This window comes from Prionailurus viverrinus, chromosome E3 (genome assembly GCF_022837055.1).
Source record: "Prionailurus viverrinus isolate Anna chromosome E3, UM_Priviv_1.0, whole genome shotgun sequence".
In the NCBI taxonomy this organism is placed as follows: Eukaryota; Metazoa; Chordata; class Mammalia; order Carnivora; family Felidae; genus Prionailurus; species Prionailurus viverrinus.
Genome location: NC_062576.1, coordinates 9,433,643 through 9,571,479, shown reverse-complemented (window position 1 = coordinate 9,571,479; position 137,837 = coordinate 9,433,643). Strand labels below are relative to the sequence as shown.

The window sequence follows — 137,837 nt, the reverse complement described above, 5'->3', positions numbered from 1 at the left end:
TTGGGGCCAGCTTCACAGATGGACTTGCTAAGAGGAGTCCAGGTTTGCCAGGGAGAGGGGGAGAGGGGAAGGCATTTTTGGCAGAGGGAACAGCATGTGCAGAGATATGGAGGGAACACCAGGCACTTGGGGAACGGCATGGCTGGAGAGCCGGGGTCTGGACCCAGGCTGGGGAGGGAGGCCTCACGAAGGGCCACAGTGCCGGTCCGGGGAGCCTAGCCTTTCTCCTGTGGGCAGCAGAGAAACCATGGGATGTTTCCAGCAGGTAAGCGAAAGGCCAGAGCTGTTTCGGGAAGGTCACCACTGAAGGGCAAGCATGATTTGAACAGATGGAGAGAACTGGGGGCCTGTGGTGTGTTTTCAGGACACGGGTCACGTGGCCAGGGGCCTCTCCTACTGTAGCTCAGCTCCTCCCAACCTGGGACACTCAGAACCACTGCAGCCATGGTCTCTAGACGTAGAGTACCTGCCTCCGGGTTTCTAGAACAGTCCGTGAAAAGCAGATTCCTGGGACCCACCCAAAATGATGGCTTCAGAATCTGTGTGTGGGGCCTGGGGGTCTGCAGTTTTTTAAAGCTCCCAGGTGACTGTCCATGCTCGAGTTGAAAACCGGCGCCTTATCACTTCACATATGCTGTTGCCTTTGCCTGGATGCCCTTCCTCCCTCTTCTTCTACCTCTTCGAATTTCAGCCTCTGCTCACAAGTCTTCCGGACAATACCTTGTTCCAAACTCTCCTCCCTCCATGTGCTCCCGAGTGTCCCATGCTGCTTCCTTCTCGGCCCCTTTTACACTCTGTCCTGGCGGGTCATTTAGTCACCGTGAACACTCATTTGGCATTTCCCGCTCAGTCCTCAAAGCATCCTATGAGGTAGCCAGGTCACAGCAGGGGATACTGAGGCACAGAGAGGCTAACAAGGTCACCAACATCACCCAGCTAAGACAGGGCAGGAACAAAGAGGCTGCACCATTTGATGGTACCCCAGGAGCTCTCTGAGGGCTCTCTGCATTACTCACCGTTGTAGGTCCCGGGTGTGAACACAGGGTCTGGCATACGGGAGGTGTTCGGCTTCCACGTCTGAAGGATGGGCTTAAGGATGACGACTCCCTTCCAGGGCTACTCTGCAGCTCGGGGAAGTCCATGGCCCCGACAGGGGTCGAAGCAGCGAGGTGCCCGGTCTGGAGCGGGTGTGGTGGCAGCAGAGGCAAGGACTCCTCTCTGGGATTTTAGAGTGGAACAGTCTTCCAGACAATAGGCCTCTCTCCCTCCTCTGCTGTGCTGAGGTGTGGCCTCTCCCACATAAGTCAATCCTGGCCAGGGAGCAGGGGAGGGCATGTTACTGGGGTGGGATCAGACGAGGCCCTGATGAACATTCTGGGGCTGATGGCAGAGCAAGGTGAGACTTGGAGAGGCTACAGCTGCACGAGCCGCCCCCGCCCAACCTGACCTTAAGGGACTCACCCCTTCCTGGAGCAAGGAGAGCCCCCCACCATTCCTGCCTCCCACCCACAATCCCTCAGGAGCCGTAGGTTATTGTCAATGATGTTGTTAATTAACTGCTTAATTAACTATTTAGGCTAATCAGATTAATTGACATTAATTGGCTACCATTTGTCAAGGACCCTGGAAAGCTGTGCCTCTCAGAGTTGACGTGTGTGACTGGGGCTGAGCAGGGGAGGCAGCAAGGAGCTGTCACAGTGCCGCAGAGCTGGGGGAGCAGGTGGCAGGCCGTGGCAGGACCAATGGCACCAGGACTGTGGCTCTCAGGGCTGAGCCCGTGAACTCCTAAGTCTGGCTCTTTATACTTCAGGAAGTGCATCCCTCTTCCTGCCCCTCAGTTGCTTTAAAAAAAAAAAAGGTCTGATGAGGGACCAGAGGGAAAAGGGAGATGCTTTCCATCCCTAAGGGCTCTAAAGACCTCGGAAGGGGGAGAGACCTTAAAATCCTAAATAAGCCATGATAGAAGTAGGTCACCACAGAACAACTGCGGGATGGCATGCATGTATTCAGTTAAAGGAAAAAAAGGACAGATGAGCAGGATAGGGTAGATGAAATGTGCACAATATTAAATGTGATAAAATGATCAGATTTGTATTATTTAGTCAATTACAGCCCCCAAAACCCACAGTACATTTTTGTGCCTGTTTTAAAACACAACTTACAGTTTTAAATTATAGCACTTGAAACAAAAAAGAAAAAACTACTATGAAATGCATCCTACGTTTTGGAAAAAGAAAAAAAATGCCAACCCACTCAAAACTGGGAGTGTGAATTTGTCTTCAGAGTCGTTCTCTTAAGATTAAATGGCTCCCACATCTAGTGCAGCGCTGGGCTGGAAGTTGGTAGCCTTGACTTTTTCGCTGACCCCTTGAGTGTCCCTTCTCCTCTCGAGGATCCCTGGCCTGTCTTCCTGAGAGAGTGTGTATGTGGAGCACAGGAGGTGTGAATTTCGAGTATTCTGGAGATGAATACAAATGTGGGGGGAGAAAGGGGTCCATTTTTGCAGGAGGGTCAACCTGCCAGGATGAGGGAGGTGGCTTCCTGGGTAAGAGAAGGGCTTTTTGACAGAGATCTCTAGCTTGGTAAGGGAAGACCTGGAGAACAAATGTGGGGTCTCTCTTCTCCCCTTACTGCCCGATCCTGCAGCCCCTGGGGGAGGAAGGACCAGGAGAGACTGGAGGCTGTTGCCTAGCAACGGGAGGCGCATCTGGATCGATGGGAATGGCAGGCGAGGCTCCAGCCCCCAGCCCGGCTCTCTCTTTGATCTCACCCGGCCCAGCAGAAACCTGGGGGGGATGCCCAGGGCAGCCTGCTTGATTAGAGCTGAGTCAATAGAGGGAATTTTCCATAATGAGATTGTGTGGGCAATGGAGGCAGCTGCCCTGACTTCTCCTGTCACCCTCCCCAGTGGGTGGAAGGGGCTTGTCTGTCTGTCCTGCACACACCCCTCCGGCTGATTACTCCTGGAGCTGCACATCACCAGCAACTTTGATTCTTCTAAGTCTTGCACTGCCAGAGACTCAGAGCCCAGCCCTTCCCTGGCCCCCGTAGTATCCAGGCTCCTGACACTTCGTCCAGATGGGGAAACTGAGGCTCAAAAAGGAAAAGAGATCTGGTCACACAGCTTCTAGCTCATCTTGCCCTTCCTCGGCCCAGCTCCTGGGTGTGAGCCTGAAGGATCGGGTCCTTGAGGGGAGAAGGGGGCAAAGGGGATAATGGAAGCTGATGTCAGCCCACGGGCTCCTCTGACTTCACTCCACGTTCAGCCCCAGAGGCCACCTAGGAAGAGTCCTCAGAGAGCAGGGAGTCCTGGCACACAGATGCCTCTCCCTAGGATGCCTCACCAAGGCCACCTGGCTTGGACCCTCCCCAGGACACAGAGATCACCTCTCTGGCAGCCCATGCCACCAGTGACAGGTCAGCCATACAAAGCTTCTTTCTCAGGCTCCCTATGCCCGAACCTCAGATACCCATTCTAGCTCAGGCAGCCACAGGGACACTGTCTGCTCCCTGGCTGAAGACTGCAGCTCCCGAAGGCTAGCGAGGGCCCGGAAGAGAAGTAGAGTGGGCTGAGTGGGATGCGTTCCTTTGTTCTACTAGGGTGAGGGGAAGGGAGACTAATGAACTCCTTGTTTGTGTGGTCTCAGCACTGGTCTACACACGCCTGCCTTCCGGGTTGAACTGGTCGGCGTTATTGTCAATGACCAGTATTACACGTCCTGCTCTGGTCCACTGGTCTATAATACTGATCTGCGTGGGTCTGTGGGTTCCCACACTGTCCACTGTTGATGTACCCAGTCTGAACTCCAGCTTCAGGCTCTCCCTGGCCTGTCCTGGGCTACACTGGTCTGTACCGGATCTCACCTGGGCTGAATTGCCTATACTGTGTGCTCCTCTGTAGGGAGCAGAAGGCCGAGGCCTCCTTGTCTCTAGGGACCAGTCACCGAACTCCTCTGCCCTGGGAACCCAAACCAGAGCCAACAGGAGCAAGGACAGAGGTTCTGGGCTGATAGGCAGGGGCCTGGGTCCCAGGGCAAGTCCTTTGTATCCATTCAAGACAAGCTAAACTCCAAGGTTTACAAAGTATATGACAATGTGACCTGTGTGAAAACGTGAGCACACGCAAAGTCTGGACACACTAAGAGCAGTAACCAGGGACCTTTCCTGCTGAGGTCTCTGGCAGTGGTAAAAACAAAAAAAAAACCCAAAAAACAAAAGGAGTGAGCTCCCCATCAGTGCAAACACAGGCTGACTTTCAGCGAAGTGTCACAGATGGTTTAATAAAGGTTCACAGCTCGGTTGCTTTGTGCCAAGCCCTGTGCTGGGCACAAGGGACACAAAGATGGATGTTACCCTTGGAGAGCCCTTGGAGTCACTGCCCTCACTAGCCCAGGGAGCAAACAGTCACAGCAGGACGAAGAGAACTGGAGAGTAGTAGCCAGTGGGTAAGGCTCTGAGGGCACAGCAGAGGAGCGTCCCCCAGTGGAGGTTGCAGAAGGCTTCCTAGAGGAGGTGATGCTTGCGCAGAGTCTTACAGGAAAAAAAACGGAAAGGGAAGGGCATTCGGGGCAGAGGGAGCAGCGTGGGCCAGGGTGTTCTTAGGTGGACCAGAGTGTCGTGCGTCTGAGACACAGGGTACCTGGACAGATTGTTCAGGACCCAAGGGCCAGCTAAGCTGCCTGGGCTTTGTCCTGTGGACAGTAGGCTTGCCCGCCCTCCCTTGCCTGCCCTGGACAACCCATCCTGGCTCTTAGGGACTCAGATAGCCCGGCCGCATCCATTGCATGGCAGACCCAGACTGCAGGGAGGGGACAGCGCAGAGCCCTGCCCGGGGCCCAGTGCAGGGCTTGGATGGGGGGGACCGGAGTGGGACCACGAGTGAGCGCTGCAGCCCAGACTGTGGTGCCAGCACCCCTACGGGCCAGGCTGCCGGCCCCTCCTAGAACCAGCCGTCCAGGCCCAACCCAGACAGACCCAGCCCAGGGGCTCCGGCCAGAGCCTGCCTCTGGCTCCAACAGGGGCAGCAGGAAGCTCTGACTGCTGAATAATTGAAAGGAAGGCTTTCAGCGATTCTCCCTCCCCCCTGCCGCGTCTTCTCGAGGGTTGGGTAACAAATAGCAGTGCCAGCACCTCCCAAGAGAGGCTCCAAGGCAGGGAGGAAGCTCACGCTGCTAACCCTCTCGTTGCCAGGCTGGCTGAGTACTTCCTCCCAGGCCTCCTGCTGCAGCAGGTACTGGTCTCAGTGGGTGGCTGGCTGTGAAAAGCCGCCTTGTTGGCCCGTCTTTACAAGTTGGTGCTGATTTGGAGAGGTACTCATCTACCTGGTCCCGTTCTGATTTAGACTGATCTATATGCCTTACTGGTTAACTCACGCCTGTCGTGGTTTAGACCGGTTGGCATCATTTATGGGGAAAACTAGCGGTTAACACTTACTCATAGAACTTACTGTGTACCCTTAATTTAAAGGTGAATTACGTCACCCCTAAGCAGGGGAGGGGTGTAGGTATTTATATGAATCCCATTTTACGAATGAGGAAACTGAGCACAGAGGTTAAGTCGTTTTAAGGCACACAGTAGGTGACTTGAACACGTGCTGGCTCTTCGGCCACGTGCTGGTCTGCGCCTGGCTAATGTGCATCAGGCTGTCCCTTAGGGCCAGACCGCTCCATCCAAAGGGCAGGGATCACCAAGAGTGAGGGCACTGAGCGGCGAAAGAGCTTTCCAAAATGCAAATCTGACCATGACCTCCGCAGCTCAACAGCCTTCATGGACTTCCTATTGCCTGCAGGGTATGATCCTAGCTCCTTGGTTCCCACCCCCCAGCCCCCTGGCCCACTGTGCTCAGCCCTGCACAGGCCTAGGCTCTTCCCTCTTTCCTCTCCAAGCCTTCTTCCCACACACCCCCACACTGTGCCCACAACTTCCTTCCTTCCCTTCTTTGTCCCACCAGCTCCTACTTCCACTTGAAGATCTCGCCTCCAGGAAGACCTCCCAGCTATGCCCCTCCCCACACACCTCAGCTCAGTTGATGTCTCTGCCACATCTCCCATCTCAGTACTTATCTTGCTATATTATAGGCATCGGTACATTTTCACCTGCATCTCTTATCCTCTGAGGGGCCCTGGAGAGGCCACTTGCTGAATAGCTATGACACGAATGAGTGACCCGAACCTAGAGCTGAGGGTGCTGTTACCTGGCCCCGTGGCCCGTGGCCCCCAGCCCCACCCTCTTGCCTGGGCAGCATAGGTCTTCCAGTTTGTTGCACCCACTACTTGATTATCTTTACCCCCCTCCCCATGCTCATGCTTGCGGGCTGGAGGTTTGGAGAAGGGTCCCCACAGGGAAGGGAGGGGTTAATAGCGTCAGTGCCAAGGGTGGGAGGAGGCTAGAGGCACACCTGGATTCCTCTGCACAGTGGAGATGGTCTTTCTTTTCCAGCTTCATAAAATATCTTGACACACAATTATTGTTGCACACTTCCTTCTACAAAGACCTGGACCCAGTTTCACAACCTAAGTACCTGGGTTTCCTATGGGTAAGGTCCGTCACGTTTCTGAGAGCCACCAAGAAATTTTTTTCCTCCAGGAAACTCAGGAGGTGTGTCCCTCCCCACCGCCCTCTCCACACACCGGGCTCACCCTGTGTTCACAGACCCCGCCTGCACCCCATCATGCAGGCCATGCCATCCTGCCCCTCCTAGTCCCAGGTCCCTGGACCCTGCCATGTCTCTGCCCTCAGCCCGTGCTTTGCCCTGCCTGTGCTTCCCCTTCCTTACATGGACAAGACTCACCCTTCAAAGGGCCAGTTCAAACATCCTTGCCTTTGTGAAGCCTTCTCTGAGCATCACCAGCAAAGACAGGCCCTCTCTGGTCTCTCTTTTTGCTCCCCCAGCATGGAAATCAGGATCTGTCTTCATAACAAGCATGTCACTGAAAGAATGAATGATCCTACCACGTCATCAAGTAGGGAGTATTGTCTTCAGTTTACAGATGAGAAAACTTGAGGCTTGGGGAGGTTTAATGACTTCCCTTGGTCACCCAGACAGAAGCGATAGAACTGGAATTCAGGCTCAAGTCTTCTGACTCTGAATTCAGAGTCTTCTTGTCTACCCCCCATCCCTGTCCTGGGCCAACAGGAGACAGCGGAAGGACCTTACTGGCAAGATGGCGGTAAAATTGTGCGTGGCCATGGATCTAGAGCTTGCTTGAAGCTGTGGCCTGTACCTTGAGGGGGTGGTGGCCCTGAGTCCTGGCACTATCGCTGGGAAGGTGGGTCTCTGGCGCGCAGGGGCAGGGAAACGACCCCCAGGAGAAGGGTGCTATGCTCTGGGCCAGATAGGTTTCTGAACCCCAGGAGCAAAGGCAGACCCTGGGGGCCTGCCTTGGGGTGCCCCGGTGCTGGGGGCTGAGAAGATGGGGAGGGGGGAAAGTGGCCTGTAGGGAGGGAAGGGAAAGCGGCCGGGGTCAGTCCGGCAAGCCCCCTGGAATGGTGCCCATCCCCTGCCCTGGCCGGCCTCTGCCCTCTCCTCCGTCTACAATTAACTCCCTGGTTCACTCTGGGGTTTCAGTCTTCCCGATGTAATGACAACCCCCAAATCAGGCCCAGGTTATGGGCTCCCAAGTGCCAGACCCCCTGACCTGAGGCTTCCTAGACATCTTCACCCAGATTTCCGGGGATTCCTCACACCCACCGTGTCCAAAAAGAGGACAGTCAACAACCACCAGTATTCACTGCACGCTAGGCACCCACTGTGATAGCGTTTCCCAGGGGTTAGTCCTTTACAGCAAATCTCTGGGGAGGATGCTATCATTAGTTCCATCTTACAGGCAAGGAAAGTGAGGCACAGAGTTTCAGTCACATGACACTCAGCTCATGAGTTCCCAAAGAGCCACCCTGTCTCCCCATCAAACCAGAGTTCCCCAGGACACGGCCCACGCTCCCCCTCAGACGCATATGTGTCCTGCGGCCGCCTCTCCCAGGCCTGGCCAGGTCGCTACGGACCTGAGCGTCCTACCCCTCTGAGCCCCGGGGTGAGTGATGATCTCATTAGCTGAGAGGCCTCCGGCCCTGTCAGCAGACTGGACCCCACAGCACAGAAGGGCTGCTTCACTTTCACTTAATCTCTACCAGCAGCCAGAAAGTGTTCCATCCTGTTCTCGGCCAGGCCTCAGCAGAGTCCGGCTTGGGTTGAGGAAAGGAGGCAAGCCCAGGGACTCAGTCAGGGCTCTGGCCCTGGAGTCACTTCCTGGCCAGCAAGAGAGGAGATGCTCCCCTGCCCGCCGGCATTAAATTAGAGTTCCATGACTTCATGTGCACATGGGTGTGGCTGGCCCGTGGGACCTGACCCAGTGCTGAGGACAGCCTCGGGGCTGAGCTCTCGAGGTGGCTGGTGTGGCTCTGACCACTGACTACATCAGCAGGAAGAGGATGGGCTGAAGGCTTGGCAGTATATATACGAGTTAGCATTACCTAGATTTCTAGAGTAAGAAAGGACCCACGGGACCTTTGAGTCCAGTGTCCTCATCGTCCAGAGAGGGAGAGTGACTTCCTCGGGGTCTCACAGCCAATCAGCAGCAGAGAAAACATTTCCCATTTGCTGCTCCACTTCTAAAGGACTCAGTGTGAACGTCCCCAAGGACCTCTACATGTTATGGCTCAGGCCCCACATCTGCCTGCTTGACCCCCACAAGCTCCTCACTCCCGACGCACCCCTCATTTGCCCTCCACGCTCCCCATCACAGTAAATGGCCTGCACCATCCATCCGGTCTCCCAAGCTAGAGACCCACTGTCATTCAAGACACTTCCCCCTGTCCTACATCCAGCCAGTCATGGTCCCGCCAAATCTACCCATTTCTTTCTTCCTTCCTTCCTTCTTTCTTTTCTTTTTTCTTTTCTTCCTTTCATTTCTTCCTTCCTTTCCTTCCCTTTCTTTCTTTCTTTCTTTCTTTCTCTCTTTCTTTCTTTCTTTCTTTCCTTTCTTTTTAAGTTTATTTATTTATTTTCAGGAGGGGTACAGAGAGAGAGGGAGAAAGAATCCCAAGCAGGCACTGCACTCTCAGTGCAGAGTCCTACATGGGGCTTGAACTCACGAACCATAAGATCATGACCTGAGCCTAAATCAAGAGTCAGACACTTAACTGACTGAGCCACCCAGTCGCCTGCATCCATTTATTTCTTGAATTGAGGTCCAGGCCTCATGTGCTTTAGTGTCCCTGTCTCCAGCCCTGCCTCACCCCTTCTGGGAAGCCATCCCTGACCAGCCAGGTTGAGCTGCAGAAACTCCTCGAATCCTTTGATCACACTACACCACTGGTCTCCCCACCCAGCCCATGAGCTCCCAGACGTTCATAGGGTAAGGCCCAGAGTAGATGCTGGGTGGGTATTTGCTGAGCGAGTATAATGTCTATCTCGTGTTGGAACATTCCTGTGATGGGGAATTCACTTATCCTGGGACGAAATGAACTGCTTAGTTGTTGTTTTTTTTTCAAGGTTTGATTGCTAGGAAAAAAAAACAAAAAAATCCTGTCTCGGACTTAGCTGAAGTCTGCTCTAGACGACTTCCCTGCAGGAGTCCTGGCTTTCTTCTGGAGCAGCCCAGATTGTCTAGGTCTTTCCTCTTCTCAGTGTGATCGAGGACTCACTCACAGCATCAAGGGCACTCGAGAACTTGTTAGAAATGCAAATTCTCAGACACCACCCCAGACCTACTGAATCAGAAACTCTGAAGCTGTGTTTTAACAAACCCTCTGGGTGACTTTGACGCCTAATAAAATTTAGCACTGCTGTTCTAGACGCCAGCCCCCACTGCCAGTCCAGAGATAGTCTGTTGTCAGAATCACTGGGCAAACATTAACAATGCCCCAGAGACTTGGATTCAGTAGGTCTGGGGTGGGTCCCAGGTAGGATAGACATATAAGATACAAGACACCCAGTTAAATTTGAATTTCAGGGGTGCCTGGGTGGCTCAGTCGTTTAAGCGTCTGACTCTTGACTTCAGCTCAGGTCATGATGTCATGGTTTGTGAGTTCCAGCCCCACATCGGGCTCTCTGCTATCAGCACGGAGCCTGCCTCAGATCCCCTCTCCCTCTCTCCCTCTCTCTCTCTCTCTCTCTCTCTGCCCCACCCTCGCTCTCCCTCTCTCAAAAATAAATAAGCATTAAAAAAAAAGATTCCCTCTTGGGGCGCCTGGGTGGCTCAGTCGGTTGAGCGTCCGACTTTGGCTCGGGTCATGATCTCACGGCTCATGAGTTCGAGCCCCGCATCGGGCTCTGTGCTGACAACTCAGAGCCTGGAGCCTGCTTCTGCTTCTGTGTCTCCCTCTCTCTCTGCCCCGAACCCACTCGCCTTCTGTCTCTGTCTCTCTCGTAAATAAGTAAACATTTTTTAAAAATTAAAAAAAAAAAAAAAAAAGATTCCCTCTTAAAAAATTTCTGAATTTCAGATAAACAAGGAATTTTTTTGGTAGAAGTATGCCCCAAATGTGAAATTCATGAATTTCTAGTTTAATTTTACTGTGCATCCTGTATTTTCATTTGCCAAATCTGGAAGCCCTACCTCATTTTAACAAGCTTCCCCACAGATTCAGCCAGGTTTGGCCTGAATCCTCCACCATCCTTCAAGTATTTCGAGATGGGGATTCTGACCACCTGTATATTCTTATCACCTCCCCCTTCTAGACATTGTGTCTTTGTTGATGTAGCCTAAGAGAACACGCACTTCTGGCACCACGCTATGATACTGACTCACATTGGGTCCGTGACCATTGAAAAACCCCTAAATCCTTTCTAAATACGCTGCTTTAAATTATGTCTATCCCATTTTTAGAAAGTGAATTCGGGATCCAGTTTCCAAGTGAGGGATTTCTCACTGTCCTGCTCAACCTTCTTCAATTCCTCCCATCTTTCCAGCCTGTTGAGTCCTTCTAGAAACTGATTGTATTTAGAAGCTTTCCCACATGCTGTCGTCTATGAATCTGATCATCAGATTATCAATGTTCCATCCAGTCAGTGGTGAACATACGGGATCAGACATGGGTGAGGACAGAGCCCTGTCCTGTGGTCCTTCACTAAATACCTCCATCTAATGTGACATCAACCCATTAATCAGCTCCCTTTGAGCACAGGTCAATCTATCCGCCAATTACAACGGTGCAGAACAGGATATTAGTTCCAATAAATCGCAATCTTTCCCTCTCTTTATGCAATTTCACAGGGATTCCATAAAAAATAATGTCAAATGCCTCTCAGAGAGACCGTGTGTCTGCAGTAACTCCCTGGTCCGCAGGCCCAGCAACTGCAACTTGGAAAGAAGCGGGTTTCACGTGCAATGACTCTTAGGGGCCTGCCCCCTCGTCTTGGGGTTCAGGGGCCGTCCTCCAATCACCTGCCTCTGATTCCTGTCTAGTGGCCTCCAACTCACCAGGTGAAGCTGGGAGAAGCCACCGTCTGTCCTAGTGAAAATCCAGACTGTCCCTGCCCCCATGCCTATGCACCTCTCTCTTTTACTTCTTAGAGACACGTCTGAAAGATTACCTGGACAGTCCAGCAATCTTACTTAGCCGGGAGTTCTCCTGATTCTAGGGATAGAACAGCTCGGGGTCTGGAGATGTGTGCTCAGCACTGCTCCCACCAGCTTCCCCTCCCCTCCCTTCAAGGAGCTCAAACAAACTTCTAGGCAAGGGCACCACGCCCATGTCAGAAGGAAAGAGTGCAAAGCAGCATCGCTCAGAACCTGGCTCCCCCGAGGCCTAAGCACTTTATCCCCATACCCTCAGCACGCCTCTTCCATTGCCAGTGCTGGGTAGGCTCTGAGGAACCAGAAAGAAGGGATCCATCCCCCCAAAGCGCTCACAGTTCAGAAGGGGGGTCAGATGCAAAGAACAAGTCGAACTTCCGTTATCTATAGAGGTGAGGACAGAGCTAGAGCACAAGGAGATAATGACTCACCCTTCCTCAGAAGCAGGGACAGCTTCCCGGAGGCGGTGACATCTGGGCTGGGCCCTGAAGGATGAACACAAGTCCCCCAGGTGGAAAAGTGAGGAAATGGAATCCCAGCATAGGGGAACCATAGGACACAAAGGAGTGAGCACATGGCACATGCCTTGGGACAGATGACCAAGGCCGAAGGGCTGGATGTTGTTTGCAGGAGGAGGTGTAGCAAGGGATAAAGTTGCAGGACAGCGTAAGGCAAAATGCGAAGGGATCTTGCAACCCATATTAAGGACCATGCCAGGTAGTCCTCTGTGCCGCCTCGTGTTGTGATATCTTCTGTTTGTTCCATCCACGTGCACTGGGCGCCGCCCGCTCGCTCAGGCACTTTGCTGGCACTAGGAGTTGAAAGCCAAACTGTCCCCAGCACAGAGGGAGCCAGACCCGTGAGTCCACAGTGACAACAGTGAGCGGCAAGGGCTCTGGCAGGACGGCACCAGCCACGGGGTTTAAGGGAAGCCTTCGAGAAGGTGGTGATGCCTACGGGCGGTGACTCTGGGGACACAAAGGAGTCAGGAGAAGAGTGTCCCAGGGAAAGGGAGCACTGAATGGAAGCCTGGACACAAGAGAGATGTGGAATCTGTGTGGCAGGGTGTCCGTGGGGTGGTTACAGCTAGACCAGAAGGCAGGCCGTGGCACGACTTTAAGCGACCGGAAGCCACCAGAAGCTGTTACTCAGGGCATGACACAGTCCGATTTGCTCCTGTACTGATCTCTCAGGTTGCTGATGAGGGGGCGGGGGGGCGGGCAGGATGCCGGAGCAGCAGATCAGAGTGAGGGGCTTGGATTTTGGTGGCAACAGGAGGGGAGCAAGTGGATAAATGGAAGTGATACCAAGAAGGGATGGGGGACCAAACTTGCTGACAGGTGAGCTGTGATGGGCCGGGGCAGCAGGGGTCTCCAAGCTCCACATGTGTTCCTGGCACAGGTGACCAACAGCCAGAAGGGTCACCCATGGGCCAAGCACTATGGCCAAGGCAGGTGGAGAACAGGGCTCCCAGAGCTCTGTGTGGGGCTTGATGAGTGTGGGATGCTTGTGGGTGACCCCAGGAGAGGCCCTGGTGGAGCTGGGGTGCAGGGCTGGGCTAGGACAGAGGCAGGAAGCTGGCAGGGCTTAGGGACGGAGAGAGAAGTTAGAAGAACAGGTTTGGTCTGTAAAGTCCCAAAAGCCTTCCTCTCCTGAAAAATCTGGATGATGCTCCCAGGCACAGGTAGGGACCAGAGGCTCAGAAAGGGTCAGCGACATCCTCAGGGTCACACAGCAAGGAGTGAGGAGCCTGGCCTAGAACCCAGGGACTTGGGATTTAGGGGGATGGACACATGAGCTTATGTTCTCATCGCCACCTCATCATCCCTGTCTGTCACTCTGTCCCCTTCTCTACCTTCCAGGTTTTGTGGCTCTGAACACCTCCCACCCCATCACTCTGAGGCCCATGAGGGGAATGTGTGTTAGGAGGTTGTGTTGCAAGAAAGGCCCCGTCCAGGATGTCCAGACATGCCCAATCCCTTCTTCCCACCTCCCTCCACCCCTTCCCTCTCTCCCATCCCACTCGCTGGGAAGAAGGCCTCCCTGTTGCTTAGCAACTAGCTGGAGCCTAGGAGAAAGGAAATGGAAATAGCTCAGGAGGTGCCTCCCCTCTGTCAAGATAGGTCCTTGGTGTGTGTGTGCGTGCGTGTGCTTGCACGTGTGTGTATGCCTACTCTACTTTGAGCCTAGTGTGGAGTCTTACCTTTCAAGACATGCTGACGCCCACCTCGCCCTGAGCCTGCAGGAGGATGTGGCTGTCTGGAAAGCTAATGTCAGTGCCAATTTGGTTGTATCTTCAGAAGCAGTGTTTCCAGAACAAAGGAGGGGACAGACCTGTGGGGCTTCAGTCTGGATCTGGCCCACCGCTGGAAGGCTGGCTTTGGAAAAGTTGGCCAGATCAACTGCAACCTGCGTCTGTGGTGGGAATGCAGTTGACTTCATCTTCCTATCTCCGCAGGGCTGCCCCGGGGAGCTGGGGACACACGTGACCGCATGGGCCAGCAGGACAATGGGTGTTTGGGGGGAGGAGGTGGGGGGTTCAACTGAGGCTGAAGGGAAAAACAAAAATAAAACAAACAAATTTTACCTGGGGCACCTGGCTGGCTCTGTGTGAAGAGCATGTGAGTCTTGATCTCAGGGCTGTGAGTTCGAGCCCCACGATGGGTGTAGAGATTACTTAAATAAATAAATAAACAAATAAATAAGCAAGCAAGCAAGTAACCAAACTTAAAAAACAACAACAACCTAACACGTTTTCCCAGAGACCAATGTGGTTGCCTACAACCACAAGGGAGTTGCAAGCAGAGGCTAGAATTCAGGCCCAGGAACTGGTACAGGGGAGAGAGGGTTGCCCTAAGCGGTTGCTAGGTCCCTCCCTGGAGAGGACTATTCCAAGCACAGGGCCCTTAGAGGCCATCTAGTCCAACCTGCATGAACCCACTTTACAGATGGGAAAGCCTGGGGTCCAATCTCCCCTCATGCCCTGAGGCGTGACCCAAAGGTGCTAACCTGACGTCCGCCCCCCTCTGCAGCTTGAGGGGGAGCGGATTAGAGCCATGAGTGGGCCTTTAAATCTCCAGGATTAACCCGCGCGGAGAGGAGCTTAGCAGGTGGCCGAGAAGTGACCATCCCGCCTGGTGTCTGTGTCTGTCTCGCAGGGCCGAGGCCAGCGGCTCCGGGGCCAGCCGCCATGTCCTCCACAGTGAACAACGGGGCGGCCGGCATGCCGTCCCCACCGGACGCGGCGAACGGCTTCCCTCAGCCGGGGGCCTCCTCGGGGACCTGGCCGCGGGCCGAGGAGGAGCTGCGCGCCGCGGAGCCGGGCCTGGTAAAGCGCGCGCATCGCGAGATCCTGGACCACGAGCGCAAGCGGCGCGTGGAGCTCAAGTGCATGGAGCTGCAGGAGATGATGGAGGAGCAAGGGTGAGCGGGCCAAGGGGCGGGGCGGGGCGGGGCCGGGCGAGGCTCGGACTGCAGTCAGGCTGGGAGGGGCCGCACTCGGAGCCAGTCCAGGTGGAGCCACTGCAAGGCCAGAACTTGCCTTCTTGTATTCATTTATCAACCGTCTTGGCCGCCTGCTCTACGTCAAGCTCTGAACTAGGCTCAGATTCACAGAAGCCAAGGAGACACACAGTCCATGTCTTCCAGAAACATCCAGTCCGGGGGGGGGGGGGGGGGGAGAAGCATGCAAACACCTATGCCAACCAACTCAAGGTCTCAGTTTCCCCTTCTCTGAAACAACTCTATTGAGCTTCCTGGACTGTGCCAAGGTGGGTGCTGCAGCCAGGCAAGAGGGGACGATGGGCTTTTTTTAGTACAAGGCTACCTGTGGTTTCAGCAGAGGAACCCCAGCCAGCAGCCACACCCAGAAGGTTCAGTGTTACCTGTCCCGTTCAGACCCAGTCACAGGGACACACAAGTGCGCCAGCCACCGTGCTGCACAATGTTGGAGCTGGATCAGGGCCACTTCCTCAAAGACTGCCCCTCACTCCCTCCCCGACTGAGAAGAGAGACAACCATGTTCAGAGCCAACTCCAGCATACAACGGATTGGAATCGTGGTTAAAGGACAGGACAGGAGAGGACCAAGCACTTCAGGAGCTCAGAGGAGAGATTCTGAGAGGAGACATTCGAATGGGCCTTGAAGGATGAGTAGGAGTTCGCCAGGGCTTGTGCATCGATCAGTCAGTAAGGCTCTTTTTAGGGACTTTCCTCAAAAGTCCAGTGGAGACAGGACAGGCCTGACACATGGGGCTGGAGGCACAGAAACAGAACAAAGCCATTCCCACTTGTGCAGCTCTAAGGAAAGCTGGTGGTCTTGAGTTTCCATTTTGTATCTACCCTGAGGATTTTGAAACTATTGGGCTGGCTGTTGAGGGAGTCAAAGTGAGGAGCAGGGCCCGCCCATCAGACTGGCACTGTTGGGGAGCTGACAAGTTGGAAATGCCCAGTGCACTGGGGCCCGGAGCCACCCTGGGACAGACAGCCTGTGTACAGAAGTGCTCCTAAGCCTCGCCTTTGTCCGTCCAGGCCTCTGGGCTCCCCAAGAGGCAGCCAAGACATGGTTCACCATCACTATAGAGCCCAGGAAGACACTGAGGCTCAGACAGAGACAGTCCCTGGCTGCAGGCAGAGCCAAGGCTGGGCCCAGATCCAGGGTCCTCAGGGAGGCTGCCAGGCAGGGCCCCTGAGACACAGAGACTCAGTGTTCATCTCCAGCTGGGGACCAGGTGGGGGTGGGGGGGGTCCCTGCCGAGAGGGATAAATGGATGGAAAGCAGCTGAAGGCAGACGGAAAGGAGGCTTCCAGCTGGCAATGAAACCAGGTTTGATGAGCCGTGGATGTGGACAGAGGAAATGAGGTCCCCAGGGGCAGGGTCAAGTAGGGGTGGGAAGAGGAGAGCCCATGGACCTCATTTCAACCTGCAAATCCCAATAAGTTGGGGCGACTTGGGCAGTGAAGGGTTGACAGGCAGGTGGGCGAGTTGAGGGAACAGGAGGGGCGCCTGGGCCAGAAGAGGGCCAGCCTTCTGCGCTGCATTCTTGGAAACTGTCCCCTCCCCCTCCCACAGCCCCACCTCCTTCCTGAGCCCCCTCTCTCCCCCTTGAAGAGCCCCATCCTCCCAGGGAATCCCTAAGGCACCCCTCTCATGGTGCTCCTCCCCTCCCCAAGCCTCCTCCCCTGGCTGAATCTCCCTCTCTTCCAGGAGCCCCCAGACCCTCACGGCACACAAGAAGGTCATCGCAGGATGAGGGCAGCCTCACACAGAAGGGATGGTCAGGCAGAGGTCATTTGACCATGACCTCAGTGTTGGTCCCCTGGCATCAAGGACCGTGCCTCTCTGGGACGCACCCACTAGGTCTCCAGTCAGGACCCCTTACCCTACCCAAGCCCTCACTCCAGATGGTCCTTAGCCTGGAGTCTCCTGTAAAGCTAGCTCTCAAGTCACCAGTGCCCCCCCGCCCCCAAACCCCTAGCGGCAGCCTGGTCAGTGGAGGGCATAGCCACTCCGGAACCCAACAATCCAGAACTGAGCAAGCTATGGCTACTGGGAGTTGTTCCACGTCCTGTGGGCTAAAGATGTACAGGGCTCTCCCACCTCCAGCCAGTCCCCAGAAGGTGCTCCACAAACACTGGGGACCCTTGCTCTGTTACAAAATCCGGTCATTAATATCCATTTCTACAAACATTCGTTCATTCGAGTCTATTTACCAGGTTCTCAGGCATTTGACAGATATTCCCACTAGTCACAGGAACACACATTCTTTGGCCCCATTAAAAAGCAATCCCTTCCTTAATATTGATGGATAGATGGCTAATTCACTGGTGATTGATGCTGCATTGGAATCACCTTCACGCAGCCTGCAATCACCATGGGGCCAGGGACAGAGTCCCTCGCCTGTGTGATGTGCTGTTCCCACCCCAGCCCCAACCTGTGCCCCTTCCTCTGCCCCGGAGGCGGGCAGAGCCATGCTCTGGGGCTTGGAGCTTGGAAGCCTCCCTTCTCCCTGTTCTGTTTCCATCAAATGGGAAGAGGAAGACCGCCCACCCTCTCCGAGCTGGAGTCAAGAACAAATTAGTGACCCAGGGACCCAGGAAGTGATTACGTAGGAGCATCCCAGTCTGGGTGGAGACAGGCAGAATGAAACATTTTCAACTCTGAGGACCTCTTTTAGAATGCAGTATTCTGGGACACCTGCATGACACAGTCAGTTGGTTAAGCATCTAGCTCTTGATTTCACCTCAGGTCAGGATCTCACAGTTTGGGAGTTCAGGCCCCGCATCGGGCTTTACGCTGATGGTGCAGAGCCTGCTTGGGATTGTCTCTTTCTCTCTGGCCCTCCGTCGCTTGTGTGCTCTCTCTCTCTCAAAATAAATACATTTAAAAAAATTTAATGCAGTGTCCCCTCACCCTGCCCCAGCCTCAGAGGGCGGTCCAGGAAGCAACGACGAATTTGGCACATCATTCCCTCATGGCCCATAGAGTGGAGGCGAGACAAGGGAGCCAGATTGCCTGAGCCAGGCGGCTGGGGCACTGAGACAGGTGTCATTGCTGTCCCTGTCCCCAGTCCCCTGGCCAAGCCTTCGACTTCCAGTCTGGCTTTGGCACGGCCGCCAGGCCTCTGCATGGCAGGCACTGCCACCTTCACAAGGACGGGGTAGCAGCCTCCCTACCTCGGCCTTTGCCTCTGGGAGAACAGGGAGATGGACCGGAGGTGATTCCCGACCTGGGACACTGCTGACCTGGCAGGGGTGTAGGGTGGAAGAAGGCAGGGAGCCTGGGACAGCTAGACCCTCGGTCCCTCCTGCTCTGGGACAAAGGGTCCTTGGTCACTACTATTTATTGGGCAGCTATTATGTGCCACGCACTGCGCAGAGTGCTTTGTAAGCATCATTTCCCTTAATCCTTGTGACAGCCTTAAAAGACAAGTCACTGTCCCTTTTCACAGATGTAGAGGTCAAGGTCACAGAGCTAGAAAATGGGGGGTGCCAGGACTCAAACGCAGGACCGCCTGGTTCTCGGACCTCTTCCCTTAATCACTGTCCAACGTGGCCTCAGCTGAGGGCTGACCTCAAGAGATACGAGGGAACAGGAGACTTGAAGGCAGAGGTTGTACCTGACACCTCTTTGCCCAGTAACCAGACGGTCATCCCTGGGTCCCCACCTTCTCCTAGCAAGATGCTCTGGGGCATAGAGGGGTCCTCCCTAAGCCTCCAAGTCGATTCAATCCAGCACTCCCGGCCTCCCAATGGCCTGCACTGAAGTTCGTCAACTTGCCTCAGACCTGCCTGCTCTGGGATGGGCCCTAAATTCCTGCACGTGTCCTGCTCCAGGTCTTAGCAAACCCTGAGTCCTGCTCCTACCTCCCGGCCCCCTATGCTCCATAGACTCCAGGAGTCTGGGGAACTTGGGCCCTGGCCTGAAGCCCATCCCACTCAACTGGGGATGTGGCCCAGCCTCGCTCTTGGACCATCTCCCCAGCCCCACCAGGTCCAGGGCCCCATGGCCTGAGACAGCCGGCCTGTCTCTCCCACCCAGAGATCCACGAGTCAGGGTCTGGGCAGCGTGGAAGGGCCTCTGCTGTCTGTCTCAATGTTGGTGCCAATGACAAGCTGGTCCCCTGAGGAGAAGGCGAGAAGGGAGCAGTTCCCATGTACCTGCACTGCTCAGAAAAGGGGCCACCACCCCTTCTTCCCGGGCACCAGGACAGCCCAGCCGACCAAGGGCTCTGCACTGCCCAGCAAACAAGGCCAAGGCACCTGCAGCCAAATGCCCGAGTCTGAGCCTAACAGGGACTGAGGTGGACATTGATGAGCATGAGCCAGTCGGCAGGCGGTCCCCAGGTCCCAGCCACCCTGCATCCTGGATGCCTTGCTGTCCACTTCTTCCCCTGGGTCCTCCCGCCCACTCCCCACGCCCACTGCCCAGCTCTGACTTCACGGTCTCCCACACAAAGCCCTGCAGTAGCCAGTGCCGGCCTCCCTGCCTCCAGATCCCCCGCCTCTAGCCACGCAGCCACCAGAGTCAGGTGTCCAAAACGAACATCCAACCTTCAAACTGTTTGATGCCTCTCCGTCACCAGTCACTCATTTGTCAAAGCAATTTGGAGGCCACATGTGGCAGGCAAGGTGCCAGATGCTGGGACACAATGGCAATCCAGACAGACAAGGTCTCTGCCCTCAGGAACCCCCAAGCCAGTGCAGGATACAGAGGAGTCGGTCAACAGGTAACAACACAGGAGCTACCTGCTGGGACCTGGAGGCACAGGTTGCTATGGAAACACAACCTAACCTGGTCGGGGGTATCTGTCCTGCGGTAAACAGCCCATGAGTCACGTCTTTGTGCTTAGCCATGATTATTTCCACTGGCTAAACCAGGAAGTTAATTTTGTGAGGCAAAAGATGTGCTCATTTCTTCCGGCTTTTGAAAGGAATTGCCAGATTGCTCTCCAAAAAGGCTGGGCCAATCCCAAATGCTTGTTGGAGAAGGGGAGGGGAGGAGGGTAGGAGAAGAGAGGGGAGGACAGAGATGGGGTCCCTGAGAGGCAACAACGTGCCATTTTCATGGACAAACTGAGTGCGGAGGCCTGGGTCTGCTGTGAGGACAGAGTGGATGGTGAGTGAAGGACAGAGACAAGACGGGACCCCGGTCCTGTTTTGCCACCATGTTTTCCATCCAGGACAATGACCTGCAGCCAGAGATGGGAGGGTGAGGGGATTAGGAGGCCAAGATTCATCCGGCAACAGACGCGATATCTGCTGTGTGCCAGGCACAGGGCACGGGGCTGAGCGCTGAGTGAGCGAAGGCCCCCACACCCTGCCCCGGGGCAGCATGGACACAGGCTGGAGGGGGAAATGCCAGAGGAGCCAAGAGGCTGTCACAGGGATGCAGTGACAGGGGATGATGACTGACCCCAGGGTGGGAGCAAGGGTGATAATTCAGGACTTTGGTCCATAGCCTGAACCCAGGCTTAGGGAGGGAGGGGGAAGAGAATAGAGAAGTTGGGGGACTCCATTCAAGACCAGACTTGGGGCTCGCAGGTGGTTCAGTCGGTTAAGTGTCCGACTTCGGCTCAGGTCATGATCTCATAGTTTGTGGGTTCAAGCCCGGCATCGGACTCTGTGCTGACCGCTCAGAGCCTGGAGCCTGCGTCAGATTCTGTGTCTTCCCTTCTCTCTGCCCCTCCCCTGCTCTCTCTCTCTCTCTCTCCCTCTGCAAAAATAAACATTAAAAAAAAAAAAAGACCAGACTTCCCCCACCTCCCCCCCCCAAACAGGGAAGCAATGGATCTGGTACTGGGATCTGGGACAAACCGCTTGCAGCCTCGCTCTTGCAGAGGTTGGGATGAGTTGAGGACTTCCCAAGGCTATTGTAAGGATCAGGAAAGCGGAAAAGTCCTGGACCTTCACTTCTCCCTTAAAACGTCTCCAGAGAGTGACTGCGGCCTGGACGTGGGAGGGTGACCTGCCCTGGGAGTGGGGGGGACCAGGAGGAAGGGCACAGCTTCCTCCCCACAGTCTCCCCCCCCTTCCCCCACCTCCCGGGACAACTCTTCCCTTTTTTTGGTCCATTTGTTTGGCTGGTCGTTGCTTGTTTGTTTAGTTGGTTGATTGTCTGGTTGGGCGCAAAAAGCCTTGAGCTTCCCCAGGGCTGAGAGCCTTGCTTGGTCGTGTGACCTCAGACAGGTCTTTGCAAGCTGGAAGGTGCACTTGTGATGGGGGGGGGGGGGGGAGGGAAAGAAAGCCAAGAGGGCAGCCCTCACCCTCCCTGTGCCCCTGCAGGTACTCGGAGGAGGAGACCCGACAGAAGGTCAGGACTTTCCGGCAGATGCTGATGGAGAAGGAGGGAATGCTGACCAGGGAGGACCGGCCTGGAGGCCACATGTGAGTGCTCACTGCTTGGGGGTAGGGGTGGGAGAGGGAGGGTGATCCGGAAACTTCAAAAACGTTCTGACCCCAGCGTGGCCGCTGGCTGACAGTGTGGCCCCAGGCTAGCCCCACTTCCCCAGTTATTACCACCTGTAAAATGGGCCCCGGAGTAAGCACGTGTTCCGGAAGGTGGGAACCGACACACCGAATGCCATTGCTAGCGTGGCCAAAGAACCATCAGGTAAAGAGACCAAGGGCTCCGCAGGGGTCACATCTTGCGCCCGTCACAGGACAGGAGGAACACCAGTGTGCCATGGGCCGTGGGCTTGGCATCCAACAGGGGAGCTATGGGGAGGCAGATTTATCTGGGGTTAGAGAAACTGGGGACAAGAATGCCACACAAGAGTGCGGCAGGCTGCTGTAGGAGTGTGAGGGCAGCCTGTCCCTGCGCCAGTCCCGGCCCCACTGCATGGCTGACCGCGCCCCATGCCTAGCAGGCAGTGCGCACTGAGGGGGCTTCATGGAATCCACTCAATGGGCCTTCCCCTCCCCTCACTGAGCCTCAGAGCCCCACCCGGTTCTGGCTCTGGGCGGGACAGAGGCTTCTAGAGCAGCCAAGATAAATACTCCTGGCATTTCTTCGGGGGGGGGGGGACTAATTTGAGGAGCAGGCATTTTGCCAAGGCCCCTAAACCCCTGTCACTTTTGCTTACACCCCAAACAAGAAGAGAGCAGCATGTTCTGAGAGATTCTCCTGTTGAGGACAGAGAGAGAGAGACAGAGCACAAGTGGGGGAGGGGCAGAGAGAGCGGGAGACACAGAATCCGAAGCAGCCTCCAGGCTCCCAGCGGGTCAGCACAGAGCCCAAGGCGGGGCTTGAACTCACAAGCCTTGAGATCATGACCTGAGCCAAAGTCGGAAGCTTAACCGACTGAACCACTCAGGCGCCCCTCCTGTCGCCATTGTCTTAAAGACAAACAGCATCGCAGGAGTAGCCAACCTGGGTGGGCAGCGGGGAAGCCCTTTCTTTGTCCTTCTGGATGGCTGGGGGCTCCGGGGGTGGGGGAGTCCCGCCGTACCCCACCTAAACCTCACCTCTCTGGTTCAGGTATGGAGAGGAGCAAACACAGGGCAGTGGAGGCTTGCGAGGGGCTCACGGGTAATCTGGGGGAGCCAGGCGATAAGGTGGCGCTAATCACCACCTCCCTCTCTGCAGCCGCCCTCAACTCACAGCACCCTCAGCCACTCCCGTGCCCTCCCTTCAGTGATGCCCATCCAGCCCCCTGCCCCCCACCCCCACCAAGAGCAGGACAGCACCTCTCTTCCCTTCCTAAAGCTCCTGAGACCCGGATCCTCCTGCTGCTGCCCGCACCACCTCCAGACTCGGAGGTCCTGGCTTTCCCACTTGTGCCCCCCTCAGATCACCCCAGCGCTTTTCTGGAAAATCACCCTCCTCTACACAGTGCAAGGGACAGAGGCCTGTGTGGACTCTCCTGCCACTTTCCCTGGCCCTTCCAGCAAGAAGCGTGCCCTTCTCCCCTCTTCCAGGCTCCTTCCTTCCTTCCTTCCTTTCTTTTTTATTTTAATGTTTATTTATTTTTGAGAGAGAGAGAGAGAGAGAGAGAGCGTGCACACGCACCCGCCCGCTCGTGAGCAGGGGAGGGGCAGAGAGAAGGGGAGAGAGGATCTGAAGCGGGCTCCATACTGATAGCAGAGAGCCTGATGTGGGCCTCGAACGCACAAACCACGAGATCATGACCTGAGCCAAACAAAGTTGGACACTTAACTGACTGAGCCACCCAGGTGCCTCCCAGGCTCCTTCCTTTTAATTGAATTCCCCGTCCTTCCTCAGCTCTGCTTCCTCCTCTGGCCACTGTCCCACGTTTTTCTCTCCTTTTTCAATCGAATTTCTGTAGACCATGAGGCACGTGTTGCCCCTACTTCCTTAGGCCACGCAGCCACAGCCGTGGTCGGCTTCCGCCCCAATCCCTGGGACCTGCTGACACCAAGGCCTCCAGAGTCCTACTTCCGGTGGCCCGTGCTTCTCGGCAGGCCTGGCCTCTCTCTAGTCGGGGCTACCACTGTGCTTCCCCTTCTGGAAGCCTACTTTTCCCCTAGCTTCTGTGTTTCCTCCTGCCTCCCCTGGTGGCTCTCTCTGTCTCCCTTCGCCCCTGCCCTCCTCCCGGATGTTGGGCCCTTCCCTCTGCCTTCCCTCTTCTCCCCAGGAGGGGGGGATCCCACCTGTTCCCCTGCTGAGATGCCTCCAGTCAGGGGGTGCTCTCAAGTCTTTGCCAGGGGTCTTGATCATATCTTCCCCTGTAAGAACCAGGATGCACTGGGAAATTCACCAGCGTGTCCATCATCAGAAGAAATGTCCTTGAGGGTCTGTGCTGGGTGTCCCCCCCCCCCACCCTTCCCCGTGCTAGGAGCAGGGAGGAGAGGAGGGGAAGGGGGCCCCCTGGGGAAGAGTGTAGACTAGGCTGGGTCCTGGGATTCCGCTAGCTAGCGTGTTAGAAGATGCTATCAGAAGACTGATCTTTATCGGTTTTGTTTACTGCTCTATCTCTGGTACCTAGAGCACTGCAGCTCGCCCCGATTTTCCCCAAAGCCTGGGTTTCCTCCTCTACGTGGGAAAAGGGGTGGGGCCGGAAGGTTTCTTCTAGCTCAGGGAGCCAAAACGATGTGAAAATAGCACTCCAAACGGTGACGGAGGCAAGCTAAGGAGGCTGACAGTGGCCTGGATAATAACTCGCAGGCTGGGAGGAGCCCGAGGCCCAAGGCAGAGAGGTGACAGGGAGCTGGTGACCGATGGGTCGTGTGCCTTCCTGTGGACCTGGCAACAGACCGTGGATCTTCGCTTCCTAGCTCGGAGTCTGGGGTAGTGGAGGGAGAGTGTGGGCTCTGGTGTCAGACACGTCACCTGTCCCAACCTCCAAGCTCCATGTTAACCCCCCGGGCCCTGGATCCCAGCTCGACCGCACCCTGGCTGTGTGACTTGGGCACGTCCTTGACTTCTCTGGGCCTTTACTTCTTTACTTATAAAAGGGACCACTCAGCAATCTCTGTGCTCATGCCTCTGGCTTCCTGACCCCGATACCCCAACCCCCTCATGGACTGGATTTTGAGACATGGAGAAATCCAGTGCCCTCTTAGAGGGAGGTGACAATGCCAGAGCCAGTAGAATGTCACCTCTCAGGAGGAAGAGAGGAGGGATATCTGATTTTAACCCTCCATGGACTGTAAGAGCCTATGGTACCTCCCCTTCAGGAAAAGGGTCTTAAAGGGGCAGGATCACTCCCAGTGATCTTAAGTAATCTACCAGTTTGAGTGACCGTCTCTTGAGACAGACCGCCAGGACACCATATTGCTGCAGTACTTGGACTGGATTCCATAGCCGGTGGCAGCCGGTGGAAGGTTTGGGGGAGGTGTGATGTGGTCAGACAGTTGTTTGGGGACTTTCTTCTTGGAAAGAGGAATCAGAAGGGTGACAGGCGGGGAGAACCGTGGGGCAGCTGGCATGGTAATCTGGAAGCCAGATGACAGACAGGAGTCAGGTCCCAGAGACATTGAGAGAGGACACGCCTTTGTCCTTGCAAACTGATTGATGTTGGGAGCCTGTCTTACCCCCGAAACCCTCTGTGGTTCCCCACCATCCACGCAGCCCTGGACGCCCTGGCCTCCTACTGAAGGCTCTCCACACTCTCAACCCAGCCTGGTTCCCGCTCCCAGCCTCAGGCAGCAGCCAGCCCGACCTGCAGTTCCCAGCTCCCTCCTGCTGTTCCCAGGTCCATGCCTTTGCTCACCCTGGGCCCTCGGTCTGGAACACCCTGGGCCCCTCTGCACTGGCTCTAATTCACCCCATCATTCAGGGCTGCCTCTAAAAACCACTCCACCAACATTCCCGGGATAAAAGTAAACCGTTTTCCTCTTTGGGATCCACACAACGCTTTCTTACTTCTCGTGGTTGCTCTCAGTTCTATTTTGTTTTTTCCCTCGCTCTAATAGACAAGATTTAAGAATAATTGTTTTCCTAGTTATGTAACATGAAAAAAAAATGCTCGGGAGAGAGGGTTTCTGGAAAACAATATTCATAAGCTACTCCCTAACACAGTGAGCAAATTCCAGTCTTTTGTTTTTTCCTGTGCATCCGGTTTGCTGCATAGTGCGACATCTCTGTGCCTCATGGTTTTATCTATAAGATGGGAATTTTCATGATGGTACCTATGTCACAGAGCGGTTTGAGCATTAAATGATTAAATGAGATAAATACAGACACAGTGCTTAGAATCGTGCCTGACAATACGCCCCCATGCACTGTGTGGAGCAAGGGGAGGGGCCTCAGGCCTGACTCATCCCTGTTCCCGCCACCTGTCCTGCCATCCTGTCCATCCCTGTTCCTGCCACTGCTGTCCCTGTCCCAGGCCCCAGGCAGACCTGGCATGCCGGCTGAGTGAATGAGCTGGGAAAGCAGACCCTTTGCCTGGAATCCTCCCCTCCTCTGTCTGGATTCATTCATCTGTTGATTGGCCATTATGCTCTTGGCTAATGGGAAACAGAACCAGTTAATGAGAGAAGCTGCTGGCATGAGGAAGAGGGTGTGACAGGCAGTCTTTACTCAGGTCAGAGCCTTGGCCGTGGTGGCCGGTCCAACACATGTCCTGTGCGGTGAGGACCCTTGGTCTGTTCGTTCTTGGTCTCTCGTCACTAGATCCAGACTGTTTGGCTGCCTTTGCTCAGCTCTGTGGGGGCTGGTTCATTGTATCACAGGGGAGTAACGCCTCCCGCACCTATTCCACAGATGTGGTGAGGAGTCAACTAGATGACAGACTCGAATTTAAAGGCAGGAAGTACTAGGGGCACCTGGGTGGCTCAGCTGATTAAGCATCAGACTCTTGATTTCGGCTCAGGTCATGATCTCACATTTCGTGAGTTTGAGCCCCACATGGGGCTCTGTGTTGACAGTGCAGAGCCTGCTTGGGATTCTCTCTCCCTCTCTCTGTCCCTCTCCTGCTCACGTACAGGTGCGTGCATGCTCTCTCTCTCTCTCTCAAAATAAATAAATAAACCTAAAAAAAAAAAGAGCAAGGGGGTACCTGGGTGGTTCAGTTGGTTCAGCGTCTGACTTCAGCTCAGGTCATGATCTCGAGGGTTGTGAGTTTGAGCCCCACGTCAGGCTCTGTGCTGACAGCTCAGAGCCTGGAGCCTGCTTCAGATTCTGTGTCTCCCTCTCTCTCTGCCCCTCCCCTGCTCACACTCTGTCTCTCTCTCTCAAAAATGAATAAACTTTTAAAAAAATGTTTTAAAAAGAGGAGGAAGTGGTACACAAATCTAGAACTCCATGCATATCCAGAACTCCGTGCATACACCCACAACTGTGTCTATAAAGTAGAGGCCAGGGCTGAGCTAACATCGGCAGCAGGGGCTGGCCAATGAAGTCAAGGCCTGTCCTGTTTGCACATGAATTCTCAAAGCCAATTGCATAAGTGAACTTGTATCCTTTAGTCAAAAGTTCCAAAACCAAAGGGGATGTTCCTTTCCTTCTCTGGGCCTCAGTTTTCTCCTCTGTAAAATGGGGAGGTACAGATTCTCTAAATCAGGTAGTGACTCTGGGATTTGTGGACGTTCGAGGGCAATTGAAACATTAGAGAACATTATTGCTGGTGATATTATCATCCAGGAAAGGCAGGCTAGGAGAACACAGGGTTCTAGCCTTGGGAGATCCTGAAAACCGGATGTGCTGATATCAGCTGCACAAAGTCAGCAAGAGAAGCGTCAGCCTAGGCCCTTTTATACCCCTGGAACCTGCAGGACACAGAGGTTCTGGAACCAGAAGGTTCTGAGACCTGTGCCCCGCCCTGAGCCCACTACTCAATGCCCTGTGCTTGTACCTTCAATGCTCCCAGCAGCCGAGAGCCCAAGTAAATCTCTCGGAAGGGACCACAGAGTGAGAAAAGCCAGCTGAAAAGTCCCCAGGGAGGGAGAATACAGAAGCTCTGTCCCCAGGACAGAGGAAGAAAGATGTCTATGGGGGTGCAGCCGGCAGAGCAGGAGGGCACAGTGTGGGGAAGGAGGAGTTCGGATGTTACAGGCAAAAAAGGATCCCTGCCCAGGGCAGTGCCCAGACGGAGCTGTTTTGTTTTGTAAATAACCTTTATCACATTTTCGTCAGGATAGACTCCGGAGCTCCCTCCTGCCATCGGCTCACCCACAGTGTTTGAGGTGCCCTTAAGTTTTGCCAAAGACCGTGTTTATGTGTCAGGCATTTGTGCGGCTGAGGGCTGTGTGGGGGTGACACCGTCAGGGTAGGGGACAGTTTGGGGGGGGTGGCGCACGGGACAGGCCGAAGAGCTGGAGATTTCAGGAACAGGAAGGAGGCCACTGGCTTCAGGAAGAGGAATGTGGGGAAGAGCAGAGAGGTTTGAATGGAGGGACATGGGGATGTTTGGCTCTGTGGGGTGCAGGGGGAATGACGTGAAGCCCCCCCCCCTCCGTTGCCCCAGAGAAACCTCCCACACTACCCATGTGACTTCAGGGTTGCCCCGGGCCAGGTCGGGGTTTAGGAACCAAACAGCATTCTTAATACTGGCCTCCAGGCTAGCTCACACTGTCAGAGTTGGGGTACATTCTTTTTTTGGTTTTGTTTTTTTAAGTTTATTTTAAGATAGGGAGAGAGAGAATGAGCAGAGGAGGGGCAGAGAGAGAGAGAGAGAGAGAGAGAGAGAGAGAGAATCCCAAGCAGGCCCCTCGCTGTCAGTGCAAAGCCCAATGCAGGGCTCGAACTCACAAACTGTGAGATCATGACCTGAGCCAAAACTAAGTCAAAACACTTAACCTACTGAACCACCCAGGCTCCCCAATTCTTTTTTTTTTTTTTTTTATACAAGATCAGTTCTTTATTATTTATTTATTTTTTTTTTTAGTTTTTTGTTTTATTTTTGAGAGAGAGAGAAACAGAGTGTGAGCAGGGGAGGGGCAGAGAGAGAGGGAGACACAGGATCCTAAGCAGGCTCCAGGCTCTGAGCTGTCAGCACAGAGCCTGACGTGGGGCTCAAACTCACAACCCTCGAGATCATGACCTGAGCTGAAGTCAGACGCTTAACCAACTGAGCCACCCAGGTGCCCTACAAAATCAGTTCTTCAAAGAACAGATTAGTGGGTGCTCTACTAGAGATTTGCTCCTGGAAATTCTTTCACCTTGTAGCTGTGGGGAGGTGAGGGTGCGTTAGTGTCTGACAGGGGTCCCTCTGTCTAACAGTGGCAACCATGTGTGGGACGACTGTCTGGGGCCAGGCCTGTCGCTCATGTCAGGAGCTTCATAGAGCGAATCTCACTTAATCCTCTCCTCAGCTGGGATATTCTTTTCGGGCTTGTGGAGATAAAGGCCTGGGGACTCAGTGAGCATGGTCATGCCTGGATTGAGACCTGTCTGTGTGAATCCAAAGCTCGTGTCATGTCCTTAATGCTCTGCCACCCCCAGTGCTGGCCTGCCTTGCTCCGGGCAGGGAAAGAGTGAGCCTGGCGAACAGCACCCAGGAGTGAGAGTAGTGGTACCCGAAGCAGGGCTGAGCCTCCATCTGGGAAGGGCACTGTCTGAGCCAGAAACAAAGAATGGAAAGTGGGGAAGCCACCACCTTGAAGCTATTACCCTGGAGCTGGGCTTTGGAGGGTTGCTTCTGGGCTTGAAAAAGAAGTTGCACAGTACTGTTTCCCCCAGAGAATCCCCCAGCGGCCCTGTGACAGTTATCACGCTCCTCTCGGAGAAGGGGCTCAGAGAGGGGGGATGACAGGTACAAGTCACGCAGGGACTCAGGGCCAGTGCACGATGAGGCCACGCCTGCGGCTCCAAAGCTCATGCTCTAGCCGCAAGCCCTGCTGCCTTTAGGAAGAGAGCATCCCTCGGCGAAGCGCCCGCAGGGAGCGAACATCTGTGGCGGAAGACGGCTGTGAGCTCGGGAGCCGGGAGCAGGGACGGGACGCTGCGGTCCCTGCTGAGCGCAGGGGAGGGCTCTGCAAGATAGATGGGGAGCCGCGGAGGCGGCGGAGTGGCGGGGCCCGCGCCGCTGCCACCGGGCGGTGATTGATGACAGCCCGGCAGCGGCAGCGGGAGAAGAGCAGCCGGGCCTCGGGAGGCTGCGGAGAGGAGGGCGAGGAGAGGCCATGAATATTTCAGAACCGCGGCCGGGGCGGGGGGACCGGATGGGGGCGGGGAGGGAGGCGCTCGGCGGGGAGGGGGGTGGGGGCCAGGCCGGCGAGCGGGGTTAGGGAGCTAGGAGGGTGGGGAGAGCGGGGCTCACGAGAGGAAGGGGGGCTGCGGACGGGGAGTGGGCTGAGCGAGGGGCAGGGGGGTAGGGGTAGGACAGTGGGGCTCAGGGGCACAGGGATCGGTGAAAGGGGCTCTGTGCGGGAAAGGGGGGCTGGGGAGGGCAGAGGAGCACTATGAATGGGAGTAAGGGGCTCGGCGAGGGGAGGGGGCTCACTGAGAGGTGAGACCAAAGAAGGGGCCGAAGGGGCGGGAGGGCCCGGCTGAGGCCGGGTGTCTGCAAGGAAGGCGGCTCTTTGGGTCGCCCAGATCCCCGACTGACCTTCTAGGGGTCGGGGCCGCATCCCGCAGACCTTGCGGGAGGACCAGGCCCCGGGGCGCCGCGCTGAGAAAGGGGCAGGCGGAAGGCCCGGCCCTGGGGCGCGGGTGGTGAGCGTCCCTGTCGCCGGCAGCGTGGCGGAGACCCCGCGGCTGCTCGAGGGCGCGGAGCCGGGCCTGGAGTACGCGCCCTTGGACGAGGACGACGGCCCGGTGGACTGCGACTGCCCGGCCGCCTGCTACCGCGGGCACCGGGGGTACAGGTCAGCGCCCGCCGCGGCGGGGAGGGGCGGGGGGAAGGGGGCCGGAGCCTCCCCTCCTCCCTCACCGCCCACCCCCAACCCCCACCCCCTCTCACCCAGGACCAAGCACTGGTCCAGCAGCTCGGCGTCGCCCCCTCCCAAGAAGAAGAAGAAAAAGAAAGGCGGCCACCGGCGAAGCCGGTGAGAGCGCCGCCCGGCCGGAGGGGACGGGAGGGGCACGGTGGGGTCCCCCAGGTGCGCACCCTTCTGCGGGCAGGAGACCCAAAGTTGCATTTGTGAGCCCCGCGCCTCGCCGCGACCCTTTGCCCTTACAGAATCCCGCCCCCTCACTGTGCGGGCCCCCAACGAAGGGCCCGCCCCCTCACCAGGCTCCTCCCCCTCGCGGAGCCCCTCCCTTTCGCCCAGCCCCCTCCCCTTTTTGGCACTCACCTGCCCCAGAACTAGACACACTGATCCGGCTCCTGGGTCGACCCGCTAGACCCGCTCGCTCGCAGTCCCCCCTTCTCGATCCCCTGGCGGTCCTGCACTCACCACCACAAGTGTGAGTGGCCTGGGAAGGAGGGGTTTCGCTGGGTCATCTCTGTGGCTCCCCATCTGTGTGTCCCCCTCTCCTATCCCTTGCAGACTTCTGGAGCCCCAACTAACTCTGTCCAACTGTCTGTCCTTTTCTCTCCCTGGCCCTCAGCAAAAAGAGGAGACTGGACTCTGAGTGCAGGTCAGTATCATTGGTTACCAGGGGCGGAGGGGGGGGGGGGGGACAGGAGTGGGGATATCTGTGGGTGGGCAAGACTCCAAGACCATCCCCCAGAGGCAGGAGGCCTGCCACATCAGGCCCTGGACACTGCCAATGTGCCAGCTGTGCCCACGGAGGCCAGAAATCCCACCATTGGAGCCTCTAACATTTGGGTTTGAAACAGCCCTCACTCAAAATGCCAAGGAGGCTGAAGGGTGGCTAGGGGACAACACAGGCAGGTCCATCACCTACCTTAGGGACCTTGCTGGCCCTCAGGGCCTCGGTTCGCTTTGTACAATGGGCAGCCAGCTTCAGCTAGATGCCCGAGACACCCAGGTTTCCCCAGCATTTCCAGCTGCCCCTCCCCGTCCCGGGCACCAGTTCACTAGAACCTACCCCACCCTGTGTCCGCAGCTGTGGGAGCTCCTCACCCCTGCGCAAGAAGAAGAAGAGTGTGAAGAAGCACCGAAGAGACAGGTACCTTCCCTCCCCTGGGGCCTCCTCTCACTCCTGTTGGCCCAGGACCATGGCTGTGCAGATCTGTGTCCCCAGGCCACCCCAGACAAGCTCAAGAGAACCCTTTTGTGGCCCTACAGGTCTGATTCTGGGTCCCGGAAGAAGAGACGACACAGGTGAGTGATGCCCTGCTAAGGATGTGGACAGAGGCTAGTGCCACCCAGCGGGGACCAAGGCCCAAGGGAAGCAGTGATGGGAGGGGATTGGTGAGGGTCTTCCCTTGCTCCATCCTCCCTCCGGGAAGGGACTCCTTCTGGGAGGCAGGCAGGGAAAGTTGGGGGTGGGGGGCGAGAAGGAAGGCCAATTGTTTGCAAAGCTTTCTGGTCCCATGAGTCAGCCTTGATGTCAGGAAGGGAGAAGCTCAAGACCCCACATTTGCAGGGAAAGGGCATCCATACAGAAGGAAAGCTCAGTGGGTGGGAGACAGGTGGGCGAGCTGTGGCTGTGGCTGGCAGTTGTGTCTGGAGGACAGGTGCCAGCCCCCGAAAAGACCTGACTGACAGGCCAAGGAGCTGGCCTCCAACCAGGCGGGGCTGGAAGCCAGCATGGGGCTCTGAGCAGGACAGAGATTGTTCAGGATGGATTAGGGGAGGGGAGGGAGGAGGTGAAAGTCAAGAGCCCTGGCAGAGGCTGGAGTGGGGAAAGTAGAGAACTCAGCATGGAGGGAAGGAAGATGTAAGGTCGTCCCAGCCCCAGGGTGGGCATGAGGGCCAGAGGACCTCCCAGCAGCCCTGAAGAGGGACAGAATCCCCAGTCTCATTCCTGCAGTGGGAATTCGCCGAGGGTCATTTGCCAGGTGGGGTAGGAGCCTAAATAAATAATCCTGAATCTCTAATTTCCCCAATTTCCCATCTTCCCTTCCTCTCTTCCCCACTTCTCAGGGGCCAGTATGGGCCCCTACTGCCCCCTAGTGGTCACCATCCATCTGCACAGATCCTCTGGCCAGCTCCCAGGAGTCCTGGGAAGGACCTAGAGACGACCTAGGGCTAGAGCAGCTCCAGGTGGGGAGACTGAAGCCCAAAGCAAGCAACATGGATTCTAGAACTAAAATCTTTGGCCTCCTGGGCCTGCCCCCACCCACTCTGCTCCTGTGAGAAACACATCCCAGTTTTTTCTTAGCATCACTTCATATTTGGTCAGAAAGAGGCATCTGTTCAGGAGTAGAAGCATCCAGCTGGAAATCTGGTGGCATCAGGGAGGGTGGGGCTAAGAGATCTACAGGGACCAGGGGTGCAGTGAGACCTTAGACACCTACTAGGAAACTTTTCAATCCTTTTGTCAAAGGTAGAAGGAGAACACTGTGGGGCCTGGCCCAAGGAGTTGGATGCGATGGGACTGTAGGGGGCAGGACTGGGTGGGATGGAAAGCTTTGGGAACAGCCCTTGATGAGAATCCAGAGGACTCAAATGCAGGGAGATCATGCCCAAGGGAAAGCATTTCTTTCCTAACCCCCTGGGGAGCTGGCCCAGAGTTGGGCCACTCTCTGAGGGGGCAGAGAGGCAGGAAGCCTGGGCTCTGCCCTAGAGAGCCCCATCTGAGGGGACCTGGGAACAGGGGACACAAATTAGGTGTGGAAGGGCCACCCCCACCACCATGACTCATAGAGGGGCCTGTCCTGAGACCGATTCCAGAAGAAAAGGACACGTCAGCCTTCTGGGGTGGTGGACACATCGCTTATGGCACCCCCAGGAGGAGCAGGACTCCGGCCCAGATAGGCAGTGATCCTGGGAGAAGGAAGGAAGGAGGCCTGGCTGTGTGAAAAGGAACCAAAGCAGTGAGGTGGGATGAGCGAGTCCACACCAGCTGGGGTAGGGGTGGGGGGGGGGCTCAGATCCCAGACAGGAACAAATCTCAGCTCCCTCAGCTCCCTACCTAGGCACACCCCCTGCTGGGCTCAGGCCGAGCTGTCCCCTCAGCCTCTGCTTTCTGCAGATCTCGAAGCCCCAAGAGCAAAAGGAAAGAGAAGAACAAAGAGAGGAAGAGGTGAGAACCTGTCACCATTCTCTAGCTCCTCCGCCTCCCTCCACTCTTCCCCACTCCGGCAAACCTGGCCTTCTAGAAGCATGGAATTGGGCCCTTGGAGATAGTTCGTTTGGTCCCCATTGCCCAGATGGAAAAATTCCGACCCAGAGAGGAAGCCAAGAGCCCCTGTGTGTCAGTGGCAGAGCCAGAACTGGAACGGGGGCCTCTTGCCTCCCAGTCCTGGGTTCTTTCCAACTCTGTCTTTGTTACTCCCCGCGTCCCTCACCCCCTAGTCACAAGAGCACCAGCTGAGGAGCCAGTGAGGTCTTGGGGGTCCGGGCTGTCTAGAGAAGAGGGTGCTTTCTCCTAATTCCCACAAATGACCCACATGGACTAGAGAGGCTATTTCTGTAGGGTACTATAGGGGGCGGGGTCCCCCGTGGGGCAGTCAGGCGGAACTTAGGTACTGGCTGGTTTCTCTCCCAGGCCACACGCGGAGTCCCCAGGTCGGAGGCCCCGTCGCCACAGCAGCGGCAGCTCCCAGAGCCCCTCCCTCTCCTCCCACTACAGCGATTCCAGATCACCCAGCAGGTAGGTCCTGGGCCCCTTCGAAACGCTCCAGAGGACGTTCAGCTCGGTTCAGCTCTGCTGGGGGGGTGGGGAGTTGCAGATCGAACCCTCCCAAGGGCTGGGGAAGAGGCTGGTGGGCAGAAGAGCAGTTGGTGGGTGGAAGTCTACCAGGAGGGTGCAGGTGCCCACCCCCCTGCAAATGGGCGAGGAAGAGCTTCCGGCCGCGGCTCTTGGAAGTCGAGGCAATAGGTGGGCCAGGGCCTTGCTCTCTAAATGCAAGTGAGAGGCAGGGGAAGGGGCAGCGGTTCCGCTCGCAGAGGGGGCGGTCCCACGCCGGCTGCCCGCCACGTCCCCTCCCCACGCCCCACCCCCCAGGCTGAGCCCCAAGCACCGAGATGACGGGCGGAAGACGGGCAGCCAGCGGTCCAGCGGGAGCCGGTCGCCTTCCCCGTCCGGCGGCAGCGGGTGGGGGTCGCCCCAGCAGAACGGCGGCAACAGACAGCGGAGCGGAGCGCACGGGGGCCGCCCCGGCTCGGCGCACAGCCCGCCAGATGTACGTACGCTTCGCTTTGCGGAGGGTTCCCGCGCCGTGCGGGCTGCGCCGCGCTGGGTGGGGGGTCACCGCCGGGCGGGGCGCGGTGAGTGTGTAAATGGGGGAGGGAGGCGCCGCTTCCCCCTCCCGGCTCGGGAGCGGCCTGGAATGCTTGGTTGTTGCGCCCACCTGGCCCTAGTGTCGGGGCGAGGGGGGCCTGCAGGCTTGGGCCACCCTTGAGCTTGGCAAACTGATGGCCAGAGGGGGTTGACCACTGGGACTACCAGCCAGTTGGGTAGAGAGCTGAGGAGAATCCGGGGTCTCCTGCCTCCCTCTCTCCAGGCATATTGGGGTGGGAGGGGCATGGACAATGCTAGGGGTCGCGGTCAGGAACCGGATTCAGAGACGGGGTCTCCCCTGGGCACCACTTAGGCCCTGAGCCTCCCTCTCCCTCTCCAAGCGCCCTCCCTCCCTCAACCCTCTCACTGGCCCCTCCCTCTCCCTCGAAGCCCTCCCCTTTCTCTGTCCCCAAGCGGCCACCGAGCTGCATTTCTAAAGTCCCTTTTCCAAGGAGAGTGTGTCCTTTCCCCCAGGGACTGGCTGCCCACGTGTGGACAGATGTCTCAAACCTGCAGGCGCCCTTGTTCCCCGTGTTCCAACCTTCCTAAAGCACCTGCCAGTGTCCCCATTGCTCCCTCAGAGAGTCCACACCAACACCTCCCAAAAACTGTTCCCACCCATCCTCCAAGAGGGGCCAGGACTCCTTGAGACCCACAAGCAGCTGTGGCGATGGCAGGGGCTGGCAGAACAGACAGGCTTCTCGGCCTTTCCCAGGTGGAGGGGCTAGGCTGGGCTGGGAAGGGGGCGTTCTCCCAAGCCCCAGGGGAGCCCCACATCCCCTTGTATCCGTTGATCTCAGGGAGACGGGGCTGCAGTACTGGCAGGGGCACTGGGTGGGCAGGGGGACTTGGGGTGGACAGGCCTGCAGGTGCCCCCACCCCAGACCCTAAGGCTGCCTCCCAGCAGGGAGGGTGGGGGCTGCCCCTCCCCAGACCTCCGGTCTCAGCAGCAAATATGTCCGTGTTGGTCAGTTTCATTTTGATTTTTGGCTGTTTCCTTCACTCCCTTTATTTTCTCAAACACCCTTACCGCCAAGGCCTTAGTGAGGAAAGCCAAAGGCAGCAGACAAAAGGCTCTTGGCGTCAAGGTTAATTTTTGTTTAAGGACGTTACCTGTTTCGGGACTGCCCCCACTTGGACAGGGTGCCAGGCTCCTGAGCTCCCAAGGGCCTGGCTGGGCCACATAGGGAGGATCACACCAGTGTCCCTGGATCTGTCCTGGGGGTGGAAGAGGACACACAAAGGTAGCTGAAGGCAGCCAGGACAGAGACAGTGGACAAACTCAGAAGACCGTGTGCCCATCCCCCCACCACCATGGGCACAGAGCCCCCAAACACCTTCTCAGGGGAGCTTCTCATCCTCCTGGAAAGGCACAGAATGAAGCCAGGGCCAAAAGGAAGCTCCATCCCACTTCTGGTCCCCTCCCCTCCCTGAGCAGTAGGCCACCAAGAGCCCTGGACACGTACAGACAAAATAGCCACAGCAACGAAGTAGACCCCAGGACAGAGCAACCAGGGAAGAGGGTGTAGCCTCCAGCCTTGGGGAGGGTGCCCTGTCGGCCGCACCCAAATCTTGACTGCCTCCCAGAATGGGATTCCATTTTGACATTGCTCCAGGAGCCTCCTGGGAGACGGCACTCTGTTACCCCTTTCACAAAGCATGTTCCCCAGATCCTCTCCCTTCCCTCGGGCCCTGCGAGATCTGGGACCTCAGGACATCCAGGCCTCTCACCTGCACCCTTCCAGGGAGGTGAGATGGGGGCGGGTGTGTGTGTGTGTGTGTGTGTGGAGACTTTGCCAGTCACCAAAAATGTCTTTGGGGACAAGTACTGGGGGGCGGGGGTATTCTCGGACGCTACCTTAAAAAAAAAAAAAAAAAAAAAAAGAGAGAGAACAAACGGAAAAAAAGAAAAGCTCACCATTTTTAACCCCGTCTATGTTTTTGCTTGTTTTTTTAGCCTCCCATTTGAACCGTGGTAATATTGTGATTCCATTTTCCTGTTCAGTTGGCAAGGGAAGAGGGTGGGGAAGTTTATGTAACTTTTTCCTGTTTTGTTTTTGTTTGTATTTTCTTTCTTTTTTTTCTTTTTTTTTTTTCCTTTGGTAATGTACAGAAATGCAAACTATCTCTCTGGTTGTTTTTTTCTTTTTTTCTATCTTCTATGTTGCTCTAGAATTTTGCTTTTGTGCGTGTTACTGTGGGAGCCTCTCCTCCTAATGCAGAGATGGGTCCTGAATCTCAAGTGAACATTGACCATATACATATGTCTTTATACTTATTCTTTTTCCCTTTGTAACCAGAATTTAAAAGGGAAGATAACTCTTAAAAAATGACTCCCACGCCAGCAGCCCCTGCGAAATCTGCAGCGGCAGCCAATCAACTCCTCAACCCCAGGGCATGTGCTGGAAATGCCTCAGCTTTTAAATGAACAGAAGTGGCCCCCGGGCAGGCCATTCTTCCGTGTCCCTGTCTCTAAGGAACGTTGGAGGGAAGCTGGGAGACAGGAGGAAGAGAGATATTTCCCAGGTCACCGGAGGAACATCCAGGGGCAGTGAGCACCCTATGGCTCCCCAGTTTCTTCTAGTATAAGATGGCTGGGGGAGACAGGGACAGGCTGCACAAGGCCTTCAGTGCCAGGCCCCAGATCCTAGAGGAGGGAGCTGTCCACACCTGTAGCCCAGGTGAGGGCTTCAGAGCCGGACATTCCCAGGCAAGACAAAAATCCTCATCTTGAGACAAAGGCCAGCTGGGTGCTGGCTCCCGCCACGGCTCTCTTGTTGTCCCGTCCCAGGTCAGGATTAAACCCCCAAAGGGATTTCTGGGTTCACCTATTTACTGCCAGGAGCTCAGAGAGGTCAAGTGACCGGCTCAAGGTCACACAGCTTTTTAGAGGTAGATCCAAAAGGAGACTCCAGCCCCCTCACCTCGAGACCACCAGCCAGTGGAGAGAGTGGCCAGTGGAAAAGCACACTCTGGGAGCCCTGAGTAAGGGGAGGAGGGCTTGGAGGTGGGTGCTGGTTGTCTCAGCTCCTGCCTTCCCCCTGGGGACCCCTTCAGATGTCCATGGCACACTCCCAGCTCTCAATTCCCTGGCACTGGAGCCCACCCACACAGAGACCAGGGAATAGGTGGGCCCAGCATTAAGCAAACCCAACTCTATAAAACTGTCACCTCAGTGACTCAGAAACCCTAAGCCCTCACAGTTCATACACGTATGGGGACAGAAATAGTGAGGCAGAGAGGGAAGGGGGCTGCTCATGGTCACGTGATTTGGCGATGGCGAAGTAAGATGCTGAGCCCAAGTGCCAGAAAAGGTGTGAGGTGTTTAAGGACTTAGAAGGAGGGCCCCCTGCCTTGGCTCCACCTGTCCCTGGCATTGGAAGTGTCAAGGGAAGCCTCTCCATTTGGTGAGGGTGACAGAGAAGGTTCCTGAGCCAGGCCCCCAGGCTCTCTCTGGCCTCCGCCTCTGGCTCAAATTTCATCACGAAATGGGCAGCCTAGGGTGACCCAAGAAGAGGTGTCCGTGGGACCGCCTCACCTGCTCCACCCCGCCCCCTCCCCCTCCTGCCCCCAGGAAAGAGCAGTAACCACAGCTGGGGGGGGGGGGGGCAGTCAGAATAGGAAGCGGCATCTTGGCATTTCTCCCAGGCCGAAGCCAGAAGGCAGGAGGGATGGGTTTTGCTAAAATGACGCCTAAGCAGAGGGGGAAAGCAGTTGACCTGAGGCAGGATCAGGCCTCCAAACTGAATCTGTGGTTGCCTTCCCTTTTAAATGCACTGATCCCTTCACCCCATCTGTCCACTCTGCCTCATTGTAATAGCTTCTCTCTCTTTGTTCTGTCTGGGCCCGCCTCTCTCTATTTCCCTGCCTGTCTGTTTCCTTCTGCCTTTGTTTCTCTCTCTCTCTGCATCTCTCTGTCTCTGTCTCTCTCTCCATCTCTCCCCCCACATGGGCCTCTCTTCCCCCTGCTGCCAGCCCCTCCTGAGCCCACCCTCTGGTTCTGCTTCCATCCGCCGCTGCTTCCTGCATGCCCTCTGGAGGTTTTCTGTTGTTTAAAGAGTTAAGGAAAGCTTGGCTATTGGAGCCTGCGGGTTTAAACACAAAAAGAAAAAAACAAACAAAAAAAGCAGACCAAAATGGCTGGGCAGGAGCCCCCTCCCACCCCTGGGACTAGACCGAAAGCCACCCTGGCTGCACATGCAGGTGCCAGTTCCCAAGGGGGAGCACAGCTTAGAGTCACCGTCTTCCCCCCCCACCTTCTGCATTCCCAATGCGGAGATCTTCTTTTCTTTTTTATTATTGCATTCCTGTCCCTGACCACTGAGAAGGTAGGTATCCCGGCCCCGCTGTGCGCCCCGCTCGCTCCCATCTCCAGATAAGCCCCCTGCCACTCTGCTTGGTTTGAATGTGGTTTTCTTTCTCTCTCTCTCGATCTCGCTCTGGTTGGTTTTCTCTCCTTCCCTTTTCTTTCTTTATTTTAGTGACTCCTCATTTGTAACTTGCATTTTTTCTCCAAATGAGCTACGTATGAAAGCTGTGTTTCCTGGTTTGTCGTTTGGTTTTCTTGACTTTCCCCGACAACTTTTCTGGTTCGTCTCCCCCCTCCTTTCCACCTTCCCTGCTCCTTCTTCTTCCTCTCCGACCCCACCTCCACCCCCACCCCTCCAAGCCCCGTCCCCCCACTCCCTCTCTTTCTCATTTTGTTGTCCGAATGCATTTCTGTGTGGTTAGCATTTCCAAGTTTGTGTTCTCCTCCTGAACTGTATGCTGCGGTTGAGCCAATTTGATTTCTGTTGTCTGGAGTAGCTGCTAAGCCCCCCACCCCTCACCCCTGCCAGCCCCCGGGGCCCGTTTTGGCACTAAGCAGTGGTGGAGGAGCGTGTGCTGGCCTCTTGGCCTCCAGATCCTGGAAGAAGTTCTGGCTGAGGCCAAACCTGAGGAAAGAGCCCTGCCCCACCCTCCAGGGCCTGCTGGGCTCCCAAGGGTCCTGCCCTGGTGGCAGCTGGAGCTTTCAGGCAGGACCTACAGACTCTGGGGCAGCAGCTGGCACCAGGGCTGAACCTCACAGCTCCACCTTTTGGGTGTAATGGTCGTTGAACTTCAGGGGCCCAGTGAGCTGGCACTGGACTCAGAGGGCCTACTTAGTAAAGTTTCAGTGGGGCAATTTGGGGGACGAAGGGGACTCTCAGCTCACCCTCCCCCCTGCCTGGACCACTACTCAGCTCAGACAGGGTCTCCCTCTGCCCCCAGCATCGTTCCATCTTCTGAATTTGAGTTTAATGTGCAGAATGATTCAGAAAGGACAGTCAGTGAGAGCCGGGGTTCCCCGAGGTGTTGGAGCGGAACCGAGCTTAGGTCCCGAGACTCGCGACTCCCAGGCCAGTGCCCAATCCAGCCACGTTGGGGGTAGGTCCTCGGACCCCAACGCCCACCCCAGCTCTTTAAACTGTTTCCTGTCCCACCTGGGAGTAGCTGCAGAAGTTTGACATCCCAGCCCTTGTGAGGCATCAGTGGACCTCCGTCCTCAGCTCTGGAAAGAGAAAGTCCGGCTCTTCACCCTCCTCGCCCCCCCCCCCCCCCGCTCCCCTATGTTGACCCCAGGGGCAGGTTGTGAGGAGCTCACCCACTCAGAATATTGCTCGGCTGTCAGTGGTGTTGGGAGGGCAGACAGGAAGTTGTTCAGGGAGAGAGAAATCACTCTGGGTCCCACGGGGAGACTGTCCCAGCCCCATGGGAGGAGTAGAGGACCTGATGTGACCAGGGACCCAGAAACGGATCGCCAAATGCTGAGCTAGAGGGGGTAGTTAGCTGAGCCCTGGGGGAGAGGGGGTGGAGCATCTCAGATGCTCACTGTTCTCGTCCTTAAGAATCCCGGGATGGGGCTGGCACATCATCTTTTGCCTTACTCTTTTGCATTGCCTTTTCCCTCCAAACATTTCTTATGTAAACTAAAGAGAAGGTATCAGAGAGCAGGTGGTACGAAGGAGCAGAGGGGCTCCTGGAAGCCTGGAAGCCGGGCTCAGAGACAGGCGAGGCCCTCTGTGTTCACTGACTCATTCACTCACACACACACTCAGCCAGCATCCGCTGGGCCCTCCTCGGTGCCAGGTCCCGTGCTAGGTGTCCGTGCCTGGGTTTGAGGGAACTGGTTTGCAGCCCCCACCTATCAGGCTGGGGCACTGACAAAGGTCACTCAGAACAATTAGAGGGGAAAAGCCGAGCCAACAGGTGGGGAACTCTGCTCACCACAGTAGGCCTCACAGCCCTGCACAGTCCATACTGAGAGAAGGCCCAAGGGTCTGTGGGATCACAGAGGAATGCACCTGTTTCAGGGTGAGGGTCAGGGGAGGCTTCCTGGAGGAGGTGGTCTTGATTGAGCACAGGGTCCATAGGCATTAGCCAGGCTGTGAGGGTGGTGAGGGCAGGGAAGGGGAAGAGGGAACAGGAGTCACAAAGAGCAGGCTTCTGGAGGAGATGTTTGGAGGTCCCTGGCCACAACAGTCCCGTCTAGCTATGAAATCCCATGGTGTCTGGACTGATTTCTCCCTCAGTTCCTGGGAAAAATGAGACCCGGCCAAGCTGAGGAGGGGGCTCTCACTCTGGCGGGACCATGGCGACCCTTTCTCCAGGGAGGTATGGGTGGATAAGAATGTGAGATTGGCCCAAGGAGTCTTCCCCCAGGGAAGGTGCCGTCTGCCACCCTGCCCAGCAGCGCCTTCGTCCCATCCTCTGCCATCCTGGGACGTGGCCATGCCCAGACCTTCCTGCACTGCTCTGACCCCGTTCATCCGTGAGGGGACTGTGAGTCACTTGTGCTCTGAAAAGAACCTTTCGACTCCTATACAGGCGCCTCCCCCAGCAAAGACCCCAGTTATCCCCACTTTATCGATGGGGAAACTGAGGCCCCCAGAGTTCGATCACAGCAAACTCCTATCAGGGCTGATTCCAGGTGTGCCACTTTCCCACTTACCATCATCTTAAGCTATGGCATTTGGCTTGGAGGAGGGGAGAGGGAGGAGGACTTGACTTCAAGGCACGCCAGGCAGGAAGCTTCCAGATAAGCACAGAGGTTTGGGCCTCAGTGGTTGCGGGCAGCAATGTGATGCAGGTGGGCGTCCACCCAACCCAGACCCTTTTTGCTCCTAACAGTCCCACCACACGCCCAGCCCAACAGTGGGAAGTAGAGAGGATCCCCCACCCCCCCAGTTTCTGTGGGAAGGAACATTGGGGCCTTCAGTCTCCTTCCCCCACTGCTGGCCTGTCTCCTGGAGTCAGAGAAGCTGGCTCAGATCCAGAGTCTAAGCTGGAGCCAGGGTTCACAGCCAGGTCTTGACCCCCATGTTTACTATTCTGCCCGCTTGCCTGGCTGCACGCCCCCGCCCCATCAGAATAGCAAGCAAAGGCTTCTTTAGGGTGGGGTCCAGCGTTTCCTGGGTTTGGGTACTATGCCTTGGCCACCAGGGCCCCCACTCCCCTGCCTGGGATCTGTTCACTTTCCACTCTCAGACAACCCAGGAGATAGGAAAGAACTTGGAAATGTGAAGATTCTGGAGATTTTTCTCATTTGCCTCCTCTGGGGGCTTGGGAGCTATAGGCACTGGCCACCCGCTGGGGTGCAGAGGATATGTGTTAGGAGAGCCAAGTGTCTCCTGGTAATGTCTCTTGACTTTGGAGCTGCCATCTCAGAGGGGCCATGGCTCCTAGCCCAGGATGAGAGGTGAGCTGGTCATCAGGAGAGCTGGGGTGCTCAGATATCCACCCTGCCCACCTATGCCTGCCTGAGCCCCAAAGGGAGACACCAGGCTCTCCCAGGAGGCCTTTACGGCCCATTTGACTCTGGACAGCTGCTCTCACCTGCTATGGCTAGTGTTCATTGGCTGCTTCAGCCACCAATCAGAGCTGGCTGTGCCTTTCCTCCCATGGGACCGACTTCTTGGCTCTGCCTCCAAGCCCTGGCTGGATCCAGGCTTGCACGGAAGGGTCTGGGCACCACCCCGCCTCCTGCAGGAAGCATAGGCCATGCCAAGGAAACCAAGCTCCTTTCCGTCTCTGGCAGCAAGGTGCCCTGAGGGGTGGTAGGTAGCTGGTTTTGTTCTCCCATCCCAGGAGCCTGCCAAAAAAGCTTGGCCCAGACCCTGCCCCTCTTTTAGTACTACCTGGTTTGGCCCCGGCCCTTGTAATGATTCCTTCTTCAGCAACGGCATTGAAGCCCTACTACATGCCAAGTTCTGCGATAAAAACTGAGGTTACGGAGCTGAATCCAACCAAAAATTTCTGCCCTGGAGGTGCTTCGAAGTCTAGTTGGTGCTGGTGGTTGGGGGTGGGGTAGACAGGTGGAACCAACTGTTACCAGATAGACAGAAAGCTGGAAACCCGAGGACAAGAGGAGGGGTCTGTTCTGTGAGGGGAGGAGGATGGAGAGGGTGGTCAGGGGTACACAGAGAATCCTGGAGTATTTGCTCTGGTAGGGACATCAGGAAGCAGAGCCCAACCCTCTCGTTTTGGGGATGGGGAAACTGAGGCCCAGAGTGGGGAAGTGACTTAGCCAGGGTCACTCAGTGAGGCTGAGGCAGGCTCTCAGACCCCTGGTTGCCAGCTAGGGCCCTTTTGATGGTACCAGGCTCCCTTTCTGGTTTTCTGTACCCCAACCCTTGTGTCCTAACTGCACTTTTGGAAGAACATTGGACATCTCTATCCAGCAGTCACCCAAGAGGTGCCTGCTCAGGCCCGAGGAGCCGGGCGCGGCCAGTCCTTCCTCCAGAGGCGGTGTGGCCTCCTCTCGGCCTAGAATGGGGTGGTTGCGTTTTTTTTTTCTCTCTCTCTCTATCTCTCTTGCATTTTTGTGAATCTAATGATGAACTTACGCTACCACACTTTTCCCTTCTCTTACACACCTTACCTACTAAAGGAGGAAGTGCCACTTTATTGGTAAGTGGACGTTAACCAAGAGGGACTTAAAAAAAAAAAAATCAGAACTAAAAAAAAAAAAAAAGGAAAGGAAAAGAAAAGAGAGAAACAGAAAGACAGTCGGGTGTTACTGACAGTTCCACAGGTCTCTGCAGGGCCGGAAAACAAAGAAAGAAAAATGTTAACAGAAAAAATGTCAGTTCCCCAGGAGTTCAGACATTGTTTTTGATTTTGGTATCTAATGACATTTGTGGATTTTGTTTTTTATTTCTGTTTTTCCTCCCTTTCTTCGGTTCAGTTTTGAGTTCAGTTGTCCCGCCCCGCCCCCACCCCCATCTGTGTGCCGTGTGCCCCTCCATCCCCTCACCCACCCCCCACGCGCTGGGGGGGCCTGGCCTGGGGGGCTGGCCCCGGCCCGGCCTCCCGGTGCCCGCCCTCTCTCTACTCTCTGCCGGGATCGTCCGTCCCATCGGGGGGCAATGCCAGCCCCCGTGCCCGTCCTGGAGCCCCCTCCGTTTCAGCCCCCCTCCCCCCACCGCTCCGTCCCTCTTGTGTTTTGCATGCCGAGAACCTTGCATGAGCTGCACTGTTGAGGCCAGAAGGTGGACACTCAGGAGAGGCAGAGGCAGGGCAGGCGCGGGGAACCGTGTGTGCGATGCTCCGGGACTGGCAGCCCCCGGCCTGGGCCCGGTGAAAGCCCCCTCTCCTTCTCTCCCCCCCCCACCCCATCCGCCCGCTCTCTCACCCTCGACCTCGCTCCTTCTCTTGGCCTGTCCTCTCTCTGTCTCTCCTCTGCTCTCTCTCCCCCCTGTCTCCGCCTTTTCTCTCTGCTTCTCTAACTTCCCCTGCTCCTTCGCCTCCTTCTCCTCCGCCTCCGCCTCTCTCTCTGCTCTGGACTCTCTCGACCTCCTCGGTTTCCTCTGTCTCTGCGGGCATCTCTTCCGCCCCGTCTCTGTCTGCGCCCCCGTCCCCTCCACCCCCCTCCGTGCCCTCTCTGCCTCTCTCCCCGTCAGAAGCCCAGCTCGCCCTCGCCCAGGGCCCGCGACCAGGCGGAGGCCGGCACAGCCACGCCGCCCGCGCGGGGCAAGGAGAGCCCGAGCCCGCGCTCGGCTCCGTCGTCGCAGGGCAGAGGAGGCCGCGCGGCGGGCGGGACGGCCAGGCGGCGGCGGCGGCGACGGCGGCGGCGGCGCTCCCGGTCCTCGGCGTCCGCGCCCCGCCGCAGGGGCCGCCGGCGCGCCCGGCCCGCGCCGCCCCGGGGTTCGTCGCGCTCGCTCAGCAGGGCCCGCTCCAGCAGCGACTCCGGCGGCGGCGGCGGCGGCGCCCCCGGCCCCGGGCCCGAGCCCGGCTCCGAGCGAGGCCACGGCGCGCACGGGAAACGGTGAGCGGTTCCCCTCCCCGCCCCGAGCGCTGCCCCGCCCCCGCGGAACACCTGCCCCCACCGGTCCCGTCCATCCCCGCGGAGCACCCTTCCCCGCGCTCTCGCCCCTCCCTCCCCACAGAACAGCTTCCCCTCTCCACCGACCCCTCTCCCCCACCCCTCGGAACCGCCCCCCCCACCCCCACCGGCCCCTCTGACCACTCTCCCTGCTCCCAAAGACCCCTTACCCCCCACCCACCGACTGTTCTCCCCACACTGACCGCTGTCCCTCCTCATTAAGCTCCCCCTTCTGTGATCACTCCCCCCACCCACGGTGCAAACTCCCTTCCACTCTGCAATTCTCCTTCTCTGCAAACTGCCTCCCATTCTCCTTCCCCACTCACTGAGGTCCCCCCTCACTGATCACTCTCTCCTCACACACGGAGCCCTCCCTTCCCCACACTGATCACTCTCCTACCCAACAGAGTCCCCCACCCCCAACCCCGCCCCGCCCCACACCCAGGATTCTCCTCCCATCAGGGAGCTCTCTCTCCTCCCTCACTTGCCCGCCCCCACCGATCACTCTCCCTCCACACCAGGGAACACACTCTTCCACACTGATTTCACTCCCCACGCCCCTATCCCAGCCCTTTCCCTGCTCAGGCAACCTTCCCCCGCGCCACCAACTCACGCATCACCTCTTCCCGCTCACTAACCCTTCTCTCCTGCATAGAACTCCTCCCCCTACTGAATCCCTTTCCCTCCCCTGAGCCCACTTTGTCCCTAGCTGAGCCCCCTCCCTGTCACCCGCACCCTCTTCAACCCCCACCCCACCCCCCACCCCCCCGCCCCCAGCCCACTTTCTCCCTAGCTAAGCCCCTGTCGCCGTGCCTCTCCTCCAGGACCAAGGAGCGGCCCCCGCGCGCTCGGCCGGCCAGCACCTCCCCGTCCCCGGGCGCGCACGGCAGGCACGGCGGCCCGGAGGGGAAGAGCTCGTCGCGCAGCCCGGACCCCCACCCGCGCTCGTGGAGCTCCAGCCGCTCGCCCTCCAAGTCCCGCTCGCGCTCCGCGGAGAAGAGGACCCGCAGCCCCAGCCGCTCGCCGTCGCCCAAGAAAACCCTGGGCCGGTAAGTGCGGGCCCGGGGGTCCCCGCCGGGCGCTGGGGTGGCGGCGGGGCCGGGCCTGGGCGGGCTGGCCGGGCCGCGTCGCTCACCTCGGCCGGGCCCGCAGGGACAAGGACGGCGAAGGCCGCGCGAGGCACGCCGAGGCCGAGGCCGCCCGCGCCCGGCGCCGCTCCCGCAGCTACTCGCCCATCCGCAAGCGGCGCCGGGACTCGCCCAGCTTCATGGAGCCGCGGCGCATCACCAGGTACGGAGGGGCCCCGGCCGGCCCGCTGGGGACCTCCAGGGGAACGGACTGAACCCGGTGCGGGAGGAGATGTGTTGTTCTGGTGGGGGCGGGGGGGGGGGTAGGGAGAGGCCCCTGGAGGAGGAGAGGGGCCAGAACTGGAGGTGCTGGGGAGGTGGGACTCAGAGGCAGGGGTCTGAAGGCCCACGGAGGGGAGGGGGCTGTGCGCTCGGGTCTGGGTAGGCAGCAGCAGGCATGGAGTTCAGCTCCGGAAGATTCCAGCCATCCCTCCTGGAGCCCCTCCCTCTCTCCTTCCTCCCCACATCCATCTCCTGGCAATGATGTCTCCTTTTCTCCTTCATCTCAAGGTCCAGCCTGCCGAGTGGCCTGTGGCCGGCCTGGGGGCCGAGGGGACCCCCTCCCCACAGGCTGCAGGGGAGATGCCCATGTGAGCTGATCTGGCTCTGTTCAGCTGTCATCTGTCTGCCTCTCCTTTTCTCACTAACCTCACTGCTCACCTCCCAGCCCCCTGGGGAATTTGGAGGAGGGGGCACCAGCGGCCTACCCTCTGGGGCAGCTGTGGGAGGTCCCCTCCCTTCCACTGCCCCTCTCAGTCCTATGGGGCTGTACAGAGGTGTGGCTGATGTGACAGAAGCCCCGTCAGAAAGCTTCTTTGGCCCAGACCGGTGGGCGTGGGCCTGGGCCTCCGGGTGAGATTATGGTCTGTGTTCGTGGAAATCACTCTGCTAGCCCTAGACCCCTGACGTGGGGTAGAGGGCTACAGGCAAAATTCTGAACCCAGCTCTGAGACTTTGCTGGGCAGCCTTGGGAGATCAGTGTGCCTCTCTGGGGCTCGGTTCTCATGTCTGAACAATAAGCAGGGCTCCCCGAGCATCTTTTCAGCTCTAACATGGACTGATTCTCTAACCAGCCCTTCCAAGTCCTTGGTGATCCAGATCGCCATACGCAGAGGGTCCTAAGACAGCTGGAGCCCTGCACCTTCCACCTGGCACCCACCTCAGCCCCTCTCCCGGGCTGCCTCCTCCTCCATCCACTAACGTACACCTGTTTTCTTCCTCAGAATTAACCCCACGCCATGGGGCACTGTTGCCCCCTTAACCACTCTCCTTTCTTTTCTCTGGGTCACAGCTTCCTGGCTTCAAACTAACTCCGGGCCGGCGGGAGGTAGCTGAGTGAGGAGAAGGGGCCGGCGGGACTGGGCTGGGCCATGGGCATGGGCAGCGATGGCCGGGGGGTCTCCTCCTTGTTCCCTTGAAGTGACCTGAAAAACCAAATCCTTCGATTCTGTGAGGAAGAGAGAAGCAGGGCTGGGCTATATCCACAACCGTTCCCATGCACAGAAACCACTACTTAGCTTGGTTGATGCGAGTTGTCTATATTTAAAAGTTTCATTTATTCAACAAATTGTTGAGCGCCTACTCGGGTCAAGCAGAGACTGGGTCCCCTTTCCCTAAAGACAAGTGAGCAAAAAACAAAAGGTCCAACATGAACTGACTGCCTGATCCTTTTGGGGTAGAGGGCACTCCAAGGCCAGAGCTCAGGGGAAACTGAGGCAGGAAAGCCCTGGCCACTGCTGGGGAAGCCCTGGCCTGAGTGAGGGGCCAAGCTAGAGCCTGGGGCAGAGCTCAGGGACCCGAATGGCCTGTAATCAGCTTTTCCCTCCTGGCAGTGCCCGAAAGCGTCCCATCCCCTACTACCGGCCCAGCCCCTCGTCCTCCTCCAGCTGCCTGAGCAGCGACTACTCAAGCCGGAGCCCCAGCCGCAGCCCCAGTCCCGGTCACAGCCACGGAAGCTACAGCAGCCGCAGCCGCGGGACCCGCAGCCGCACGCGCAGCCCCTCCCGGACCCCCAGTCCCAGCTACCACAGCCGGAGCAGCTCAGAGAGTGGGGGCTTCTGAGCCCGGACAGACCCAGCTTGGTGCCCCCTGGCATAGGGAGAGGCGAGGGGTCAGGCCCCAGGACCCGTGAGGGGGCCTGCACCCCACTGCTACAAGGGGGTCCCCGGGCCAGGGAAGACCTTGAGTGTGGGCGCCCTGCAGACAAGGAGGAGCTGGGTTCTGCTGCTTCTAGAGGGTCCCCACCCCCACCTCCTGCCTGCCCACCGTGTCCAGGGAACAAAGAGCCGTTGCGAACACAGGGATCGCCCTGTCCCCCTTCCTGCTTGATGCCAGCTCACCAGGCTGGGGACAGCTCGGTGGACCCAGGGACACCTCAGAAGGTGCCAGACCTGGAAGCCTCCCGCACCCACTCCACAGGGCCCTCGGCTCCTTTCTATCAACGCGCAGACGAGGAGGTGGGATGGCAGGCAGGATCTAAGTTAGACAGAAGGAAGAACCACCTAACCCTTGGTGCATCACCATCCAAGCTGGGGAGCGGCTTCCTTCTGAGCTGGCTGCAGGATCCTGGCTGATGGCTGGAGGCTGGCCCCACAGCCTCCCCCGACCCCTCCCCTGGCCCGGGAGGACCCAGACTAGGTGGGCCCCTAAGCCCCAGCCTGAGGAGCCGGGGAGCTTACTCTTGGTCCCACCTCTCCCTTCCAGGCCAGGCTCTCCCCTTCGGCCCTCACCCCATGCCCGGGGCCAAGGCCGCAGCAGCAGCCAGGCCTTCTGCATGACAAGAGATGGGAAGTATAGACTATGCTGCATCGGAGCCTGACATCAAAAGGGGTTCAGGTCAGAAGGTGAAGAGAGAAGAGGTAGATGGAAGAGAGCCTGTGAGGAGTGGGAGAAGGCAACGCAGTCCGATGACCGAGCAAGCCCTGGTGTCCCAGTGTGCCCTGTGTCTGGGACATGGGCCAGATGGCAGCACAGGGTCGCAGGTATAGGATAACAGGCACTTCGGGGCCTGCCCGAGGGAGCGCTTCCTTCTCGGGATTTGGTGGGGAGGTAGTCAGTGGAGGCTACCCAGAGAGGGGTGCTACAGCAAAGGGTAAGATCTAGATGCAGGGCCTCGGCCTGGGACCTCGAGTGGCACCCCCCCACCCCCAGCCCTCTTCTGCTGCTCCCAGCCCACTCCTCCTGGGGCCCTCAGGGATCTCACACAGTCTTCCTTGGCCCAACAGGGCATCTGCCCTGGGCTCCCACAGGGGGGAGGGGTCTGGGGTCTGGTCCGGGTTCCCCCTCTCTCTATTTTCCCCTCCCTCTTTCTCCGCGGTGCGGATAAAAATTGGACTCTAATAAACACTCGGTGCCCGGATGGCAGGTGGTGAGACTAGGTCTCTGTGGATTTGGGCACCTGGGGAGTGTGGGGAGGGCATAAGGTCCTGGGGTCCTTCCCTCCAAGAAAGGAGAGGGTCGCGGACTCCACCCCAGAGAGGAGATCTGGCGGGAAGGAACCAGAACCCAGGGTGTCCATCTCCCTGCCTGAGTGCTGGAGCGGAGCGTGCAGCTCAGTGGGGAGGAAAACGGGGGGACCCAAGAAGACTTTCCTTTCAGCCTGGAGACCCCGTGGGCTTTGAACACCCCCACCTCCCTCAAGCCCCACACCCCACCTAGCTTCCCCTCCCATCATTGTCCTTGACTCCAATACACCCCATCCAGCTGACCCACCTCCTCGGGCCCTCCATGCATGCCCTCTCCACCTCCAAACGTTCAGGTGAGCTCCTGGTTCAGGACCTAGCTCAGCTGCCTCCTACTCCCGAGGAGCCTTCCCGATCTCCAGCTGCAATGCCCACTCTCACCTCTGGGTCCCTCCAGCTCTTTGGGGTCTGTACCTGCCTTTAGGTCCCTAAGCTCTTGTTCAGCTTATCTGTTGGCATGCCTATCTTTCCCTAAATCTATGAGTTTCTGGAGCCAGGCCATGCCTTCTTGGCCTCTGCATCTCCCAAATAAGCACCTTTGAGATGTCTGTCAACTGAGTAAACAAGTGAATCAGGGAGCCAGGGAGCGAGCGTTTCCAGAAACCCTGGGGGAGGGCATGAACCAAAGGCAAGGTGCGGTGGTGGCAGATAGACACTAGAGGGCGACAGAGAGAAAAGGAAAATTGCCTGTTGGTGGCTGGCCAGTAGTGACACAAAACTGGCCTGAATGGAGAGGGAGCCCTGGGGGATGGTCTAGGTCAGCCTGGAAACCCCAAGCTTCTGTCCTCAGCACCCACCCCGGCTACTTGGGGAAACAGCGTCCAAGCCCCGGGGAAGGAGGGGGAGAGGACAAAGCCCCTGCCCACCCACAGACTGAGGGTTCAGCCTAAACTCTGCTCTACAGCTTGGGAAAAGAGAAAAAAAATACCTCCAGGAAGGCAAGCAGGAAAATAGAAAACTCCAATTCTGCACCTGATAGCAAGGGGTGGAGGGGATGGGGCGGGGGGAACCTCCCCAGGACATGGGCCTTTGGGGTGTCTTAGGTCCTCTCCTGGTCTCTCTGCAGATGGGGGCCTCAGGGACCCCTCTAACATTGTGCTCCCAATACGGTAGCTGGGAGTCAGGCTGGGCAGGGCTTCCTGTGTTGCGTTCTGGTGGTGTTTTCTCTTCTTAATTGGTTTCCCGCAGTCCCAGACCCAGGGTAGCAAGTCACAAGAGTACACGCCCAGTTTGGGTGTCCCAGATAGTGTCTCCCATCCCCTGCCTCTCTGAGATGCTCTTGAAAGCCCCTTGGACTGGCACCGGCCTCTCGGCTGAGGGCGTGTCCAGCAAACAGGCCCGATCACAAGACACCTGCCCTTCCTTCACCAGGCCCCTCTCCTCCACTCAAGGACACCCAAGACATGAAGGCGCTCCGGCTGTAGGGCCTCCCACCTCCACAGACACCACAGGGGATGCCAGGTCCTCCCTCTCTGCCTCCCTCCACTCACCACACACACACCCCTTTCAACAGTATTAGATGGCACAGCGGGCAGTGCGGAGGGTCTGGGGGAGTGAGGGCGAGTGGAGGAGAAACTGTTGATTCACCAAGCTGGAAGGAGCCTTCGAGAACATCCAGTCCAATGGTCTCATTGTACAGATGAAGAAAATGAGTCACGGGAGCCGGCTGCTGGCCAAGGTCACAGAGCCAGAGACACTGCAGGTCCCCAGACTCCCAGACTAGACAGATTCCTTCTGCTAGACAGCAGGGCGGGAGGGGCCAGGGGATGGATCCCCAGCCCTCCCCACATGGCTCCTCCTTGACCCCCTTTCAGTGGTGGTGGGGTGAGGTGACACCCAAGGTTAGCCAGAAGCCTAGGGGGTGGGCAGGTTGGAGAGATACTCCCAGAGGGGCAGTATCTAGATGCTTCCAGAAAGATCCAGTGCCCCCCACCCCCATGTGCTCTAATTACTGTTGCCCATATTTTTAATTCCCAGTAAGCCCAGCGACTGGTACAACCCATCAGCTGTCAGGCCTCTCCAGGGAGCTCGGGCAGCTGCCTGAAGACTCTCGAGCTTTCTCTAAGGCTGAGCCAGGGAGGGAGGGGCTGGCTCAGCCACAGTTGGCAAAGGCCTGTCAAGGGTGTGGCTAGTGTGGCCAAGGCCTTGGGCTCAGTGCCAGGCAAGGAGGCTCCGAGGCTGGCCTTGGGTTGCTGCAGAGTACCGCAGACCTCGGGGCTAAGGATGAGGGGAGGGGCCCCTCTGATCAAGGAATCCCAGACCCTGCAGTGCCAACCTCCCCCCGACTCCCCTTGTGGCTACTGGGAAATCTCTGGGGGTGGAGTTGTCCTCTTAATCCCAGAAAGCCTAGCCCTGGCAGCTCAGTGCCCAGAATGATACAGTAGAAGATTGTCAAAGAATATTTGGGCAGGTAGACAAGTAGGGGCTGACATTCAGCCTTTGCTTCCCTTGCCCTGTGCCCAGGGAATAACGGTGTGACCTCCCGAAAGGGGGCCTGGTCAGGGCGGCAAGGGACTCCAGAGAGGCTGGCCCGACCTTCCCTCCCCCTTGGCTGCACACCTCCCCCTGCACCCACAAGCTCACAGACCACAGCCCTCCCTGGACAGCTCAGAAAGTCTCTCCCCTCAGTCAGGCCTCCTGGCTTGAGTTCCAATCCACTCCCCCACCACCCCCTCCCGCCCCCTTACCAGCTTTGTGACCTTGGGGCAATTCTAACTCCGTTTTCTCATCTCAGAAATGAGACTTTGATAAGATACTTGGACCTGCTCTAGAATGCATACAACTGGGTAATTCACATTAGCCTAAATCTCAGTATCCAAAATGAAAGGACCTCTTTCCTTAATAACAATGAGCACTTACTGAGCGCCAGGCACTTCCCATACGTTACTACATTTGAGATTCACCACCGCCCAGCAACACGGGTGCCTTATTATTGCCGACGTTTTGCAGATGGGGTCAGCGGGCTCAGAGAGGTCACCAGGCCACTGAACAGCAGCACCCAGATTCAAGCCCAGCCTTGTCTGACCCCAAAACCCAGTTTGTCCCCTACCCCACCCCCTTACCACCACCCAGAGCCACCCACGTCCCTTCCCTTGTGATTGGCAGGGTCCCTCAAGAACTGACCCGCTGAAGATTGATATGAACTCTCAGTCCTGCCCCCCCACCCACCCACCATGGGCAGGGTGCTAGGAACTGTTGGGCCCTGGCTTACACAACTTCCCTGGCTGGGGCAACAGGAATGGACCCTCCCCACCCTGGCTTCAGGCAAGATGCAGGGAGCTACGAAGGGAGCTTCTGTCTACAAAGTGTTGGCAGGGAGGCAGCCCAGCAGCCCCCACCCAGAACGTGGCTGGGCCGGGCAGGACCACACTTGAAAGCATCCATGACCACATCTGACAGCTCCCTGTAGGGTGGGGCTCCTGGGCTCCAGTCTGGGCCAAGGTGGGCAAGCAGGGGCGGACAAGGGCCCTCCCTGGCTCCTGACCTCACCTCCACTTTACAGAGCTGGGGATGGGTGGGCCTGGGAGTGCCAGGGAGTGAAGGCCTGGGGCTCGCTAAAGCTGAAACCCTTGTGGGCCCGGGGCGGGGGGGGGGGGGGGGGCAGCCAGTAGCTCCCAAAGGAGACCCACTGGGCCCATGACACGACCCAGCAAGGGAGGTGGAACAGAAACAGGGGTTCCATCTGCTTTGCACCCTTGGCCCACAAAAGTCCCAGGAGCTCAGAGGTGACCAGAACAACCTCAGACTCATGCCCTGGCCCCTGCTCTTCCTAGATGGGGAGGAGATGGATGAGAGAAAGAAAGAAAGAAAGAAAGAAAGAAAGAAAGAAAGAGGAAGGAAGGAAGGAAAAAAGAAAGAAAGAAAGAGGGAAAGAAAGAGGGAAAGAAAGAAAGAAAGAAAGAAAGAAAGAAAGAAAGAAAGAAAGAAAGAAAGAAAGAAAGGCATCCAGGAGCTCTCTCCTGAAGAGGAAACAGACACAGAGAAGGCATGAGATTTGTTGCTACCCTGAGCTCATCAAAGCGAGTGGCTGGAGTCTGGCTTCTAGTTTCTCAGGCATCTACAGGGCTCCCTGTAAAACTGGTCGGGGTTCAGCCTCAGCGCAGCCCTGGGAAAGGGGCATTAAGCAGAGTGGGCCTCCTAAAGAGCAGAAGTGGAGGACTCCAAGGTGGGAGCCTCACAAGGGTAAGAGCTAGGGCACTAGAGAGGCAAGAGGCTCACTGTGCTAGCGTCTCACAGGAGACAGCACGCCAGTCACTATATCTCTTTGAACTCCAGTTTCCTCATCTAAAAAGGAGGGATGGGGCACCTGGGTGGCTGAGTCAGTTAAGCATCTGACTCTTGATCTCAGCTCAGGTCATGGTCTCATGGTTTGGGGGTTTGAGCCCCGAGTCGGGCTCTGCACTGACAGCATGGAGCCTGCTTGGGATTCTCTCTCTGCCCCTCCCCTGCTCTCAAAATAAATAAACATTAAAAAAATAAAAAGGAGGGATAATAGGGTATAAATCAGGAGAAAGAATGGAGGGGGGTCATGCCTATGAAAGCAGGAGATAGGGAATGTCAGGATTATGGCAGGAGCCTAGGTGCAGCACCCTCTCCCAGAGGTGGGAGGTGGGGGCCTGGACCTCACAGGTGGTCAGACAGGAGGTAGGGACCCAAGGGCAGGCCTCAGGCTCCAAGCAAGTTTGAGAGAAATGTACTGCCTAGCGCTCTCCCTCCCTTGGTCCTGTGGGATTCATAAACAAAAGGGACTTTGAGATAATAATCTACAAAAAAGGAAACTGAGGTCTGGAGAAAGGAGGGGACCTTGCCCCAAATCACAGTAAGTCAACAGCAAAGCCCAGGCTAAATTCAAAGTTACTGCCTTTCAAGTTCCCGGTCCAGGACTCCTCGAGGAAAAGTAAGATATATGGGGGGATTTGCAACAACTTTCCTCCTGACCCCCTGTCAGCAGTGGGTTTCCGACCTGGGTCACTGCCTCTGCAACAGAGATACATAACACACTCTCCTTCCTCTTCCCCCCTTTAACTGAAGATAGATAAAATAATAACAATGGCCCTGGCCTAAAATCTCTACTTGCTTTAAGTTGCTGAATTCTCACATCAACCCAATGATGTAAGCATTTTTATCATCATCATCATCATCATCATCACCATCTCCATTTTCCAGATAGAGAAACTGAGGCACAGAGTCTGACTTGGGCACGTCCACCCAGTTAGTGGCAGAACCAGGATGTGAGGTCAGACAGCCTGGCTCCAGAGCCCACACTCTCATCGACGACACCACGCTGCTTTTAAAGACATTATTTCATAGACACCTTGTGGTTCAAATCCCGGCTCTGCCACTTCCAGATACCCGTGGCCTGGGACAAGTAGCCCAGCCTCTCTGGGCTTTGTCCTCCAGGGCAAAGGGATAGGACTGACCACCAGCCGCGCCACCCAGCGCTTTACCGTCCAGGCCTGCGAGTGTCCAGCAGCGGGCACTGCACCAGCACCGGTGCTCCAGTCATTTGTTTTCTCAAACAAGAGAAGGTTCCAGATGTGGGCAGGGCCTTCCTCGGCCCGCCCCTGCCCCGAGTGCAGGGGAGGAATGCAGGGGGAGGGGCTGCCCCCAGCCCGTCATTGCCTTTAATAGAGACCTGAAACACCGCCTGCTAAAAATACCCGGCTGGAGACGCATAAAAGCGCTGCGGGGCCGCCGCTCCGCACTTCTCTCTCCAAGCCTCAGCCAGACGCGCGGAGCAGAGCCAACATGACCGAGCGCCGAGTGCCCTTCTCGCTCCTGCGGAGCCCCAGCTGGGACCCTTTCCGCGACTGGTACCCGGCCCACAGCCGCCTCTTCGACCAGGCCTTCGGGCTGCCCCGGCTGCCCGAGGAGTGGGCGCAGTGGTTCGGCCACAGCGGCTGGCCGGGCTACGTGCGCCCGCTGCCCGCGGTCGAGGGCCCCGCCGCGGTGGCCGCGCCCGCCTACAGCCGCGCGCTCAGCCGGCAGCTCAGCAGCGGCGTCTCGGAGATCCGGCAGACGGCCGACCGCTGGCGCGTGTCCCTGGACGTCAACCACTTCGCCCCCGAGGAGCTGACGGTCAAGACCAAGGACGGCGTGGTGGAGATCACCGGTGAGCCCCCGGCCCTGCAGGGACCAAGCGGGCGAAGTGGGAGGTTGAGCCGTGGGCGCGGGGGAACTGGGCAGGGAAACTCCACCAAGGGACCCGGAAGACTTGGGACTCACCCTGCCCCCAGGCTCTGGCTCCGTCTCTGGAAAGGGGACTGCGTGTGCTTCCTCAGGGCCCTTCTGGCCCGAAAAGTGCTCTATTTGAGGGAAGAAATGGCTCCTTCCGGAGGAGACCTCCAGCCCCGCCCCCAAATGACCAGATCTCCTCGGGGCCATCCGCAGGCCCGGGCAGAGGGGACTGGCGCCGGCCCTGCTGCTTGCCCTAAGCCCGGGTCCGCAGAGGGGGCGTGTGCGCTTCCTTGGCGCGGCGCCCTGCCCCACCTTACTTTGAACCCAACTTTCCAGAAGCTTCTGAGGGGCCTCGGGCTTAGTCTGGCCACTCACTGGGGCATGTGTGGATTTGGGCGGGCCCCTCCCCGCAGCTTCTGACCTCCTTCTCCCCTCCCCACCCCTTTCCCCCTAGGCAAGCACGAAGAGCGTCAGGATGAGCACGGCTACATCTCCCGGTGCTTCACTCGCAAATACACGTGAGTCTTGGCCCCAGATTGAGGGGGGCGGGAAGAGGGGTGCGGGGCGGAGGGGGCAGTGAGGCATGGGGGTGTAACTCTTGTCTTCCTCCTCTGTCTGTCTAGGCTGCCCCCTGGTGTGGACCCCACTCTGGTCTCCTCCTCCCTGTCCCCTGAGGGCACGCTCACCGTGGAGGCCCCCATGCCCAAGCCAGCCACACAGTCGGCAGAAATCACTATTCCTGTCACCTTCGAGGCACGTGCCCAGCTTGGGGGCCCAGAAGCTGGGAAGTCGGAGCAGCCTGCAGCCAAGTAAAGACCTTAGCCCTGCTGTCTACTGCCCCTTGCCTCAGTAGCCATCACTGACCATCCCCACCCACCAACCTGTATGCTCTTTTGATACGTTAACCTTCTGTTTTTCTCAAATAAAGTTTGAAGCAACTGCCAGCCTCTGCCTCTGCCTCTGCCTCAGATCCAAGCTCCTCCAGGCCTTTCCCTGATTTTCAGTTTGCTGACTTCAGTGAGACTTCACTATTCTCCCCGGGAGGGGCAGGACCCTGTAGAAGGTATGGGAGGTATAGCACTCCAGGTGACTTTCTGAGAGGAGGTTGACCTTGTCGAAGTTTCCATCCCCCAGTGTCCACGCATGCAGGAAGCAGGCCTGGGCTCTCGGGTCAAGGGCGCTCCGCAGAGGGTGAGGGCAGTGCGGCCCAGGCTTTGATGGAAAAGAGGCAAAGACCCTGACAGGGAAGACGTGCACTCCAGGAAGGGCCTGCCTTGACAAGCCCAGGTAGGAAGAGTCACACCTGCCTGGGTCCTCTCCCTGGCCCTCGTCCTACCCACCACCCTCTCATCTCACCTGGCCCAAGAAGGGTTCGGAGGGATCTGGGAGAGGAACAGAGCAGATGGGGGTTTGGGAGCCCAGGGTGAAGTCTCTGAGAACTTGAGAGATCCCACACCATCTCCACCTACAAGGTCACGGAGCCTGAAGCTGCGGCAAGACACCGTGACATTCTAAGCCCACAGCCCGACTTGCCCGGGGTCTGTGAGAGCAGCCACGTGCACACATACACACGAGTGCGTTACCCTCAACACTGCTCGGCTCCTTAATTGCCACTGCTTGGTGCGGGGCTCCCCGTTGGGGTACCACAATCTGGAGCAGGCAGGAGGCCAAAGCAGGTCCCTGGCTTCGAAGGTCTCGCTGGACCTGGAGGGCAGCCAACAAGGGAAATAAATAAACACATGGAACGAGGATTGTGCTGGCCCGGCTGGCAGCACAGGTCTGGGCCTGTTGGCCAGGGCACTGCCCCATCTACCCAGCCCTACCACTATTCATTTCTTGAGCTCCTATCTCCTCAATCTGCCGTCCTCCTCCCTGACAACACACATGCCGCATCTCAGGTGTCTCCTGGACGTGTCCACATTCCTGTGGTCCCAACTGAATCAGCCCGTCCAGGGCTCGCCCTCACTCTGCTCGCCAGCTCCCTTCTGGCTGGCAGCAGGATGGCCCTGGCCTCCAGGGGTGTGGCTGCCTCCTCACGTCTTGTCAGAGTGGGAGCAAGGCTGCCAGCGAACTGGAAGTGTGGGAAAGCTGGTGCCAAGCTTTGACAAGGTAATCCTCGCGTCAAGAGGTGTGGCTGGTCCTGCCTTCCACCTGGGCGCCTCGAGCCTCAAAGAAGTGAATGGACTTGCCCGGGTCCACACGGCTAGTCCTGGAGGGGGGGAGGGACATCAGTGTGGCCATAGGCAGGGGAGGGCAGATTAGCTCAGACAGGAAGGCTGGAGAGGAGGAGGGCATATGGAAGTGTCCCACGCTTCAAGCTTGAAGTACAACCGAAAGAGGCTCAGTGGGGCCACAGCAGAAGGGGGGATGCAGTGAGCCTAGGGGCCAGGGCTGCTCGAGGGGGCTGAGGGATCCTAGCGTCCAAGGCCATGGCCTGGGGCAGGTAGAGGTCAGTGCTCAGGGGACTGTCAGTGCCTACCACAGGAGTGAGTCCAAGGGCAGCAGCTTTGAGGTCTTGAGGGTTCAGGCCATCACTTGGGACACAGCTGGGCACAGGGTAGGTGGGCGGGAAGGGATTCAGTTCCTGCAAAGGAAACAGGCCCCAGTTTTCAGAGGAAATGAAGCAGAAGACAAGGAAAACTGTAGCCTGCCTGGGCCACCATGGGGCAGAGACAAGAGGGGAGTCTGAGGCTGGGCTGGCCCTATGCCCAGAGCACCACCACTCAGATATGGGGTCTGGGCCAGCACCCCTGGGTAGACTGGCTGGCTCATGTCTGCGGGTTTCCACCTGGACAGGCTGGCACTGGGCACTGGGACGCCTGCTGTGGTCCAGGAGCATTTCCAAGCTTCTCCAGGCCTTTCCCTGATTTTCAGTTGGACCCTCTCTAAAAGCCTCTGATGTCCTTCAGGTCTGCAGACTCCAGACATTGGCCTTGATTCAATGAATACTAGCAATAGGGCCCCTCTGCTCAGCAGAAGGGTGCCTGAGAGGCAATGCTCTGTGCTCCAGACTGATGAGGACCTCAAGTCCCCGTGGCCACCTCTCACCAGCTCCAGCCTCCCTAGGATCTGTGGAGTGCACAAGCCATCCTCAGTTCCAGGCCAATCCCTGGGTCTCTCCTTTTCTCTCTCCCTCCCAGTTGTGAAATGTGCCATCCCTGTTGGCACTGCCTCTGGGCATAGGACCCAGCCAGTCAGTCTGAGTCTCTGCTCAAGGGACCAAATGGAGGAAACCTCCCAGTGACAAGCAGTATTATACCATTAGAGATGGGGTGGGGGGTGGGGGGGCAGGACATCCTGTGGGGTCTTAGTGGAGTAGGAAAAAGGGATTTCCAGAAGTGACCCTTGGATAGGCAAGGGGGAATCACATAGGCCAGGGGTGGCAAACTGGCAAGGTCAGGCTGGAGGAAGGAGAGCAAGAGGGCAAGTGAGGGAGGTGAGTGGGGCCCATCTCAGAGGGCCCTGAAGGCCACGCTAAGTGTAAGCGACCATAGTGGAGAGGTTTAAGCATCCTGCTTTATTTATTTAAAGTTTATTTTATTTATTTTGACAGAGAGAGAGAGCAGGGTGGGGGCAGAAGAAGAGAGAGAGAGAATCCCAAGCAGGTTCCGTGCTGTCAGCACAGAGGCGGACATGGGGTTCGATCTCACAAACTGAGATCATGATCAGAGCTGAGATCAAGAGTCAGACGCTTAACAGACTGAGCCACCCAGGCGTTCCCTAAGCATTCCTGCTTTAGGAAAAAGGGTCCAGATCTTAGAGGAGAGTGGTTGGCAGGAACCAGTCAAAAGGCAGGGGACAGTGTGCTGCTGAGGTGTAGTGGGCATGGGTCCCGCCAGGGTGAGAGGGAAAGGAGGACAGATGTCAGGATGTGGCAGCAGTAAGCTCCGTGGTGTGGGGTAACAGACTGCAGTGTGGGGATGTGGGGGGCAGGGAAGAAAGGGATCCGCTGAGGCTCTGAGCCATTGACTCTTGTGGCTTCCTGCCCAGGTTGCTGATCCCAGTTTCCGTAAGTCCAGGCAGACCCCCAGACCTCTGCTGCTGGGGAATGAATTGTTTCCAGATAGCATCATCTTCCTTGCTACAAAATCGACTCAGGGTTTGCCAGGCACAGACTTCTCCATGGAGAGGTTGGGGTGGGAAGCAAAAGCCCAAAGAATGGCTGCAGAGGACCCTAGTGCTGGGTCCAAAGGGCATGGTCAGAGCACCTGTGTGATGGGGAAGGGGCAACCAGGCAGAGAAAGAAGGCAGGACCAGAGCCTGGCCCATGGTTGATAGAGACCCCGGACCCCCTGGTCTGTTGGCAGCCACCCAAAGTCTCCTGGCAGAGCCTAAGACAGGGCAGGGCTCAGGCTGGTCAGGGTCCTATCGGCTCACTTTACTTGGACTCCCCTACACCTCCCTACCCTGCCCCACCACCCCATGCAATTGGTGGGACCTGGGGATCTGAGACAGCTCTGGAGCTCAGGGCTTGGCCTCTGGCCCAGACTTGCACAGCAGCAGTGAGCTGCCAGCTCAGGACCAAAGCAGGGAGGAAGCTGCATAGGTGAGGGCAAGCCTAGGCTGCTCTTAGCCAGAATCTGGCACTGGGCCTGGCAGCTCAGACCCAGTGAAATGGGGGCTAAGCCCCACTCCCCCTCCCATGCTGCCCTCCCAGGAAAGTGGCCCCCCACCCCAAAATATGTACTGTCTGTCCACCAGACAATGCCCCTGTGTGCCAGTCCTGAGGGGCATAGGGTTGCACGAAGGGAGACCCACACGTGAGCAGGAAACATCTCCATCCCCAGCACAACCCTCTTAGCTAAGGGCTCTGGGTCCTCCCTTCTTCCACCTGGCCAGGTGACTTTGGATTTCACTGCGTGCATCTCACTCTGTATCCCAAGGATGAGCCATGTTCTCATGGGCTTCTCACGAGACAGTTCTGCCAACCATTCCTTGTGCTGGGAGAGCTGGCAGCGTGAAAAATGCCAGGAATCCCAGGCTTGGTGAAGAAGGGACAGCTTCAGATCAGTAACAGAACCGCTGGATTGTTTCATGTAGGAGCATGGAGGGCAGAAGAGCCCTGGCCAGCCAGCCACCTCCTTCTCTTCCGAGGGGCAGACTGAGGGCAAAGGAAAGTCAAGTGCCCAGCCAGGGCTCCCAACACCCAGAGAGAAAAGGTCACATCTGGGGACCCTGGGGAAACCCACCAGCCCTGGAAGGAGTCTCTGTAGCATATTGGCCCCTGCCACCCTTCCTTCCAGCCTTGCACACCTACCAGCCTGGTATAACCACCCTGTCCGGACTATGGTGGCAGTAATTGGATCAAGATGTGGCACCAGTGGTCCAGGGGGCTGCCTCAGAGGAAGAAAGTCTACCCCCGCCCCTTCCCCTGGGCCAAGCAGGGCAGAACTTACTAGGAAGGCTTGGATTAAAGAATGGATTAGGGGCGCCTGGCTGGCTCAGTCCAGGGAACATGCGACTCTTGATCTCGGGGCTGTGAGTTTGAGCCCTGAGTTGGGTGTAGAGATTAAATAAATAAAACTTAAAAACAAAATGGATCGAGGTGGCATAAGCAGTTGTGTTCAGGAAAAAGCACTGGGCTGAGGCCAGCTCTGTCCCTGTTGGAGATATGGTCTGGGGCCCACCCTACTCTGGGCTCAGTTTCCATTTTGAGAGTCTGGGTGACCTCTGAGGCCCCTCCTGCCTTGGGTTGTCAGTGTTGTCAGCCCTATGCAGAACGGGCATCAAGGGAGAATCGTGAAGATTGGCAGCTGCCCAGGGTCTCCTAACAATGGTAGGAAGGCCAAAGTCCCAGGGGCGCCCAAGGATATAAGGACAGCTCTCTGCAGGACCAACAAGGCCTGGCATGGGGAAGGAAGGCCTTCCTTCAGTCTTGGCCCTGACGCCAGGGCAGGTCTGGCTAACCCTTCCCTTCTCACATCCTTCCCCTCCACAAGATAGGTTGAAAGGTTTTCTGAAAGTCCCTCCAGGATGGCTGAGTCTGAGTGTTCATTCAGGCTGGCAATGGGACAGGGGCATTGAGGACTTACTTAGGTGAATGAATGACCAGAGAGGTCAGTGAGCCCTCTCCCCTAAGCCCCCCCTCTCTCTGAATTCTCCCACCCTCTCCCAGACCCTTCTGACCTTCTGCTGCCCTTCCTTGTCTCTCTCACTGCACCCCCCTTACTCAGACCCACCCCTCACTGCATCCCTCCCCACCCCCAACCCCCTTCTCCAAACCTCCCCCCCCTTTTCTCAGAGTTCTTCCATTTTCACTGCACCCCCACCCTCCATCGCTGTACTTTCTCACTTCATCATGCCCCCTTCCATTCTGAGCCCCTCCCCATCTGAACTCCACCCCCATCTCTCTCTGAGCCCTGGTGGGTAAGCTACCTTTTTTTACAATCCCCTCAGTGGGCCTGCTGAAAACCCCTTCTCTAGGCCTGAGCAGCCTGGAAGCCTTGAACCCTAAGAGTGGCCCCACAGGCCAATCTTTCAGCAGGGGTCCTGGAGCCTCCTGGGTAGAAGAGAGGTTGTGGAGGAGGAGAAACCAATCCCCACCAAGCATGCTGCAGGCCTGCCAGCTGGGGCCTTGGGCTGGTGGTACTGGCCAATTCCAGAAAGGAAGCCCAGCCTAGGCCCCACCTGGGAGGGGGGACGGAGCCAAGTGCCAAGCAAGGCAGGCTCTGACTGCCCCCTGCCGGACCTTCTGGGGCTGGGCGTCCTCACCCTCCCCTCCTCCAGGCCCAAAGAGGACAGTCAAGGACTGCCCCCTGGTGCTCTCCCAGAGAGCCAACATGGCCTACCCCAGAACCCTCAGGAGTCTCTGCCCTCGTTCTAGGTCCTGCCAGGCCCAGAGCAGAAATGGGGCAGGGGACGGGCACCCTCAGCTCCGCGCCTTCCGTACCTTTGGCCCTGTTCTCTGCCCTGGGCCTCAGTCTCTGAGAGCCCTCAAGCCTCCTAGAAGCTCGGGTCTGGAGGACCCAGCTCACCCCCAGCCACCCCTTTCTCTGCCTTTGCAGGGTCTGGCAGCCAAGGCCTGGAGGCCCCTTCTCTGCCCTGCTGCATAGATACTCGCCACCATTTCTCTTATCACAATTGGCAAGCACTGGGCACCTGCTAGCTGTCAATCACCGCTTAGCTTAGGAAATCCTCGGAGCAACCCTATGCCACTGAGAGGCAGCAGAGGATTGTGGTTACGACTTCTGCCTCTTGGGTCAAAACTGCCTGGGTCAAGCCCTCATTGGGCCCACATACTAACTGTGGGAACTCGGGCAAGTTACAAAGTCTTGGTTTCTTCCTCTGCAGAGTGAAGCCGACTACACGGACAAATACAAGTCTTGGACACCCAGCCACACTAGGCATTTTTATGAGGTAGACTGTATTAGTCCCATTTTACAGATCGGGAAACTGTCGGCCTGAAAGGCTAAGGGACTTGAGAGATTACACCACACAGCTAGGACGGGGTAGGGTGGGCATTCAAAGCCCGGACTCCTAAGCTTTCTGCCACTGACACAGCCCTTCCGTTTGGAACACGACAGACATGGCTGAGCGACAACAGAAATTTCACCTTCGAGAACCGTAGCCAGGACCCAGCCGTCTCCCCTCCCGGGCCCTCAGGCTGAATTAGCTCTTTGCCTGGGGAGATGTTTGGGGCGGAGACTGGGGTGCGTGCCCTCCTGAACCTTTCCAACGTCCGATTCTGGGGCTGGCCCTGGGCGGCCACCACGCAGTTCCAAGTCGGGAGTCTCTCTTCAAAGGCGTCGGGGAAGAAAGGGCTTTTTCAGGGGTGGAACAAGCACTGGCCGAAGGAGGACGAGGCTGTGACGTGAGGCGGGCGGCAGGTGAGGCTGGAGAAGCCTTGACCGCCAAAGACAGGCGGGGGGGGGGGGGGGGCTTCGTTGCATCCGGACGCCAGGTTACGGGGCCACGGGGCCAGCATGTGCCAGACCCAAGTCGCCACCAGCCATGAGCCCTCTTCAGCTGTGCGGGTCGAGCAGGCTGTGCCGAGCCCGGCTTCCTCCTCCGCAATCTGCGGGAAACGTGCCCGCTGGGGCCGGCGCCGGATGACGGCTGCGGAGGTAAGAGCACCGCAAACCCGCACAGGGCATCTGCGGTCGTGCCGGCCGTTCACAAACTGAGGGGCAGGCACGGGGTCAGGGGGAAAGCTGACGCCTGAGGCCCTGTCCCCTCCAACGCGCTCCCTCCACCGACCGCGGCAATGGACAGGGCCCGGAGACGTGGCCAATCGCCTACACGGGCTCAGAACGCCCCGCACAGCCCAGGCCCGGCTGCTCTCTGGGTGACGACCGCGCACGAGGAGAGTGGAGGCGGGCTGGGGGAGGGCGGAAGAGGGAGGACCGAGTGGGAGGGGCGCCGGGTCGGGAGCGAATCGGACCTGGGCAGCTGCGGGGGCAGCTCGGGGAGCGGGGCTAGCAACAGGCCGACCATTGGAGGAGCGGGACAGACCGGCCCGTGATTGGCTTTCGCCACTGCCGGAGATTGGAAGGCGGGCCGTGTCCCGCCCAGCTCACATCCGGGTATCTGGCTGGTCCTGGAACCTTCGCGATTCCTGCTGGTCAGACGCCCTCCCCCTCCCCACCCCAGTTCTTGATGGCGCGCGCGGGCTCGTTCTTAGTCCCGCGGCGGGACCGAGCACCTGCGGGGAGCGCGCGGGGCTGTGCGGCTTACTCACGCGGCCTCGCCCGTGTGCCCGCGCAGAACTGAGGCCTGGCGGGCCCAGGTGTCTGGGATGGGAGGCGACCCGAGAAGCCGGAGGATGGAGCTCCTACGTGGGTTGGCGCCGAGGCGGCCCAGAGGTCTGGGTCCAGCCTCGGTGTCGCAGAGGCTTGCAAGAAGCAGAACCCGGGGGGATCCTGGCGGAATCCCGGGGAGGGTGGGGCTCCGTAGACGCGGACCTGCTGCAGAGCCGGGCGGGGCCCAGTTGGGGACAGCGCTTAGGCGGGGCCGGGCCCAGGTGGATGCCGAACCACCCCCCCAACCCGCTGCCGCGCGCGCCCCGAGTCTCGGGCCCAGCAAACCATTCAGCACCCCAAAGTAATGGTGCGAGAGCGGCCTAAACGCTCGTCGCTGGTCAATTCTGGGGGGAAGCCGTGAGGGATGGGCCAAGGTGGTTGTTTTGTTTTGTTTTGTTTTACTTCCGCTATGCGGGCTTATTTTGGCCCTGTCCCCACCAGGCTAAAGAATACTTGGGGGAGCAATTATTATTGCTCCTTTTGCTTTTGCCCAGCAGTGGGATGTAGTAGATGGTTTGATGTTGGAGATCTGGACAGAATTTAGGGAGACCGCATGGGAAGGGACTCGCCCCCAAATGAGTCAGCCATAAAAGCTGCTCGTCCTTTATACCCGGCTACCCAGCCATTATCTCCTACATCTCTCGTCTCTATTTTCAATGCGATCTTCAAATTTAGGGCAAGAGAATATGTTTCACTCTCAGTCTGCCTACAATCCAATGCCCTGCCTCTTGGAACTCATCACTGAGGGACCACAACATTCCCCAAAAGAAATGTTTTCAGGGGCACCTGGGTGGTTCAGTCGGTTTAAGCGTCCAACTCTTGATCTCAGCACAGGTCTTGACCTCAGGATTCTGAGTTCAAGTCCCACACTGGGTGCAAAGCCTAAAAATTAGACTGTTTTTAAGACTAAGCAGTTTGCAAATGGAGAAGGCAAAAACCCTGTAAACCATGATGACCTTATACTTCCATATTTGGGGAGGCAAGGACTTTTGGAAGGCAATATGCTTTGATAACCTTATGGAACCCAGAATCCCACTAGGCTTTAAGGAACCCACCAGCTATCAAAACCCCATCCCTAAAATCTGGACTTAGCGCCTAAGAGGTAGAAGGAAGGGTTTGAGGTCTCTTCCTGGTCCCTAAGAGTCAGTAAGTAGGGGAACTTGTCCATCATTGTGGGAAGAACCAGTTTATACCAAGGTTGGTTTAAAACGAGTCTAGATTTATTCTCCTAATGTACATTCATTCAGTATGAAGACAGCCTCTCAGACATGCCTGCCTGTTCCTGAGAACTCCTGGGAACGTGGTGGGCGACACTGTTTTGCCACCTTCCCCAGGCAGAGGGGGAGAACTGCAGACCGCCAGGACTCACCCTGTGGGGTGCACGTGTGCTGGCTTGCGAAGTCAAAGTGAGACTGGGTGCCTACATAAGACTTTCTCCATCTGGGGGAGACGAGAGGGCTGAAAGGAGGCAAAACATCCTAGCCTAGAAGACTCAGGTTCCCTTGGGCAGCAGGCACTCCCTCTAGCCTGTCCAGTAGGCTCAGGGGACAGGCCCTGGTGCTGGCTACTGCTTAAGATCACCTGATTCTCAGTAGAGCACTATGAGGCTCCCATTTAATTTCACGTAAACCATTGAAGACTGGACAGAGGGGCAAAGCAAAACCCTTGTGCAAGGCAAGTGCCCACACAGGGCTGGGAACAAGTTAAAGGACACAGGAGGAAACTGGACAAACCTGCAATGTGGGACATTCCATAAGACCATCTCTTGAGGGGCACCTGACTGGCTCCGATGTTGGGAGTGGTAAGTTGAAATCCCACATTGGGTGTAGAGATTACTTAAATGAAATCTCTAAAAAAGACCCATCTTGTGAAGATGCCTGGTTTCTTGAAAAAGTCATTATCCTAAAAGAGGTAGAAGGGATAAAGGCTAAAGAAACCTAATAATGAAATCCAGTTAATGAATTAATTAGATCCGAGCTGGTGGTGGGGAAGGCATTGTGGGGATAACTTAAGGAAACCTGAATATGGGGTGACATTAGCAATTATTGATTTCCTTAGGTGTGATGACAATGGGGGTAGTCATGTGAGAGCATGTCCTGATATTTGAGAGAAATATGAATATAGGGAGTAAATGTCATTACTCTCAAAGTTCCACAAGATACAGAGAAATATAAAGCAAAGATGACAAAATGCTAACTACCGTACTAAGCAGTGGGTATTTGGTTATACCATTCTTTTCAGCTTTTTTGTCTGAAATTTCTCAAAATGCTGGAGGTTCAGTGCCCCACCCAACACCACCTCCATTTAAATGGAGTTATATCTTTAGAGTAATCCCCCCCCCCAAACTTATTTGGGGAGAGAATGAGAGAGGGCATGATCAGAGGAGGGGCAGAGAGGGAGAGAATCCCAGGCAGGCCCCACGCTATTAGTGTGGAGCCTGACGTGGGGCTCAAACTCACAAACCCTGTGATCAGGACCCAGCCGAAATCAAGAGTTGGATGCTTAACCGACTGAGCCACTCAGGTGCCCCTAAACACGGTTAAAGTATCCAAGTAAGAAGTACTCAATGAGATCACCAAATTTCAATTAACCGTATTTAAAATCACAAGGCAAAACCTTCTTTGGACCAACAGTCACTGCTCGGAAGCAGAAATCCTTCCATCTCAAAGCCAGAGTCAACTCTACTGTCTCAAACTGAGCCAGGTTAAGAATAGAGAACAGGGGTTTACCTCTAAGAGGAGGAAACGGATGGCTGGGAAAAGGGTGTGGGAGAGTGAGTTATTGATAAACTAGGGGCCACCCAACTGCTGGCCAGATGGTAAACATTTTAAGTTTCGTGGGCAATATACTGTTCCTTTGCACTTTTTTTACAACCCTTTTAAAATGGAAAACCAGTCTTAGCTCAAAGACAATACAAAAGCCTGTTTTAGACTACACCCTGGTGTACTTTCATGTGCCTGCACTACCTACTGATATAAAACCCCCCAAACCAGCTAATGTTCCCCAAATTCCTGACTTTCCTCTCCTGCAGGTGGATAATTGAATGCCACCTCAGAGTACTACTTAAAGTGGGAAATCCTGACCTGTCTGTCTTGCCAGGTGTGGATGAAGTACAAACACAAGATACCAACAAACTTGACCTGGTACTGAAGGCTCTTGTCACCTTGACCCAGCCACTCTTGCCCCCACCCCCTCTCTCACTGACCACAGATATCTGGTTCATTGGAGGCAGGGTTTGTGGCCGTTCCCATTGGACCATTTATCCCAATCCATACCAGAACTGTAAAATTCAAACCAGCAGACTAATGAGCAAGCTGGTATACCACACTGTAGTGTTCTGATTAGGCTGGGTTACCGCTTACTGTCAACTCCGAGAATTAGACAAGTGTTACCCAGCTAGTTTTCGGCAGGCTGTTTTTCCACGCTCAGAGAACTGTACACCCAGGAGGGGACCGCCACTCTCAGCCACTCTGATCAGCCAGCGTTAGTCAACACGCAGTCTCAGCTGACCAGCGCAGAGGCCAACGCGTGTGGTAATTACACATAAATAGAGTGCGGGAAAACTGCACTGGCACCGAACAGCAACTCGCTTGCTACACTCAAGTGCCCTGCCACTAAATCTCGTTTGACAGCCCTTCCGCCCCAGCCTTGGAATGGAGAATTCTGCTTTACAGGGACGACCCAAGTAGAGTGGATCCACTCTTCCTAATTGCTCTCCTACCCCTACCCATCACCATTATTTAATTGCTTCACACAATGTTATTTTTAACACTCTGGAGTGCACTGAGGAAGAGGACTGGATCATTGGTGCCTAACATGGGGCATCCTTCAGTTCCTGACCTCTTCAAGGCCATCCATTTCCAACTACTTCTCCTTTTTTTTTTTTCCCTTTCCAAATACTTCAGCTCAAAAAAACATCACAACATATCGAGTGCAGGAGCAGGTATAGAGAGTCCAGCTGACCTCTACTAAGAGATCAGGAAAACTGTAAAAACAATGCTCTTTTGGGGCGCCTGGGTGGCTCAGTCGGTTAAGCGGCCGACTTCGGCTCGGGTCATGATCTCGTGGTCCGTGAGTTCGAGCCCCGCGTCGGGCTCTGTGCTGACAGCTCAGAGCATGGAGCCTGTTTCAGATTCTGTGTCTCCCTCTCTCTGACCCTCACCCGTTCATGCTTTGTCTCTGTCTCAAAAATAAAAAATGTTAAAAAAATAAAAAAATTTAAAAAACAACAACAATGCTCTTGTTTTTGGTGGGGGGGGGCGGGGGAGGAAGCGGGGCACACAATTACTGTTCTTGAAGTTATTACTTAACATGTCATGGGTTTTTATTGAACAAATGAGTTATTTTTAATATCTGGTTTTTGATATTCTTCGAAACTGGATAGAAATGCAGCAACAGACAGCGTCCTAGCTCAAGAGAAATTTAAGTGTTCGTCCAAGTACTCTGAGCAAATTCCAGGCACTCATAATGGGAAGTTACACGGAAGAAATAGGAGTATAATGGCAGCACCTTCCAGGAGCTAACCCTTCTTTCTGATGAGCCTTGGTGAGCCTGTTACTTTACTTAACCCAGTTTGACTGCTGTGATGATGCCCACACCTCTACTGTCCTATTGGCAAAATGTCGTCTGATGGTCTATACCCTCAGTATCTCCTGCACTGAAAGAGCTCAATCACCATGTGCTGATGCTGGCTGACGCTCAGTTTCTTAGTCTTCCTGGCTGAACAAAAGCAGCCTGGTGTTTGTAGGCCAAGTTCAGGAGGGCCCAGGACTGGGGCTGTGACATCTTGGGAACTTGGGCACGGCAGCCACTTCTATTTCCACAGCTATGCCTGCAGGGGCACTCTCAGGGTGGTTCTGAGTGACAAACGAGCCAACATGGGTGAATTCATCCAGCACGTGGCAAAAACTCGGTCACACAAATTGTTATTCCTAAAATGTGAATTCTGATTACTCAAAAAGTTAAAACAACAACAACAACAAAAAACCCACAACCCTCCACCTCTTTCCTGGAGCAAACCCAACCTGATGAGGAAAGCCTTTGTCCTGGCATTCTTCCTTCCTACAGACAAATATCCCTCCCCACAGTGATCAAGGCAGGACACACCCCACACACCCAGGGATGCAATTCTCATGGTGGCCACACTCTGACAGCTGCCATCAGCCGACAGTGGGCTACTGAGAGCTCAGCCCACACCAACTAAGGCTGCTGGCCACCTCAGAGGGGCTAAAACCACAAGACAGTTTTACTTACCAACACCTTTAAGTGCAAAGAACCACCTCATCTAAGACTTCATGACATCTCCAACAATACTGGGAAACTAATGGAGTTACCAAACCAGGCACGTGACCCAGTTTTCATTCACACCCACACACACCCCCCCCCCCCCCCCACTCCCAAAGCTCAGAAGTTCTGTAATTTGCCCGAGGCCCAGAAGGGAGCCAGATTCAAACTCAGGTCTGTGCTTCTCCCAAATGATACCCCCAGAAGGACCTTTAGAGATCTACTTGAACGTGCTCGTTCTTGTAAGAGAAACAACGGACGCTCCAAAGGTGCTATGGTTTTTCAAGGTCAGCAAACCCGGTCTGACTCCTAGCTAGAGGCGCTTTCCGATAGTCTTGTCCCTTGCCCCCAGTCCAACTTCATTCTTTGAGCCAACAGGGGGACAAAGCGCCCCCCCCCCCCGCCCCCGCCCAAGCAAACCTTCAAAGGCAAATTACACTCATTAAATAAAACTAAGTGGCACTGACATCAGATCTGTAAGTTTATTTGCTCAATGTACGACAGCTACATAATGACTCACATTCATGATATTCCATCACTGAGGAAAACTGCTAAGAATGGTCCGTGTGTGAAAGAATTCCTTAGAGAAACACGGAGTTGGAAAAATAATCACTGATTAGACCTTAAAAATAGTTCACTGCATAACATGACAAAAAAGCACAGAGGCTCATTCAGAGAACATCTTCATTGTTCTCCTACACTGTAATAGTTATAATTTCACCATGACAAACACCAGACATTAAGATTAAGCTAACACTGGTGTTTCTTTTGCTTCCCCCCCCCCTTAAAAACAAAATATATAACTGCATGTCACTATAGCAACATCCAAAACAGATCAATTTGTTACGATCACTATTTGGTAGAGCAAACTGTACCCCCAAAAGGAAAAATTAAATTAAAAAAACTTTAAAAAATTTGAAGACTTAATTTTTTTTGTCATAGGAATACATAACACCTACAGTATAAGTTAATAAATTTCAAGCTACTGTATAGAAATACAACACTAGCATGCACAATATTGTATCAATAGAGTAATGGAGGAGTAATCATTTCACTGGAGAGACAGTATCAGAGGCAAGTGCATTTCTTTAAAAATAAAGAAAAGAAAAGAAACCATTCAAGCTGCTTAAATATCAAGTCTCCCATCCCCTCTTCATTTTTAGCCCTCGGGTATAATTTTATCTTGCATTATTCTAAAAAGCAGCCAGAGCCAAAGCTGAAATTTGAAAGAAAAAATAGGTTTTGTAATTCCAGTAAATCATTTCCAAATGCTACAAGAAAGGACACAACACTGCTCACTGGACATGAAGATAAGTTAAGGAAAAGCCCCACCTACCCCCTCCCCCCACCCCCAATCTTTTCCCATCCATGGCATTGACTTTAGGCCCCAGTGATGGCACAAAAGCTGTACAGCTCTCTTCTAGGAGTTTACTGCTAGGGTTCAGTTAATTGGGACTTCTGCTCTAGCGTATGGAGGGAACCTTCTAAGGAAAGTCACGCTGTATAAACTGTGCGATGCCACAGAGCATCAACTCGTTGTACTTCTGGTCTTCACGGTCACCTGGATCCTGTCACACGTATCCATTTCCTAACGGTAAGTTCAATTTTGGTAACAGCAAAAGCAACGGTCAGTGTTTCCTCAATTATTACTCATACCTCTCCCTGACTAAATAAAACAAAGAAACAGACAAAACAAGTCTGGCGTCATTACCTGTCTCGGGAGTTCACACTGTTACTGATCTTCTAAAAAAGACTGAACACATACTCAACGGTTCGCGTTTTCAGACAGATTTTTTCCAAAACGAGAAATGAAGGACCGAAGGCTAACTGAGAACAAATTTGTGGAAAACAGCAAGGTCGTTTCCCTTCAATTCCAAATCATGCGTCGACCATGCGCGAGAGAAAAGGACTCTCCAGCTTCGATGCTTTCGTTAAAGAGAAAAAAAATATAGATATATAGAAAAAGTTTTGGTCAAATAGGAGTTATTTATTATCCGAGGATGATTTTAGTTCATCTTCCTACAACAATTACTCGGGGAAGGAGTGTTTTCGGGGAGGAAAAGACTGACATGCTTACGGAGGCTCCCGCCATTGGACAGAATGTGTATGACTAGAAGAGCTCTTCCTTCTGGATTTTTCTACCAGTAAGCTTCTAGCACCTGAATTTTCACACACTGCACCGCAGACTTTCTCAGGAGGACGGCCCAGCCTTTGCAGCCCCACAGCGTCTCCACCCCCTGGGCGCCGCCAGCAGAAGGTACAGTGGGGAGCACTCAAGTGAAGAGTGAAATGGCAGCATGATCCCTGAGGAAGGAGCTGTGGCAGCTTAAAAATCAGGAGTTCTCTGAAAATATCAACACAATAAATGACATACAGACCTGAATTTTCTCTATTTTTGTGGTGTGTAACGTTTCTATTAAAGCGAGTAATCCATGTTTGTGGCGGATTGAAGTTAAGAGGAAAGAAAGACAAAAATCCCACAGCCACCTGCCAAGCACCTATTAACCAAAACCTAAAGTAGCTCGGATTCTCCTCAGGCAAGCCTTTTTGGCCTAGGAGACAGGGAACAGCAACACCAACCCGGGTAAAGGCTGACTAAGGATGGAAAGCCAAAAGAACCAGCAAAGAAAAATGCACACTCGATGGCTTGATGTTACATATGGCTGTCATGTAGAAATACTGTAAACTGCAATTTAGTGTTAATACTGTCAACTAATCGGAGACTTCAGAAAACTGGCAAGGCCTAAAACCACAAGGATAAATATACCTTCTGTCCCAAGTCTGTCAGTTTGGGATTTAAACTATTCCCTGGCTGGTCGAGTGCACCCTGAAAAAAAACACAACAGAACAAAACGAAAATGCACGGCTAAAAACAGATGAGCTAGGAAGTACCCAGAACTTAAGATTAAGAGCGTATGTACATACAAATCCTTACTGGAACCACAGAACTTCCTGAATGAGGGCCATTCCATTTTTCAGTTTTCTTTTGGACTCCAAACCCTACTCTGGCAATAAGTTAGACTCAAGACAGACAGCTCCACCTGCATTCATCTACAGAACAGTCCGTATGCCAGTGTGAGGCTGCTATTCCAATACCAGCACAGCTAACCTGACTTTCCACTAGTGGTGTTTTGGCAAAAACGTCAAAGAGGCGATCAAAGACAGGACAGGTCGTGGGCTTCTCCCTGGGAAGGTCGTCCCTCCCTTCCCCTCCCCCACCCGACCCCCCACTCATGGGAAAAAAATAAAGACTGCGGTAGGAGCATCAGCGTGCGCTGCCAGTCCACCTGGGGGCCTTAGTTGTTGCCTTCTCCGCCGTCGTCGTCTTGCTGGTCGCTCGTCCAGAGCGTTAGGTTGTCGCGGAGCAGCTGCATGATGAGAGTGGAGTCCTTGTAGGAGTCCTCGTTCAGAGTGTCGAGCTCGGCGATGGCGTCGTCGAAAGCGGTCTTGGCCAAGTGGCACGCCTGCTCCGGCGCATTCTGGATCTCGTAGTAGAAAACGGAGTAGTTAAGAGCCAGGCCTAATCGGATGGGGTGAGTAGGCTGCATGTGCTCCTTGCTGATCTCGTGGGCCTCGCTGTAGGCCTTCTCGGAGGACTCCACGACAGTCGCCCTCTTCTCTCCAGTGGCCACTTCAGCCAGGTAGCGGTAATAGTCCCCTTTCATCTTCAGGTAGAACACTTTGCTCTCGTACTGGGTCTCACTGCAATTCTTGATCAGGTAGTTATCCAGCAGGCTCAGCACATCCTGACACACCGCTTCCAACTCCTTCTCGATCTTTTCGCGGTAAGCACGGACCATCTCTATCTTCTTCTCATTGCCATCTGCAGAGGTCTTCTGCTCAATGCTACTAATGACCCTCCAGGAAGAGCGGCGGGCCCCGACTACGTTCTTGTAGGCCACGGACAGGAGGTTTCTTTCTTCGTTGGACAGTGGCTCGTTCAGCTCTGTCACCTATTAGGAGGAGAGAACGAGGAGTCGTTATGGTCCAGATGATGGCAGTGGATTAATCCTATCTCTGTGCCACTAAAACACAAACAGACTCGTCGGCTGATTAAAGTGATTAACAGCCGAGAACTGAGGCCGTGTGGGTGTACGGAAGGGGATGGAGGCGGAACGAACAACAAAGAAGGAAAACACTGCTGCTCATCAGTGGTGCCTGAACCCCTGCTTCCTCCCCGGGAAAGGACACAGCCTTAGCACATAGGTGTTCCGAAGAACGATCAAAGTCGAGCTCCTAGAGGACAAACCAAAATTTGATCTACGTTGCAAAAGGTCAACAGATCTCTCCTGTAACATTACATACCTACCTACCAAATCCCAGGGGTCGTTAAGCACAGGTGGCCAACCTACCTCAACAGATTTTTAGGAAATCAGACTGACCCTTTCCTTCTAACCTCATCCTGTCTACTCAGTTCCGTCCCTCTTCAGGGAGAATATTGTGAGTCAACTTCAAGTTGACATTTGAGAAATGAGAAGGCTTTTCTGCTCTTGTGTTAAGACTGTATGAATTACAAATCTCAGAAGGGAAATCAAAACCACCGGGGGCATGGGGCTGAGTCTGGCCACGGAGATACGTCAGCAACTGGGAGAACACGGACCTGTTGCTGTGTTCAGCCTAATGCTACGAGTAACACAAAAGAATGGAGAGATGAGCAAGGTATTTCTAAGCTGAGGTGGCCAATAGGAATTAATGCTTCTTTCCACGTGGGCATTTCGACAAGTTTCGATCTTCATCACCCCAAAGATTAATCACCCTGAGGAAGTTAAAGCAATGTCCCACCAATGATCTGTATTTTTAGGACTACCACACAACTGCTTAGAATAAGAAAGTCAGTAACACTGCACTGACTTAATTTATATTACCTGATGTCTGTCATATCAGAGCCAGACACCGCTTTCTGACAACATGTGAAATAGAAAATTTTACAAGGATAGGGCTTTTTATTCCTATCCAAAGGCACATTTTTTATTTGTCTGGCTATCCTATCTACACTGGTAGTGATACTAAGTCAATGGCTAAGCCACAACATCAGGAACCACGATTCATTCACTATTTCATAAAGTCTTACAGAAGACCAGACACCTCCCTTGTCCTGTCCTCTCCTACCTGTGGCTCCAGTCACGACACCTTAATTGCAACTGAACAAAACAAAAACTTCGCACTTCTGCCCTTTGTTCTTCCCCTCCCTGAAATACTATACAAGCGTCAAGAATCCAAGTTAAGGGATGCCTGGGTGGCTCGTTGGTTAAGCATCCGACTTCGGCTTGGGTCACGATCTCACAGTTTGTGAGTCTGAGTCCCACATTGGGCTCTGTGTGGACAGCTTGGAACCTGGAGCCTGCTTCGGATTCTGTGTCTCCCTCTCTCTCTGCCCTTCCCCGGCTTGAGCTCTCTTTCTCAGAAATAAACATTTAAAAAAGTTAATATCCTCTATTCATATCCTCTCTGAAACCTTCCCCATCTCTCCCTCCAACCCCAGTTAAAACTGGCCACTCTAGGGGCGCCTGGGTGGCTCAGTCAGTTAAGCGTCCGACTTCGGCTCAGGTCATGATCTCGCGGTCCGGTCCGTGAGTTCGAGCTCCACGTCGGGCTCCGTGCTGACTGCTCAGAGCCTGGAGCCTGTTTCAGATTCTGTGTCTCCCTCTCTCTCTGACCCTCCCCCGTTCATGCTCTGTCTCTCTCCGTCTCAAAAATAAATAAACGCTAAAAAAAAAATTAAAAAAAAAAAAAAAACTGGCCACTCTACATAGTGTTATATTACTTATAGATGTGAAGAGTTGGGGGGAGGACATAATCCAAAATGATATACCAAAACTATTTTGAGGAGTTGGGATACCAAGAGACTTTTTCGTACGTGTGAATCATTCACATTCGGTCTGTATGGCACTTTTATAAACTGGGGAGGTGGGGAGGGTTATGCTTAATGCAACTGGTTGTATAAATTAAACAGTATCTCTGAGGAGATAATTAAATCAGAACACAAACCAAATCATGCATATTAATTTACGGCAAGCAATTCATTCTTTGAAAGAATTAATCATGCTTTGCTCGATAATTCCCACAATATCCGGCAAATGACGTATCTGCAAGTATTTCTTAAACTCATCAGCCGCTTTTCTTATGTTACCCTTTTGCTATGCATTATTGGTTCCCCATTATAATGCTGGAGAACAGGACCTTCCCCAGACATGGCCTACATGAGACACAGAGTGAGGAGACAGGGTTTTTGTGCAGAAGGAAATCAGGACACAGGTGCTTTCTGTTCCATGACCTCTGACCCCCGTGCCCCTGTGGAAACTCCACTTCTCCAGAATAAGGCGGCCTGTATCATCTCACGTCAAATTCTTTATATGTTCTAGGCTCTGGAGACACTATTCTCAGCCCACAGACCACACTGTCACTCCTGATGATTTGAGGCATATTCAGATAACCCAGAAGACTGGGGTTTTCCCAGGCCCACCATTTTACTAAGTGACCTTGGGTGCAAGCATTTCATCCTCCTGGCATCTCATTTTCTAATCCGTTAAAGTAAGAGTTCTGCCTCTTTCATAAAATTACTATTAAGAGTGTATCAGATGAGGGGCGACTGGGTGGCTCGGTCAGTTGAGTGTCTGACTTGGTTTCCACTCAGGTCATGCTCTCATGGGTCACTGCATCGAGCCCTGCATCAGGCTCTGTGCTGGCAGCATGGAGACTGCTTGGGATTCACTCTACCCCCACCTCTCTCTCAAAATAAATAAAACATTAAAAAATTTTTTTTAATTTTTTTCAAAATTAAAAAAGCGTATCAGATGAACGGTAAAGTGCTCTTGACTCAATAAAGTGACAAAGAGGTGAGCAATTACTTTTGAGAATGCCTTGAATAGTTTTCCATTTTAATTCTCAGCATAAGCAGCCTCTAAATTTCTTACATAACAATCTGCTAGCTTACATCCCTGTATCAAGTATCGCTTCTCCATTTCATCCTGTTCTCTGTTCAAAGCTGAAATTTCTTTAGCTACCTTACATCACTTCCTTTCCAGAAACTTTAACATCATATAGCCTGAAAAAAAACAAAAACAAAAACCTCCCCAGACTGGCTTTCAAACAGGCAGAGGCCTCTGTAAGCCTCAGCCACGCAAACCATAGGACTCCAGCCTATATTCACTGGACACTCGCCTCTAGTGCAACCTGATAACTGTCTCTGATGCAAAAAGAAGCCAGAGTGCCTAAGGCCATTAAGATCGAGTTCTGGCCTTTCCCCTAAATCATGCTGTCCTTATTTCCAGAGCCGGCAACTATTTAAAGCTCAAATGACCTCACCAGTACCCTATACTGTTAGGTCTCCTGCTGCAAATGCAGTAGGGCTGCAGAGCCCACGGGCAGAAATGTGCTTATGTCAAGACGGCACGGTTGCCCCAGACGGGCACACGGAGATTATGAAACGGCAGTATCGCCTTTAGATATAGTAACTCGACCACATTTGGAACATACCCAGATGTTCTCTGCCACTGAAGAACTAAGTGAGAGGGAAAAACCTTGACTCTTAAAAAGTCCGCTCAAAGGAAAGATGAGGTTCCTCTAGGAGCCTTAAACAAGCACTTCAAAAACTCCTTAAGATCAAAATGACTTGTGTGAGAATTAACCTGTGATTTTTACGTTCAAACAAGAGATCCCAAACAGGCTAGTTTTAAGAGTCAAGAGAACTTTTGAAAAGGGGAGAAAAAAAATTATTCTCATAGTGTCCAAAAAAAGGTTTAACCAAGATAGAAGGAGAGTGTTCGATGTGGGAAGATGAGAGAGATGTATCATCTGGGAAGGGAGAGACTTATTTTTCAAAAACAGTCACTGAATTGTTTCTACGAATGCAACACATTTAAATATGGTCCCCAAAATATACTGTCACGGCTGCTGGAAAATGTAGAAAGTCTGTATTCTCTGGTGTGTCACATGTTCCGCTTAAAAACAAAATGAAACTTTCTGTCTTTTCAACTCCTAGGATACTAGTCCAAGTTCAAATTTCTTTCGGTGAGTTCAAGATAAACAGAGGAGTAAAAAGACCCAGAAAATCTGATATTCTCAGACAGGTTAAGAACTAGAACTCCCCAAATCCCAGCTGCTAAGGAATCAGATATTAATTAGTGTCAACTGTTCTCCCCTAAGAGTTGATGCAGAGACTTTTCAACCAAAGATCAGCAACCCTCAAGATTCTTGGAAAGCTATTTAGAGGACTTTCTGACCCCAAGATTCAGAGCACTGAGTCATTTACAATTTCCTCAACTTCTCTATCAAGGACCTTAAATCGTAATGAACACAACTTCAAATGTTTAATCTTCTTAAATAAGAAAAAACTTGAATCAGGCTTACTTTATTTAAAATCTATTTCTATTGGGGCACCTGGGTGGCTCAGTTGGTTGAGTGTCTGGCTTCCACTCAGGTCATGATCTCATGGTTTGTGGGTTCGAGCCCTAGATCAGGCTCTGTGCTGATACCTCAGAGCCTAGAGCCTGCTTTGGATTCTGTGTCTGTCTCCCCCTCTCTCTGCCTCTCCCCTGCTTGTGCTCTCAAAAAATGGACAAATAAACATTAAAAAATATATAAATAATATCTATTCCTATCTTGCAGAAGCTTACGAAGAAGTTACAAAACAACAGTTATGGTGGTGACCACAAGACATCCTGATTTAAGAAAGCTGAAAATCTCCAGAAAGAACTGAGTTCACATCCCCAAAAAATAAGACAGAAGGGATGAACAGGTGGAAAAAAGGATGTTTAGGGCATGAAACTATTCTGTATGATACCCTAATGGCGAGTACATGTCATTACACACTTGTCAAAATCCATAGAACATGTATCACTGAGGATATGGACGGTAGGTCTAGGCCCACTGACTCTAACAGACCAGTCAAAAGACACTGACAGCACAGGGCATTGTGCAGGCAGGCGGTGGCAGGGCAGGTAGGGGGCACATGGGAACTCTGTGCTTTCCACTCAATTTCGCTGTGAACCTGAAACTGCTCTTAAAAAGAAAAAAAAAAAGAAAAAGTCTATTAAAGAAAAGTAGAAAAAAGAGGGCTAGCAGACACTAGGTATAACATTTGGCCCCGTCTTCCATTTTTTAGGGCCGTCAGGTGTGGAGTACTAACCACCCAGAAGGGCCAAGAAGAAATGAAAAAGATAAACACAGTGACTGCTGTATACGAAAATCCTATGCCAAAAACAGAAAAAACAAGGTGACAACGTGCAGGATGGGCATCAGCGTCCATGTAACGGACACAGTATCTATATGCTGTACAGACAGAAGAATAAACCATTGGAAAGAAACACTTTCAAGTGTTCTGCTTGAATACAGAACGAATCCTGTATTCTAGAGATGACCAGTCTACTAAATAACTACAAAAACTTTACAAAATAACCTGAAGCTATGTCTCGCCTGAGTAAAACGCCTTTAAACTTGAAAAACTTGAATTATAGTCTGCGTGGAAGAGTTAACTGGAGACTGACTGCTATCTTTAGAAAGGTCTGCTGGCAAAGCTGACCCCTGGCTGGCATCTGAGAACTTGAATTTTGGAAGGGTTCCCATCATTCCCAGATAAGAATGGCTCCCTGTCCCTAAACTGTTCTCGCAAACAATGTGGTTCATGGTAAACACCTGTTTTCCTTCTAGGAGTCTTCATTTTTGGTACGTGCTAGGCAGGAAGTACTATGTGAATAGTCCCAGTAAAACCCATGGTCACTAAATCTCTTATGAAACTCCTTGGCAGACACCATTTCACACACACACCCTACGTAGGAGTCCCTAGCAGGAGTCCCCTGGGGGAGAGGATTCTCGCTTGGGCCTGGTTTACTCTTTGCTCGAGGCACCTTTTTTCTTTGCTGATTTCGCTCAGTATGGCTTCACCATAATAAATCAACAGCCCTGAGCACAACTGTATGCACATCCCAGGGGGTGGGGGGTAGTCTTGGAGACCACCAGTACACTCATTCTGGAAAACTTGATAGAATGTGTCCTGTAAGGTCTGATGACAAGGAAAATGTACTGAAAAGCCATGCCATCAGATAATCCACCAGACATTTGTTGAGCATCTATCTAGCACGTGTCCCACGCCACCACTCTGTGAAGACAGAAAACAGACATCCTGGAGGGGGCACACACTTTAGGTCACCAGCCACACAGGTGGATCTTCTGAGAGTAGCATGCTACCTGGGCAGTTTAGAGGAAATTTTAATTAGAAAATAACATCAGCTGGGCTTTAAAAAAAAAAAAAAAAACAAACCCGGCAGCAACCATCCTGGATAAACACTGTGCGGAAGGGAAACATTTCAGGAAGAGGAACATCCTCCCACAGTCATGCAACTTCATATTCATCAGGGCCAACTGCAAGGTCTCACAGGTGACAGGAGAGCTGGCGAAGCACCGGGGCTTTTCTGACAGCCACCAAGTCCTGAGTTTTTTTCACAACCACTCTACAGAGGCGCACATCACACTTACTTCACGGGTGTGAGGCAGAGATACGAAATGATTTTTCCCCCAAAGCACACCACGAACACACAGCAGAGACGGGACATAAACGTGGGCCCTGTGGCTTCAAGCCCTGTGTTCTTTCTCTGACGATATAAACGTTGCTGACACATCACAGAGAAAGGGCTGATTTCTCTAACACAGACCTAAAAAAGAATTTCAGACCAACCAGCAATAGCAAAAGGAGTAAAAGGAACGGACAGTTGAAAGAAAGGGAAACACAAGCAGAGCACCCAAACCTCATTGTTCGTTTTTTCTCTGATCAGACAGGCAATATCTCAAGTCAGACGACTTATGAAGGTGATGGCGTGGGTAAAGCACTCGCTTACAGTGGGAAACTATAAACGGGCAAGACCTTTATCGGAGGGCAATCTGGAAAGGACTATCAAAATTACAACTGCTCAACAACCTTTTGACTCTGCAATCCCCACCCCCCTTTTCAAAGTAAGCTCTATGCCCAACGTGGGGCTTGAACTCACAACCCCAAAATCAAGAGTTGCGTGCTCTACCAAATGAACCAGCCAGGCGACCCTCTGCAATTCCCTTTCTTGAAAGGGATTCACTGTGTTATTGCTAACAGCTGAAGTCTGGAGCCACCTAAATGGTCTTCGGTAAGAGGCTAGTTATTAGATTAGGACACATCCATACAGTGGAATTCTTAAGACAGCCAATCAAAAAGTATTTGTGTAGGGGTGCCTGGGTGGCTCGGTTGGTTAAGCGGCCAACTTCAGCTCAGGTCATGATCTCGAGGTTCAGGAGTTCGTGCCCCACATCGGGCTCTATACTAACAGCTCAGAGCCTGGAGCCCACTTCAGATTCTGTGTCTTCCTCCCTTTCTCTCTCAAAAATTAAAAAAAAAAAAAAAAAGTATCTGCGTATTCTCAGTGTACTTTCTAGAAAGGTCTGAAAACAGAGTGGCTGGGAGGCAAGTCAAGATTGAGAAGGTTGAATTTTGACCTGTTACGGTACAAACAAACCCGCTCCACAATTTACCCTGTTAATCAGATCTACAATTAAAGTTTAAAGCCAATTTTGAAAAACGAGTTTAAAAAAAAAAAAAAAGCTGAAGCCAGGAATTTTATATAAACTAGTTTATTGATATAAATGATCGTACATCTGCTGGTTAGTGCTCACTACCCCACCCCTACCAAGGACAACTTTTTTTCCATTCATTTTAGTTGTATAAAAATCTTTCACTGTATCTTTATACAGATTAGGACCAGTATATAGTATATATACCATAGATTTCAGCCCTGTCATTAAACCAATTGTTATTTCGTATATTTTCCCATTTTATTCCCTACATAATCTTTGTTAAATCCAACACTTTTTCGAATTTTTAAAAAAAATATTTTAATGTTTATTTTATTTTTGAGAGAGAGAAAGAGAGAGGGAGACACAGAATCCGAAGCAGGCTCCAGGCTCCGAGCTGTCAGCACAGAGCCCGATGCGGGGCTTGAACTCACAAACCATGAGATCATGACCTGAGCTGAAGTCAGACGCTTAACTGACTGAGCCACCCAGGCGCCCCTATTCCCTACATAATCTTCTGGTTTCCAAGCATCACTCTCTTTCCCGTAGTTATACTTCCTATACTTGTAATCACATCTTCCTGCATGCACAAGAGCAATGTTACTATCGCTGATCATGGGCATCTTTGTTTGGTTTTGAATTTAATGGAATACTTCCAGTGTTTCATTCTTAAATACTGACTTTCGCTTTAAAAGAGATTTCTCTACCATGTTGAGAAAGTATCCATCTATTCTGTATCTTTCTAAGTAACTTTCATCATATTAGAAATGGGTTCTTTACCAAATTGTAACTTCTATTTTGGTCCTCCAGATAACGCTTTATGATTTAGTACTGTTATTCCCATTTTAAAGTTAGGAACATTAAGGCTCAGAGCCCCAGAATGGAACCCCTACCTAATGGCTCAAAATCCTATATGCCTTCCACTATAGGCCTAGTTCTTAACCAAGGAGGGGGAAGCTTTTTTAAAGTATCTCCCTACGCAGCCCTAACCCTTGAAGACTCAGTAGTGGGTGGAATCCATACTTCTGTTTCTCCAGGTTAAGAACTGCGGCACAACGTTCCTCAAAATGTGGAGTTACCACGCGACTCAGCAATTCCACCCTTTGGTAAGTACAGAGGAGAGTACTGACAACATAACGTCCACACAAAAACTTGTCAACAAATGTTCACAGCAGCACTAGTCAAAACAGCCCCAAAGTGGAAACAATCTAATTGTCAGCTGGTGAGCAGACAAAATTAAATGCAGTATTATCCAAACAACAGAGGAGGGACACAGGCTACAACATGGGGGACACTGGAAATGCTATGCCGAATGAAAAAGCCCCTCACAAGACCACATACTGTAGGTTTCCAGTTTTAGGAAATGTCCCAAATAGGCAAATCTCTAGAAACACAGACTGGTGGTAGCTTAGGGCTCGGAGGTTTTGAGGGCAGGGGAGTAGGGAGTGACTCCCAATGGGTACAGGGTTTCTTTGTGGGGAATGACAGTATTTATTCCAGGACTCAGACACTGGTGCCAGTTACACAACCCTGAACATGCTAAAAACCACTGAGAGGTGTCTGGGTGGCTCAGTCAGTTAAGCGTCCGACTTCGGCTCAGGGTCATGATCTCGTGGTTCCTGAGTTTGAGCCCCACGTCGGGCTCCGTGCTGACAACTCAGAGCCTGGAGCCTGCTTCGGATTCTGTGTCTCCTCTCTCTCTGCTCTCCCCTGCTCGTGCTCTTGGCTCTCTCTCTCTCTCTCAAAATTAAACATTAAAAAAAAAAAAAAATCACTGAATTGTACATTTTCAATGGGTGACTGGTAGGTGGATTTTACCTCAATAAAGCTATAAAAATAAAACTGCTGCACTGTATCATAGTCTACACAGCACTTTCACACATACCAGCAATTAAACATTAACTCACATGTTTGAGGAGTTCAGAATTCCAGATACTTCGTGCTTCATAATACATGGCCTTATACAAAGAAAAGTAACTATAACAGAGCACAAACCTTGTGTTTTTAATTCTCCTCAAAATGAGAACAAGAGTACTGTGTTATGTTTATTGCTCACGCATACTTACATAAACCTGAAAAGGGCTAAGAAATTTACATTCCCTACCACAGGTTATTTTTCCATTATGATAATAAGCATCCAATCCTGCCATTAGGGGAGGGAAATGCCAAGGAGAGAAACATACTAAGATTACTTAACTTCCCGAAATACAGACAATCCACACGAATAGCAAACCAGAGCTCCCTTCCCTCTTACAGACCGAGTGAATGTCTTCTACCCTCTACCTGCATGCTTTCCGGAAGAACTCAGCCTAAACCCACCTTTAGAGATTCACTTCATGTTAAAACCTAGTTCATCTCCCTACAACTGCCACGGGCTAGCCTTAAGAATTTTATCTTTTGGGGCCAGAATCAATTCCTCATACAGGTGAAGAGAGCCCTCCTATCTCTGGATCTCGCCTGCTTACTATTTCTATGATCTGGATACAATTCCCCTGCCCATCCGGACTCTCTTCCCCCAAAGAGGCTCCCTGGTCACTGCCCTTCAGCCTGCTACTTAGAATACAAGACTGCAAGCTTCAGCAAACAAATGAGCTAATATTTATAACTGCTGCTTTTATGACAGATCTGTTTTGGTGGGAAAGGGGGAACTCCCCCAGCTGAAAATGAAACAAACTGGCGTGTATGAAAGTGCTGTATAAACTATGGTACAGCACAGCAGTTTCTTGAAAACCACTCTACTGAGATATTACCTATCGGGCAAAGGCCAGGGATGCTATTGCCACACAATATACAGGACAGCCATCCTACAGGAGCGAAGAATAATACGGTCCAAATATCGATGTAGAAAAACCCTGCACCAAGTTACCGACATTCGGGTCATGATATTCACATTCTTCCTCATACCACACACTTCTGTGCTCTCATGCTTTTCCAACCACCTAAACACACTTCCAGAACCCATAAAGAAAAATTATATATCCATCAGGTCCTAATTCAAATACTACATACACTTCTTGAAAAATTCTCAGGCAGCTCTAATCACTGCTTACTCTGTGTAACTTTTACCTTCCACCTTTTATACTGGTTTTTTTGTTTTGTTTTGTTTTGTTTTTGGTACATTTTTATTTATTTATTTTTGAGGGCAGGGGGTGGGGGAGGGCAGGGGAACACAGAGAGGAAGACAGAGAATTCCAAGCAGGCTCCGTGCTGCCAGTGCAGAGTCCAACACGGGGCTCAAACTCACGAGCTGTGAGATCATGACCCGAGTGGAAATCAAGAGTCAGACACTTAATCGACTGAGCCACCCAGGCACCCCAACATGCTGCCAATTCCTAATGCTTTGTACCGTTAACTATATACCTTTCCTTTCCCCAAGAAGACCGAAGTCCTTAAGGGGCAGGTACCACCTTGCACTCACCAATGAATCACCATGTTACCTAACAGTCACTTCTGAATGTGTAAGTGACATGAATTTACACATGATGTATCAAGCCCAGACTGTTTGCAAAAGTGGCAATAATATTTCTTCCCAACCCTGTACACATCTTCCTTTTTCACTATGATTTTGTAGCTCCTCCTATGAAGAAATGGAATATAGTTCTCCACCCTATAGGCTGCACTCGGTCATGTGACTTACATTAACTAGTGGAATATTATCGAGTATAAGGCAAGCAAAGGCCTGAAAAGTGCTCGAGAGTCAGGAAGGGCTTGCTGGTAGGAAACTTCCACGGCCACTGTAGTTTCATCTAGCCAAACTGAGGCTGGCCTAAACCAAAAATACGTGGCCAACCAACAGAATCATGAGAAGTAAGAAATCTTTGTTTGGGGTAATTTGATATCAACAAAAACTAACTTATATACTTGTTTTAATATTATCTTGCAGTATTAAATTCTGCTTAAATTAACTTCTGAAAATCAATCAGACTGAATTCCTACTGCAATCTCAATCAACACCCTAGGTCTCTTTGCCCCCAACAGGTGCTATTGTTAAGTGCCATCTGCACCACATGGAATAATGAAAAGCTGAATTTGGGGGCCAAAATACAAGACTTTAAGCAAAAAAATAAGGCCATTTCATTACCCTAGATTCCACCCACTGCTCCAGTCTGATCTCACTTTCTAACAACTAGGACATTTGTCAAAACTTTGCTGTGTAACCCCACATAGGAGGAAAAACACCTGACCTGAATGTCTTGAAAAAATTCAGGTATACATATTCCAGTGTTCCCTTGGCTGGTAGTCAAATAACCCTATTCTAAAAAGTAATTCAATCAAAATTAGTTAAAAATTAAACAGCTTCTTCTACAAACCCATACTGACTTTCTTTTACAATAAGTTCCACTTTTAGGCCTTTTCTTTGCTTCTACAACTTCTCCCAGAATCAACGTCACGTTCACTTTCGTTGGGATTGTTCACTTATGTCCATATCCCTTGTTCCACCTCCATTATCCAAGGCTATTCCCCCAAATCCATTATGAACAATAGTTCAGCTATCTCATCAAATTTGACAACTTCTCACCCAAGCTATACCCTTGACCTCTTTGTTCAGAATCACTCACTTTATTTTTTAAGTTTTTACAAGTTTGCTTATTTATTTTGAGAGAGAAAAAGAGCACAAGTGGGAGAGGGAGAGCCAGAATACCAAGCAGGCTCCATGCTGTCAGCATGGGGCCTGATGCAGGGCTCAATCACATGAACCATGAGATCATGACCTGAGCCAAAATCAAGAGTGGGACACTTAACTGACTGAGCCACCCAAGCGCTCCAGAATCACTCGCTTTTTTTTTTTTTAAGTTTATTTTACTTGTTTTGAGAGAGACAGTGCAAGCCAGGGAGGGGCAAAGAGAGAGGGAGAGAGAAAATTCCAAGCAGGTTCCCTAATACCAACGCAGAGCCTGATGTGGGGCTCGAACTCACGAACCATGAGATCATGACCTGAGCTGAAACCAAGAGTCAGATGTTTAACTGACTGAGCCACCCAGGTGACCCCCAGAGAAATCACTCACTTTTAAAATCAAACTCTTACAACCTCCAGTAATACCAGTCCTCACTCCCACCTACTGGCACTCCCACTGTGCTCCTGAATCCCATCCTTTCTCTTCCCCTTCAGACTTTACTCCTTTCTTCTAAGATTCACCAATTCAATTGCTTTTGTTTAAATATAAACTTTCCTGTGCCTTGCTTGTCCTTCTGTTCTCCGAGCTCTAAAGCTTCCAAATGTGCAATCAGTCCAACCACTCAGCCTTTTTTATTCTTCCACCCAAAACTGAAACGAGTAAAGACAGGGAGGGAGACCGAGACAGACACCAAGAGAAGACCAGCCGCTGCGCATTAGGGTTTTTCTGACCCTCTGCACTCACTGCCTAGCGATCCTTGCTTACCACTGCCTCTTTGTAGAGGAAAGCGACCACTAGGTAAGCAGATTCCAAGGCCTTTTCTTGGCAAACAACTTCTATCGTTGCCTCCTCCCTATGCGCCAACTAAGTGTTTCTTCCCTCTATGTGCCCAGTGGTCATTCTCTTCCCTGTATGTTCCCTCCTCCTCTCCTGCTCTTTCCCATTAACATATAACCCAAGTTTAGGGTGAAAATAAGTGATGCCTTTTAATCTCATTTTTTTCCCATCTCTTTATTTCCTACAAAATCAAGCTTCTGAAAGTTCAGTCTAGGGGCGCCTGGGTGGCTCAGTCGGTTAAGCATCCGACTTCGGCTCAGGTCATGATCTCATGGTTTGTGAGTTTGAGCCCCGCGTTGGGGTTGTGCTGAGTGCTCATAGCCTGGAGACTGTTTCAGATTCTGTGTCTCATTCTCTCTGCTCCTCCCTGACTTGTGCTCTACCTCTTAAAAAAATAAATAAATGTAAAAACAAAATTTTTTAATAAAAAAAATAAAGTCTATACTTCCTAGCATTTCCTTTCATTCACTCCCCACCTCACCACCCCTGTACCCATCTAATAAAATGCCATTAACTATCCTTCCCATTTCATATCCCCAACCAATGTTCCCTTAAGTCAACTTAAATTTTTATTCATAAAATAAAACCACTCCCCCTTTCTTGACACTCTCTTCCCTTTGTTAGCATTCTTTCCTGGTTTTCTGCCTTCATCACTACCAACTCAGCTTCCTCATTCTGGTAACTATAGAAGTGCTATTCCCCAGGGTTACATGTTTTGACTCCAACTCTCTGCTTTCCCTAGGTGACCTTACTACGCCTGGTTTTAACCACCATGGATATACAGTGACCCCCACTAGAATGGCAGTTCTAGGAGGGGAATGGGACACGTGTTCTCCAGCTCTTGGACCAGAACGTAGTCTATAGTTGGTCCTAAAAAAAATGTTTACTTGGGGCACCTGGGTGGCTCAGTAGGTTAAGAGTCCAGCTCTTGGTTTCAGCTCAGGTCATGATCTCAGTTTGTGGGATTGAGCCCCATGTCCAGCTCTGCAGAGCCTGCCTGGAATCCTCTCTCCCTCTCTCTGCCCCTCCCCTGCTCATTCTCTCTCAAAATAACTAAAGATATTTAACATCTAAAAATACACACACACACACACACACACACACACACACACACACACACACACGCTTACGCTGTGCCCAGGCACTACTGTAAGTGCTCCTCATGTACTATCTTGTAGCCATTATCTTTTATCTACTTCCACTTAAATGCCTCCCCAAACTCTGCAGGACAGCTGCATTCCTCTTCTCCATCACTTTTCCTTCTTCCTCTTTCTTATTCTATCTCCGACCATCAAGTTGTCTCTGATCTACCCTCGCTATCCTTGTCCAGGTTCTCCTCCTTCAAACTGGACCCCTTGTAATACTCTAATTAGTCTCCCTCCCTTTGTCTCACTGTCCTTGAGTTTCCAAATCTCTCCAGGCCAAAAATCAGATCACGATCCTCCTCTGCCTAGAATCCTCCCATGACTCTCCAGAGCTTAGAGAAAGAACTCAAACTCCACAAGGCCCTTCAATACTGGGTCCTACTTACCTCTTTGGACTCCTTTGCTAATATTCCCTCAAATGCACAGTACTGCAGCAACCAACAGTGAACAAATGAATCCCGCACCACACTCTGCTCTTCTGAACCTACACATGCTACTCCCTCTCCCAGGACAGTCCTTCCTCTACATGTTCCCCCCTCCCTTGCAGTCCCCCAAGACACTATGCCAGCATCACTTCTTTAGGAAAGAGCCACTGAAGTCCAGTGTGACTTCAGTGCCATGTTACTCTATTACGCCGTGACTGTACCTGTTTGAAGTTTACCATATTATTTTCCTTTCCTCAATAAACGGATCCTGTCCCCAAAATCTCAAGTTTTAACTGCAGGACCTTCAGATGGCAAAAAACAAATAGAACGGCAGCATATCCGTCTAAATTACTGCTAACATCATTAGATTGGTCCGCTCCATACTTCTGAGCATGGATTCAAAGCCAGGCTGTCTGGGCTCAGACAGCTATTACGTATGCCGACTATCTACCCGCCCATGCACCCCCACACTCAGCAGGACACTGACCTTAAGGCAAAAAGGATTTTTAAAAAATGCCTGGCAATTAACAAGGCGAAACAAAAGCAAAACGTGTTTACTTGCCTCATCCTCTGCAAGTTCATTGGGTTTTAGCTCTTCTGTCCCCACCCTAAAGAAAAAAGGCAGCAAGAAAGGAATCCCAGTCCTTTAGTGATCACACTCTTACCCCACAGATAACACATTACCTGCATGTCAACTGAAGAGAAGCACCTTAAAATCAAGGGAAAAGTGACAATCAGCCGCCACCTGGATTAAATGGTTTCAGCAAGAAACTACTTTGCAGGGTGCGAAATTTAAATAAATGTAGGGAGACCCTGCTGCTAACTTGACCATTTACAGCAAAAAAGGGGTAATTTTAGGTCGGTAAGAAGCCATCTTCCAAGATGGTAAATCCCAAGGGGACCAACCAGTAGGCAAGTACGTAGATAAAAAGATTGACTGCTATGCTGCCACCTGGTGAAGCAGGTTATGGGGATTTACTCCGCTATTCATCTCAACAAATGTTGTGAAAATTTCCATATCATTTTGTTATTTTTTTAAATGTGTATTTATTTTTGAGAGACAGAGCACAAATGGGGGAGGGGCAGAGAGAGAAGGAGACACAGAATCTGATGCAGGGCTCAAACCCATGAACCACAGGATCATGACCTGAGCCAAGGTCGGACACTTAACCAACTGAGCCACCCAGGTGTCCCTTCTTTTTGTTTTTTTAACGTCCATTTTTTAGAATATCTCTACACCCTACGTGGGGCTTGAACTTGCAACCTAGAGATCAAGAGTCCCATGCTCTTCAGACTGAGCCAGTCAGGTGCCCCCAGGGTTTTCTTTTTAAAGGCAGTCATTCCAACCAGAAAAAAGTAACAAAAGAGAGATCTGTTGAGAGCAGATGTCTTCAGTTTATTTTTCTTCATGTAGTAAAAGGGCAACAGGGCATCCTTGAATTTTGAACCCTGTGTATGTTTACCTATTCAGTTACATCTTTCACTACTTTTAAGAACACGCAGTACTACTGATTTCAAAAGGCTTAAAATTTTATGCTTTCAAAAATCCCACTTTTGGGTCTCGGTCCTAATATATCAACTGTGGTCGAAGCTTTAGCCACAAAGATATTCATGGCACTATTACCACAAATTTGCAAAGAGCATGGATGTTAAATAAAAATATAAGTAAATTATGACACATCCACAGACTTAATTCAGCCATTGAACATAGTAGTAACAGGAAAAAAAAACTCCTTGAAATAATGAATGTCAAGGAAGAAGGCACGGTACAAAAGCAAGCCTAAACCCCAAAGAAAAAAAAGACATGATGGACATATACCCCTGCATGGGGAATTACGGGGATACCTATCTTTTTCCCCAAAATTTTCTAGCATCATAAAGGTCAGACATTTTTGTCATCAGTCATCACTCCCAACGATGACTCCAAAGACTCCCTCAGAAATTAACAACATCCCAGGGCCCGTAGGTGGGTGGCTCAGTTGGTTATGCATCAAACTCTAGATTTTGGCTGACGTCATGACATGATCTCAGTTTCACGAGTTCAAGCCTGGCACTGGACTCTGTGCTAGCCATCGGTGCCCCTCCCCAACTTGCGCGCTCTCTCTCTCTCAAAATAACTAAATTTTCAAAAATTAAAAAAAGAAAAAAAAAAGGACATTAATTAACAGCATCCCCAAATTCAAGATACTCTACCATATTCCTTCCCAAAAGAAAACAAATTAGGGGCGCTTGGGTGGCAGCTAAGCGTCTGAACTTTTGCTCAGGTCATCATTTCAGAGTTTGTGAGTTCAAGCCCGGCATCGGGCTCTCTGCTGTCAGCACAGGGACTGCTTCAGACGCTCTGTCCCCTACTCCCCACCCACCCTCTCTCTCTCTCTCTCTCAAAATAAATAAATATAAACTTAAAAAAAAAAATTAGGGGCACCTGGCAAGCTCAGTTGGTGCAGCATGTGACTCTTGATCTGAGGGTTGTAAGTTTGAGCACCCACGCTGGGTGTAGAGATTACTTAAAAATAAAACCTTTTCTGGGGCACCTGGGTGGCGCAGTCGGTTAAGCGTCCGACTTCAGCCAGGTCACGATCTCGCGGTCCCTGACTTCGAGCCCCGCGTCAGGCTCTGGGCTGATGGCTCAGAGCCTGGAGCCTGTTTCCGATTCTGTGTCTCCCTCTCTCTCTGCCCCTCCCCCGTTCATGCTCTGTCTCTCTCTGTCCCAAAAATAAATAAACGTTGAAAAAAAAAATTAAAAATTTATAAAAAGAAAACCTTTTCTAAAAAATTTAAAAAACTAAAAAAAAAAAAAAAGGAATATTCCTTCTCTACTACCCACTTGTTCCCAACTAGCTTTTCCTTGCTTCAGGATGCTCTTTTCTGAGCCTATCCTATGAATTCTCCTTGCCCTTCTGGACTGGGTCATTTTCGACTTAGTAGAAAAAATTTAGTGTCTAACGTCTATTTCTATTACACAGATGTAGTTACAAAGACTAGATATAGGTCGTATGTGAAGAGTGGGGCATCATTTGGCAATCGCTTCTATCCCACCCAGCCTGTCCAGCTCAAGCAGCAGAACTGCACTGGCAGGGGGCAAGGGAATACCTGCAAGGCTACCATCCATGCTGGGCCACCAGGGCACACACATACTCATTTGCTAGTTCTTGTTCAAAAGGCGCGCTGTATTGAACCGAAGGGTCTGGAACTGGAACAATTCAGGCAAAAGAAAGTTTATTTCCACATCCTTAAAGTACTGGCACCAGAGACCACGGTTTCCTAGATCCAGGTTATGAAAGTATGGGAGCTCAGGTGTTGGACATTTAAATGATTTATCTCAAAACAAACCTGCGTCTTTAAAAAAAAGCCTTCCTCTTGGGGCGCCTGGGTGGCGTCCAAGCTTGGTTTTGGCTCAGGTCATGATCTGAGTTTGTGGGATCGAGCCCTGAGTCCGGCTCTGCACTGACAGCGCGCAGAGCCTGCTTGGGATTCTGTGTCCTTCTCTCTGCCCCTCCCCCGCTCACTCTGTGTCTCTCTCAAAGTAAACAAACATTAAAATAAATAAAAATGAAACCCTTCCTCTGATTACCTCTTACCCTTCTCTCCACCGCCACAGCTGCCCTACACACTTGGCTGTGGGGGAGGGCGGCTAAGGGATTCCTCTTAAGCTCCTGTCATTACATGTGCAGCTGCCCACTGCTGTCACTGTCCTATTCCCAGCTCTGACACCCCCGTTCTAGTAACAGAATTAAGAGGAGAAAGCTGACACTACACCTGGGTCCTACTCAGTTCAGCTTTCATCCATCTCTCCAAAAATACGGTATTACTCCAAAGATTAGGAGGATAAGACCGAGGAGTTTCTTTGGAAATTTATTTTCTAAACCTCATATTTAAAAATTTCTGTATGTGGGGTGCCTGGCTGGCTCAGTCGGAAGAGCATGCGACTCCTGATCTCGGGGTCATGAGATCACTTAAGTAAAAACTTAGAAGGGAAAAAAAAAATCTGTATATGTGAGAACACTCTCATTTCCATTTACCTAGTCACAACCGAATTAACGTTACGCAGCACATTAACAGTATTCAACTTATGCAAGGAAAAGTCTCCCTCTGTAGGACACACCCTTACAGGTGAAATGCTGATGAAAATTTAGCTTAGACTTCGCCAGTTCTTTAAAAAGGAAAGAAACAAAAGACTCATGCCAAGTCCTTAAGACATAATTTTTATTGTCGCTGCAAGATCGTGGGACCAAACCAATTATTTAACCGTTTACCTTTAAACTAAAGCTCTCCTTTGGGAACTTCTACTGATCATTTCTCACAGAATGGTTTTGTGCACCATTCAAATTTATAAATTAGAAAAAACAAAACTCAAGGATCTCTAGGAGTGCCCAATTTAAAAAGTAGGATGATGTAGTGGTAGTGAACCAAACTCAACAGCTCATACCTAAAACAGAATTTGGGGAGAAGAGGAAAGGGATTATGAAAGGCAAGGCCAAAAGGCAGATGCTATTGACAGCCTTCACAACCTACAAAGGCAGCAAACATAGCATCCTCTGATTATAACCTTAAATATCTGGTTAAGCACTAATAGAACTTAGAAAATAAGACAAAAGATGGGCGCCTGACTGGCTCAGTCGGTAGCACATGTGACTCCCGATTGCAGGGTCCTGAGTTCAGGCCCCACCTTGGGCACAGAGCTTACTCAAACGAACAAAAGACAGTGGTTTATGTGTAATTTTTTTCCTCCTTTGACTATTAAGTACGTAAGATGGCCTGTGCTCTCTTTCTCCCACATCCCACGGAATCTGATAGCAATACAGAAACAGTCAGATGCCCTGCCAGATAAAAGGGTGAAGGCTGGTGATTATGGGAGGGAGAAGCTCCTGGCAGCCTCAGAAGCCCCCAAACGATGTGTGTGACATCATATACACGGGACTATCAGTGTAGCATCCGTGCTTGAACAGCTCACCCTCTCAGCACTGCGCGGTGCTCATTAGGGTGCCGTGCGGTGCTCATTAGGGGACTGCTGCCACACAGCAGAGAAATCATTTACAACGAAGTCAGCACTGGAGTGGAAAATGAGTCCTAGTACGAACCCAGCAAAATTTCCATAATCTCCAAATGATTAATAGTTTGTTCCGATTTCAGATACATTGTTACTTATTTGGGGGACCATCATATGGTTTTTAAGCTCTGGAACTTCGATGGAAATCTTAATCTAGCTGAGACAAGTCTCTTTTCTTTTCAATTTATGCCAAAAAGGTCCAGATGTTAGAAAACAAAGAAAAGGATCCCGATTACCAGTGGCTGTAAGCTGCTGTGGTTACTTCATTATTGACACATTCCTGAATCAGTAATGTTTTGAAATCCAGCCAGTTATAGCCAAGCCATCATCCTTTTTAGAAACGGCATTCTCCCAGTTTTGCAGCTAGAGGGGACGGTTGCACAACATTGCGAATGTGCAAAATGTTACTGAACCGTACGCTTGAAAACGGTTTGCTGCATGTTACGTTGACTTTTACCTCAATAAAAACAAAATTATTTTTTCTTCTTAACGATTAGGAGTTAGGCTTAACAAATAAATAAGGCTTCCTGCCAATACTAGAGGATGAAACTCCCCCCACGGTCTGCTGTTAACACAAAGCTCTGTTAACAAGAATACACGTTTAGCAGCACCTTTCATCTGGATAGAATTCAAAAGATCCATGGGAGGTTGCTTTTTCTTTTTTTTTAATAATTAGAAAAGGCACTTAATCATCATTTCAGTTACTGCAAAGACTACTACATAAAAAGCCAACTGTTATCTGTATCCTTCCCACCCCAAAGAAGAGAACAATTGAAACCACATGACTTAGAATAATGGCTGGCAGAACTCCACCTCTGAAGTCTACAGAGGTGTCATTACTCCATTAGTGATAATGGCTATTGATCTGGCCCCTCCTGGAAGGGCTAGTAGGAAAAACACAATATTTAAGATAGGAAGAATTTTCAACTATATTGATTCCAGCAAGACTTTTTTTTTTTTTTAAATAGAATTAAGAAGGCCTTTTGCAAGCAAACCCCCCAATCGGGTCACTTCAACAAGAGGAGCCCAGAAGCTTTTCTCCCTCCGGAGGCGAATACTAGTATCCTACTTAGATTATTAGCTTCTCTTCAGAGGCTATTAGAATCCAAAGGACAGGACAGAACCATCTAACAAGAAACATCTAGGTGTTCCCTCTCCCCTTAAATGGAAGACTACACACTTCTCTTAAATATTAAACCTCGGGGCGCCTGGGTGGCTCAGCTGGTTAAGTGTCCGACTTCAGCTCAGGTCATGCATGATCTCATAGTTTGTGAGTTCGAGCCCTGCGTCGGGCTCTGTGCTGACAGCTCAGAGCCTGGAGCCTGATTCAGATCTCTCTCTCTCTCTCTCTCTCTCTCTCTCTCTGCGCCCCTCCCCCACTTGCATGCTGTCTCTCCCTCTCTCAAAAATAAACAGAAATAAATAAATAAATAAATAAATAAATAAATAAATAAATAAACTGGCTGTCTCATTTGGAAGTGTGTGATTCTTGCTCTTGGGGTCCTGAGTTCGAGCCCCACACTGGGCATAGGGATTACTAACACAAAAAATAATAACTTAAGGAAAAAACCCAACACTAAACTTCCCTCTTTCTTCCTTTTCAAAATATTGCATGCCGATTTTCATTCCTATTGTGTTATGTCACCCACACACAATTTATTCCTCCACACAGGCCCCAGTGACATTATTACTAGGATAATTTCATTAAATGCAAATAATCTTAATCCCTCTACCATTAGGATGATTTCAGCCTTAGAAGAACACTCATTTGAGTGACAGGACAGAGTATTTTTCTCTGTATCTTTCTGTCTTTCCCAAATTCTCCATGAGGAGATGACTCTCATAAACAGGGGAAGAATCAGAGTTTTAGAAATAGTTACTATTTTCAAACACCTACTAATTTCTTAATCCTCACACCTTTTTCAAGGGGATATTGACCTATTTCACAGATGAGGAAAATGAGGGTCGGAGAGGTAAGCACACTTCCTCAGTAAGTAGGTTTGAAGAAAGGTCTGCTTTATTTTACAACTGCCCTTTCCTCCATACTGACAAGGACCAGAGGCACAAGAGAACTTTTGCCTTGTGTTTTGTAGCCAGTTCTCACTCTCTAACATTACTGAAAACGACCCAGTAGGAAGTCAAGAGTTTTTTAAGGTTTTTATTAACACCTGCCAAGTTAATAATCTGCAAAAAACCCAAGTATACAGCCCACCCCAGCACTATGATTAAGACATATTCTTGTTTAAAATTTCTATCTTTATTCCATTATTGTCCAATTTTAACAATGAGACAAATGTTTAAAAATACAAATGTAGCTTATAAACTTTTGTGGGTAAACTAGAAATTGGAAAATGAATTGGCATATCTAGAGGTCACTGCTCTGCATGCCTAAAGGTAAATGATATTATTTTCTGGACCAATTCTTATCTGGTGGATAAGATGAAGTCCTCAATTCCACCTGCTTATCTGCTAATTTCTGCATTACCTTGGACAAATGCCATTTGCATACTCCCTACCAGCCCTTAGGTGCATTGCAGCCTCTGTGTCATTGTGTGTGACATCACTGGGTTGCTATGGATATAGGTGCGAGGTCACTCACTTTCCTGTGAAACTAGAAATATGGAAAAATTAGAAGAGTCTAAATAACATGAACTAAACATATTTCCAACACTGATACCTATTAAGAGCAGAACTTCTCATTTGAGCTTTAAAATGTTTTAAGGTAGCATCTGTGGCAATACATTAACATGGCAATACTCCCCATTTCAGAATCAAGTCTCTTCCTTAATGAGATAAAAATCTTTTGGTAAGGTAGCCGGCTTAAATAAAAAAGCATCAGCATTGTTATCTTTTATGAACCAGCAAAGTTATTCAAGGATTAAGCTGGGATACCTATATTGCTTCATTAAAAAAAAATTAACACGCAAGATACACTCCTGAATCCACTTCACACTGGAGATGCATTTTAAAAACCTTTGTTACATAAGACAGGAAGTTAAATGTTAAGACAGTGGGAGACCTAAATCATTAACCAGATAATTTCCCATGTTTTATTTAATAATGCTCAATATTTGCCCCCTCCTCTAATATCAAACTCTTTGATAGCCCATTAGATAAATGTAGTGTTACTGACAAAATGGTGCAATACAGGCAGGAATCTGCATCCCAGACAAAATGCGACAACTGGCGATCAGTATTCTCTTTTCATCAGCATGAGGATGCGCTAGCTTTTTTTTTTTTAAGCCTCGGATGTATCTAACAGAACAAATTATTAAAAAAAAAAAAAAAAAAAGACTTTTTCCTCCTTTAAAATAACTCCTCCCAGCCTCCACCCAGTCTAGGCTCTCTGCAATATGACAAATGCAGAATCTTCTAGAATGACTTGATACTGCCTCCCACCACTGCTTTGTTTGCAATATCAGATTAGGGAGAATATTTTTTCGACTTATAGGAATTTCAACAGATGTGTGCCTATTTAAAAAAGAAACAGCATTTGTCACAAATTAAACCAGTCAGCTAAATGCATAACCTTTATTTTAAAGACAATACCTACCCTTTTCAATACAAAACACGTTAGGAAAAAACGGAGATGACATGTCGAGAACGATCAATGAAAACGCTAGCGAGAAATACGTTCCCCGCAAGAGGACGTGCTTTGGGGTATAGAGAAAGAGGAGCCTTTTGTTAACAAAAACGTGAGAGCAGCAAGGTTTCGATTTTGCACCATTGAGCCCAGGTTTTCAGGAGAGCCTACGTTTTTTCTGTGGAGGTTCTAAAGGATCTGTCAGGAGAGGCAATGGGGAATATCGGGGGGGGCGGGGGGGGGTATTAGAAAACCAGGAGACCTGATGAGTGAATGGGAAAGGCGCCGCCCAGACACCAGGGAGAGAAAGAGGAACCGCATCCATGCGGTCCCCCCGCCCCCACGCCCAGGCTGGGAGGAGGGGAAGTGGGGCACAAAGGATGTTCACGGCCCCCGCTCAAGTCCCCAGCGGACCCGGAGACGCGGGGGCCAGAGACCCCGCTCCCGAGACCAGCCCTGCAAGATCCCGCCCCAGCCCGAGTCCGGGGAGGGCCGAGAAGGCAGAGCCGCCGGCCCTGGGGGACGCTCGGGGAGAGGCCGCGTCACAACCCGGGTCCCTATCGCTGCCGGGGCCCTCCCCAGCTCCCCGAGTGGGTGGGGAGGGGCAGTCAACGCTGCAGTCGTGAATGGCGACTAATCCCTGGGCCGTCCACGCGAAGGCCCGCGTCTGCGAAGGGACTGGGGCGAGGCGGGGGGAGGGGAGGAGAAACTCACGTTCTTCATGGCCGCGGCCATGTCGTCGTAGCGCTCCGCCTGCTCGGCCAGCCGGGCTTTCTGCACCAGTTGCTCGCGGTCCACCATCTTCGAGGGCTGGATCGGGCCGGGTGAGGAGACCGGGGCGGCCTGAAGGGCTCGGAGGGCAGCTACGGCGCGGCTGGGGCCCGTGTGCCGGAGAGACCGACCCACGAAGCGAGCAGCTAAGGCGACGGCGACGGCGGCGGCGCGGAGGCTGCGGCTTGAGCTGCGACCGCGGGACCAGGCGCGAGGCGGCTGCGGCTGCTGTGCGTGCCGCGGGCGGACAACCCCCTGCGGCCCCGCCCACGCCGCGTGACGCAGACGGTCCCGCCTACCCGCCCGCGCACCCCGCCCCGGCCCCGCCCCGGCCCTTCCGCCTCTCGGGCTTCTCCTCCCCAACTCAGCTTACCTTCGCTTTCTGGGCGTCCCTCCCTTCCCCGCTGCCCGCCCCCCCACCACAGTGCTCCCCGTTCTTCACTTTACCCCGGTTCCTGCTTCTCAGCTTCTCCAGATCACCCCCAACCTCGCCCCTCACACCGCCCCCCGCCCTGCCAGGTCCCCAGCGCGTGGGCCCCTGGGAATTGTAGTTTGCCCGGCAGTGGGGTGATATGTTGGAGAGATCAAGGACAAAGGGGCAGTTAGGACTACATCTCCCAATGGTCATAGCGCACGAGCGGAGGTGAAGGGAGGGGTTCTAATTCCGCGGCCACGGGGGACCCCTGGCGGGGACTGAGGCTGCTTCAGTCTTAGCGAGTGCTGATTCACGGCCCCGCCCCATATTCTCCGGGAAATTACGAGGTGAGGGGGCCAGGACCTCAGCCCTGGACCCCGTCTCAGAGATAAAGTAGCAGCAGGCCAAGGAGGGACAGAGGAGAGGACACGCGTCCACCGTAGGTCCAAACTTGCCAGGGTGGTGCCCGCCGGCAGGATGGGTTGAATTACGGAGCTTAATATTGGGAGCTAAACTGTCACCCTCCCCCACAGGCTTCCATTTCCCCACACGCACTTTGAGGTTCTTGGACCCGATGAGGTGAAAACATGGAAGGACAAATACTGGCCGGGCATACTGGTTAATTTACAGAAAGGATGCAGCTGTCTTCAGGCTGACCCCCGGGGGAGCTCCTTCCTCTCCAGCGTGGAGTGTCAAAGATTAAGTTCTGTTGCCGAGAGCCTACTGTATGCTTCACATGAGGTTGTTATCTGAGGGTTGACCAACCCTTCTCTCCCCACCTAAGACGCACACACTGAGGTCGGGCTGACAAATTCTTGCTCATATGCTTCCATTTTCAACGTTCCGTGGAGCTTACACATCCATAGTTTTGACTGCACATTTTATTGGCTTCATTTTTTTTTCCCCCCGGCAGTTATCTGTTGAGCACCTACTGTGTTCCAAGCACTGTTCTAAGCAATGGGGTACAGCAAGGAACGACACAAAAAAACCCTACCCCCCAAAAAACAGGTAAGATAAAGATAAATATGTCGAGTAAAATGTTAGGAAGTGATAAGGAGTTAAAACAACAGGATATGAAGTGTTGTGTATGAGAATCTAGAATGAAGGAGTCTCTGTGAAGGACTATTCAGGCTCTATGCTAGATGGTAGAGGAAGAGGGCACAGAATCCTGCCCTCAAGGAATTTAGAATGTTTTAAGTGCTGTTAAGTTTTGTTTGTTCGTTTGTTTGTTAATTCTTTCAGGCTGGATAGGAAGAGGTTCTGAAAAGCTTCTCCAGGAAGGTTGGTAACGTTTCCAACCCAGCTCTTAAAAGGATGTGTAGCATTTGAGAGCATGGAAAGGACACAGGCAGCAGGACTCAGAGGCACGTTTTCCCCTGACATATTTATTGTTAGGCAAAGAATCCAAAGTGTTTGTTGCCTTAAGTGACCGGGAGTGGGGTTGGGGATGGAGTCTGGAGCCAGAACAGGAGGAGCCCTGAATGGCAGGCAAGGGAGTGAAGTCCTTATCCTGAAATAAGTAGGAAGCCTGTGAGAGATTTTAATGAGGGCAAAAAATGATGAGATTTGCATCCTGCGTCCATCATCGTGGCCTCCTCAGAGCACTGCACGGTGCCTGGCACACAGTAAATCTGTAGAATGTATGAAATAAAGAAATGAATTAATGAATGCATGCACTTTAGGGAGGCTGCCCCGGCAGAAGTGGAGGAGATGGACTGAGTGAGGAGAGGGTCTAGAAATTGCTCTCCCCACCACTGACATAGCATCTAGTCCCTCCTCTCTTACTACAACACTCAGCAAAATGCAGTCCTGGGGGTGAATAAACTCTACCCAATTCTCCTGTCTCCTACATGAGTGTTCACCAAGTCATTCCTCTTCCTCTCTCTTCCTCTCTGGTCCAGGCCTGGGCATCGCAGGTCCGTGGCAATGAGCCCTCATAGCCAACCCTGCTTGTCCTCCTGTGCATTAAATGTGTCGATGATTCAGGCCCCAGATGCAAAATCTTGGGAACTTCCTGGCTCATTTCAGGCTGCCTCTCTGACCTCTCCACATCAGTTCCTTTCGCCACCAGTTTAATGGGCATTAAAATAATAATAATAATTATTATTATTACTATAAAAATCCAGGCCAAATCTGGTTGGGAGAAGAAAGCAGATGCAAAGAAAAGGATGTTCCAAAGCCAAAGAGGAATGACATCTGCAGTCCCCACATCAAAGCTTCCCTCCAATGGTGCAGGGGAGAGCTGGCCCTGCCCTCCTTTCCTTTTTGATTTTTTTTTTTTTTTTTTTTTTTTTTTTTTTTTTTTTGAGACTCTAAGCTTAAAGCTGCAGCAGCCCAGCCGTGCCTGGCTGTTGAGAGGGCTGCTTCAGAGGTAGAGCGACATTACACAGAACAAATGGCTTAATCTTCTGGCTTCTTTCGCCACTGCCTGGTACTGCTGAAAAACACCTGGAGCAGGGAGGTGGAAAACTAGCATCCTGGCTTCTGCCTGCCCCCCCCCACCTCCCCCCCCCCCCCACCCCCGGCTGTATGTGCAAAGCCTGCCCCTTCTCAGGGTTTTAATTTCCCCAACTTTGAAGTGAGAAGTCAAATGAAGTGAGTGCTAGATGCCCCACCCAGCCGCGACAAGACAAAGTTCTAGATTCGGCTTGTTCCTCCTCTTTAGCCTCTCAGCAACAGGGAATCTGTACCTGCAGACCTGGGAGATGATTCAATCCCAAGGATTGAGAGGCTCAAAATCATCCCTGTTTTGTAGATTGGGAAGCTGAGGCACGGAGAGGCTGTATGATCAGCCAAAGATCACACATCAGTGACTGAGATGATCAGTGACTGAATTCAAACCCAGGGAGATCGTCCAGACTCCCAATGGCAAGGGCACCCTTCCCTGCCCAGGCTGTGAGGATCTACCCTTTGGCATCTGCTCAGGAAGGGAGGGGCCTTGCCCTCTGGTGATGGGCCTGACATGAGCGCCCTGGGCAAGCACCCTGTATGGCTGACCCTCTGCCCCATCTCCAGCCCTGGAGGACGTGACCTTTAGATCCATGCTCTCTGGCTGAGCTGGCAGACAAGTAGGCCGGCCAGAGACATTAGTGTCCTGCTGTTTCTGTGCAGTCATAAATCACTGCAGTCCCATCCCCTGGCTCCTGGCTTCCTCCTGTGGCTAGAAAGCTCCCTGATTGGCGGGGAGGCGGCAGCAGCGGTGGCAGCAGCAGCAGCAACATCTTCTGAAGCAGGCAATACTCCCCGCCCTGTCCTCTGGGAACACTTCCCTGTCACTCTTCTCGAGGGTTGGGCTGTGGTAGGGGCAGAGCACATAACAGATTCAGAAGCAAAGGACGAAAAAGAAATCTCAGTGGGTGGCCCACCCTCCTGAGGAGAGTGGGGCAGTGAAGGAAGCCTGTGCTGGGAGGCAGGACCCACAGGTTGAAGCCTTGACTTTGCTATTGATCTTGCTGGGTGACCTTGAGCAAGTCACTTGACCTCTCTGGGCCTCAGACTGTGCATCTATAAAAGAATAGAATTAGACGGCTGCTTCTTAAGATCTGCCAGCCGGTAGCAACAGCCTTTCAGCTGGCCCACCTCAATGTCTTCCCAGCCTCTCCAGTAAAAGATCTAAAAGATCTTTCCAAATAGACATCCCATCTTCTCCTTCCCTTGCTTTGGCTCCACCCTACATGTCACTCCCCTTGCATATGGGCCAAAGTCACTTTGCTTTAGCCTGGAGTTCAAGGCTTTCCTAAGGGCCCCTGCCTACGTCTCTAGCTTCATTTTTCACAGGGCACTCGATTGGCATTTCCTAGCCATGTAGTACCCTCGTCCAACTCCGGGCCTTCTCAAAAGCTATGCCTTCTGCAGGGAACTCCTTCTACTCCTACCCCCATTCAATCCTTACCTCCTATCTTTCAGACTCAGATACTGTAAGTTAAACTGAACTGCTCCCTTTTGGAGCCCCTATCGGCTCCTATGCTACAATACTTCCGGCAAGGGGGTTAAATCTCCTTATTACCCTTATATGTATGAGTCTGTCTTTCCCTGAGGTCTTACAAACGGGTTCCTCAAAGACAGAGCTCCACCTGAGCCACCTCTGAGCTCCAAGCCTAGCATGGAGTAGGTTTTCAGGGCAGTTTGGTTCAATGAAAGGGACTCTCCACTTCGAGAAAGGATTGGCCCGGTGATGGTCTAGCCTCTTGAGGGGGATTTGAAAAGTTTTACCCCAAAAGCAATGGTCATGGGCAAGTTGCAGCAAAAACTCGGGAAAGCAGAACCGTAAACAATCCCAGGAACAGATAGGGCTATGGCCAGAAAGGATAGTTTTGAAGAGCATCCGTATAGGATTTCAAAGAAGGGCCTGTTGACATGGGGCTCACTACCAGCAGAAATTCTCTGTTCTGACTCCCTGGAGGCTGACCACTCCTCACCAAACCAGCTTCCCAACTCCAGGACCAAACTCTCAAATCCCCTAAAATCTCCTATGAAGAGGAAGAGATTGAAAAGTCTAATAAATCTTTATATTTTTTTTGAAGATTTCATTTTCTTTCTTTTTTTTTTTTTTAAGTAATTCTACATCCAGTGTGAGGCTTGAACTTATAATCCTGAGATCCAGAGTCACATGCTTCATCAACTAAGCCATCCAGGTGCTCCTGACATATCTTTACATTTTAAGTTTTGCATTCCCCTAAAAAGAACCAAATTCAAAATTTACCACACCAATGGAATGTCTGTCACAGTAAAAAAAAAAAAAAAAAAAAAAAAAAAAGGGTCATTGTCTCAAACAAAGAGATAAACTGTGCCATTCCCAAGAGATAGGCGTTCCTGCTGCACCTGGGTGGCTCAGTGGGTTAAGCATCTGACTCTCGGTTTCAGTTCAGGTTGTAATCTTGCAGTTCGTGAGTTCGAGCCCTGTGCTGGGCTCTGTGCTGGCAATGTAGAGCCTGCTTGGCATTTCTCTCTCCCTCTCTCTCTGCCCCTCCCCAACTTGCTGTGGTGCACTTTCTGTCAAAAAATAAATAGGGGTGCCTGGGTGGCTCTGTTCGACTTCCCCTCAGGTCATGATCTCATGGTTCCTGGGTTCGAGCCCTGCGTCGGGCTCTGTGCAGACAGCTCAGAGCCTGGAGCCTGCTTGCTTCAGATTCTGTGTCTATCTCTTTTTCTGCCCTACCTTACTCATGCTCTCTCTCTCTCTCAAAAATAAATAAGCATTAGGTAAATAAACATTAAATAAATAAATAAATAACCTTTAAAATAATAATAATAAAGTGAAAAGAAAGAGATAGGTGTTCCAGAGCAGAGGCGCCTGAGCTAGGATCTTCTCCAAAACTCAGCTATGTAAACTTGGGCCAAATGCTTCACCAATCTGGACCTCAGATTCCCTACTGAATCTTTTTCTGTTTAAGTTTATTTAATTTTTTGAGAGGGAGTTAGAGCACGAGTGGGGGAGGGCCAGAGGGACAGGGAGGGAGAGGATCCCAACCAGGCTCTGCACTGAGCCCAACATGGGGCTCGAACTCATGAAACATGAGATCATGATCTCAGCTGAAGTCAAGAATCAGATGCTCAACCACTCAACCGACTGAGCCACCCAGGTGCCCCTCCCCACCGAATCTTAAAGAGAAATCTCCACCCTGCTCTCTGAATCGTACGATGGCAGGAATATGTTCTTTGACTCGGTAGAGGGGTCTGAAGCAGCATTCTGAGGCTTCGAACTCCAACGGAGGACTCGTGGGAGACTGATAGTGATGAGGCGGTGGCAGCCTGCCAACTGATCACACGGAGTGAGGTGGACCTTTCTATCTTTGGAGGATTGCAAGCTTCAGAGAGCCCACCAATGCCTGCTCATCTCAAGGAAGCAATTTCTCCATCAGCTGGAGCTGTATGGTGATGACACGAGCGGGTCTGGAGGGCTTGGGGCAGGAATCGGGGGTCAAGGGTCAGCAGATAAACAGTGATTCTCAAGCTGGCTGGACATCACTGCTTCCCAATACCTGGGGTTGGGGGAGTGTGTCGAGAATATAGAGTCCCAGGTGCAGCTTAGACATCCTGGGTCAGAATCTCTAAGGGTGGGGTACAGGGAACTGTATGCTTTCAAAGCTCTCTGGGGGATTCTTCCTATCACCCATGGCCTGCCAGGGTAACCTCAAAAGGCCCTGGTGACTTTGAAGGAGGCGAGGCTGGGTTGCCTGAAGAGGAAGTCAAGCGGCCATGAGGCCTTCTGAGAACTGGCTGGGAGAGGTGGGGGAACTGGCATTTTCTCGTGTTGGCCATTCTGCCGAGTCAGCCCAGCACTAATGCTTCCAGAGTGCAAATCCCACTCGGTCATGTAATAGGAACACTGGTGCTGACGCAGCAGGCAGTCGGGAGCCCAGGCTGCACCAGGGGACAGACACTCCGCACCAACTCCTCACTCCGGGCCCCGGGACAGGCAGGGGCCAGAGGCACTCCCTCCATGCCAAGCCTCGAGTGAGCCAAGACGACTCGAGAGCATGGGGCCTGCACCGTGCTCTGAGTTTCGGGCCCAGCCAGGCTTCCTCTCTGTCTTCCTGGAGTTTGGGGTTCATAATTGGAAGGGACAATAGGAGGACTCCTGTTAGTCCAGGAGAGGAATCCCTTCCTTACGCGGCACCCCACCTCCTGGGCGTCGGCCCTTGCTAGCACCCCTCCAGCCACAGATCATTTGCTGTTCTCCTGAGGTCCCCCTTCCTCTTCGGGACAGCACTCCTGTTCCCAGAGCATCTGTCCATTGTTCCTCATTCTGCCTCCCAGCATTGCAAGAAGGAGGAGAACGCTTCTCCCCAAAAACCTTTTATGTGTAAGGCCAGAATGCTGAAACCCTGTGGTCTCCACACTGGACGGTTTCCCCAGCAGCGGAGAGTAGGTTTGAGCACATGCTTTTCTGCCTCCAGAGTGCCTGATATGCGATGCAAACGGAAAGATGGCCAAAAAGAGATTGCCAGGACACGCAGTACCGATTCCCTACGCACAGAGGCTTCTACGAGGCCGAAGGACACTTCGTGACAAAGAGGAGGGGTTTGGTCTCCAACCTCATGGCAGCAGCGCCCCTTCCCCCAACCCAGGCTGGGTGCCCAGCTACATCCAAGTCTTACCTGGGGGTCTATAATCGATGCTCCTCCCCCCAAGTCCTCACCTTAGTCTCTAATCTCAGAGAGCCGGGAAAGACCAATAGGAAAAAACAACAGGAGAGAAAAAACAACAGGAGAGCGGATGTGATTGTTCCCATGCCCCTATAGACACTAGAGAACCCATAGCACAGATGAGGAACCCAAGGCACACAGAAGATAAGTAACCTGTCCAGGTCATACAGCTAGTAAATGGAGGCTTTGGGTCATAAAGGAGGTTCATGTGTCTCTTACTCCTTATCCACCAACTGGAAGCACCCAGCTGGGCCTATTTCTTTTCTTTTTCTTTTTTGATGTTTTTATTTAGTTTTGAGAGAGAGAGAGAAAGAGAGAGACAGGGTGTGAGCAGGGGAGGAGCAGAGAGAGGGAGACGCAGAGTATGAAGCAGGCTCCAGGCTCTGAGCTGTCAGCACAGAGCCTGACGTGGGGCTCAAACTCACAAACCTCGAGATCATGGGAGCTGAAGTCAGGGGCTCATCACCATCCAGGCGATGTCAGAGCCATCCAGGCGCCCCTCTTGGTTTTTGTTTTTGTTTTGTTTTGTTTTTAACTTTTTCAATGTTTATTTTTGGGGGAGAGGGTGCACAAGTGGGGGAGGGACAGAGAGAGGGGGACAGAGGATCTGAAGCCGGCTCTGCACTGACAGATGCAGGGCTCAAACTCACGAACCGTGAGATCATGACCTGAGCCAAAGGTGGACACTCAACCGACTGAGCCCCCCAGGCGCCCCCAGCTGGGTCTGTTTCTAATGGAGGGAGGAAGTAAGTGACTTACTCATTCACAGGAAGGAGTGTGGTCTCTAGGGGAGTGAATCAGAGCAAAAGCCCTCCCAGAGAAGTTGGAGGGACCGCAGTTTCCAGGTGTACAGCCCACGGGGGTGGCCATCCATGCTGGGTTCCGGGCCCTGGGACAGTGAACAGAACTGCTCCACTAATGACTTGCTGAATAACTTCAAACAAATTACTTCTCTTCTCTGGAACTCTGTCCCTCCTTTGCCAAATGAGGAACCAATGACTCATGATGCATCAGGTCAAAACAAGCCACTTGGGCTAATACTAAAACCTTTACATTTTGATACCTTCTCTAAAATGATCTGAACTCAGGTTCTCCCGTGCAGATCAGAAGCGCCCAATGATGTCACGGGGCTTTGCTAGCTATCTGTGATATCACGGGGCTTTCCTGGGTTCTAGGGAGGAGAGAACAAGTAAAAAGGTGCCAAGAGGAACCAAGGTTGGGAATCTCAGAATGGACCAGCCCTTCAGAATCTTCAGCTAGGAGAGGTTTCATGCAAGGCAGAAAAAATTGGCATTTTAGAACACAGGCACTGTGGCAGCTGGGACAGAGGATGGACTGGATGGGAAGAAGGCCAGAGGGAGGGAGACCACTTGGGGGGTTCCTGTGAGAGGTGGGAGGTTGGGTCAGGGCCGGCCGTTGTAGTGGCTGTGGGAGGTGGGACATACCCAGCATGACTCCCAAGATGATCCCATTCTCCGAGATAGAACAGGCTTAAGGGAAAGGTGATGGGCTCAGTTGGGAAGTGACAAGTGTGAAAGCGTATCTAGGGGCGCCTGGGTGGCTCAGTCAGTTAAACGTCTGACTCTTGGTTTCAGCTGAAGTCATGATCTCACAGTTCCTGAGTCTGAGCCCTGCATCCGTCTCCGCCTCACATGGCAGAGCCTGCTTGGGATTCTCTCTCCCTCTCTCTCTCGGCCCTTCCCCCACTCGTGCTCACTCTCTCTCTCAAAAATAAATAAATTAAAAAAAAAGAGTATCTAAGTATAGGGTTGTTGAATCATTGTATTGCACACACGAAACTGATACAGCACTATATGTATGTTAACTATGCTGGGCTGAAAATATAAAAAACAAATTAATAAAATTTAAAATTTAATTTAGTTGAAAGAAAGAAAGAATATCCGAATGAGATGCCCAGGTTGGGGCTGGAAGTAGAAATCTGAAACAGCAGGCCCTCACGCATGGGCTCAAGAGGAGACCTGGAGGGAGCACCAGGAAAACCAGAGTTTCTGTGTCTCAGGGATCATGGAATGATGTGATCACCAGATCCTCCTGGTGCTCTATGGCCATGTTGCCAGATGCCTGCAGAAAACTCATGTGAGGGCAGAAAGGAAGACCTTTTCTTTCTCTCTCTCTCTCTCTCTCTCTCTCTTTCTTTCTTTCTTTTTCTTTCTTTCTTTCTCAATATTTATTTTTGAGAGAGAGAGAGAGAGAGAGAGAGAGCGAGCAGGGGAGGGGCAGAGAGAGAGGGAGACAGAGGATCTGAAGTAGGCTCCACACTGTCAGTGCAAAGCCCGATGCGGGGCTCAAACGCACGAACCACGGGATCATGACCTGAGCCGAAGTCAGACATTCAACCCACTGAGCCACCCAGGAGCCCCAGGAAGGCCTTTTCTTGAGTTAGGGCGTCCTTGTTGACCTAGGCCAGCAATTTGGACAGCAAGGGGTAAAGGGGTGAAGAGTTAAAATGTGGAGCCGACTGCTTTCATCCGCAATTTAATGGTCAGATGAAGGAGAGAGAAGCCTATGTTCTGGCAGCTCAGGCAGAGGGAGGGTTTTATTTGTTCCGGAGGAGGCTGAGGGTTGTTTGAATGCTCAGAGGAGTGGCTGGAAGAGGAGAGGACTGGGAGGGACAGGGGGGTGAGCTGACGTGGGAGAGGGCAGGGTCCCCAGATGAGGGGTCAGCTGGGATGGCAGGTGGGTGGATGGGTCTCTGAGTGAAAAGCGGGGAGGTTCCTGGGAACCTCTTTCTCTGAGAAGGAGAAGCTGAAGTCATTCGCTGCTGAGTCATGAGAGGAGGAGGGAGGTTTGAGGAAGTATCTGGGGAGGATGGGGGAGTGAGCTGGGGAAAGACCGGCCATTCCAGGACTGGCTGGACCCAGAGGCCACCACACAGGGCCCCTGTCCGCACAGACTTGTGCTTTTCACCTGCAGCCCTGGCAATGTGAGTCTTAGCTAAGAAGGCGAAGGTCAGATCACCCGGAGCAGGCAGTGGTCAGCTGTGGCCAAGTTGTTGAGGGGCCGAGGGTCTGGGGGACAGGGAGGGAGCCTGATATAGCAAAGGAGTGAGGGCCCAGATGGGCCAAGGCCTGAGCTAGGTAAGGGAAATAGAGGCCAGGAGGGAGTCAGGCGCGGGAGGCCTCAGGGACAGGGAAGAGCAGGGAGTGGGGAGGAGGGACGTGGATGTGACACAGGAGTGTCGTCATTCTCAGAGGACCCCCAAGGCCTGAAGAAAATTCTGGGGAGTAGTCATGGCTAAGGTTAAAGGTTAAAGAGCTTCCCCTGGAGGCTCTGATGCAAGACGCTTGTCCTGTGGATGCTGGAATCCCAGGAGGCAGGGCCTGGGGAAAAGGCAAACTCCCATCAGGCCACAGGCCTCAGGAATGCCACCGGGACCGGCTGTTTGGGCAAAGGGACAAGTCACAGAGCTGCAAGGCCCGAGCCCCAAGGAAGGGGACTTGCTCGAGGCATTTGGAAGGAGCAGAACTGGCAGGACACCTCACGTCTTGGACCTTCATACCTCTCCCTTCTGCCTGGCACAGAGGCCTGCCACTCACACATCTTGTTCCCCTAACTGATCTCTGGGGCACACTTCCGCCTCCGAGATGGGTACGATTCAGGCCCTCTTGAGCTTCATTACAAAGGGAAGAGGAAGTCAAGGGCTTGAACAAATAGGAGCGTGACCACGGTGTACCCTGCTTGGTCGTTTGTGGGTTTTTTTGTTTTGTTTTGTTTTTTTGTTTTTTTTGGGGGGGGGTTGTTTTGTTTTTAGTAGTTTTTTTATCCACTGGGTTATGCAGAGTAGAGAGCATTCCCAAGGGGCTGGATGTCCTGGGGATCCTCCCAAGGCAGGGGAAAGAGCAGGGAGAAGGTCCTGAGGCTGAGCTCCGTCCCCCACCCCCCGAAAAAAACAGAGATTAGAGAACGGTAATGACAGAGAGATAGACACACTGTGGTAGAGACAACAGACCCAGAGAGAGAGAGAGAAGGAGAGAGACAAGGATTCAACAGAGGGACGGACAGGAAGACAGACCGCCTGAGACAGAGACGGGGAGAGAAGGTGCTGAGCAGGCTGGCCAGGTGCCCATGGCTCATCCGGGAAGCTGCTGGGCTGGACCCAATCAGTGCAAGATGGATGGCTGCTTTGGGAGGGTGAGAGGCCGCCAGGCAGGGCAGCTGGGCCGTCTCTCCCATCTGCACGACGCGCTGCAGAAAGCCCGGCCAGCTGACCCTGTTTCCCAATAGGCCGATGGTGAGGTGCGCCCTCGGAGCTTCCTCAAGGACAGCAGGAGGGTGAGGAAGGGCTCTGCTTTGGAGACACGGACCCCAGCTCTGCCTCTCACTAGCTGTGAGGTCTCGAGGCCATCGAGTTCCCTGGGCTGTCTTCATTCCCAGCTCTAAAATGAGAACCACCACCCTGGTCCTCAGTGGTTCTGACATGTTTTCACCTGCTCCGCAGAAACAGGGACCTGGGTGAGCTGGGACGTCACAGTGTCCTTCAGGTCCAACAGGAACATGAAGGGAACAGATGCCTTCTGTGCCTGGCACCCTTTGGGGCTCGTTCCAAAAATCTGGCCAAGCAGTTTGGGCTGAGGGTGGTGGTGAGTCAGGAGAATAGGTTGTGACCCCAGGTCCCAGAGTTGCACAACTGATAAAGATCCCACCAGTAAAGGGCTCCTATCCAGCTCCCCTTACTTACAAATCCCGGCACTTATGCTCGGTGCCAACCCCCACAGCAACAGGGAAGTAGACAGGGGCAAGTTTCATCGTTCTGTCCTAACCATCCAAGGGCTCTACTCCAGACAGTAGCCCTCAGCAGCAGGACTGGGAGAGACTCTTGCTCCTGGTCACCAAGGCCACCTGCACACTAGCCTCATCCAGTCTCTCTGCCATTCATTTACCCCTTCATTCACTCAAACGTCGAACGTCTACCAGGTGCACTGGTAGGTGTGATGAGCCCAGGATGCGGGAAGAGGACACAGAGGGGATCAATCACCTTCTCCCCGCCTATCCAAACCTCAGTTTAAATGTTCCCTCTTCCAGAAGGCTTCCCATAACGTCTACTAGGATTGAGGCCTTTTTCCACCTCTGAGCCCATAACACTTCTCCAAAGACCCACACCCTGGGGTCTTATACAAGGTCTAGGAACGTATATGCATTATATCCCTATAGATGGTCTCCTTTCTGGAGGCAGAGCCCACTCCCCGTTCATCTTTGCCTCCTACAGAGCCCAGCACAGTAGCAAGGGGTCAGGGTTCGAAGGATACATATTTGCCAGTCTTTGAACCTCAACGATGCATAATAATTACTGTCTTTAAACCTCAGTCTTTTCACTTGTAAAGTGAGGACAATAATCTTCACTTGCCAGTGTGGCCAGATGGATCAAATGAGATATTGCATGCGAAGTCCCCTGGCAAGCTGGAGGCCCTACACTCCTTGCAGCCATGGGCTGTTGCTAATGATATAGCAATCTCAGGGCCGGAGCTGGGCTCAGAGAGGCAGGGAGCAGGCGCCCCTCTGTCTGTAGCTTCCCCTGCCTGACGGTGTGGAGGGGTTCTCTGAGCCTGAAACAACCCAAATGTGGGCAGCCAGACTGCAGGGGCAGGAGAGAAGCTGTGGGAACCCAGATACCCAGTTTCCAAGTCTGCCTTTAGCTCAAGGTGAGTGACCTTGGTCGGGGTAGTCCCTTTTCTGAGCATGAGGTTATCCATCTGCCAAGCGGGAATAGTAATTCCGGGCTGGCAGCAGAGAGGAGGCGAGGCCCCGGTGACGGCTGCAATGCGTAGGAACCCCCACATCAATGTCCAAATACTGTGCACTTGTGGGGTCACAGAAGAGGAGTGCACCAACCCCTCTGCAGACATCACCTCTTGCCTTCTATCCTGACTGGGCCAGACAGCAGCCCCTTTCCCTGGCAGACTGGGCATTCATTTCTGGGCCAGAGTGGTGCTCAAATACTTGCTGAATGGGAGAATGAATGAATGAATGAATGAATGAATAGGAACCCAGGAAGCATTAGAGCTCCCTTTAGACAGGTCAACAGCTCATCCTGTGCTCACTGTCTACCACTCCCACCAGAGTCCAACCACCCTCACCTCCCCTGCATTAATGCGGCAGTCTCTAGTCTCTCTACTTCTATATTATTACCCGACAAGCTCTCTCTTCTCCATAGGATGCCCAGGGTGATCTTTATAAAATTCAGATCTTATGTCTCTCCTCTGCTTATAAACCGCTAGTTAGCCAACTGGTACCCTCACGATAATCTCCATAATCTTTAATGAGCCTACAAGGCTCTCCTCCCTTCTAAACCCACCATCTCGGTTGAACCTCCATTCCAGCCATCTGATTTTCCTCCCACCCCAATAAGGCCAGCCTCCTTTTCCTCTTGTGAAAAGTAACTTTCCTCTCAAAGTTTTCCCTGGCCTCTCCCCCCAGTATAAATTAGGGGCCCCTGTAACCTGACCCTCACTTAACACTGTTCTTTCCCATTGCTATGCTCATCAGGCTTTGATGGAATCTTTGCTTCATCTCCCGCCTGGACTGTAAACTCTTGAAGAGCATAGACCTGGTTTGCCCTGCAATGGAGCTTTTCATCCCTGCCTGGCACAAGGAAGGGGCTCAGAATATCTGATGAGTAGCTGAGTGAGCTGGAAAAACAGACTGCAAGGAGTCTTTGAGAGTAAGCGCAAGCAGGAGCAGAGGCCAGGATGGGTGGCCGGAGAGAGGGGCAGAGCCAGCCTCCGAGACAGAGCATCTGGCCTTGACTATGAGTTTGAGAATCCACTAAGAGCCAGAGATCACCTTCCCAGCCTTGCCTGTATCACGAAAGCCCTGAGAGCCAACTCCAGAGACCACATGGGCCACATCCTCAGAGTATGACCCTGCGCCCCTCCCCGTCCCTTTGCTCGGGTGCCTCTAAGAGCGCGGCTGGTTGTTAGACTCTCAGTCTAGTGTGCATGTCTGGGAGTGTTCAAGGGTGCCCTTCTCTAATTTGTTCACTCAAAAACTGGCTTTACAGTTTTAACAAGCCTCTGTAGGTTAATCCTCCCCTCTGGAAACAAGAGTGGAGACCCCAGCCGGGCCCGAGTGGTGGGCCAGTCTTTTAAGCTGGGAAAGGCCTCACAGACTAGAAAATGTCGCCTGCACTCCAAGCTCCCGGCGGTCATTCCCCATCGTTCCTTCCCACGCCGCCGAGATAGGCTGCACCAGGGCTCCCTGGCCCAGGTTCCGGCCAGCCCCACCCGTCCAGTGGCCGGGGCCGAACACTCCCAAAAGCTCCAACGGGTGCGTCCGGGAGGGGCTATTTCCAGGGGAGGAGAGGGCGTCGCCTTTGCTTTAGGTTCGTCTCGACGGCACTTCGCAGCTTGCTGTGATTGGCTGTGCCGTTCCCAGGCTCTCCAATTGGGAGGCTAGCGCGGAGCCAGGGGTGGGGCTTCAGTTCCCACGCGGGACGGGCTCCTACTCGCTTTTCCTCTGTCCGCCACGCCCCGCCAGCGCCAGGGCGGTGACTCAGCTGGAAGGCGCGACCCGACTGGGCCGGAAAGGCCAAGCCGTGTAGCTCCCTCCGGGCCCGCGGCACTGAGCACTGAGCGGGGGGGGGGGGGGGGGGGGGGGGGGGGGGGGGAACTCGGGCCAGGATTTGTGGGTTGGGGTGGGAGTCCCTACATCTGATTCCCCGATCTTTCTATGTGATCCGGAGAAGCTCCAGAGCCTTCTCTGTAGTTTCCCTTTTCTGCAGTAGAGATAAGAATACTGGGAGATCTTGAGACAAGCTAGGACTAGCTAGTTAGTAGAAAGAGCGTGGGGCTTTTGGGAATTTACTCTGGTTGCAAATCCCTCCCCCTAGTTAACCAGTTGTGGGATCCTGGCCAATCGTCAAAGACTCGTGTGTAAAATCAGAGAAGGATTTTACCTTCATCCTCTGGTTGTGATGGTGAAAATAAGACAAAATGACATAGATACACAGAAGGCAGCAAAATTCCAATTAGGACAGCCAGCTTTGATGAACAAAACAAAAAGGGCAGTTTTGGAAAGCTAGCCCTGAGGCTAGGCTTTGGATAAGATAGCTAGACAGTTCTGCATGAGAAATGAGCAAGAACCCAATTGAAGAGTGGGCAACGGCCTTGCATAGACATTTCTCCAAAGAAGATATATAAATAGGCAATAAGAACAAGGAAAGATACTCAACATAATTAGTCATTAAAAAGGTGTAGGGTGCCTGGCTGGCTCAGTCAGTGGAGCATGCGACACTTTTGTTTTTTAAGTTTTTTTTTTTTTTTTTTTTTTTGAGAGAGACAGAGACAGCATGAGTGGAGGAGGAGCAGAGAGGGGGGAGAGAGAGAATCCCAAGCAGGCTCCACACTGTCAGCCCAGAGACTGATGCCAGGCTTGGCCCCACGAAATCGTGAGATCATGACGTGAGCTGAAACCAAGAGTCAGACACTTAACTGACTGAGCCACCCAGGTGCCCCAAAAATGTTTAAAAAATAAAGACACAAATCAAAACCAGGAGGTACCGCTTCACAACCACTAGGCTGGCTAGAATTTCATTTGTTTTTGTCTTAGAATTTTTTTTTTTTAATAGGGAGGGAATAACAAGTTAGCAAGGATGTGGAGTGTTGGAACCCAGGTCATTGCGGGTGGGAATGTAAGAGGCGCAACCAGTGTGGAAAAGTTTGGTGGTGCCTCAAAATGTCAAACAGGGAATTACCACATGACTCAGGAATTCCCTTCCTAGGTACGTACCCAAGAGAATTGAAAAGAAATTCTCAAATGGATACTTGTACGTCAATATTCACAGAGCATTATTCATAATTGCCAGAAGGTACAAACAGCCCGAGTATCCATCAACAGATGAATGGATAAACACAATTGGCTGAGTCCACACAAAGGAATATTATTCCACCAGAAAATGAATGACGTCCGGGGGACAAAACAGAAGAGACTCATAAATATGGAGAACAAACTGAGGGTTACTGGAGGGGTTGTGGGAGGGGGGATGGGCTAAATGGGTAAGGGGCACTAAGGAATCTACCCCTGAAAACATTGTTGCACTATATGCTAATTTGGATGTAAATTTAAAAAAATTAAAAATTAAATTAAAAGAAAATGAATGACGTCCTGATACATGCTATAACGCAGATGAACCTTGAAAACGTTATTTATTTTAAGTGATAGAAGCCAGACTAGAAAGGCCACCTATTTATTGCATGACTCCGCATCTATGAAATGTCTAGAATCGGCTAATCCACAGAGAAAGTAGATTAGTGGTTGCCAGGAGCTGGGGGAAGGGGAATGAAGAGTGATGGCTCATGGGCATAAGGGTTTTTTGGGAGGAGGGGTGATGAAATGTTCTGGAGTTAGGTGGTGGTGATGGTTGCACAACCCTGTGGATATACTCAAAAAACCACTGCACTGTGTACTTGAAAAGGGTGCGCTTTACGATAAGCAAATTTTATCTCGATGAAACTTATTTAAAAGAGAAAAAAAAAAGTGCAATGACCAAAAGGCAGGAGTCAGAGGGTTTGCAAAACAGAGAGGAGAAAGAAAGAAGCATAGTAGGAGAAAGGGAGGGTTTCAGCACTGGCATAGGCCGTTAGGGCTAGAGTGGAGGAAATGAGTAAAAGTTATCTGGGCATGTGAATGTGTGGGGTGGTGTGTATGAATATAGAAGGGCTTTGTCAAAACAAAGTATCTGCTCCTCAATTTTCAGTTGGTGGTTCGGTCCTTGCTCCAAAGCATCGGCCAAGTGTGGTACAGGCACAGCCTGGAATTGGTGCAACCAGGAATGAAGGGCTTAGTGAACAGGAAAAAGGAGAGTCACGGTGGAGGCAAAAGCAGATGGAAGTTTCAGACATCAGCAAAAGTCAGGAGTGCTTGGCAGAATCTAAGCTCCTGAAGAATTCCTGAGGTTTCTGGTAGGGATGCTGGGTGTCCTACTGTAACAGGAGACACGTGGCTGGGTCCTTTTAAGTAAATTTTGAGAGGCAAGGTGCACTCAGCAAGTTGAAAGACGTGGAAGATATGCAAGCGGCTGACATCTGGGGCACCTGTATCACTCATTTTCCAATGGGTTCCCATTGCCCTTGGAAAAAAAACTTCTCCCCACAGCCTAGAAAGCCCCAAGTGATCTCGCCCCCTACCACTTTTTCCTGACTCCTCTCTTAGCACGTTCCTCTTTGCTCCAATCATAGAGTGCCCTTCTCTCTGGCCCGTCTACAGCTCAGGCTAAATCCCCACTGAGGGATTTGGAATGTGTCTCCCCAAACCTTTTTGTGGCCAAAAGGTTCATGGCCACCTTCCTCTCATTACTGAGGCCCAACTCAAGCCTCACCTCCTTGGAGACCCTCCCTCACCACCCAGTCCCTAGCAGGACAGCCTGCTTTATGTTCTTTAGAGCACTTATCACTAGCTCAAATTCTTTCGACCATTTTTTTAAGTTATTTATTTATTTTGAGAGAGAGAGAGAGAGAGAGAGAGAGAGAGAGCCTGTAGGCAAACCTGTGCATGAAGGGGGAGGGGCAAAGAGAGAAGGAGAGAGAGAGAGAGTGAGAGAGAGAGAGAGAGAGAGAGAGAGAGAGAATCCCAAGTAGACTCTGTGCTCCACGCTGAGCCCAATGTGGGGCTCGATCTCACAACTGTGAGATCATGACCTGAGCCGAAATCAAGGGTCAGACACTTAACCGACTGAGCCACCCAGGCGCCTCTCTCTCAACTATTTATATGTTCAATGGCTTATCACTGGTCTTCTCCTCTTGAAGGTAATCCCTGTGCCACGCAGACAGGAAGCTGCTTTAGATTTCTTCTTGCTCTGGAGCCCCAGAGCACGGCACTGTGCTTGACCTAGCACACAGGTGCTCCAGAAATATTTGCTCATGTCCTCCATTCACCCAACAAATATTATTTGAGCAACTACTATGTGTAGTCCTGTGCATGAAGTTGGGCACGACAGCCCCAGCCGCAGCCCACAAAGGCCCCCTGAGCTAGGAGAGGAGACAGCCAAGTCAGCAGTCTCAGCAGGGGTGAGTGCTGTCCCCGGGGAGGTACAGGGTGCGATGTTGGCTGCTTCTAGTCCAGACCGAGAGGAGGTGGTATCAGAGAAGGCCTTCTGGAGAAAATGAAAGCTGAGACATGAGGCTAAAAAGAGTTGACTCAGGGGAAGGAGGGGAGAGGGTGACGCGTATCCCAGGCAGAGAGAACAGCATGTGCAGAGGCCCGGTGGGAAGAGAGCCCAGACATTAGAGGAATTGAAAGTAGTTCAGCCTGGTGAGATCCTGGCAGCAAGTGGCAAGAGATGATGCCGGAAACGCAGGCAGAGCCAGCCTGGACAGGACCTTGCAAACCGAGCTGAAGAGTTGAGGAAGAGCACTGGGGAGCCATGGGAGGGGTTTGAGCAGGGGAGTGGTACCATCGGGGTTGTAAACAGCTCACTGTTCTTGTGGCATGGGGAACAGGCTAGAGACAGGGAGACAGTGAAGAAGCCGTAGTAAGAAATGGGGGGGACGGAGAGAAGTGAACAGATTCCAGCAAGGTTTGGGAGATAGAATCAGTAACATTCGGTGACTAATTGGTTTTGGGGGGTGGAGATTGTTGGGGATAACACCCAGGTTCATGGCTTAAGCTAGTGGTTGGTAGTGCTACTTACCAAACAGGGAAACCCAGGTTTGTGTCGTTCTTGTTTTTTTGTTTTATTTTAGAGAGAAAGAGCGTGAATGCGTAAGTTGGGGAAAAGGGCACAGGGAGAGGGAGAGAGAATCTTAAGCAGGCTTCACGCTGAGTGTGGAGTATAACGCAGGGCCCAATCCTACGAACCATGAGATCATGGCCCGAGCGGAAACCAAGAGTCAGACGATTAACCAACTGAGCCACCAGGCGCCCCACTTACAAAGATTTGTTTCTCACTCACTCTAAGCCCATCTTGAGTCAACAGAGGCTTTGCTCCAGGTGGCCCTCACTCAGGGACACAGGTTGATGGGGCCTCCACTCTCTGGAACATCACTGGTCACCCTGAAGGAAGGAATGTGGCAAACTGTGCTCAGGTCCTTGAGGGCTCCTCTATGAGGGGTACTTCCATTCACATGTCATTGGCTAAAGCGTGTCACAGGGCCATGCTTCACTTTAAGAGGGCAGGGAAGTACAAGTCCACCGTGTGCCAGGAAGGGGAGTATTGGACATGTTGGTGACCAGTATTGAGGCATCAAAATCTTAGGCTTTAAGGGGACACCTGGTGGGCTTGGTGGGTAAAACATGTGACCCTTGATCTTGGAGTCATGAGTTCAAGCCCCACACTGGGTGTAGAGCTTACTTTAAAAAAATAGAGAAATCTTAGGTTTTGTCATGGGAAACTCTGAGAAACTTGGACAAATCAGTTTCCCTCCCTGAGCCTCAGTTTTCCCTGTCTGTAAAAGGGGGCGATGTTACTTCTCTTGCAGGGCTGCTATGAGGGTTAATGGGCAGAGCATTGGTACTGATGAAAGCACTTTGTTTAGATGCGAAAGAGGAATCCAGGGATGGGAAGCCGTAACACTTCTCAGGATGAAGGAGACACACACTTGGATGTGGGCGTGGCCGCAGTGGCTAAGTGGATCTGAGCGTGCTGCACTCAGATCTGGGGGCTACAGGCTGGCTGGTCCCTCTGCCCCGACTCCCTGAGTCCTTAAGTATTTTCATTCCTTTCGTTGCTCAGATCCTCATCCTTCCAATGACGCTGTGGGTCTTGGAGCTCCCTAACAAATGGAGACAAAGCCATTACTGCCAAGCGCTGATGGACTTTGGAGCTCAAGTGTCTGCCTCACTCCTTGGCTGGGAGCCAGGACCCGGGTCTGGAGCCTATGGGAGGCAGAATAATGCCCTCCCCCCAACCAAGATGTCTATGTCCTAATCCCTGGAGCTCCTGAACAGTGTTATTTTAAATGGCTAAAGGGATTTTGTAGATGTGGTTAAGTTAAGGACCTTGAGATGGGGGGAGTACCCTGGATTATCCAGGGTCTAATATAATCACAAGGGGTTTCAGAGGATGGAAGAGGGAGGCAGGAATGTCAGGAAAGGAGATGAGGCGGTGGAAGCAGAGGTCCAAGTGATACAATTGTTGGCTACAAGGAGGTCACGAGCAGGCATGGGAGGCAGGCAGCCTCTAGAAGCTGGAAAGGTAAGGAAACATTCTTCTTTAGACTCTCCTGAAAGAACAGCATCCTGCCAAGACCTTGAACTTCGCTCAGGGAGACCCATTTCAGACTAGCGACCCCCCAAAACTGTAGGATAATAAATTTGTGTTGTTTTAAGCCACTCAGTTTGTGATAATTTGGTACAGCAGCCATAGGAAACGAGAGAGCCTGTGTACTGGACGTGGAGGGCAGAGGCTTGACCAGGACAGTTGCTAAACAGGCAGGTCACCTACCCTGGGGCTGAGAGCGGCTCTGGCAAGATCGCCCACTTCTTTCTGCCCCTGGAGCTCCAGGTGAGGTGCCCCAAGAGCAGCCCCTGGGGACGCCCCTGTGCTGCTTTGCTTTTATCTCCCTGCTTTTTCTTGAGTATTGCTCTAGTGCCTCTCCCACCTTGCAACGTGTCTTGGAGCAGACCCTTTCCTTCTGCAGGACTTAAGTTTCTCTATATGCAAAAGGAAAGCAGGGGTGGGCTTGGGGACCCTCCGGGGCCTTACAGGCCTCATACTGCGAGTCAGCACTTCCAAGACTGTGCGGGCCTGCTGAGAGCTCTCTGATGATGCTCTTGCACGGCCCTCCATCCCCGAGCCGGTTTCCTCCAGAGAGTTCTAACCAGTCTTTGCTGCTGCCACAAATGATACACTTGTGCCTGCAAGTAAAAAGACAGGGGTGGGGGGGGGGAGGACAATGCTTTATTGACTTGGCACCTATAAACAGGTGGCTACAGGCCCCCAGGGTTCTTCGCTACTGCAAAGTGGAGGCTCTGTGGTGGGGGCAGCATAAATCAGAGATGTTGGTTCCAGCTGCAGGGAGGGGCCGCTGTCCCTGCTTTGGCCCCTCCAGTCCCCTTGTCCAGCCAAGCACCATCTGAGTCTGGGCCCTCACGGAGAAGGCCAGGGCAACGACCCAGGTTCTTCTGCAGCCACAGGCAGTCTAAGGTAAGAGCTGTGGGTCTCTCCTGCCTTCCCTCTTCTTGGGGCTCCCAATATGGGTTGGGGAGAGGGGGGATACTCCATTTATAGAGAGCCCCTGAGCCTCCTGGACCAGGGTCCAGGAAGGCAGGGTCAGGTGTTGTAACAGGAGCCCCACCGAAGAAAACAGTTATGAGTCATTCCCTTCCCCCCATTTTATATTCTGGCTGAGCCGCAAGTGGGAATTCTTATTGAATTGGGCCCACAATAATTGGTGACAGGTGATGTCACCTGGGTAGAGCCAGGCTCCCCCATGCAGGACCACACTCTCTGAATAGCCTCTCTCCCAGGCAAGAGGAGGGAAGGGCAGAGTGAACTGAAGTTGTCAGAGGAGGAGGGCTTCCTGGAGGAAGAGGGGCAGGCCACAGCAGGCTCCCAGAAGAGATGGTCTGCAGAATGGGCTGGGTCACAATGGCTGGCACAGGACACTGGCGTCTTCACTGTGGTCACAGTTGTGGGCATCCCAGCGGATGTGAGAGCAGAGCAGAAGGGCACTCTCGTCCCCACGGCACTTGACATTGTCCAGGAGGATAGGGCCTCGGCCCGGGCCGAAGTGGGCCTCGCCGGGGGCTGCCAGGGCCTGGCCACAGCCCAGCTGGTGGCACAGGACAGTGGCTGCCCGCAGGTCCCAAGCGTCATCGCAAACAGTGCCCCACCGTTGCCCTAGGAAGAGTTCTACGCGCCCCTCACATTGGTGGGCTCCATTGGCCAGACGCAGGTGCCCTGTGGAGAGACAAGGCCCAGGGCTGGAAGGGGCTGGCCCATGCCAGGCCATGGAAGGGGTAGACAGAAAAGGCAAAGGGTAGTGATGTCAGACACAGTATTGCTCTGGGGGCCGATGGACAAGGGCAGATAAATCAGGTTAAAATAAGCTGGGTGGCAGTCTAGACTCAGTCTCTGGACTGGAAGAATGTGTACGAGCCTTTGTGGGGTGCTGTGTCCCTGCTGAGTGCTTCATGTCTGCTCTTTCCTTAATCCTCTGTTCATAACCCCAGACCCTCAGCCCCAGTGCCACTCTCTGGAGACTGTGCTTGTGTCCCCTGGAGGTTATCATCTCCCCTCACCCACAGGCTTAAAATTGAATTCTTTCCTTTCATCTCTTCAGGAAGGAGCCCCTTATTTTGATCCCATCTCTAAGATTAAATCTCTAAGATTTTGATCCCATCTCTTAGAAATCTCTAAGATTGCTCCCTTAAAATCCACCTCCCTCTTCTGGATACCATACCCTTATTAACGAGAACAGAGACTAACACAAAACAAAGGTTCTCAAACCTGGTACAAATCTGCTGAGCTGTGTAACCTCAGGCTGTGATCTCCCCCAGTTCTGGTCCTTCCGATCCTAACGCCTCTACTTCCATCTTTGGGGCTGTGGGCACCTACCGTCCCTGGGCCGAGGAGTGGGCGCCCGGGTGGTCTCAGAACCATCCTGCTGGACTTGAAGTCCTAGCTCCTCTGGGCCTGGCTCAGCAAGGACAAAGAAAAAGAGGTGGCTGTCACATTAGGGAACATGTTCCTTGAGGCCAGGTTACCGTCTACCCTCCCAAGGGGAGCCTGATTAAGGGACAGGGAGGGCCTCACAGGACCCTGAAGGAGAACTGCTTTCTGCCACTTGGATCAGAAATGGGGTTGTGATTCTTTCACCCTGGAAACCAAAGCAGGACCCTTTGTAGCTACCCCTTTGTGGCCAAGGCTCCTAGGCCAAGGGCACCAAAGGAGGGTGAAGATCGCATTTCCCACACCAATCAATAAACAGGAGCATTTTAAAATAGGTCAGACTCTACAAACACCCCTTTCCATTGATTCTCAAAGGTCAGACGCTTGCTCCCCGAAAGCTGATCAACTCTGCTTCCTAGAGCTTTGCGGGTCCTTGATTCAGCAGATAGAAAGAGACCCTGCCCCTCCCTTCACACAGATTTCCAGACTTTGTCCCTAGCTTTCCGCCTCTCGCCCTCCCCTCACTGCCGCAGCGGGCGCGCCCGCCCCAAGCCCTACCCCCCCTCTCACTGCAGAGGGCGCTCCCTTCCCGGCTCCGCCCATGCTGCGCAGCCGCAGAGCGCGTCTATGGTCGGGCTCCGCCTCTCTGCGGAGTGCGCGTCCTCTCCAGCCCCTCTCACGCTGCAGTGCCGCAGAGAGCCCTCACGCACGGCCCCGCCCGTTTCTCAGAGGCAGCCTTACCCCGCCTCCGCCGCAGTACGCGTCTGCGCGCGGCCCCGCCCATTCCCGGGAGGCCGTGCTGCGCGGTCCCGCCGCCACCTCACCTGAGCAGAGCGCGCCGGCATCTTCGTGGTGGCCGCAGTTGTGCTGGCCCCAGCCCAGGTGGAAGCAGTCGCTCAGGTGGGCCTCCGTCCCGGCGCAGCCCACGTTGTCCAGCAGCACGGGGCCGCGCCCGTAGCCGAAGTGGCCGAGGCCCGTGGCGCCCAACGCAGGCCCGCAGCCCGCCTCGCGGCAGGCCACACGCGCGTCCGCGAAGTCCCAGTCATCGTCGCACACGGTGCCCCAGCCCCCGGCGTACATGACCTCCACGCGGCCGCGGCACGGGCCCGGACCGCCCACCAGCCGCAGCCGCCCGCCTGCGGGGCACACAGGCCCGTGGCCATAGGGGCTGGGCTGGGGCCGCTGGCTCCGGGACAGAGGCCCGGTCCTACCCCTCTCCCACCCCACAGAACCCTGGCTCTGCCACTTACTTTTCTTCCCCGCGACCCAGGTGGCTGTGGTGAACAGTGCCATCTCCCTGGAAGGCAGGGCACCAACTCCTGTAGCTGCAGAGACAGGGCCTCTAGAGCATGTGAAGGGGACGAGGAGGCCTTCTGGCCTACAACAGGGCACAGCGATGCCTACGAGCCCCCAGCTGTACCACACCTGCACCCCACACTCAGCCTCAATCCTAGTGTCGCCGTGTAGTCCGGTGTGGTCCTCAGGAAACTTGATTGGAATGAACCGAATCCTGTTTCCAGGCATTATTCTAATTTGAATCTCAATGATAGTTCCAGACGGGATTCCCAATGTGCTTCTAGCCTTCATTCAACCTTTAGCTCAACCCTCTCACAAGGTCTCTCGATTTCCAACCTCAGCACCCACCCAAATTGTACCTCAGAGCTTTGAAGAAATCTCTTACTGTCTCCTCCCACCTTGCTGAACTTTTCAGAGCTCTGGATTTCATCCTTGCTCCATCTGCTCGTGACTCTCTCGCCCACCTCTTTACCATCGGGCGGAAAGTCCTGGTTGGCTAGCCAGGGCCGCCGTCCAGTAGATCCAGAACAGCCTTTCTATTTCCCAGCCCTGTCTGCCTTGTCCCTACCATTCCAGCCCAGAAGGCTGGGTTCCTTACCTTCTGGCTCTGTGTGCCAGGCCCAGTCCTCTCTTGTGGCCAAGGGTGGTAGTGCGGTGAGAGTCGGGGGGCCCAGGACTAGAGCAGGAGAGAAGGGAGCAGGGTCAGAGGCCAAGGTTTTGGTTCCGGGTCAGCCTTGCCGTCAGGGGAGGATGGGAGGGTCTCCGTGGAGAGCACAACAGATTTTACCCCCAAGCTGGGGTGGGGGCGGGGATCTGTCTTACTTGACAGTGTTTGTAATTTACTTTTGGTGCACAGGTGTCCACATTGCAGTTTATAAAGGGCTTTGACACACATGCTTTCGTTTCTCTCCAGTGTTTTCAGAAGCCCAGTGTGTGTCCAAGATGGAGAGACAGAGAAGGCCTTACCCACCAGGGAGGGCCATGCACAGTCCTGAGGGGCTTACAGCACAAGACTCATCCCCATCTTGCAGATAAAACGGGACTAGAAAGGGCAAGAGTCATGCTGGAGACTGTGCAGCAAGGTTAGCTGTGGCTTTGCCAGGACTCACTATGTGACCACGGGTAAGGCTCTGCCTCACTGGGCCTCAGCTTTCCCATCTGTAAACCAGGAATAATGGCCCCTGGTGTGCTGTGAGGCAGAGCAAACAATTTATATGCTATAGAGTGGAGTCCATCTGTGAAGTGCCATTACTGGCCCTATTATTCCTATTTGCTCAGGAAAAATCTCAAAATGGGAGAGGGACCAGGTGGGTGAACACACTATTGTGGTTAGAGATTACAAAGGATTACAGACGGCTATGCTTGGTAATTCTGGGGGCATACCTGGGCTACAGTGAGAGAATTCTGGAGTAGCTCTGGGGTAATTCTAGAGTACTATTACTTTACTCTGGAGTATTCCATGAAGAGCACTTAGAAATTGCTAGAAAATTCCGGAGGCTTTCTTGGGGTACTGCTAAATAATTCTGGAGTATTGGTGGCACAATACCGTGAAACCTACCACAAAGAGTACTGGGACTTTCAGAGGCACTTCTAGAGCAGTACTGAGCAGTACTGAGACGTTAAAAGTAATTTTGGGGCCTTCCCGGAGAGCACTAGGGTGCATGGGGGGCGGGGGGGAGCCACCAAGCCCCGCCCGGCCCCGCTCCGCCTCCGCCTCCGTCTCCGCCTCCGCCTCCGCTCGCGTCAGGACGGGGCCCCGCCCCGGTCCCCGCCCAGCCCCGCCCCCGAGCCCGCACCTGCGCAGAGCGCGCCGGCGTCCTCGTGGTGGCCGCAGTTGTGCACACCCCAGCCCAGGCTTAGGCAGGCTGCCAGGCGGGGCTCGCTGCCTTCGCAGTGCACGTTGTCCAGAAGGATGTGCCCCGTGCCATAACCGAAGAAGGCGTTGGTGGTGGCGGCCAGGGCCGCCCCACAGCCCAGTTGGCGGCAGACCACAGCAGCATCCGGCAGCCCCCAGTCGTCGTCGCAGACCGTGCCCCACAGGCCACCATGAAGGATCTCGACTCTACCCTGACACGGGCCCACGCCCCCAACCAGGCGCACGCTGCCCTCACCTGGTGGGGGGGTGGGCCGGGAGCATTTCCCACAGGGCTGTGCCTCCCCCACCAACAGTGCACCCAATCCAGTGCTTCCCCAATGCCTCAGGCCCTCCACGTACCCACAGTGCATGGGGCCCCAGCACCTAAAACCGAGGAGAAGCTTCTCACCCAATTACCCGAAGGCACTTCCTCCTCACGGTCCCAGATTGGGGGAGGTTTGTGGGATCAGGACAAACTGGCTTTGGGTCATTTTCTGCCTCAAACCAACCTTCCTGGTACCGGTCCACACTCTGCTGTTTCCTCACTTACTCCTGCAGTGAAAGGAGCCTCACCTTTCCAGGTGCATTGCCAACAATTCTTCCTCTAGGAAGCCCTCCCATATCTCTAGTAGGTGAGACCCTCTTCCTCCTCTGGGCTTCCTTGCTTATTTAATCTGTCCCTCTTTGGGGGCACTTTTCATTTTCTCGTTCTCCGTCATTATCCATATTTCTGTACATATCTGAGTCTCCCATTGGATTAAGCTCCGGTCCTCACCTCTTTAGCAACTTGTGCTGTTTTTTAAGTTTATTTTGAGAGAGAGAGAGAGAGAGTGTGTGTGTGTGTGTGTGTGTGTGTGTGTGTGTGTGTGTATGCGGGAGGAGTGCAGAGAGAGAGAATCCCAAGCAGGTTCTGCACCAGGAGCATGGAGCCTGACACAGGGCTCAAACTCACAGTGAGGTCATGACCTGAGCCAAAACCAAGAGTCTTATGTGTAAATAATCAAGCCATCCAGGTGCCCTCAGCTGACTATTTTTTTTAAGTTTATTTATTTTGAGAGAAATAGCATGCAAGAGAGAGGAGCAGGAGAGAGGGAGAGACAGAATCCCAAGTAGGCTCTGCACTGTCAGCACAGAGCCCAACACTGGGCTGGAACCCACAAACCATGAGATCATGACGTGAGCCAAAATCAAGAGTTGGACCCTTAACTGATCGAGCCACCCAGGTGCCCCTGTGCTGACTTTTTTTAAAAATATATTTTCTAATATTTACTTTTGAAAGAGAGAAAGAGAGACAGAGAGGCAGAGTGTGAGTGGGGGAGGGGCCAAGAGAGAGGGAGGCACAGAACCCCAAGCAGGCTCCAGGCTCTGAGCTGTCTGCACAGCCGGACGTGGGGCTCGAACTCACAAACCGTGAGATCATGACCTGAGCTGAAGTCAGTCGGAGCCCCTGTGCTATTTTTAATCATCCCACAGGAATGCCTCCTCTTTCCCTAGCCAGACTGTGAGCAGCCAAGGGGCAGGATGGGAAGGGAATGTCCCAGCTCACCCATCGGTAATCCCTCTCTTCCCACCATCAAAGGTAAGGGTGGCAGACTCCTCTCGGGGTCCTTCTCCTATGACCCAGGTGGTCCCCATGTTGCCCTTACTTACCTTTCCCATTCTGGGGAGTTGTAGGGGGCGCCCTACTGGTTAACACTTTCCTTGTTGGGGGCTGCGTGGGCAAGAATTCTGGGAAGGAAGCAGGGTGGAAGGGAGGAGGATACATGGATCTTTCTGTTCTTCATCCTCACACCGGATGTGTGAGCGGCAGGGCATGGACCCCTAAGGTACCTGCCATAAGGCCTCTGGCCACACAAAGGGTCAAAGCCAGGAACCCTGGGGTATGAGAGGAGAAGGGGCCCCCTGAGTCCAGAAAGCAGTAGCTTCAGACAAGTTCTTTGTGTTCTTAGAGCAACATTACGTTACTTGAGAACTTATTAGAAATGCAAATTCCCAGGCCCCACCCCAGACCTGCAGAATCAGAAACTCTGGGATGGGGCCACCGTCTGTATTTTATTTAATGAGCCCACCAGGCGATTTTCTTGAAAACTAGAACCAATACTCTCAAGGTCAACGCCTCTCAGAGATGTCTGCTGCAGCTCCACACCAAACGGACCTCACTGCCAGTGTTGACCCCAATTGTTTGATTGTCAAAATGGGGAGAGAGCTTGGCTGGAACCATCAAGGCCCCACATAGAAACAATAATACTGGTTTTCCTTCAGCCAGGATCGCACAATGAGGCAGAAGGGCCGCTGGGACCCTGACAACGAGGCCGGGGCTCCTCCCCCACACCGTGCAATGCCACCTCTGGACTGTTCTTCTGCCATGCCAGTCCCTTCATTCATCCATACAACCCTGCTGCCCGCCCTCCCGGGTCACAGGTCTCTGCTTACCATCGCACAGGACAGCCACATCTTCGTAGTGGAAGCAGTTGTGGACGCCCCAGCCTCGGCTGCCGCACTGGCTCAGCGCAGCTTCCTGCCCGCCACACTCCACGTTGTCCAGCAGGATGGGGCCTCGGCCTTGGCCGAAAGCGAGGGGCCGCGGCACGGGCAGTGCCAGGCCGCAGCCCAGCTGTCGACACACCACGTTGGCATCCACCACATCCCAGTCATCGTCACAGACGCTGCCCCAGGAGCCGCCGTGCAAGACCTCCAGGCGCCCCCGGCAGCGGCTCGGGCCCCCCACCAGCCTCAGCTCTGTGGAGAGGGTTGGGCTGGCACCAGGGGGATTGCTGGGCCTGATGTGCAGGACGCCCACCTTGCTGCGAAGCCGTGGGAGCCTTACGGTCAGTCCCTTCCGGGCCTTATTTCTCCCTCTCTGTAAAATGGGGAGACTAGCACAATCTCTTTGGGGGCATCTAGAGTTTCGGAGGGCTGGTTAGTTGTCATTCCCTGAGGCCTTCCGTCTGCTCATCTGGGTACCTGGGGGCAGGGCAGGGTATGGGCAGGAGGGGCCGGGGCACCTACCTGGAAAGGGCAGTGGGGTGGGCTGTAGGGCGCTGGCTGAAACAGAATGAGAAAAAGCATTGGTCCCTCTGCCCCCTCCCTTGGCCACAGGGCCCTGGGAACAGCCTCCTTTCACCCCATGATCCTTACCATCATCCCCCTCCTCTTCACTTTCCCTGCCTGAAACGGGTCTGTCTGCTTCTCCCCCTCCGCTGTGAAGTGCCTCAAAGACTCCCCATTTCCTGCAGGAGTCCCAGATCCTGAGCTTTCTCTACAAAGCCTTTTAGCCAGCTTCCCCTCACTTCTTTTTTTATTTTTTGAAATATTTTATTTTTAAGTAATTTTTTTAAAGTAGTCTTTACAGCCAGCGTGGGGCTGGAACTCACAACCCCAAAATCAGGAGTTGCACGCTCCACCCGCTGAGCCAGCCAGGAGTCCCGCCTTCCTTTACTTCTTAATTTCCCATCAGTCTTGTCTCTGGGTCTTTAACCCTGCAGTCTCGTCTACTTGAACAGTTCTGCTCGTTAGAGCCTGCAGATCCTTCTAGATTAGCTCAGAGTCCCTGTCCCTGGAGAGCCTTCCTGGAGCCTTCAGCTAGAAATGCGGTTTCCTCTCAATCTCTGGACACAGTCTCCAAGCCTTCTTGGGCCTTCTGCCTGGTGATGTGGCCCTGCCTGTCTGTGTGTTTCCTGGTATTACTCAGCAGACGGTCAGTAGCTCTGTCTTAAGTGTGCCAATTGGCTTTGGGATTTATTAGGATATCCCCCCAAAGATTTACCTATACAAGGCCTTCTGCTTCAGCTCTCATTATGTGTAAGTCAGGCACTGTGCCCATTGCTTTATGTGGCCTGGCTAACTTAACCAGTGGGACGCATAAGGTAGGTAGGATTTCCCACACGAGGAAACTTCTTCTGGTTTAGTGAAGTGAGGCCACTTGCTCAAGGCCACACAGAGAACAAAGAATAGAGCCGAGATTCCTACCCAAATAGCCACACACTCTTCTTCAGCACACAATTCTGGGCACATGGCCTGGGGCGGGGTGGGGGGAGGTGGTAGGAAACAGGGAAACTGGCCCAGCGTGGGAAATTGACAAGCCCATAAAAGCCCCTCACTTGTGCGCAGGGTGTGACGGTTCTCAGGCACCTTCATGTGCCTCCAGGCGCCTCATAGAATCCTTAGGACAATGCTCTGAGGTGTGTACTGGTGTGCCCATTTTACAGATGAAGAAACTGAGACTCGGTTGCTTCTTTCTCAAGTTAGCATGGCCCCTCGGTCATTTGGTTCTATGTATTCCACCAGCTGCCTTTCCAACAGCCATTGGTGAGCCCACTCCTTTCCCTCCTTCCCTATTTCCGGTGTCCCCTAACCGCCCAGACCCTGTTTACATCGAGCCCTCACCTCCAGCACCGAGCCCTCCACTTCCCCAACTCAGACAGACCCTTAGATTTCATCAACCCTGAACAAATGTCAGAGCTGAAAAGAAGTTTGGAAACGATCTCATTCACAAACCATAATTTTACAGCTGGGAAAACCAAGAGCCAGACAAGGGAAGGGTCCGGGGTTGAGGGGGGAGGGCACTCACCCAGCGGCAAAAGGAGGAGGAAGGACAGGGCTGGGGGGAGGCGTGAAGAGCCAGTGCTCCAGTCTCCCAGCCCCCGCCCCCTGCTCTTCTCTGCTGGCTGGGGACCAATTCGCATCTCTGCTTCCTCGTGCATCCAGCCAGTGGATGGCCTTTCAGATGGTCCCATCAAGGGGTGGTGGAGAAGTCACAGCTGGAACATCTGGAAATAAAGATCCTAAGTCACTTCCTCCAGCTGGAAGGGGCTCAGCGAGAGCCTCAGGGGGATGTGACATTTCCGCTTGGATTCGGCATTCTGAGTGGAGGCGGAGGTGGAGGCGTCGGGGGCAACAGCTGGGCTCTCTGAGCGTAGAGCACAAGACTTAGGTCTGGCTGGAGCAGAGGGTGTGTGGGAGCCACGGCAGGAGACAAAGTTGGACTGCTGCCTGGTTCCAAAGCATCACAGGCCCGGAGTCTGTGCCGAGGGCTCAGGGTTTATCCTCCAGGGCACCGTATCCCAAAGCCTGGTGCTGGTGCCACTGGTGGTAATCCACATAATTTTAGTGGGAGATGAAAGGATGTCTACTATTGTCTTCTTTCTTTCTCTATTGAGAGAGGGGAGGGGAGGGGTAGAGAGAGAGGGAGAGAGAGAATCCCAAGCAGGCTCTGCACTGTCAGCGTGGAGCCTGGTGCAGGGCTTGAACCCACGAACCTCGAAACCCTGATCTGAGCCAAGATCATGTTCTGAGCCAAAATCATGACATGGGCTGAAATCAAGAGTCAGACGCCTAACCGACTGAGCCACCAGGCACCCCTATTTTCTTTCTTTCTTTTTTTTTTTTTTTTTACAATGCTTTCTGTTTATAGTAAAGGATTCTGGTTTTCCATTTATTTGGAGCATTATAAAGTTTATTTTTATTTATTTATTTATTTATTTATTTATTTTCTTTACATGTTATTTATTTTTGATAGAGAGACACAGAGCATGAGCAGGGGAGTGGCAGAAAGAGAGGGAGACACAGAATCCGAATCAGGCTCCAGGCTCCGAGCTGGCAGCACAGAGCCCGACGCGGGGCTCGAACTCACAAACCGAGATCATGACCTGAGCCAAAGACCAACGCTCAACCAATTGAGCCACCCAGGCACTCCTATAAAGTTTATTTATTTATTTATTAAAAAAAATTTTTTTTTCAACGTTTATTTATTTTTGGGACAGAGAGAGACAGAGCATGAACGGGGGAGGGGCAGAGAGAGAGGGAGACACAGAATCGGAAACAGGCTCCAGGCTCTGAGCCATCAGCCCAGAGCCCGACGCGGGGCTCGAACTCACGGACCGCAAGATCGTGACCTGGCTGAAGTCGGACGCTCAACCGACTGCGCCACCCAGGCGCCCCTATAAAGTTTATTTTTAAAGTTAATTTAAATCAGGGGCACCTGGATGGCTCAGTTGGTTAAATGTCTAACTCTTGATTTTGGCTCAGGTCATGATCTCACAGTTCATGGGATTCTCTCTCTCCCTCTCTCTGCTGTGCCCTCTCTCTGTCTAAAATAAATAAAATAACATTTTTTTAAAAAACGTTAATACAAATCAGAAGAAATGAGGGCACCTGAGCTTGGGTGGCTCAGTCGTTAAGCATCTGACTTTGGCTCAGGTCATGATCTCACAGTTGGGGAGTTCGAGTCCGGCATCAGGTTAGCTCATCCCTGCTTTGGGTAAGCACAAGCCCACTTCAAGTGAGCCCCGCTTCTCTCCGTCTCTCTCTCTCTCTCTCTCTCTCTCTCTCTCTGTCCCTCCTGGGATTTGTCTCTCTCTCTGTTCTTCACTCACTTGCACTCCCCTCCCCGCAAAATAAATAAATCAGAAGAAAAGAATCAATTTAAGGAAAAAAAAAAAAACAGTCAAGGAAGTATGGTTCCCATGACTCTCAAATATGCCAAAATGGTGAAGGGCTGGGAGAATAGGTGACATTTGAGAGGCTCTACCCTTTTGGGGTGGGAAGGCCTTGAAGATTATTTTTTAACGTTTATTTATTTTTGAGACAGAGAGAGACAGAGCATGAACGGGGGAGGGGCAGAGAGAGAGGGAGACACAGAATCGGAAGCAGGCTCCAGGTTCTGAGCTGTCAGCACAGAGCCCGATGCCGGGATCGAACTCACGGACCGTGAGATCGTGACCTGAGCTGAAGTCGGGCGCTTAACCGACTGAGCCACCCAGGCGCCCCGAAGATTATTTTTTAAATTTTGGATTGAGAGGCACCTGGGTGGCTCAGTCAGGTTAGCACCTGGCTCTTGGTTTCAGCTCAGGTCTTGATCTTGTCATGATCTCACGGTTTGTGAGTTTGAACCTTGCATCAGATTCTGCTTGGGATTCTCTCTCCCTCTCCCTCTACTCCTCCCCTGCTCTCTCTCTCTCTCTGTCTGACGTGCTCTCTCTCTCTCTCTCTCAAAATAAATAAATAAACCTAAAACATGTATTTTGGATTGAGTAGGGGTGCCTGGCTGGCTTGGTCAGAAGAGTATGTGACTTTTTTTTTTTTAATGTTTATTTATTTTTTTTTTTTAATTTTTTTTCAACGTTTTTCTTTATTTTTGGGACAGAGAGAGACAGAGCATGAACGGGGGAGGGTCAGAGAGAGAGGGAGACACAGAATCGGAAACAGGCTCCAGGCTCTGAGCCATCAGCCCAGAGCCTGGCGCGGGGCTTGAACTCACGGACCGCGAGATCGTGACCTGGCTGAAGTCGGACGCTTAACCGACTACGCCACCCAGGCGCCCCTGTTTATTTATTTTTAAGAGAGACAGAGACAGAGTGTGAGCAGAGGCAAGGGAGGGGCAGAGAGAGAGGGAGACACAGAATCCGAAGCAAACTCCAGGCTCCAAGCTGTCAGCACAGAGCCCGCCACGGGCTCGAACTCACAAACCTGAGCTGAAGTCGGACACTTAACCCGACTGAGCCTCCCAGGTGCCCCAAGAGCATGCGACATTTAATCTCAGCGTTGTGAGTTTGAGCCCCATGTTGGGTGTAGAGATTCCTTAAAAATAAACAAATTTTGGAGTGAGGTATACAAGCCCCATCATGTGTAAATCCTATGCATGCAACTCAGTGAACATTTGCACCATGTATGCACGTCCCAGTAAGACCCTATGTCCCCTTTCCTGGCAGACCTCAAGCAAGAGGCCGATACAGAGCATGGACAGTGATGCGACGGCTGGGGGGAGATAGGGGCCTGGTTTAAAGGATGGGTCTGTTTGGGCTACATTGAGAGGGAGATACCTCCCGGCAGGAGACCCCTGCCATCTCCCCCTGGCTTGGCCTCCGTCTGGGTATACAAACAGTCTGGTTGGGGAGAGATTGAAAACCTATCTGGATGTGGACACAGGGTTTTCAATACTCCATTCATGGGGCCCAGAACAGCCCCCAGTGGAATAATCAGCTTTTGTATTCCCTCTGCCTGACCCGGGACAGCTGGGAGATGGGGACTGAGGACTCCAAGGAGGCCTAGTCACGGGCTTGTCTTTGCTGAGGGACTCCATAGTGATCTGGGCCTGCCCCTGCTTCACCCCTGGGACCCTTGGTGGAAATGAGACTTAACTGTTCCCTGCCCTCCGGGAACTGTGACTCTCTGAAGCTCTCACACTCCCTCCTTTTGTGTGTTATTAGTGCATCTTCTGCCTTTACAGGGCGGACCAGGCAGCACAGCACAGTGGCCAGAAGCATCAGTTCCACCACCAACCAGCTTTGTGATCTCACCTCACTAAGCTTCACTATTGTAATCTGTAAAATGGGGTTAGTAATATACTTAGCTCTGACGATTGTGGCTAGGTCAAAGGAGCTAAAGTTTTGTTTTGTTTTTTTTTTCCTAAATGTTTACCTATTTTTTTTTTAATTTTTTTTTAACGTTTATTTATTTTTGGGACAGAGAGAGACAGAGCATGAACGGGGGAGGGGCAGAGAGAGAGGGAGACACAGAATCGGAAACAGGCTCCAGGCTCTGAGCCATCAGCCCAGAGCCTGGCACGGGGCTCGAACTCACGGACCGCGAGATTGTGACCTGGCTGAAGTCGGACGCTTAACCGACTGCGCCACCCAGGCGCCCCAATGTTTACCTATTTTTGAGAGACAGCACAGCAGGGGAGGGGCAGAGAGAGAGGGAGACAGAGGATCTGAAGCTGGCTCTGTGCGGACAGCAGAGTGCCCAACGCAGGGCTCAAACTCCCAAATCGTGAGATCATGACCTGAGCCAAAATTGGACGCTTAACCTACTGAGCCACGCAGGTGCCCCTAAAGAGCTAAAGTTTATAGAAGGTTTAGCCCAGTGCCTGACCCACCGTATGTGTGGGAGCTACTGCTATTGTTACTACTATCTGTGGACATTTTTGGGGGCAAGTGCCAAATCTTGTTCAATGGCACCATCTGGCACAGGGTGATCACTCAGGAAATGTTTGTTGAATGACTGAATGAAGTTTAGGGCTGCAGAATCATAGAATGAAGCAGTCAGAGGGGCCCGGGATATCATCAAGGGCAATTCCACATCCGACCAGTAGAAAACTTGTCATCCTCCCTCTCTCCCTCTCCCTCTCTCCCTCTCCCTCTCTCTCTCTCTCTCTCTCTCTCTCTCTCTCTCTCTCTCTTTCACACACACACACACACACACACACACACACACTAGCAGAAGTGAAGTATTCATACCTGGGTGAATGTTCTGGGCTCTTTCTGTCCCTTCTTCCACGGTCAATCCAAGGTTAAATCTCAAATCACTTTTTCTGCCCCCAGTAGTTTAGGAGGGGGAAGAATCCCCCAAATGCAAATCAGCACAGTCCTTTCTTCTTTCCTTTCCAAAGCTGGAAGATAAGCTGAGGCCAAGTCCCCGTCCATGGAGCTCACTCTTGGCCCCAGCCTGTCCCCACCAGACCTCAGGGGCAGAGGGAGGCAAAGGGAGAGTGGAGGTGACCCGCACAATCTGGAGCAGCCCCAGAGAAGGGGCACCCAGGCAGAGGAGGAGCTCCCGGCTGCAGGGGAGGGGGGCGGCGCAGGGGGGAGGCAGGCGTAGATTCCCAGGGCCAGGCAGCCCCTCCTTCCCCTTCCCCCTACCCCCAGGGCTCAGGTTTCAGAAAGGCAGCTCTGCCAAGCATCCCTGAGCTCCTGCAACAGCCCTGCTCCAACTATTGCCGCCTGGGAGTCCCCTTGATTAAACCCTGACCCACGTCCCACTGGGGGGTTGGAAACATGGTCACAGGAGCCAGAGTGTATGCGGTGGGCTTCGCGTTCAGGCAGGGCCCTGATCTTGCTGCTGATTGTGCCTTGCTGTTGTTCCTCTTGAGTTACCCTTTGAGCTTTGGGGCTGTTGTAGTTATAGGTGACAAGAAGTGGCAGGAGGCTTATTCTATAGTTTGCAGCTCCCATGAAATGCTGTGCTAGAATTCTGCACCTTCCCCCTGGAACAACAAACTCTCAAAGCTGAAGCGCCTCTCGCCTCCGCAGGGCAGTGCACCCACATCAGCCCCGGGGCCACTTTAAAAATATATACAGATTCCTTGGGGGCACCTGGGTGGCTCAGTCGGTCGAGCGGCTGTCCAGCGTCCGCTCAGGTCATGATCTCGCGGTTCATGAATTTGAGCCCCACATCAGGCTCACTGCTGTCAGCACAGAGCCCGCTTCGGATCTTCTGTCCTCTCTTTCATTCCCACTTGCACTATCTCAAAACTAAATACATGTTATATATATATATACACATACATATATGTATGTGCATGTATACATGTACATATATACATACATGTATATATACATACATTTGTGTGTATGTATGCGTGTACATGTATACATGTACATATATATATATATATACACACACACATATATACATACATACAGATTCCTGCCCCCGCCACTTCTAACCCCAGAGATTCATAGGTAGGGCCTCCCAAAAGTGTATTTTTAAAAAAAAAATTTTTTTTAATGTTTATTTATTTTTTAGACAGAGAGAGACAGAGCGTGAACGGGGGAGGGTCAGAGAGAGAGGGAGACACAGAACCTGAAGCAGGCTCCAGGCTCTGAGCTGTCAGCACAGAGCCCGACGCGGGGCTCGAACTCACGGACCGTGAGATCATGACCTGAGCCGAAGTCGGACGCTTAACCGACTGAGCCACCCAGGCACCCCCCAAAAGTGTATTTTTGAAAACTTCCTGAGGATCAAACAAGTTTGGGGACTAGGGGTGCAGACCAAGCTGCTTATCCTGCAGGTTGGGAAGATGAGGCCAAGAGAGGAAAAGGGAGACACAGCCCGGCGCCTCTCAGGACTTTGTTTCCTGGCTCTTAGGCCTGATCATGCTTTCCATTTCTCAGAGAAGGAAAACCTCTGAGGGCAGGTCTGCCATCACCCTGCTCCCAAACCTGTATCCCCTCGTGGGTCTGCGCCCACCCCTCCTTTCCTCCTGCTGCTTCCTTTCTAACCTGGCCTGAGGAGATGTCCCCCGCTGTCCAAACCCCGTGTCTTTCTGCCTCGTCGAGGACCTCCCTCTCTCCATCTGTGAGTCTTCTCTTTCCCATATTCAGCTGCTCTTTCCCAACTGGATTCTTCACATTGGGCTTTTTTTTCTTTTAATTTAAATCCAAGTTAGTTAACATATAATGTAATAATGATTTCAGGAGTAGAATTCAGTGATTCATCACTTACATACCACACCCAGTGCTCATCCCAACAAATGCCCTCCTTAGTGCCCACCACCCACTTAGCCCATCCCCCCTCCCAACACCCCTCCAGCAACTCTGTTTGTGCTCTGTATTTAAGAGTTTCTTCTGGTTTTCCTTTCTCTCTGTTTTTATCTTATTTTTCCTTCATTTCCCCTACGTTTATCTGTTTTGTTTCTTAAATTCTACATACGAGTGAAATCATATGATATTTGTCTTTCTCTGACTTACTTCGCTTAGCATAATACACTCTAGTTCCATCCACATTGTTGCAAATGGTACCATTTCATTCTTTTTGATCACCAATATACAATATACCATTATATATATATATATATATATGTGTGTGTGTGTCTGTGTGTGTGTGTATACACATATATATACACACATATATATACACATCAACATCTTTACCCATTCATCTGTCGATGAACATTGGACTCTTTCCATTATTTGGCCATTATCGATAATGCTGCTATAAACATTGGGGTGCATGTGCCCCTTCGAATCCCATTTTTGTATCCTTTGGATAAATACATAATAGAGCAATTTCTGGGTCACAGGGTAGCTCTATTTTTAATTTTTTGAGAAACCTCCACACTGTTTTCCAGAGCAGCTGCACCAGTTTGCATTCCTGGCAGCAGTGCAAAAGGGTTCCTCTTTCTCCGCATCCTTGCCAACATCTGTTGTTCCTGAGTTGTTAATTTTAGCCATTCTGACAGGTGTGAGGTGGTGTCTCATTGTGGTTTTGATTTGTATTTCCCTGCTGATGAGTGATGTTGAACATCTCTTCATGTGTCTGTTGGCCATCTGGATGTCTTCTTTGGAAAAGTGTCTCTTCGTGTCTTTTGCCCATTTCTTCACTGGATTGTTTGTTTTTTTGGGTTCACATTGGGTTCACATTTTGGGTTGACATCTTTTCATGTGTCTGTTTGCCGTCTGGATGTCTTCCACCACAGCCCCTGCCATTACGCTTTTATTTTGGTAGATACATCAGTCAGCTGCACGTCAAAATGCCATAGACCATGAGGCTTAAACCACAGCAATTTATTCTCTCACAGTTCTGGAGAGGCTAGAAGTCCAAGATCAAGGTTCTGGAAGGGTTTGGTCCCTAGTGAGGACCCTCCTCCTGGCTCGCGAATGGCTGCCTTCTCTCTGTGTTCTCACATCGGGGTGGGGAGCACTCTCAGGTGTCTCTTCTTATAAGGACACTAATCCCATGGGATGAGGGCCCTACCCTTATGACCTAAAGTAATTTAAATTACCCCCTAAAGGTCCTATTTCCATAAATAGCCACATTTGGGGTCAGGGATTCAGCATGAATTTTGGAGGGATACATTTAGTCCGTAACAGGCAACAAAAGAGGATAGAAAGGAGAAACGGAGGGCTTTTTCATGCTCCTTCCTTAAAGGCTATGACCATAAGCCTTCTCGTATCTCATGGCCAGAACTTCTCCTGACCATAGCCCAGCTAAGGATTCCGTTACTGTGTAAGAAGGGAGAGCAGATACAGGGGACAGGCGAAGTTTCCACCACCGTCCTCTCACTCCATGGAAGGCAGCTACGCTCACCACTGTACTGTCAATGCACGTTGTCCTTGTATTACTTGATGTGTCAGCAGCATTTGATACTCTATCAGTTGACAGTGCTTTTGTCGGCAAGGAACAGAAAGCACAAATCAAAGTTGCTCGAGACTTTATCTACTGAACAAGAAGTCCAGAGGTAGAGCCATTTCAGGATTGGTGAATTCATGGAGTGACATCATCAGGGACCCAGGTGCTACCCATCCATCTACATTGCCATCGTCCTCCTCTTGGCTGCCCTCTTGAGTCATGAGGCTGCCTTCCCTGGTGACTCAAGATGGCAGCCTCGGTTCTGAGTATCTCCTGCATATGACAATGTTGAGACCTAGAATATCTCTATCTGCGTCCTATGTTTTTAGGTTTATTTGTTTATTTTGAGAGAGAGAGGGAGAGCAGGGGAGGGTGAGAGAGAGGGAGAGAGAGAGGCAGAGAGAGGGAATCCCAAGCAGGTTCCACACTGTCGGTGAATTCATGAACCATGAGATCATGATCTGAGCCAAAATCAAGAGGCAGACACTTAACCGACCGAGCCACCCAGGCGCCCCTGTGTCCTCCTTTAAAAGCTGTGAGGTCTTTCCCAGAAAACCCCCAACAGATATCCCTTTGAGTCTCCTTGACCAGATTCAACTACTTCCCCATTGCAACATGACTGGCAAGTGGAGGGGAGCCCTAGGCCTAGTGTCCGGCCTACTGCTCTGTCCATACTCCCTTCAGGAGGCCTTGAACAAACTCAAGGTGTACAATACGTTGGTTTTAGTACAGTCACACAACTGTACAACCATCACCATAATCTAATTCCAGAACATTTTCATCACCCCCCAAAGGAGAAACCCTGTACCTATAAGCAGTCAATCCCAATTCTCTTTCCCTTCAACCCATAGCAACCACTGATTTATTTTCTGTCCCCATGGATTTGCCTATTCTGGATATTTCAGAGAAATGGAAGCTTACAATAGGTGGCCTTTTGTGTTGGTTTATTTAACTTAGTGTA

At 52.7% G+C, this 137,837-nt stretch overlaps 4 protein-coding genes and 1 long non-coding RNA gene across 5 annotated transcripts; 2 read left to right on the top strand and 3 right to left on the bottom strand.

The window, feature by feature from the left end:
- The first annotated feature begins 14,540 nt into the window (after positions 1-14,540).
- Positions 14,541-48,339, top strand: SRRM3 (serine/arginine repetitive matrix 3). The gene is made up of 14 exons (XM_047839339.1): positions 14,541-14,939; positions 21,299-21,400; positions 30,098-30,226; positions 30,326-30,406; positions 30,912-30,941; positions 31,374-31,436; positions 31,556-31,591; positions 33,408-33,458; positions 33,924-34,028; positions 34,383-34,560; positions 44,579-44,943; positions 45,825-46,049; positions 46,153-46,290; positions 47,960-48,339. The coding sequence occupies exons 1-14, from the start codon at positions 14,707-14,709 to the stop codon at positions 48,186-48,188; spliced, it is 1,965 nt and encodes a 654-aa protein (XP_047695295.1). The 5' UTR covers positions 14,541-14,706; the 3' UTR covers positions 48,189-48,339.
- A 6,859-nt stretch (positions 48,340-55,198) lies between these two features.
- HSPB1 (heat shock protein family B (small) member 1) lies at positions 55,199-56,709 on the top strand. The gene is made up of 3 exons (XM_047838504.1): positions 55,199-55,700; positions 56,220-56,283; positions 56,389-56,709. The coding sequence occupies exons 1-3, from the start codon at positions 55,337-55,339 to the stop codon at positions 56,576-56,578; spliced, it is 618 nt and encodes a 205-aa protein (XP_047694460.1). The 5' UTR covers positions 55,199-55,336; the 3' UTR covers positions 56,579-56,709.
- A 64-nt stretch (positions 56,710-56,773) lies between these two features.
- On the bottom strand, positions 56,774-65,067 carry LOC125154337 (uncharacterized). The gene is made up of 3 exons (XR_007147768.1): positions 63,318-65,067; positions 58,245-58,349; positions 56,774-57,974 (listed from the first exon to the last, which is right to left on the bottom strand). It is a non-coding gene; the product is annotated as an uncharacterized LOC125154337 (long non-coding RNA).
- A 5,187-nt stretch (positions 65,068-70,254) lies between these two features.
- On the bottom strand, positions 70,255-98,000 carry YWHAG (tyrosine 3-monooxygenase/tryptophan 5-monooxygenase activation protein gamma). Its single transcript, XM_047838502.1, has 2 exons — positions 97,692-98,000; positions 70,255-73,739 (listed from the first exon to the last, which is right to left on the bottom strand). Exons 1-2 carry the CDS (start codon positions 97,776-97,778, stop codon positions 73,083-73,085), a joined length of 744 nt encoding a protein of 247 aa, XP_047694458.1. The 5' UTR covers positions 97,779-98,000; the 3' UTR covers positions 70,255-73,082.
- A 21,152-nt stretch (positions 98,001-119,152) lies between these two features.
- SSC4D (scavenger receptor cysteine rich family member with 4 domains) lies at positions 119,153-128,763 on the bottom strand. The gene is made up of 10 exons (XM_047838697.1): positions 128,598-128,763; positions 127,037-127,072; positions 126,461-126,766; positions 125,678-125,755; positions 123,969-124,283; positions 122,771-122,848; positions 122,127-122,201; positions 121,701-122,012; positions 120,823-120,900; positions 119,153-120,165 (listed from the first exon to the last, which is right to left on the bottom strand). The coding sequence occupies exons 1-10, from the start codon at positions 128,761-128,763 to the stop codon at positions 119,849-119,851; spliced, it is 1,761 nt and encodes a 586-aa protein (XP_047694653.1). The 3' UTR covers positions 119,153-119,848.
- Positions 128,764-137,837: the final 9,074 nt, after the last annotated feature.

Coding starts and splice junctions, on each gene's coding strand:
- SRRM3 (XM_047839339.1), top strand. CDS start 14,707: ATGTCCTCCACAGTGAACAACGGGGCGGCCGGCATGCCGTCCCCACCG. Junction 21,401..30,097: donor GACCGGCCTGGAGGCCACAT/GTGAGTGCTCAC, acceptor TGTCGCCGGCAG/CGTGGCGGAGACCCCGCGGC. Junction 46,050..46,152: donor CCCAAGAAAACCCTGGGCCG/GTAAGTGCGGGC, acceptor CCGGGCCCGCAG/GGACAAGGACGGCGAAGGCC.
- HSPB1 (XM_047838504.1), top strand. CDS start 55,337: ATGACCGAGCGCCGAGTGCCCTTCTCGCTCCTGCGGAGCCCCAGCTGG. Junction 55,701..56,219: donor CGGCGTGGTGGAGATCACCG/GTGAGCCCCCGG, acceptor CTTTCCCCCTAG/GCAAGCACGAAGAGCGTCAG. Junction 56,284..56,388: donor TGCTTCACTCGCAAATACAC/GTGAGTCTTGGC, acceptor CTGTCTGTCTAG/GCTGCCCCCTGGTGTGGACC.
- YWHAG (XM_047838502.1), bottom strand. CDS start 97,778: ATGGTGGACCGCGAGCAACTGGTGCAGAAAGCCCGGCTGGCCGAGCAG. Junction 73,740..97,691: donor TGGCCGCGGCCATGAAGAAC/GTGAGTTTCTCC, acceptor TCCTCCTAATAG/GTGACAGAGCTGAACGAGCC.
- SSC4D (XM_047838697.1), bottom strand. CDS start 128,763: ATGGGACCATCTGAAAGGCCATCCACTGGCTGGATGCACGAGGAAGCA. Junction 125,756..126,460: donor TGTGGCTGTCCTGTGCGATG/GTAAGCAGAGAC, acceptor CTTCCTTCCCAG/AATTCTTGCCCACGCAGCCC. Junction 122,013..122,126: donor CTGGGTCGCGGGGAAGAAAA/GTAAGTGGCAGA, acceptor TGTGCCCCGCAG/GCGGGCGGCTGCGGCTGGTG.